The sequence below is a fragment of the Microcaecilia unicolor genome, chromosome 1 (assembly GCF_901765095.1).
Source record: "Microcaecilia unicolor chromosome 1, aMicUni1.1, whole genome shotgun sequence".
Taxonomy (NCBI): Eukaryota; Metazoa; Chordata; class Amphibia; order Gymnophiona; family Siphonopidae; genus Microcaecilia; species Microcaecilia unicolor.
This window is the reverse complement of record NC_044031.1, coordinates 530560090-530704268: the sequence shown is the minus strand read 5'-3', so window position 1 is coordinate 530704268 and position 144179 is coordinate 530560090. Positions and strand designations below refer to the sequence as shown.

Here is a 144179-nt window from a genome sequence, read left to right as displayed (position 1 = left end):
AGGGCTTGCCAGGGCATCGGGAAGGAATGCGGAAAGTATGTGGAACAAAGAATTTAACACTTCATTGGTACCTGCCCAATGGGAACAAGTTTGGTCTTCAATATACAAATCTTCCAAATCAGCAGCATATACGCAATCTTCCTTCTTTGTGCTACACAGATCATTGTGGACCCCAAATAAATTATCTAAAATGTCTAAAGGCTCATCTAATCGTTGTTGGTCTTGTAATTCCAATGTTGGTACATTGGACCATCTTCTTTATTACTGTCCATTATTGGCCGAACATTGGACTCAAATATGGAAAACTATTTCTAAAATTCTGGATATAAAAGACACCTTATCATACAAGATTAGTCTCACTGCTGATCTTGGTCTACGCACTTCTATGAAGACGTATGCAGCCAGGTTATTACGCATACTAATGCATATAGCAATCAAGATGATATGCCATAATTGGAAAGACTTTACAAAGTTAACATATCACATGTGGTGGAATACTGTCTGTTTCACTGTTAAATATGAGCATGTGGCTGCTGTTAGATGTGGATCCATTTTGTCCTTTAAGAAAGTATGGTCCCCATTACATAGTAACATAACATAGTAGATGACGGCAGAAAAAGACCTGCACGGTCCATCCAGTCTGCCCAACAAGTTAAACTTATATGTGTTAGTTTTTTGTGTATACCTTACCTTGATTTGTACCTGTCTTTTTCAGGGCACAGACCTTATAAATCCACCCAGTACTATCCCTGCCTCCCAACCACCAGCCCCGCCTCCCACCACCGGCTCTGGCACAGACCGTATAAGTCTGCCCAGCACTACCCCCACCTCCCAACCACCAGCCCTGGCACAGACCGTATAAGTCTGCCCTGCACTAGCCCCGCCTCCCAACCGTCTCTGCCACCCATTCAAGGCTAAGCTCCTGAGGATCCCTTCCTTTTGAACAGGATTCCTTTATGTTCATCCCACGCATGTTTGAATTCCGTTACCATTTTCCTCTCCACCACCTCCCGCGGGAGGGCATTCCAAGTATCCACCACCCTCTCCGTGAAAAAATACTTCCTGACATTTTTCTTAAGTCTGCCCCCCTTCAATCTCATTTCATGCTCTCTCGTTCTACTGCCTTCCCATCTCCGGAAAAGGTTCGTTTGCGGATTAATACTTTTCAAATATTTGAACGTCTGTATCATATCACCCCTGTTTCTCCTTTCCTCCAGGGTATACATGTCCAGGTCAGCAAGTCTCTCCTCATACGTCTTGTAATGTAAATCCCATACCATACTCGTAGCTTTTCTTTGCACCGCTTCAATTCTTTTTACATCCTTAGCAAGATACGGCCTCCAAAACTGAACACAATACTCCAGGTGGGGCCTCACCAACGACTTGTACAGGGGCATCAACACCTCTTTTCTTCTGCTGGTCACGCCTCTCCCTATACAGCCTAGCAACCTTCTAGCTACGGCCACCGCCTTGTCACACTGTTTTGTCGCCTTCAGATCCTCAGATACTATCACCCCAAGATCCCTCTCCCCGTCCGTACCTAGCAGACTCTCCCCGCCTAACACATATGCCTCTCGTGGATTTCTACTCCCTAAGTGCAATATATCTCTGACAATTAACAGAGTTCTACTATCGGGTATTAAACCTATCTTTTTGTGTATACACTCCCCTATTTAATCATTGTTCTGTATACTGTGAATTGTAACAGTGTTACCATTTAGTTTTATAGTATCATATTTATTTTCTGTATTTCAGTACATGTGGATGTTTTGTTAAGGTTGACATATTTTTGTTATAAAAACCAATAAAACGTATTGATCAGTAGAATTTATTAATTGGAGCATGTCAGCTTTTGGAAATGTGCATCTGTGATATTTTGCATGTAAGTTTCAATTTTTCTAGTATTGCTGCATGCTGAATCTGACTTCTTGAGGTAACTTTCCAGTTCAGTATTTTGCCTTCATATTATTATTATTATTATTACATTTGTACCCGCGCTTTCCCACTCAAAGCAGGTTCAATGCAGCTTACATAGTAATAGGGATTACAGGATATTGATAAAGAAAATAAAGAGCTGCATTACTAAACATAGACAGAAATGATTTAATGGGACAAAGCTAACATGGAGTAGCCAAAGGAAGTCTTGTTTTACCAATATTTTTGAAGGTGTGAATAAACATGTGGATAAAGGTGAGCCAGTTGATAAAGACTGGCAGATATTCAGCACATGGTGGTCAGCATTTTCTTAAATGCTGGCCACTGCGGGCAGATTTAGCCCCGGATATTCAAGCACAGGAAGTGAATACTCACAGCTAAATAAACTTAAGGAAGCCACTGGGGATTATTGTTTATTCATGTACATAGAAAAATATAACAAGTTAAGAACAGAATGCAATAAAATTAATAAAAAAAAGTTTATCAAACATAGAAGTATATGTACACAAATGGATGGGGAAGGGAAAAGGGAAAGAAATTAGTAAAACAGGCAAGGGAAAAAACTGCTCAGGCCTCATCAGAACTTGAGACATCATATCCCTTTCTATACTAGGATCAGCCGACCCATAGGCTGATTCAAAATACAAAGTTTTCAACTGAACTTTAAATTTTGTAAAAGATTATTCATGTGTGATCAAGGTGCAGTATTCTCTAGTGTGTAGTATTTACAGCCTTTTTTGTTTTGTTTTTCACTAGGTTGTGTACTGGTATTTTAGAACCCAGTGTAATTACAGTGCTGCCTTTCCACGCATAAGGTTGTAGCTCGTCCTGTCCTTGGAATTAATGCTGTTATGGCTTGGTAAGGTTATGAGTGTATTTTTGCACAAGTCTGTGTATAGTGTTTTGCAGTGGAGAGATTGTGTGTTGGCCTTACTGAGGTGGCACCAAAACATCAGAAAGGGTGTAGAGCCTAAATCATGACACACTACCTCTTGAAAGATCTACATATGGTCGTTATTAAAAGGAGCTCATTGTGAACACTTTCCACCCTAAAAGGGTGTTTTGTGGCTCTACATGAGAATTGTGATATTATGATCCCTTGTTTCATATTATTGACAGTCTGCATTTTCCGTATGGGTGGTATATTGGTGTATTAGGGTCTGCCCAGTGTAATACTTATGGTACAGTAAGGTTCTGAGTGTGTTTCTTCACAAATTTGTGCATAGTGTTTTGCAGTTGAGTGATTGTGGTTAGTATATGCTTTGAGCAACCACTTTATTCTTTGACATATGATACATATCTAATATCTACATTTAATAAAAGGTATTAATTGTGACTATTTTATTTTTACTTATTTTTTTTCTGTGTGTTGTCAGACAATTATGGATGTAAGCTCCACTCCCACCCCTAACCCCGCCCCCTTTAGCCTCCCCAAACAGTTGGGCCACCGACTTCCTATGTGGGCAGGGCAGGATGCTGCCATTTTGAGGAGGCACCCCGGCCCGGCAGGAGGAGAGAGAAAGTGCTAGTCCCTCCTCCTTCTTCTCAAAGGTAGGATGGAGTTGGGGTCCACTGCTAGACCACCAGGGCTAGCACTTGACCACCATATGTTTACTTTTCTGGAGGGTTACATCTTTGGGGGTTCAGGCCCTTGTTTTGGGGGGGGACTTGGAGATCCTAGAAAGCTTGCAAATTCATGCTAACCAGAGTCTCCCCATTCTTCCCCAATGAACATGCTACAATACATCTGCAACAGCTAATCTCCTCCCAAAGCCCTTACATCTGAATACTTATTCCTATCACAGGCAGGATCAACTCCAGTTTTAGTGGCTGTGACATCTGAAAAAAGACCTTATGTAGTCTTGAAAGTTCACATTCTGCAGCAGCTTTGAATTATTCTTATATTGGTCCATTAAAAGGTATCATAGCCTCCAAGCGTATTCACTGACAGAAAACACTGTGCAGAAATGAATATAAATTACTGACTCGGTTAGTATATTGCTCTCATACATTATCAACATGCTACACCTGAACACACATTGCTACAAGATCTTTATAGGCATCAGTGTAAAGAAAGCTGTATTGATTGTAAATTGTTTCAGGTTTGCTAGTTTCTTCTGGGGGGAGGGGAGAGACTGTGTGGGATAGATGTATAAAGTGTATGATGATGTATTGACTGTTAATTTTGTTATGGTGGGAACTGGAGGTGGATGGAGACGGACAGAGTTATCTGGGATGTTTTGTTGCATGTATAGGGGAGAGGTCTTATATGATATTGATTATATAAACAAATAGATAGGATGCCATGGTACTTCCCGCCTGCTCTAGTAAACTCCTCTGTCCTCATAGTTTCCTTGTTTCACTCTTTTCTCATCACTCTGGATCTGTTTATTTATAGCTAAGGATTTCCTTGAGAGTGCAAGCAAAAGTCAATGTTTTCTGGTGCTTTTGTAGTACAGGTGGCATTGTTGAGTACCTTTTCCTGCTGAATCAAGTGCAAACATTTATGCAGCTGAGCAATTGTCAGAATGAAGGAGGCACAAAATAGAATGGAGGATCCAAAACAGTGAGGAACCACAGTTTTTCTGATGTTCATCCAATAAATACCTTTTTCTTTTCTTTCTTTCTTTCTTTATCTCTCACTCTTTTTGTTGCACTGGGTGGTGTTTTATTAGCTTATATTGGTTAAAAGCTACAATTGACATTTAGGCCCCGATGCTCAGAAGCAAACGCAGGTGCTAGAGGCCATTAGCACCCGCATTACTGAGAGCAAAATACTCAGTGGCGTACCAAGGTGGGGGCGGTCCGCCCCGGGTGCACACCGCTGGGGGGGTGCCGTGCGCCTGTCGGCTCTTCGTTTTCATGCTCCCTTTGCCCCGGAACAGAGGGGCAAAGGGAGCAAAGGGCAGAGGGAGCATGAAAACGAAGAGCCGGCAGGCGCGCGGCACCCTCCCCCCAGCGGCGTGTACCTGGGGGAGGGGGTTCTTTCGCCGGGGGATTGGGGGTTCTTTCACCGCAGGGGCGTCGCACTGTTCCGGGGGGGCGCTGCACCCGGGGGGGGGGCGGGGCGCATCGGCGATCCGCCCCGGGTGTCAGCCCCCCTAGGAACGCCACTGAGAATACTCAGAGTCTCTAGCGCAGGAAACAACGAGCGCACCAAAGATTAGCGCAAATATTATACTAATGTAGTCAAATGGATGTCAATGAGATCATTTCCTTTTTTTTTTTTTTTTTTTTGAAAATATCGTTATTAAGGGATGGTACAAAACACTCATTAACTTGACCTTAAACAGATTCACATAATGAAGTACAAAACAGTGCTCACCCCGCCAATATCAACCTATAGCCAAAAGGAACATAAACAGAAAGGAAGCCCCACTTCATCTTGCGTACAGTATCATTACCATGTTCCATTCCCCATTTTTTGTTGTTTCCCCCCCCCCCCCCCCCCTTCCCCCCCCTTTCCCCCCCCCCCCTTTCCCTCCCCCCCTCCCTTCCCTGGGTGCACCCCTGCCTCTATCCAGCTTTCTTTACTGCGGCCTCAAGAGAGAGAGCCCTCCCCCTCATACAGCTGCAAATAGGTTTGCCACAGTCCCCAGTATGTCTTATGTCTGCTTGTTGGCACTAGTCCATGCTGCAACTCTACCCACGCAGCCATGTCTTTCATTAGAAAATGCCAGGCCCGGTTCGGGGGTGGCTGCGGCTTTGCCCAGAATTGCAATATGCACTTTTTGACCAATAGAGATGCCAAGAGGACGAACCTTCCCTGCGCCTCTGACAATCCTTCCTCCCGCAGGCGCTTCATCTCTCCCAATAACAAAACCCCGAAGGACCACTCAAACGGTTTCCCTATTACTTTCTCCATTGCCTCCAAAGAGTGGGTCCACAGCTCCGCCAGAGATGGGCACTCCATAAAAGCATGGACAACTGTATCCTTTTCCCCATGGCACCTCATGCACTCTTCTTCTTCCCACAACCCCATGTCTTTCCCTCGCTGTCGCGTAATATATACCCTGTGTAATATGCGGTATTGTATGTCTTGTAGTGCTGCATTGGGGGTAATCTTGGAGAGATTCTCAAAATCCTCCCCAAGACTCTCCGGGGTTATACTTTCGCCTAGTAGCATACTCCATCCTTCTGCTAATTTGGCCAATGCTGGAGCTTTTCTCTGTTCCATTATATGTTGGTACCATTGAGATAACCCATTCTGGTTCTCCGGCATTAGCAAAAACACCTGATCCAGGGGTGTAAACCGTATCTTGGATCCCGCTACTCTTGTCAACTTGTAATAGTAATCTCTCACCTGTAAAAACTGAAAAAATTGCTTGTGCCCTACATTCCACGTATTCCGCACTTGGTCAAAAGTAGGGAATGTCTGACCTCCCAACTCTGTCAGCTGCCCTATATATTTGCACCCCCCATCTGTCCATATTTCAAATTGACTCCTCCCCATTCCCGCTGGGAATGCTGGATTGTCTTCTAGTGAGAAAAAGGGGTACCCCTTCCCAGCCTCCCCTATCACCACCCTCCACCATTTCCACGCCTTCCTTAAAGCAGCTATAAAAGGATTCTTCCTAATGCATGCCCCCCACTTCCCCTTACATCCCCCTAGTAGGGAGAACACATCCACCGGAGCGCACCAACTCCGCCAAAACTCCGGCAACGCGTACTTAGCCACCCCCGTGTGGCACTCGTGAAGCCATCGCATTAGCGCTGCCACGTTATACAGCCTAAGATCTGGAAGTCGTACCCCTCCCCCTTTCCTACCCCGTACCAATTTGGCAAATGCTATTCTGGGGCGCTTATGATTCCAGATAAACGTTGAAATAATGCTACGGTACAACTCCTCTTCCCTCTTTCCCACCCAAAATGGTACCATCTGCAGAGGATAAAGTAGTTTCGGAAGCACCACCATCTTAATCAGAGCTATGCGCCCCCTGAAACCCACAGGAAGATTCTTCCATTGGGCGCATATCTTGCGCACTGTTTCCACCTTCTCTATTACATTTTTCCTGTACATCCACTCATAATCTTGGCTCAGATACACCCCCAAATATCTAATCCCCGTATTTGCCCATATCAAGGGGAAATTCTCCAATTGCCTACTATAACATATGCCAGACACTGCAAGAGCCTCCGATTTCTCGAAGTTTATCCTAAGTCCCGCAAACATCCCAAAAGCTCTTATTAATCCCATCACCACTGGTAACGACTCCCTTGCATTATCCAACATTAACAACATGTCATCCGCAAACAGATTGACACGAAATTCGTCGCCCCCCATGCTTATACCCTTTATGCGCCCATCCTGTCGTATTTTAGCAGCTAGTGGCTCTAGTGTCAGGACAAATAGCAGGGGTGACAGCGGACACCCCTGCCGTGTCCCCCTTTCCAACTTAATATTATCCGTGAGGCTCCCATTAATTATCAATTGGGCTGTCGAGTTGCTATATAAAACACGTACCCAATCCAAAAACGCCCCCCTGACCCCATACCGTTGTAAAACCCAGAAAAGATATGACCATACCACTTTATCAAAAGCTTTTTCAGCGTCTAAACTGGCTATAATGGCATCCCCTCGTCTACGCCTGCCCTCTCTTAATATGCGGCAAACCTTCAAAATATTTGCAGACGCAAACCTACCTTTTACAAAACCGACTTGGTCAGCATGTACTAACTGGGGCAAGCAGTCCCCCAACCTATTAGCAAGCACACTAGCCAGTATCTTGAGGTCCTGATTTATCAATGAAATAGGTCTATAAGAGCCCACTAATTCTACATCTTTCCCTGGCTTCAGCAAGATAGTGATATAAGCATGATTTAAGGTAGGCCCCATTGTTTGAGAGTCTCGGAGCTCGTCAAATAATTCTGCTAGTGCAGGAATACAGTGGTTCTGTAATATCTTATAGAACTCTGGCCCTAGTCCATCTGGGCCTGGCGCTTTCGCTGACTTTAGATGCTTAATTACCCCTTGAATTTCCTTCCCTGTGATGGGAGCACTCAACTGCGCAGCTTGGGTGATATCTAGCCGCGGGAGACGCAAATTTTGAAAAAATTCCTCACATGCTTTATCTGAAAAGGTTCCTCTATCATATAACTCCTCATAGAAGCATGTTAATGCTCCTTTTACCTCTGCCTGTGTGGTAATATTCTTCCCCTGCGTCCCTCTTAATTTGGCAATGTATGTTTTCCCCGAACGCTGTTTAACCAGGGATGCTAATAATTTCCCTGTTTTATTCCCCCACCTATGCATCCTATACTTGTACATTTTAATACTATATAGCGCTCTCTCAGTAAGCAGGCGTTTCATCTCTCTCCTACTTTCTAAATAAGCTCGCCTGTTCCCCTCCATCGGCCGGGCAATATATCTCCGACGAGCCTCCCCCAACCTCCTGCCCATAGTAACTAGAGCCTGTTCCCTCTTCTTACGCATTGTTATTCCATAAGCTATTATCTTCCTCCTGATAACTGCTTTTGCTGCTTCCCAGTAGATTCTGGGGCCTACATCCTCCACCTTATTTTCCTCCACGTACTCCTGCCACACTTTTACCAAATGTTCTTTAAATTCTATGTTCTGATATAGGGCTGGGTTCATACGCCATCTACCAGGCCTACTAGGAATATTCCACTCAATGTCTACCCAGGTTGGTGCATGGTCTGAGATGTCCGCTTCTCCAATTTCCGCCCCTTGCGTCCTACCCCACAGTACCCCGGTCACCAGTATATAATCTAATCTAGCATGCGCCTTATGCGGGCATGAGAAAAACGTACAATCTCTCTCTTCCTCGTGCAGTAGACGCCAGGCATCCACTAATGCTAATTCTTCACATAAGTAATTTACTCCCTTCTCTCCATGATTTTTCAGCGGTTGCCTCGGTGGTTGACAATCTATGGACTGGTCGCTGGTAAAATTGAAGTCCCCTCCTACTAGTAAAGGGTAATCATCTATCATCGCTAATTTTGTTTGAAGCTGGATGAAAAAATGGTGGGAATATGTGTTTGGGGCATACAAGCTACACAGCGCTATTTTCTGCCCTTGCAAACTCCCCGTCACTATCACCCATCTACCCTCTGGGTCTTGTTTCACCTCCTGTAAGGTAAATGCCACCGCCTTGTTTATTAACACAGCAACTCCTCTCTGTCGGTCATTGTAAGATGCAAAATATACTTCTCCCACCCAATCCCTGCGCAATTTGGCATGTTCTATACTGCTTAGATGGGTCTCCTGAAGCAGAGCTACATCAGCTTTTAATCTTTTTAGGTATTGCAGGATCTTTGTTCTCTTTACTGGCGAATTAATTCCTGCCACATTTAAAGTCACTATTCTTAGAGCCACTCCCGCCATAACATGCCCATCTTACTCTCTCCCGCAGCCAAAATCTTACCACTTATTGGGGGAGTCTCCCAGCTAAACCCCCCCAATTCTTTGGCATTCCACCTATTCCCGGTCCTCATTCCAATGGTGCACCCAAATCCCTTAACATCCCTCCCCCCCTCCCTTTCCATACCATATTCCCCCCTCCCTCCTCCCTCCTTCCCCAGTTAGCACCAATACCCACCAGCCCTTCTTCCATGCCCTCCCCTTCTCTTTCCCCTCCCCACCCCGCTCCCGCCTTCCCTTTCCCCCGATTTCCTCCCCCCATATATCTCTTCAAACAGACATCAAAGAAAGAGCAGGAGGAGATCCCGCTCCTTCCCTACCAGTAACCCTCCGCTCTGTGCGTCCTACCCCCCTCAATACTTTGACATTCCATACCCTCTCACATTCAACTTTCACTCCTAAATATTTCCCCACCACTTCCATAAATTCAACTTCAACTTTTAAACAGATAAACAGTATAACATTAGAGTCCTTAACTATTTTCTTCTGCAGCTTGATCATGAACACGATCACCTCATCTGCGCTTTAACAGCTAGCTTCTTCGCCTTTCAGTGGTTCTCTTCTTTTGCGCACTCAGTTTGGCATGGCCACTCCTAGTCAGGATAATCTGCAGCTCCACATTGTGCCTCCGGTTTCCGGCTCTCTACCATGTGCACTGTGCGCCTGCCTCTGGGCATTGTCCCTGCCTTCCTTCCTTAGCAGGTATATCCTCCTGGCAGCCGTTTTGCTTGCCCTCCTGGTGCAATTTATACTCCACTGCAGCTAGCATTATACTTCCCTCATGTTCACTGCTTGCATTAATGTCTTTAGTCTTTAGTCTCCTACTTACACATTGTCCATTTTTCCTGTTCTTTGCTTTCTCATCCGCTGATGTTATCAAAAAGACTCTCTAAAGTTTTTCCACAAAAGTTTTAAGCTCGTGATGATCCGTAAAGAAAAGTGTTTTATTATCATGGGTGATGCGAACCCTCGCGGGGTACAACAGTGCAAATCGAATTCCCTTATCAAAGAGTGCCTTGCACTGCTGCCCCATCCTTCTTCTCTGTTCGGAGACCTTTGCCGAATAATCTTGGAATAGTAAGACTTTTGTACCTTCATAATCCACCGCCCGGGCCTTTCTATATGCTTGCATTATTTGTTCTTTCTCTGAATAATCCAGTATTTTTGCTAACACTGGCCTCGGGCGGCGATCCGCTTCCCTTACCGCGCCTACGCGGTGCACTCGCTCTACACGTACTTGGCCTTGCAGATGTTCCAATTTGAGGTGCCCTGGGAGCCATCTAATAACAAAGTCTCTCAGATCCTGATCTTTAACTGTCTCCGGCAGATCAATAATTCGTATATTGCTGCGTCTGCTGCGGTTCTCTAGATCATCCGTTTGTTGGGAGAGATTTTTCGCCAACTCCTCCACCTCAGCCAGTCTCCGATCAAGCGTGTCCGCTCGGTCTTCTTGCCTGCCAATCCGCTCCTCTGCCTGTTGCAACCGCGTTGCTTGCCTCTCCAGATTTTCATTTATGTTATCCACTGACGCCTGCAGCTTGGAAAGTCTATCGTCCAGCACTGCTGTCAGCTGTTTGGTCAGTTCCCGTATTGCTTCGTTTTGCAGTGTAACTACGGTTGCCATCGCTGCTGGGACGGATGTGGCCGAAGTGGATGCGGTCGCCATCTTAGGTGGAGAGACCTGCGTGCGTTCTCTTTGGGGCCGTGGCGTTTTCGCCGGCATAGCCCTTCGCGGCCCTTCTTTTTTCCCCCCAAATTCCTTCCCTCGATGCTGCCTTTCTTTCTCCGTATAGCGATCCACCTTTTACCTTAATGGGGTTGGGAATCGGGCTTTTTAAGCAGATAAATTGAGCTTCGCCGACGGAGCGAGGTGCCCGAGCGTCCTCTCAGTCCCGAAGCATCATGGGACCCCCCCCCGAAGCATCATGGGAACCCCCCGAAGCATCATGGGACCCCCCCCGAAGCATCATGGGACCCCCCCCCGAAGCATCATGGGACCCCCCCCGAAGCATCATGGGACCCCCCTATGAGGTCATTTCCTATTTCCTCCCAAAGCTCAGAGAACAGCGTGCAAAAGAAAGCCGCTCTTACCGCTGATAAAATAACCCCAGTTCAGAGCAGGCATTAGGGTGTTTGAAGAGAGGGTTTTTCACTATTCTCTCTTTAAAAACTGCCAGTTTTTCTTTAATTATGAAGCAGAAGAAAGCCCGTGCAAGCCCCTGAGCACCAATAGTGAGAAACAAATGCATGTGAGTCCGAGCAAACCCAAAAGTGAAAGCACACACTGGCGCCAGTTTCCTGTGTTTAAATATAAGCCTTCCAAGTAACAACCCCCCCCCCCCCCCCCACCCCATGAAATGCTTATAGTTAAAGGTACAGAAAACAGATGCCAATGCATGCTTTACATTCAGGTTTGCCTGGTGCATGCGCACAGGAGCTGGGCTTCAAGTTTCAAGTTTATTCGGAAACTTACTATCCCTCTCATCTAAAAAAATTAGAAGTAGAAGGGAAAAGGAAAAATTCCACAAGGACTAGAGAAGAAAGAGGGAAGGGGGAAGAACTGCAATCCGGAAATCATGAAACTCTTCTGTACGTGTGCTGAGCTCACCCCCTCCCCTTGCTGTCGCTTTAACAGCACGCATATGATTTGCATACCATTTCCATTGAAGATTCCATTGCCAGTAAACCACAGCCCTGTGACAAAAATCCTGGTTTGAAAATGTCTATCAACATCATAATATTGGTACTTGCATTGTATCCATTCCTGACACACAGATGAACAAAGAATACCACGCCAACCTTATAAATTGGAAAAAATCATTTTGGCTGCAGCTTTATTAACCAATCAAAAATTCATAGCCAACACAAAATCTGTACCCTGATCCAAAAAATTATCTACGGCGTAGTCCCAGGATACATGATAGACCTCATAGACCTGCCAAACAGGAACAGTTCCGGATTATCTTGAACATATCTAAACCTCCATTATCCATACTGCAAAGGTCTCAAATACAAAACAACCTATGCATCCAGCTTCTCCTATTTAGGTACAAAACTATGGAATGCACTGCCAAAAGGAGTGAAAACAATCTACGACCATCTAAACTTCAGGAAATCACTAAAAACTTACCTGTTCAAAAGGGCATACACTATTGACCCAACATAGATGCCAACGCCCTGCAACGCAGCAAATCCAGCGATCGTATTGGACACTATTTAACCTTCCCTCTCTCTGATCCCCTTATGCCTGAAAGGAATGGACCTTTTATTCGACCACAATATCACCTTGTATTTGTTTCTCTACCGGGCTTGGCGAATGCCTTTATGGTACTATGTAAGCCACATTGAGCCTGCAAATAGGTGGGAAAATGTGGGATACAAATGTAACAAGTAAATACATTTTCTTTAAGCATTGGCGAGTTAATTTTCTGTGCTGTTCAGGCAGTATAGTTTCAGCGCTGTTGGCTTACCCTGGGAGTTCTGAGCATCGGGGCCTTAGTGATATTCAGGGCTACTTACCTGGATAAGGAGTCCTTTTAGTAAGGTGTGCTGAAAAATGGGCTGCGCTAGTGTAGGCACATGTTTCGGACATGCACAGATCCATTTTTTCAGCGCGCCTGTAAAAAAGGCCTTTTTTTGCCGAAAATGGACGTGCAGCGAAATCAAAATTGGTGCGCGTCCCTTTTGGGTCTGAGACCTTACCATCACCCATTCACTTAGCGGTAAGGTCTCACGCGTTAATTGGGCGGTAATTGTCAATGCACGTACAATGCCAATTACTGCCCAGTTAACTCCAAATTGACGCGCATTGCGCATGCGTAGCCACCAACGCGGCTTAGTAAAATGGCCCCTAAGAGCGGCTCTTAACCAGTTAAAGAGTGCTGACTGGGTGCAGAGCTGATATCCAGTGGCACCTAATTGGAGAGTGCCACTGATATGTGCTCTGATATCGATGGCACTCTCTGTTTAGTGCTGGGGAGATCTGGGGGCAGAGGTGGGGAGGACCTGGAAGTTAACAGGGCTTGCTGATACTCAGCGTTGGTGCCTGAATAGCTATCCAAGCAAGTAAGTCCATATATATAATCCTAACCTGACCGGATAGTTATCTGAGTACAATAGTACCAGAAAATGCTGAAGACCTGGATATTCAGTACTGGTAACCAGATATGGGCTGGCTCTGAGTGTTTGAGCCTAATTAAGGCAGTGGCAGCCAGTGTTTAAAAGAAAATGCTGACCACACCTGGATAAATACTGAGTGGAAAAGACCTTATACTACAGAAGTCTACCACAATAATTTTTGCAAAGTCACACGAAACTGCTTTAGATTAAAAAGAGAAGGTTTCCATGTTGTCATTTTTTTCCTCATTGTTCTGCTGTCATCTTGTTATCTTCTTACCTCTTGATCTCATTCTCTATTCTCTCTTTCTATTTCCTCCTTTCACCCATCCTGCCCCTGCCCCTCTGACACCTCTTTTCTATTACATTTCCTTGTATTTTTCCTGTCACTATCACTGCACTTCTCGCTACTCTCAGTCCCAGGTTTTTTCACTTTACACTCCTCTGTCTCCCCTTTCCCACTTCTCTATCACCTCCATTGTCATCCTTTAGCCTCACTCTCCTTCTTTTGCCCTCATATTCGTCTATGAGATCTCCATTTTCCAATCCTATGCCATTTCATACCCATAACCTCCTTTCTTACTCACATTCCCTTTTCAGTGCTTTCCATTTTTCACCTGCATCCTTACCCTATCGAATCTAAGCCACACATATATTGACCAATCATCCCCAAAAGGGTCCAAAGCAGTTTACAAAAGATTAGCTAAAGAAGCTTTGTGAATTACAAAGCATGAATTGAAATACAATAAAACAGATCATAACAATTTTGACATGGAGTAGGTGTCAAGTGCTCCCATGTTAACCCTGTGCTATCCAATTAGTGCACGCTAATCATAATATGGTAGCCAGATAATGAAGGATTGCCCACTCTCTGCCCAACACACACCCCCTCCCAAAAATATTTTTTAAAATAGAGTACGGAAACAGGCAAAATACTGCAAAACACTTTAATATTTCTACTTCAGAGAGCAGGTGAAAGCTTGGCTCTTCAACCAGGCCTTTAATGAAGGAAATAGCAAACTTGTTAGTCGTACACACCAGTGGTGTAGCTACATGGGGCCACAGAGGCATGCCCCCCCCCCCAAATTTCTTCTGGGCGCCTGGTTTTGCTGGCAGGGTCCCCAACCCCCGTCAGCTGAAGCCTTCATCTAGGGCCGGTCTTGGCGCCACCGCATTGCCTGCCCTGCTCGCTCTTTCCCTCACATCCAGCACACTCCTTTTAGTGAAACTGAGCATGCTCGATTTCACTAAAAGAAGCGTGCAGAATGTGAGGGGAAGAGTGAGCAGAGCAGGCAATATGGTGGCAACGAGACTGGCGCTGGATGAAGGCTTCAGCTCAACCGGGGGGGGGGGGGCAGTGAGGCAGGGGGCGGCAGCGGCGGGGCGGCAGACCAAAAATGTGCCCCCACCTCAAGCTCTGGCCCCCTCCCACCATGAGGTCTGGCTACGCCCCTGGTACACACACACAAGGAGTGACACCTTTTTCTTGTTAGCATTTCCAAAAGTACTCCTTTATCTGATCCTAAACAATCCTGCACCTGATACCATTTAAATTTATTCTGCAAGTAACCTGGGTCCACTGCTGTAATAGTTCTAAACACTGAATAGAAAAAAGATGCAAATCGCCAATGGCAATGTTGAGAAAAATAATTTATTCACCACATTATTTAAAATAATAATAATGTGGTGAATAAATTATTTTTTTCAACGTTGCCATTGGCGATTTGCATCTTTTTCTATTCCGTGCTGGATCTTGAGAATCTCCTGCCTAATAGTTCTAAACACTGACATCAACAGCTTAAGCATTCCTCATTCCAGAAGTGGCAACCAGTGCTACTGCTCTCTAAGGAGTAAAGATACAGCACCTTAAAAATCATCCACACTGTGTGACTTGAAGTTGTTTTAGGAAATAATAAATAATAAGAGAGATTTTTATTAGCTGGTAGCTTTTACTTAGGTGCCCTCCCATCCCGCTTTCTGCCAGATTCTATATAGGGTGCCTAGAGATCTGCGCGAATTGTATAAAAATGTGCATAACTTAACAAGCTAATGAGCACTGATAACAGCACTTAACAAGCAATAATGAGCACTAATTGGCACTGATTAGAATTTACGTGCACAACTCACTAAGTGTATTCTGTAACAAAGGGGTCCTTTTACTAAGGTGCGCTGAAAAATTGCCTGCGGTAGTATAGACGCATGTTTTGGGCATGCGCAGAATTATTTTTTAGCACACCTACAAAAAATGCCTCCTTTTTTGCCGAAAGCGGATGTGCGGCAAAATGAAAATTGCTGCATGTCTATTTTGGGTCTGAGACCTTACCACAAGCCATTGACCTAGCGGTAAGGTCTCACACAGTAACTGGGCAGTAATGGTCTACTTATGTCAAATACCACTTGACGCGTGTGCCAGAAAACAAAAAAATATATTTTTCAGGCGCGCATAGCGGATGCGCACCAAAATTGAAATTACTGCAAGGGCCACGCAGTAATACGGTAACTCCAATTTGGCACAGCTTAGTAAAAGGGACCCAAAGTGTGCTGAAATTCTAACACGCAGAGTTCAAAAGAGGCTTGGTTATGGGTGGGGAAATGGGCATTTTGTGGGCATTCTGAAATTTGCATGTCTAGTTATAGAATATGGCCCAGTGCACCTAAATCTGCGCACTGGGATTTATGCCACATTTTCATTGGTGTAAGTGGATGCATGTACTTTTAGGCTGAGATATCAACAAAGTATATTCTATAATCGGCGTCTAAATCTAGGCACCGATTATAGAATATGCTTAGTTGGCACTAATTTCAGCGCCAATTTTTTAGGCGCTGTATATAGAATCTCCCCTTTTATGTCTACCCACTCACCTGGGGGTAAATGTAAGGAAGAATCTCATAGTAGAAGCAGAAAATCCAAAAACAGTATCAGACTAGAAAAACACAGGCTAGGCACAGAGAATACTTAATTACAGGGACATGAAAGCAAGTGCATAGTGTAAGCAGTCTGTGGTAAACAACAGGAAGAGAAAATAAGCAGGTTACAGAGGTCTGATGGTCCTGATCTACCATCATATCTGTTTGATGTTGTCCAGACTTGTGAAAGGGGGTGTTTGCTCCAGAAAGCTAGCTAAAATGTATTAAATTAGTCCAATAGAAAGGCATCACCTTATATTCTTTCTTGTTTCTTTATTTCTCTACCTTCAGATGGACTCACATAGCCACCACACTACTGTTTCTGAAGAATATCTATTATCTGCTCGATGCTGTTTTGAATACCGAGTTTAAGCTTTTGGACTTGGATGGCAGATATTGGAAGGTGCCCTCCTTACTGCAGCTTAGTAAAAGGGCCCCTTAGACACATTTAAGACATCTTAAGGTTGATGAATGATATTACTACTACTACTACTACTATTTAGCATTTCTATAGCGCTACAAGGCGGACGCAGCACTGCACAAACATAGAAGAAAGACAGTCCCTGCTCAAAGAGCTTACAATCTAATAGACAAAAAATAAAGTAAGCAAATCAAATCAATTAATGTGTACAGGAGGGAGGAGAGGAGGGTAGGTGGAGGTGAGTGGTTACAAGTAGTTACGAGTCAAAAACAATGTTAAAGAGGTGGGTTATATTGTAGTATTATACCCCAAATTCTATATGTGGCGCTCAAAATTGTGTGGACCAAATTTGCACACGCAATTTGATTGAGTAAGGAGCCTATTTGCGCCAATAATTGGGTGCTAACAATTACTGGCGTGGATTTACTTGCACATCGTGCTAAGTGCTTTTCTATAAAGATGTTCAAGTGTGAAACTGAAAGTGGGGCATGACCATGGGCGAGTTGAGGCATTCACTAAAGATGCACCTAGATTTATAGAATTCAGGGGATTTGCACCGAGATTTACACCTGGGTTCACTTGGTGAAAATTCTCAAGCCTAAAAGTTGGGTGCGGATCCTGCTACGCACTATTCTAGAAATGGTGTCCAACTCTGAATGCCATTTATAGAATAGCGCTCAGCGCTCATTTATTCAGCACCCAAATTTTGGCACCATTTACTGGATTTAGTCCTGTGTTCCAAGATTGCACTGCATAACCACCTCTATGGGGTTGTGTCAGAGATGACTAGTTGCTGATCGCCCTGCTTTACAATGTCAGTGTTTAATCGTGAAGAAGTGGAACCTGCGCAGAGTGCCAGATACAACTGTGGCTGCCTTATTTTTTAGTTCAGATATTTTATGTGTTAAGAATATTAACAATAACTCAATGTATAATTAAACTCTGGAATTCATTGCCAGAGTGTGTGGTAAAAGCAGTTAGCTTAGCACGGTTTAAAAAAGGTTTGGATAATTTCCTAACAGAAAAGTCCATAAGCCATTATTAAGATGGACTTGGGGAAAATCCATTGTTTATTCCTAGGATAAGGAGCATAAAATGTATTGTACTGTTTTGGGATCTTGCCAGGTACTTGTGACCTGGATTGGCCACTGTTAGAAACAGAATACTGGGCTTGATAGACCTCCAGTCTGTCCCAGTATGGCAACACTTATGTTCTTATAAGCTGACGGTAAGTAGCATGGGATCTAGCTAATATTTTGGATCCTGGCTTGGCTACTCTTGGAAACAGGGTACTGAACTTGATGGGTCTTTGGTTTGATCCAGTATAGCCATTTTTTTCTTGTGAGATACATCCAGCAAGTAGGGTAAAGACAGACTTTAATACTAAGAACAAACTGTGCACGTTTAATGTAATGCTCTTCAGTTTATGCAACATATATTGAAAAACACAGGACAGTTGTACTTCTCAACTCAGTCCTTGAGGCACACCTAGTCCCATCAGGTTTTCAGGATATCCACAATGAATATGCATGAGATAGATTTCCATGCACTGTCTCCTTGGTATGTAAATCTATCTCATGCATATTCATTGTGGATATCCTGAAAACCTGATGGGAATAGGTGTGCCTCAAGGACTGAGTTGAGAAGCACTGCAGTAGAAGAAAGTGTGGTTCAATGGAGGACTGTGATTATCATCAAATGTGATGTTGGGGCTGCAAATATCTAACGAGAGCTCTGGTTATGGAGGTTGTTGCTGGTAACTCTTATTGATTAGTGTAGGAAGGTACAGAAAATTTCTGAAGGTTTGCCCGAGTTGCAATGACTGAGGCTAAGATGGCAATTCTGCAAGAGGGTACTTCCGTTTAGGTGCCCCAATAGTGCAGGTGGTATGCGTGTTCCAAGAGGACGCTAGCACACCCAAGTGTCCTTTTAGAATACTAGTGTATGCTTGCACCTTCATGCCTAAATAAGAACATAAGAGTAGCCATACTGGGTCAGACCAATGGCCCATCTAGCCCAGTATCCTGTTTTCCAAACAGTGGCCAAGCCAGGTCACAAGTACTTGACAGAAACCCAAATTGTGGTAACACTCTATGCTACAAATCCCAGGGCAAGCAGTCGCTTCTCATGTCTGCCTCAATAGCAGACTATCGACTTTTACTCCAGGAATTTGTCCAAACCTTTTTTCAACCCAGATACACTAACTGCTGTTACCACCTCCTTCGGAAAAGAGTTCCAGAGCTTAACTATTCGAGTGAAAAAAAATAGTTGCTCCTATTTGTTTTAAAAGTATTTCCATGTAACTTCCATGAGTGTCCCCTAGTCTTTGTACTTTAGGCACGAGTAAAAAATCGATTTACTTCTACTCGTTCTACACCAGTCAGGATTTTATAGACCTCAATCATATCTCCCTTCATCCGTCTGTTTTCCAAGCTGAAGAGCCCTAACCTCTTTAGCCTTTTCTCATACGAGAGGAGTTCCATCCCCTTTATCATTTTAGTTGCTCTTCTTTGAACCTTTCTAATTCCGCTATATCTTGAGATATGGTGACCAGAATTGAATGCAGTACTCAAGGTGCGGATGCACTATGGAGCGATACAAAGGCATTATAGTATTTTTTTTTTATCTTATTCACCTTCCCTTTCCTAATAATTCCTAGCATCCTGTTTGGTTTTTTTTTGGCTGCCACCACACACTGAGCAGAAGATTTCAGTGTATTATCTACAGCAACACCCAGATCTTTAACTTGAGCGCTGACACCCAAGGTATTTATTTATTTATTTATTTGTTACATTTGTATCCCACATTTCCCCAGTAACATTTCCACAGTTACCTGATGCTAGGTAGACCCTAGCATCAGGTAACTGTGATTCAGATTATTCTTTCCAATGTGCATCACTTTACATTTGTCCACATTAAATTTCATCTGCCATTTGGACACCCAGTCTTCTAATTTCCTAAGGTCTTCCTGCAATATGCAGGAGCTGTATCTATGGCAGGCATAAATAGGTGCACCTAAGTGTTGAAAGCATCTCATGCAACTTACAGTATTCTTCAATTTGCACACATAAATGGGAGATACATCCATGGCCTGCCCATATTTCATCTGCATCTATGCCCCTTGCATTTGCATTCGATGCTACTTATATGTACCTTTATAGAATAGCAGGGCACCTACATGTGCAAATGCAGGTACATATTTATAGAATTGCTCTTCTAGACCAAACTGAAGTTATAAAAGGGTTGTTAATTACTCTTTCAATTGCAAAACATTAGAAAGGCACAAAGGAGATGATGCAGAAAGCCATGCATTACAGCCACTGACCGCACAGCTTCTAACTCGAGGATTCCGCAAAAAAATACCACTGCCATCCAGATATCAATAAAACACAGTGGCATATCGAGGGTGGGGTAGTGGTGGCAGTCCACCCCGGGTGCACGCTGCAGGAGAGGTGCAAGGAGCAACCATGTGGCTGTTGGCTCCGCCGGTTCCCTGCTTCCTCTGCTGTTACTTCCTGTTCCAGAGCAGAGAGAGCAGAGAGCCGGCGGAGCTCACAACTACGCAGCTGCTCCTAGCACCCCAGCAAGTAATAAGAATGCACCCGGGGGGGGGGGCTTGGAGGTGATGCGTCGGGGGGAGGGGTTGTTTCACTTGGGGGGGGGGGGAGCAGCAGCTATCTGCCCCGGGTGGCAGCCAACCAAGGAACACCACCGATCTAGAGACATTTGGACATATCCCCCTTCCCTCTTCCCTCAAAACTTCCCTTCTCCTTCCATCCATTCCTATTCTTCCCCATTATCTCTTGTAGGTTTGTTGTATTAGCTTCATTTTACTGCATTGGTGCTTGCCTCTGTGGTGCATTGTAAGCCACATTGAGCCTGACACTGTTGGGAAACTGTGGGGTACAAATGAGATAATAAATAAATAAATAAAATATGCAAATTTCTGCTAGAGATGGGAGTAACTAGTGAGGTAATTAAATCTGCTGATGACACAAAGTTATTCAAAGTTGTTAAATCACAAGACTTTACTAGACTGAGAGATTGGGCTTCCAAATGGCAGATGGCGTTTAATGTGAGCAAGTGCATAGTGGTGCATGTGGGAAAGAGGAACCCGAACTATAGTTATGTGATACAAGGTCATACATTAGGAGAAAGGGGTCTAGGTGTCATCGTTGATGATATGTTGAAACTCTCTGCTCAATGTGCAGCAGCAAATAAGAAAGCAAATAGAATATTAGGTATTATTAGGAAAGGAATGGAAAACAAAAACGAGGACATTATAATGCCTTTGTATCGCTACATGGTGTGACTGCACCTTGAATACTGTATGCAATTCTGGTCACCGGATCTCAAGAAAGATATGGTGGGATTAGAAAAGGTACAGAGAAAGGCAATGAAAATGAAGATGGGACGACTTCCCTATTAGGAAAGGCTAAAGCATCTAGGGCTCTTCAGCTTGGAACTGCAACCTACTCCTCACTGGCCTCCCACTTAACCACCTATCCCCTCTTCAATCCGTTCAGAACTCTGCTGCACGTCTTATATTCCGCCAGAACCGATATACTCATATCACCCCTCTCCTTAGGTCACTTCACGGGCTTCCGATCAGATACCGCATTCAGTTCAAGCTTCTCCTTCTTACCTACAAATGCACTCAGTATGCAGCCCCTCATTACCTCTCTACCCTCATCTCCTTTTACGTTCCCGCCCGAAACCTCTGTTCACAGGACAAATCCCTCCTCTCAGTACCCTTCTCCACCACCGCCAACTCCAGGCTCCGCCCATTCTGCCTCGCCTCACCCTATGCTTGGAATAAACTTCCTCAGCCCTTACGCCAAGCCCCTTCCCTACCCATCTTCAAATCCTTACTCAAAGCCAACCTCTTCAATGTTGCTTTCGGCACCTAACCTCTATACCTTTCAGGAAATCTAGACTGTCCCAATTTGATGACCCCTACTTGACTAACTGTACATTTGTCCTTTAGATTGTAAGCTCTTTGAGCAGGGACTGTCCTTCTATGTTGAATTGTACAGCGCTGCGTAACCCTAGTAGCGCTTTAGAAATGTTAAATAGTAGTAGTAGTAGTAGCTTGGAAAGAAAACGGCTGAGGGGAGATATGATAGAGGCCCCAACCTGACATTTCATCCTTTAGATTGTAAGCTCCTTTCAGCAGGGACTGTCCTTTTTTTGTGAAACAGTACAGCGCTGCGTAACCCTAGTAGCGCTTTAGAAATGTTAAGTAGTAGTAGTAGTATATGATAGAGGTCTATAAAATAATGAGTGTCGTAGAATGGGTAGCATGAATCGCTTGTTTACTCCTAACAAAAATACTAGGACTAGGGGGCATGCAATGAAGCTACAAAGTAGTAAATTTAAAACAAATTGGAGAAAATATTTCTTCATTCAGTGTGTAATTAAACTCTGGATTTTGTTGCCAGAGAATGTGGTAAAAGCAGTTAGCTTAGCAGGGTTTAAAAAAGGTTTGACTAGCTTCATAAAAGAAAAATCAATAAACCATTATTAAGATGGATTTGGGAAAAATCCACTGCTTATTCCTAGGATAACCAGCATAAAATGTATTGTACTGATTTTTGAATCTTGCCAGATACTTGTAACGTTGATTGGCCACTGTTGGAAACAGGATGCTGGACTTGATGGACCTTCGGTCTGCCCCAATATGGCAGTACTTTTGTACTTATGTATTAAAGAGCTGATCTTCTGACCATTTATGTCCATAGGAGGCCTGTACATTCAGGCTCCCAGTCATAGAATTGTCCTTTTAATGCAGACCTTTTATTTGATTACGTGTTCATTATTCTATTCCCTCTCTCCGGCTCTATGGAATTCACTCTCACAATCTATACGATCGGAAAATCATATACACTATTCCATACTATGCTGAAAACACACCTTTCAAATATCATTTGGCTCCATATGATGCAATGTTCAGCAAAATGTGAGACCTGGGACATCGTGCAATGTAGAAATGTTGATCTATATAGGAATGTTGACATATGTTTTATAGGGAACTTTTTTTTGTAGAGCTGTATGTTCCTGTTAATTTGAATGTACTGCTTGTTTTTACTTTCCTATCATTTTATGGATTTTCTTCTTTAGGTATTATGTTTTATGTATAATACTGATTTGCCTTGCAAGAGTGATGGTATAGTAAAACTAATAAATGATAAACTGTGGCTCCGGCTATTGCTTGCAGCATTGTAGTGGCTCAGACTGGGAAGATTTTTCATACTGGCTGTAGATAACCCCACTGAGAGGTCACACACTGCCACATCTAATGGCATCAACAGCTCATATTGATGGTGCAGGGGAAGTTTGGTACATTATAAGGGATTCTTTACAAACACAACACAGCCTTGAAAAACTGGAAAAATAACCTTCAGAAAATGTAGCCCACACGCAGTGCATGAGCCTCTAATTCCCAAAACTGAAGCATACTGGTTACCGGTGCTGATTGTTTTACTCGTGTACACAGAAATCTGATTCTGGCTATTTTATGCCTTCTGTGACATCGTGGTAATGCTTTGATGTTTCTCTTATATATACTATCTGCTACCACATTTGCTTATTTCCGATCTGACGAAGAAGGGCAGCCTTCGAAAGCTAATCAAGAAATGTATTAAGTTATGTCCAATAAAAAAGGTATCATCTTATTTTCTTTTCCATGTTTTATTTTGTTTGATTTCTATTGATAACCTTGTGACATCGTGGAAGCTGCAGTAAGGTAGAGTGCAGAAGGGCAAATATTGTGCATTGGACTTCTCTGTGCCTCTTCTTTCCACAGTGACATAGAGGCAATTTACAATTTGCATGGTACTTTGTACCTGCAGACCTGAAATTTAATTTCAAAGGAAAACTTCCCAGGGGGATGAGAGGTTCTGTATCCAGGGGTTCTGCATCTTCTTTGGAAACAGTAAACATACCTTAATCAGACAAGGGAAGGGCAGCTTTCAGCCTGGACAGTGACTGTGGTAACCATTTAGTTCTAGGAACATTGCTTTGAAAATGGTCCTTCAAATGTGGACCTGCTGGTCAGAGTGTATTGCATTGTAAATGAAATATTTGGGCATATTTTCACTCCTTCCACTCTCCATGTGTAACTATCAGGATTAACATACATATATTGTATACACATGTAAATCTCTGATTTCAGAAAGCTGATTTCAAGGGTGTGTGGTTTGGGCATGGCTTGTATAGGACTAAAACTATATGTAATAGATATCCCGATATTTCACCAAACATGGATGCCTTTGAATGTACCATGATTCTATGATCTCAGCAAGCATTTAAACCTGTGACTGTACAGAAATTAAAAAAAAAAAACACTGTGGGAATGAGCAAACAACAGAAGGTGATTCAGCACAAAAACTGTTCTTTATTGTGATATGTCACACAGATCTCTGCTGTTTGAGTATACATGGACTCGACACGGGCCATGTTTTTAGCACTAATACCTGCATCAGGAGTCCTTGAATGGTGAAGAATGTGTAACCTTCCAGGAAAACAGCACACAAAGAGTGTTTTAAAATGAAAAGCCTTATGAAGTTAGTGAAACTGTGAAATGGTCCTCCCAATGGTGGCCAGCATTTTACAGTATAAATGCCACTGCCTCAGGGAAAATTATGGACCTCTATGTTCGTGCCAGACTCTGTCTCAAAACATCCTCATGAACACCTCAAAAATCTTTTGATGTTTTGAGAGAGAGTCTGAGATGAACATAGTTGTCCATAATTTCCTGAGGCAGTGGTATTTACACTGCGAAATGCTGACCCTCATCAAGAGGACCGTTTCACAGTTTATTTGAACAAGCAAGTTAAGGTTTAAGTTTGTGAAAGCATTTTATTGAGTTTGTGAAAGCATTTTCTTGAACTTTCATTGCAGAAGGTTTTTCTTTTTCTAATAATAGAAAAGAGCAGGCACAAGTGTAATACCTGAATGATATCTGAGGTTTTTTCTTCTATAAAAAGTTATTTTTTTTCTTTAGTACAGTACTTTATAATCCTGATAATTGAACAATGTTTATGTGAAGCTTTTCTGGAGTGGATATGTTTATGCCTGGTCATTTTACTACTGTTATGCTGTTAACAAAGTTGTAAGTTTTATGTAAAACTGTATCTGGGTGAACCTCTTCATAAAGGCAGTTAATAAATTCCAATAAATAAATGAATGTTTTTCCCCATTATACAAAGGGAATATATGTGTATGGGGAAAAATGTCCAATCTAGTTTTATACCAGCTCAAAGCTTGCATAGGTATTTTAAAGCTGCTCATTTTAACTAGGCCTTCACATTAGGGATTAAGGGGCCATTTTACTAAGCTATGTAAGCGTCTACGCACGCCCAACACGTGCCAAAATAGAGTTACCGCCCACTTACTGCGTGGCTCCTGCAGTAATTTCATTTTTGCCGTGTGTCCGATACACGCGGCTTAAAAATAAGTTTTATTTTTCGGACATGCTTATCGGATGCGCACCAAGTGGCATTTGATGCACATAGGTCTTTACTGCTCAGTTACCACGTGAGACTTTACCGTTAGGTCAATGGCTGGCAGTAAGGTCGCAGACCCAAAATGGATAAACGGCAATTTTGATTTTGCCGCACATCCATTTTCGTCAAAAAATTATAAAAGGCCTTTTTTTACAGGCGCGCTGAAAAATGGATCGGCGCACGCCCAAAACCTGCGCCTACAATACCGCAAGTCATTTTTCAGTGCACCTTAGTAAAAGGACCCCTAAGGGAATCATTACCTTCTTACCACCTGTTCCGTAGAGCCCTAAACATGTATTTGCTTTCGCAGTTGTAACTTTGCCCTGTTATCTAATCTTTATAGAGAAATATTGTTAAATTGTACTTTCCCTTAATTGTTGAGGTCTCTTTTGATGTTATCCACTTAGAATTTTCTTCCAAATAAGTGGAGCATAAGTCTTATGACCTCAACTCAATGTTAAATACTGAGTCTATTCATAGACTTAAACCTGAGGCTGCTTGTTACCAAGAATTGACTCCAATCCAATTTCATTCGTTATTTAATACAAATGATGACAAGTTAAACAACTCAATCACTTACAGTTGTGCTGAGATGGATTAGGATTCTGAACATACATACTGTGTCGGAATCTGCAATCAGCCCCTCTCCAGAAGGTAGAACTATCAGTGACTGGTGTTTGAAATAATGATATCAAAAATACAGAAGAAACCTGTCTCTGCAAAAAACAATAGTAATCAAAAACAGCGAAGATGACGCACAAAAAAGAAAAAAGAAAAAGAAAAGAGCCAAAAATAAAAAAGAACCAGTGAAAAATAAAAAATAATAAGTGAAAATTGCAAAATACACTAGTAGAAGAAAGAACTATAAAAAACAAAACTATAGGTGAAATACAAAAATCAAAAAAAAGGGGGACGACGACACAAGTATAATGAAAAAAACTAAATGAATTTATTAAGGTGATATGACTCGACACAGCTGTGTTTCGGCCCAACTGGCCTGCATCAGGAGTCTGTTACACCATGTATGTATTTTCTGGTAATATCAGTCCTTGAAGAGTATTCAATTAAACGCACCTTTATTCAAAATCACTCTACCTTTAAAAAGGCTGTGTGCATGATCTGACAAAAATCGTTATAGAAGACTCTGGCTCAGAAAATATATATGTCTCACTAGAATAGCTGCAAAACAACTTAGCGTTCGCTGGTAATCTGGAGCAATAGTTTAGTGCCTCAGCATGGAGGGTTCATGCCTTCTACATGCTGGATCTAAGACCTAGGTACAGCTACCATCCCATTAGAGCAATTGGAGGAAAGGGGGGGATTCTACTCCTCCCAGCATGCTCAGAGGCAAGCAGAAACAAAGCTCCAAAAGACATTGAGCAGAACACAGATATTTATAAGGGCTAATCACAAAGGACCACGGAAATGCAGGGCTCTGATTCATATACATAGCTTAATAATGATATAAACATAACCTGCCACCCTCAGACAGTATCGAATAGGGGCAGAACAGTAATCTTGTATGTAGTATGGTATAGAGGAGCATTAAAAAAAAAAATCTTAGTCCAAATCTAAACGTCTTGCTCATAAAGTCAAATCCCGCTGCCCCCCCCCCCCAAACCCAGTCATCTCACAGCCATAATCAAACAGGAAAAAGGTCTAGATTTCCTGTTCGATTATGGTTGTGAGACAGATATTTTTGCTGTGAAAACATCCAAAATGAATAGTCATTTTCCAAAGTGAAATGTCCAATATTTGAATGACAAAACCAGGGACATGAATGTCTGCCGGGCATCATTTTCAAAAAATATGACCACAGAGACATCCCTGTAGAACAGAGGAGTATCCTAGTGGTTAGTGCAGTGGACTATAAACCAAGAACACAGGTTCAAACTCCAATACAACTTTGTTTTGTAAATGTGAACCCTCCAGGACCTGAACATTTTCTACTGTACCTGAATGTACACCAGTTCAATAGCCTTCAAATTTGCAATTGCATAAGTACATAAGTATTGCCATACTGGGATAGACCAAAGGTCCATCAAACCCAGCATCCTGTTTCCAACAGTGGCCAATCCAGGACACAAATACCTGGCAAGATCCCAAAAAAGTACAAAACATTTTATATTGTTAAATTGTACTTTCCCTTGATTGTTGAGGTCTCTTTTGACGTTATCCACTTAGAATTTTCTTCCAAATAAGCGAAATATAAGTCTTATGACCTCAACTCAGTGTTAAATACTGAGTCTATTCATAGACTTAAACCTGAGGCTGCTTGTTACCAAGAATTGACTCCAATCCAATTTCATTCGTTATTTAATACAATTGATGACAAGATAAACAACTCAATCACTTACAGTTGTGCTGAGATGGATTAGGATTCTGAACATACATACTGAGTCGGAATCTGCAATCAGCCCCTCTCCAGAAGGTAGCACTATCAGTGATCAACCTCAAATTCACTACCAAGCCACCTCCTCCTCATCACCCTTTAACCCACTCCCTCAACCAACCAACCCAGTCCTCCTTCTCCTCTTTTCCTGATATCACCGAGGAGGAAACAGCCCACCTTCTTTCCTCTTCGAAATGCACCACCTGTTCCTCTGATCCCATCCCCACCAACTTACTAAACACCATCTCTCCTACTGTCACCCCCCCCCCCCCCCATCTGTCATATCCTCAACCTCTCTCTCGCCACTGCAACTGTCCCTGACACCTTCAAGCATGCTATAGTCACACCACTTCTCAAAAAACCATCACTAGACCCTACCTGTCCTTCCAACTACCGCCCCATCTCCTTCCTCTCCAAATTACTTGAACGCGCCGTTCACAGCCACTGCCTTGACTTTCTCACCTCTCATGCCATCCTCGATCCGCTTCAATCCAGTTTTCGCCCTCTACACTCGACAGAAACGGCACTCTCTAAAGTCTGCAATGACCTGTTCCTTGCCAAATCCAAAGGTCACTACTCCATCCTCATACTCCTCGACCTATCCGCCGCTTTTGACACTGTCAATCATAATTTACTTCTTGCTGCACTATCCTCATTTGGGTTCCAGGGCTCTGTCCTCTCCTGGTTCTCCTCTTATCTCTCCCACTGTACCTTCAGAGTACATTCTCATGGATCTTCCTCCACCCCCATCCCACTCTCTGTTGGAGTTCCTCAGCGATCTGTCCTTGGACCCCTTCTTTTTTCAATCTACACCTCTTCCCTGGGCTCGTTGATCTTATCTCATGGTTTCCAATATCATCTTTATGTTGACAACACCCAGCTTTATCTCTCCACACCAGACATCACTGCAGAAACCCAGGCCAAAGTATTGGCCTCCTTATCCGACATTGCTGCCTGGATGTCCAACCGCCACCTGAAACTAAACATGGCCAAGACCGAGCTCATTGTCTTTCCACACAAACCCACTTCTCCTCTCCCTCCACTCTCTATTTCAGTCGACAACATCCTCAACCTCCTCGTCTCATCTGCCCGCAACCTCGGAGTCATCTTCGACTCCTCCCTCTCCTTCTTTGCCCATATTCAGCAGACAGCCAAGACCTGTCGCTTCTTTCTCTATAACATCAGCAAAATTCGCCCCTTCCTCTCCAAGCACACCACCCGAACTCTCATCCACTCTCTCATCACCTCTCGCCTTGACTACTGCAACCTACTCCTCACTGGCCTCCCACTTAACCATCTATCCCCCCTTCAATCTGTTCAGAACTCTGCTGCCCGTCTTATCTTCCGCCTAGACCGATATGCTCATATCACCCCTCTCCTTAAGCCACTTCACTGGCTTCCGATCAGGTACCGGATACAGTTCAAGCTTCTCCTACTAACCTACAAATGCACTCAATCTGTAGCTCCTCATTACCTCTCTACACTCATCTCCCCTTACACTCCTACCTGTAACCTCCACTCACAGGACAAATCCTTCCTCTCAGTACCCTTCTCCACCACCGCCAACTCCAGACTCCGCCCTTTCTGCCTCGCCTCACCCTATGCTTGGAATAAACTCCCTCAGCCCATACGCCAAGCCCCCTCCCTGCCCATCTTCAAATCCTTGCTCAAAGCCCACCTCTTTAATGTCACTTTCGGCACCTAACCATTGTACCTCTATCCAGGAAACCCAGACTGCCCCCAACTTGATTGACTGCACTTTTTGTCCTTTTTTGTCCTTTAGATTGTAAGCTCCTTTGAGCAGGGACTGTCCTCCTTTGTTAAATTGTACAGCGCTGCGTAACCCTGGTAGCGCTCTAGAAATGTTAAATAGTAGTAGTAGTAGTATATTGCTTATCCCAGAAATAGTGGATTTTCCCCAAGTCCAATTTAATAATGGTCTATGGACTTTTTCTTTAGGAAGCCATATATTTATATATTTAAGTACAGTAGGTATTTTTCTGTTTTTGGAAGCCTCAGAATTATATTTTTTTAAAAAAAGCTAACATGAGACTTGAACCTAGAGCATTCGGCTTACGGCACTAACCAGTGGACTACTCCTCTGACCACCTTACTGCTTTATTCAGAATGGTCATAATACCTGCAGCTGACATACAGCCTGATTTCCTTTTTAGTTGCACTTTCAGGGAAGAGGGAAGGGGATTGCAAACACTGGGGGATTAAGGAGGGGGTCATGCCTCAATATTTCCAGTGGTAAACAGCTCAATTAGAGCAACTATTTGTAATTTGGATGTGACTGAAAAAGGTCTACATAAAAATGTCCTTCTTTTTAGACAAGGACTTTTCTTCCCATTCGAAAATCCCTGTTGGACGCCCTACTTTTGGGCTCTCCCTAGTCCCACCTAAAACATACCCAGAACATGCCCCCTTGCTATTTGGATGAAATGCAGTGTAAAATATCCAAATTCTCATTTTCCAAAATTAGAATTTGGATGTTTTTAGCAGATGGACCTTTTATTTTAGGCATTTTAAGACATCTGATTTGAAAATGAGTACCATAGTATAGTATGCATTCTCTTTAACCCCATGCAGTTTGTTTCCTTCTCCAAAATGTAACAAAATTAATACGGCAGCCTCACTACTTAATTGATGGCACATGCACGTGCAGATTGTGAAATGGTGTGGCTACATGTGGAAGTGGCACCATTTCCATGTGGAAGCATGAACGCCTCCATGTAGCAGTTGAAAGAGCGAAGTCATTCACATTTTCAACATGTATAGTTATGAAATGGCAACATTTGCTCAGGGCATGCAGGAGTGGCCTAGTGGTTAGAGCCCCAGCCTTGCAATCCAGAGGTGGTGGGTTCAAATCTCACCGGTGTGTCTTGTGATCTTGCACAAATCACTTAATCCTCCATTACCTGAGGTACAAACTTAGATTGTGAACCCTTCTGGGACAGAGAAACATCCAGAGTACCTGAATATAACTCACTGTGAGCTACTACTGAAAAAGGTGTGAGCAAAATCTAAATAAACATGTGCACTCCTGCCAGCTATTTTAGTAAAGGTTCTGTATCAGCAGATTCTTTTCTATAATACCTCGAGAACTGAGCACATGCCAAGCTGAACATCTGAATTCTAGTCTCTAAGTTCTATTTCAGACTTGCACTTTTTCCTGTTGCCTGAGGTACCCACTTGGACTGTAAGCTCTTGGAGCAGGGACGTTATACCTGAATAGTTATCATCATTGTACAGCACTGCATACATCCAGAAGCACTTTACAAATGATACAATTTTAATTTAAAAACAGCTTTTGCTGGGCAATAAACCATCTATTCAGTGACGTATTGTAGGGGCACTTTTACTAAGCTGCAGTAGAGCTTCTGCATGGGTAGCATGTGCCAAATTGACTCTAGTGCCAGGGTAGCGTGGGCGCCCGGCAGTAGTTCCAAAGTTGGCGCGCACAATTTCCCGCGGTAGAAAATAATTTTCTGTTTTCTACAGCAGGAGGTGTTCCCGGCACATTGCCGAGTGCTGCCTGATTACCACATGAGTAGCATATGAGTCCTTACTGCCTTCTAAATAGATGGTGGTAAAGACTCAGGCAGTAAATAGCTGCATGCTAATATTAATATTAGTGCACAGCCATTTACTGCCCCATTTTAAAAATGGCCTTTTTCCCGTCACTTTTTACCATGGCTTAGTAAAAGGGCCCCTATATGCTAAGAAGCCCTTATTTACACTTATGTTTACTTAGTTAACATACCCCTTAATGCACACTAAAGCTAGCTTGGCTGCCTGTGCACTAGTGCTGACACAGCCCATTCATTTTGAATGGGCTATGTTGGCAATGTCGCGTGGAAGTCGCCAGCGTAGCTTAGTAAACAGACACCTAAATCCGTTAGCGTACCTTAGTAAAAGGAGTCCAATGCTATTCTTTTAAGTATTTTGAAGTTTACTTTAGCTTATTTCTTATCCTAATATTAATTTCATTTTATTGTTTGTTGTTCTTTAGCTGATTGAGTGTGTTATTTTGTAAGCTGCCTAGAATTGCTTAGAGAGGGTTATAAATGGCTAAAATAAAATACATAAACAAATAATAAATGACAGAAAACAATAGCAGAGTTATTGCTGTTTTTACTAGAGAAAGTATTGAAAATATATTTTAAAATTTTTATGACCTAGATGACATTTCATTTATAAGTTACACGGTTACAATTATTGCACAATAATGACAGCAAATGGCACAGATACCTTTAGGACTGTAATTTATTTATTTATTTATGTGCTTATTTATTTATTCTATTATTTAGCCCGTCCTCCCAACAACACCCAGAACAGGTTAAAGAATTACATTCATAATATAATAAAACAGTACAACATATAACTAAATAAAATTAAACAATGGTTCCAGCCTGACAATTTCCATTTCAACTTATCAAATTGCTAGATTAATTCAAAATTAGCTAACATCAATCCATTCTCTTTATATATATATTTTTTAAGATCATAAATTTAAAACTAAATTAATAAAAAATAATTTACAGCTAGTTTCTTATAATCTGCCTTCGTCATTTCATGTTCTATATTTATACAAATGTAATGATTCTAAGTTCACATTTTAAAATTATTATTGATCTCTTAAAGTATGAAAAGCTTCATGTTTCACAGACCTACAATTAGTGGTGTGCACTACAGTTTGTGGGTGACAGTACAGACCCTGTCAACCCTACGCTTAAAAATGATCCATGGAACTGCTGAGCAAGTGACAGAGCAATTTATTTCAAGTGCTGAAGAGAGGTTTGGTGTGCTTTCATATTAAAGGTGTTTTGTCTGCCTTTCATACTGCATATTACTTAGAACAGAAGGGAATACATTTCCAGCAGGAGACTTAACAGGTGAGATGTGCTTTATAGAAGGGTTTTCTCACTTGAAAACAGCAATGCTAAAGTGGAATCGCCACAGATGTTAATGGAACGAGGCTCTCACTTTGCGACCCTTCAGGGGCTGAGGTGGGCGAAAGTTGTCCTGCATGTGACAAGGAGTCTCATTCTCATTGTTGAACAAAAGGCTGCGCAGCTTTACCATCTAAACAAAAGCAGAAACACAGTCGTAAGTGGAGTGTAACCTAATAGGATGAGAACCAAAAAGGTCAGTCATTCAAATCCCACATCCCTCCAGTGACTCAGGTACAAACTTGGAAGCCCTTTTACAAAGTTGCGATAAGCACCAGTGCATGTTTACCGCAGGAACAAATGGCGTACTGCAGGGCACACTGAGGTGTCCCATGGTAATTTTGGGATGTGTATGTCCTACACTCATACTCAAAAATAAAATTCATTTCTTGGTGCAGATGGCGTGCCTGGGGGTGGAGTATAGGTGTATTCTGCACTAATCAGTTAACACAGCTGATTAGGGTATCCTTAGCACGAGAGTCCTTACCACCTACATAACAGCAGGCGGTAAGGGCTCATGTACTAATCTATTTTAATGGCCACACCCTAATGGCAAAATTAGCACGTGGCCATTAATACAAAAACATAGGAAATTCAGCCATTTTACCCCAGCAGGAAAAATGGCCTTAGCACATGGGAAAGACCTATGTAAGGGTGCACTAAGGCCACTTTTTACCAATGTTTGGCAAAAGGGCTCCTTGGATTGTAAGCCAAAATACCTAATCAAGTAAAACCTTTCTTCCCAAGGGAAATATTCCGCAGCCTGGTACAATCAATGGTGCTAAGTCACCTAGACTACTGCAATGCAATCTATGCCGGATACAAAGAACAAATTATTAAAAAAACTCCAAACGACCCAAAACAGCGCAGCCAGACTCATATTTGGAAAAACGAGATACGAAAGCACCGAACCCTTACGAGAAAAACTACATTGGCTCCCAATCAAAGAAAGATTTGCGTTCAAAATCTACAACCTGGTTCATAAAATTATTCACGGCAAGGCCCCGGTCTACATGGCAGACCTCATAGACTTACCAACCAGAAACACAAAAAGGTCAGCACGCACATACCTAAATCTCCACTACCCAAACTGCAAAGGACTAAAATATAAATCAACATATGCATCCAGCTTCTCCTACATAAGCACACAACTATGGAATGCACTACCAAACGTCATGAAAACAATGAACGACCTAACAAACTTCCGGAAATCATTAAAAACCAATTTGTTCAAAAAGGCATACCATAACGATCCAACCTAAACACCTGAACCCTGCAACACAACAAAACGTATACCAGAACTGGACAAAACTTAACTCTTTCTCCTTGACTACCCAATTTACTCTGTCACTCATGAATTTTAACGCAATACCACTCTGTATTTCTCATACCGGAATTGGCGATCGCCATCATGGTACTATGTAAACCACATTGAGCCTGCAAATAGGTGGGAAAATGTGGGATACAAATGCAACAAATAAATAAATAAATGTATATGAATGTCACTGGCCTTGAAATGAGAAAGGTTTGAGCTCAATCCAACTTCCTTTTGTGACTTTTCAGAAAATAAGGACAAAATTGGCATTAGGATGTGTGTAAAGTGCACACTTTGTGGGGTAATTTTATGACGTTTTTTTCTGCATGTGAAGCATGTTTTACATACAGAAAATGTCTCTTTAAATGGCACAGCTTTATATGTATGTAGAAGACTGCATGCCAAAGACAGCAAGCATCCTTTTACAAGGACTTAAATACGGCATTCCCCGGGGAGTCGTTTGGAGGAGCAGGGGTACAGTTGCAGAATAGGTGCATACATTACAAAATACAAAAGTACCTGCCTCAGAGCAGATGTAAATTCATGCAACAGTGTTTCTGTGTTATTGTGGAATACTGTAATATGGAAGCCTATTTTAAAAAGGCACATAAGTGCCTTTAGAAAATGGGCACCATTTAGAATCTGGATAAGCTCTCTGTTATAAAATTACCCCCACATGAATATCCATCCATGTATTTACCACAATATCACAATTATATGTAAACACCATCAACAGAATAAGGTCACACAATGAACAAAAAAAAATCACCTTCTAAATAATGACTAGACAAAAGAGAAACTGCACTCAAATCAAAATTATAGTTAAAAATCAAATACATTAAAATGAATGTTTCTTAAAACCAAGAGATTTAAGGAACAGTAAAGAATACTGTTGAGTTTAAAGAACTTTATAAAACATTCATGGCTATTAGGAATACGACTCATAGATGAATCGATTTATTGTATCTGATATACAGTACAGTCCCAAATATCTGACAAACAGGATCAACAGTAAATAAAAGACTTTGTGTATTGCTCAGGGCACCACCATCACTACACTCAGCACTACCCTCTCTCCCTCCCATCAAACAGTAGCAGCCCCTCCAGATCCCCATAAATACCTCCCACCCACTCATAGACTGCCCCCCCACCCCTCAGGCCTACCATAAAGTCCCTGGTGGTCTAGTGGCATAGTCAGGGCAGGAGTGATCACCTGTCGCTCCTGCCCATGCTGGTTCCGCTTTCAAAATGCTACTGCGAAATCTAGCCATTTTGAAAACAGAGTCAGCAGGAGCAGGAGAGTCTGGGGATTGCTCCTGCACTGATTACACCACTAAACCGACAGGGCAGTGGTACAGCTATGGGTGGGCCCGGTTGGGAACAAGCCCACCCAATCTTGGCTCAGGCCCACCCAGCAGCAGCACCCCTCTTCAACATCTCTCCTCCTCTGCGGCATTCTGGTATCTGCCCGTCCATCGCTGAACCCCGTCCCTCCCTGGTGTACCCAGTTACAGGCATCCCCGGCACCTGCAGTGATTCAATTATTGCTGCCTGCACCAGACCTGCAGGCTTCCATCGGTCAGGTCCTGCCAGACAGGAAATGATGAAAGCGAGGGCAGGACCTGGGGCAAGTCACTTACGGGTCCTTTTACTAAGCTGCGGCAAAAAGGGCCCTGCGGTAGCAGCAGGGATCATTTTTCCTGTACGCCAGGGCCCTTTTTACCGCAGCAATAAAATCCCCCCCCCCCCCCCAAAAAAAATGGCCATGCGGTAAGATAACTCTTACTGTGTGGCCAAGCATCCGGGAGCATTTACCAACACCCACTGAGGTGGCAGTAAGGGCTCCTGTGGTAACCCCGCAGTAACCAGGCAGCACATAGTGATGTCCAATTACTGCCATGTTAGTGCCGCACTACAGGAACAAAATTCCAGAGTGCCGAAAATGGTGCACACTTCAGATGGAACTACTATCGGTGGCTGCACTGGGACGGCGGTAGTTCCAGATTAGCAAGCATTGGGCTTACTGCCGCGTTGTAAAAGACCCCCTTAGACTCCACTGCCCCTGGAGTGGAGGAATCGTTTAATGGTTAGTAAAGTGGGTTGAGATCCTGGGGAACTGAGTTCGATTTCCACTGCAGCTCCTTGTGACCCTGGGCAATTCACTTAACCCTCCATTGCCCCAGGTACAAAACTTAGAATGGGAACCCATTAGGGACAGAAAAGTACCTGCAAAAATAGAATATGTAAACTACTTTGATTGTATCTACAGAAAATCAATATATCAAGTGTGGAATAAATATATAGGGCTAGATTCTATACACGGTACCTGAAAAATCCACTAGAATTAAATTTTCGCCTAAGCATATTCTACAAGCGGTGCCTAGATTTAAGAATGGTATATAGAATATGCTTAGTTGATATCCCAGCGCCTAGAACCCAGCATCCATTTACACCAAGGAAAATGTGGCGTAAATACCGGTGCGTAGATTTAGACACAGATGGCCATATTCTATAACAGTGCACATAAATTTTGGGATGCCCACAAAATGCCCATTTCCCTGCCTATAACCACACCCTTTTTTGGCTCCGTACATTAAATTTAGGTGCTGTACATTACAGAATATGCTTAGCAAGTTATGCGCATAAATTCTAATTAGTGCTAATTAGTGCTCATCATTGCTGGTTATGTGCTGATAAAAATGCTGACTGGCTTTTCCTATGACTCAATTTCCTCGGTAAATAAGATTATTATTTACCTATCAAAAAAGTGGTTGAAGGGACTCTGGAAGATCCTGGTTGGGTGCAAGATGAGTTAAAAGATTTGTCTGCTATACTGGAGGATTCAATGACTGAAGTGTCTATGAGAGCTACAGTATTTCTATCTTTTGTTTTTGAACAAGATCTAAATGGGATTCTGAGACCTTTTTTTAAAGAACTTTCAGTTACCATTTTGCGGTCAGAGAGTGTAGCTCTACTATGATGTATCTAAAAACACTCAGGAGAGGAGGAAATATTTCCTGGATTAAGAGAGTGGACGTCAAGGCATTGGGTGCCACATTTCTTTTTCCATATCTATGTAAATGTATGATTCATTACCTAGGTGTAAAATATGTGTTTTTTGAACCAGAACATCTTAAGTCTTTCATTGCTTTGAAACAAGATATCTGGAGTAGGTTAATATCTTTGGTTGACTGTGAGGCTAGGCCTTTTCTTCTATACTGTGGGGTCCTTTTACCAAGCTGCGGGGGAAAGGGCCCTATGCTAGTGGCGGGGGCCATTTTTCCCATGCACCGGGGCCCTTTTTACCGCAGCGGGTAAAAAGACCTCAGGCACACGGCCATGTGACAGGGAGCCCTTACTGATACCCACTGAGGCGGCGATAAGGGCTCCTGTGCTAACCCAGCCGTAACCGGGCAGCGCACGGTGATGCCCGATTACCACCGGGTTACCACCGTGTGAGCCATTTCCAGAGGTTTTCTTTTTCCCCCGGAAATGGCGCTTGCTCAGGGCGGGACTACCGCCAGCAGCCGCATTGGGCCAGCGGTAGTCCCAGCAGAGCGAGCGGTAAGTCTGCGTTGGGCTTACCTCCGCTCTGTAAAAGGGCCCCTGGATTTCTTAAATATCTTCAAAGTATATGATATCACTTCTCCCACTTAATTGTGATCTAAGGAGGGGTAATTGGGCCTACTTTGTTTTAAATATGTTTGAATTATTTTCCTGATTTCTTTTGTTACCTAGTATTCAATTGCCCTTTATTTCCTAAACAAGTAGATACTTGTGATAATGCTTATTTAAACCTTAAATAAAAGTTTCTTTTTAAATGTTGATTGGCTTTTTAAGCAATTAAGTTACGCGTGTAGTTATAGAATATGCTTGGATTTCGGTACGGAATGCTAGGCGTGATATACAGAATCTGGCGGATAATGTAGACAAGGAATAACATTGATTGCTATTTGGCCAATTGTTATTTATCTTTGCTTTTGTTTGATTAATGGTTAAAACAGAATTGTTAAACCAACAAAAAAAGGTACTAAAATATAGCACATAATGCTAAAATGAACTCCCCTGCCCCCTCTGCCCAGGAATTTGGAAGAATGCTGGGTCAGAACAGGGCCCACCGAACCCAGCACCTTTTCTCCGATAGTAGGCAAGCTGGGTCAATAGGAAGTATCCAGTGGATCCCAAAAATCCTTTCATTTTTACACATACATGGATACGGCCTACTGCATATAATCCCTCATTCCCCTGAAAAATATATTAGGTGCCCTTTTACGGAGCACCGGTATGCCCAACATGGGCTTACCGCTCGCTCTTTTAGCACTACCGCTGGCCCAATACAGCCGCCAGAGGTAGTCCCACCCCGAGCACGAACCATTTCTGGGGGAAAAAGAAAACCCCCATAAATGGCTTGAGTGGTGATAACCAGGAAGTAATCGGGCATCGCCATGCACTGCCTGGTTACTGCTGGGTTAGTGAGGAAGCCCTTATCGTCACCTCAATGGGTGGCAGTAAGGGCTCCCTGTCACATGACCATGTGTGCTGGGATCTTTTTACTCGCTGCAGTAAAAAGAGCCCTGGTGCATAGGAAAAATAGCCCCCACCACCAGCGCAGGGCCCTTTTCCCGGGCCCTTTTCTCCACAGATCGGTAAAAGGACCCCTTTAAATGTGATTTTCCTTTTCTTCTTATTATTATTGTTATTGCATGCCATTTATATCCCACAAGTTCAGTGTGGCTTACAAACCTATGGACTGGGAAAACCAATAGAAAACTTCCCACCTCTAAACTAAATGTACCCTCCCCCCCTTAAAAAATCACTATTTACTCCAGACATATTTTATGCATCTATTTTGATTTGATAATATAGTAGGTCTGTCTTGAATATGGAACTCAAATTACAAATTAATGCATTAAGAGGTGTATTACCATTAATGTTTAAGTTTTCAGTCTGCAAAAATATGACAGTGGTCCTTGCCTATTTGGAGGAAGCATGTGAAAAGCGTGAAGAGGAACAGGGAAAGAATATCTAAAGGCGGCAATGATTCAGTTCTTCCAGCAAACTGACACTGGTTAGAGTAATCCAGCCTAAATGATTAATGAGGTTATGTATCACAGTTAAAACAAAACCTACTTAACCCTGAGCAAACAATCTCTAGAAGGTTCTTTACAGTACATGATTAAAAAGTATTTACTTGTTTGGGTTTATGCTTCACTTTCCAAATAAATACCCCAAAATATTACATGGAGAGCAATTTTAAAAAATAATTTTATAGGAAAACCAAGCAGGGTATCTTTTTAGATGTTATTTAATAGAGACACATAGGTGTCTATATATCTTTCCACAACAGCTTCATAAAAACCTGCAGCAGTTGTGAGTAAATGCACCCATGCTCAGGTATTAGCTGTGGGGAAAAGGGCCCTGCAGTAGTGGCAGGTAAAAAGTCCCCTCCCCCACAAAATGGCCACGCGGTAAGATAACCCTTACTATGTGGCCATGCAGCGGGGAGAACTTACCACCACCGAAGGTCCATCAAGCCAGCATCTTGTTTCCAACAGTGGCCAATCCAGGTTACAAGTACCTGGCAAGATTCCAAAACGGTACAATACATTTTATGCTTATCCAAGAAATAAGCAGTGGATTTTCCCCAAGTTCATTTTAATAATGGTCTATGGACTTTTACTTTCGGAAGCCATCCAAACCTTTTTAAACCCCGCTAAGCTAACTGCTTTTATCACATTCTCAGGCAACAAATTCCAGAGTTTAATTACATGCTGAGTGAAGAAATATTTTCTCCAATTCATTTTAAATTTCCTATTTTGTAGCTCCATTGCGAGCCCCCTAGTCCTAGTAGTTTTTGGAAAGAGTAAACCAGCGATTCACATCTATCTGTTCCACTCCACTCCACTCTTATTTTATAGACCTCTATCATATCTCCCCTCAGCCATTTTTTCCCAAGTTGAAGAGCCCTAGCCGCTTTAGCCTTTCCTCATAGGGAAGTCATCCCATCCCCTTTATCATTTTCTTTGCCCTTCTCTATACCTTCTCTAATTCCACTATATCTTTTTTGAGATGCAATGACCAGAATTGCACACAATATTTGAGGTGCGGTCGCACTATGGAGCGATACAAAGGCATGATAACATCCTCATTTTTATTTTCCATTCCTTTCCTAATTATACCTAACATTCTATTTGTTTTCTTAGCTGCCAATGCACACTAAGCAGAGGGTTTCAACGTATCATGAACGATGACACCTATATCCCTTTCCTGGTCGTTGACTCCTAATATGGAACCTTGCATTACGTAGCTATAATTCGGGTTCCTCTTTCCCACATGCATCACTTTCCACTTGCTCACATTAAACATCATCTGCCATTTGGATGCCCAATCTCCCAGTTTTGTAAGGTCCTCTTGTAATTTTTCACTATCCTCTTGCGATTTAAGAACTTTGAATAACTTTGAGTCATCAGCAAATTTAATTACCTCACTAGATACTCCCATCTCTAGATCATTTATAAATATATTAAAAAGCAGCTGTCCCAGCACAGACCCCTGGGGATCCCCACTATCTACCCATCTCCATTCAGAATACTGACCACTTAACCCTACTCTCTGTTTTCTATCTTTTAACCAGTTTTTAATCCACAATAGGACACTACCTCCTATCCCATGACTCTCTAATTTCCTCTGGAGTCTTTCATGAGGTACTTTGTCAAACACTTTTTGAAAATCCAGATACACAATATCGACTGGCTCACCTTTGTCCATATTTTTGTTCACCCCTTCAAAGAAATATAATAGATTGGTGAGGAAAGATTTCCCTTCACTAAATCCATTTTGGCTTGGTCTCATTAATACATGCTTTTGAATATGCTCTGTAATTTTATTTTTTATAATAGTCTCTACCATTTTCCTGGCACCGACATCAGGCTAACATACATAACCAATCTATAATGAACCACTTACCATGTGGTCATTTCAGTGGGGAGCACTTACTGCCTGGCACCCATTGAGGTGGTAGTAAGGGCTCCTGCACTAACCCAGCGGTAACCGGGCAGTGATTACCACCGGATAAACACCTGTGCTACTGCCAGAAATGGCATATGCTGGGGGTGGGAACTACCGCTGGGTTGCTGCAGTAGCCCAGCAGTAGTTCCTGTTTGGCGCACGGTAAGCCCGCAGTGTGCTTACTGCCGCTTAGTAAAAGGACCCCTGAGTGAAGTGTTCCTGGGCTTTCATTTATTTGGCATTACTTTTGAAAATTCAGCCATACCCGCATAAATTAATCCAGAAAATGGAAGCATGCTAACATGGTTACATAGTGCAGATGTAAGTGCATAATTTCCATAGGGAATTTTCACAAGAAATATGTGCAGGGGGAATTAATGATGTACAGGCAGAGACACTGTGTTATTGAAGTTGTTTGAAGTATGTTTAATAAACTTCATAAATTAAAAAAAAAAAAAGAAATATGTGCAGTTTAAGCTTTGCTTTATTATTTTCAAAATTATGAATGGCGATGCTCCACTGTATCTATGTGATTGGCTCATTTTCCTCCACAATAGTCCTAGAATTTCTACCTGAGGTTGTTATGTTTTCTGTCAATGAGATGAATTAAATGGTCGCTTTTATATCAACTAGTCTCGGTCTGGAATTCATTGCCTTCCCAGATTTGTTTACTTACAAATTATATTGGGGTCCTTTTACTAAGCTGCGGGAAAAAGTGGCCTGCGGCAGTATGGGCACGTGTTTTGGGTGTGTGCTGGGCCATTTTTTACTGTGGCTGGGAAAAAGGGCATTTTTCAATGGGCCGGGAAATGGCCGTGCGCTAAAATGAAAAGTAGCGTGCACCTATTTATGACCTGAGCCCTTACCGCCACCCACTGACCTAGCAGTAAAGGCTCACAAGCTACCCGCGAGATAATCATGCAGCGCGCACTAATATGGCTGTGCTGCCAATTACCAGCAGGAGCATCTCCCTAGGTAGGAAAAAGAAAAATATTTTATACTACAGGAACCAGTGCGCTACCCCGGCGGTAGTGCCAATTTGGCACACGCTACCCGCGCATTAGCCGTACCATTTCTTTGTAAAATGACCCCATGGTATTTTGAAGGATGTTAAAAACTTTTCTGTTAAGAAATACATCCCTTTAACATAATGGATCAGGTTGGATATTAACTAGCTTATTTTTGAAGGAGATCGCCGGCCATCTTCCGACACAAATTGGGAGATGGCCGACGATCTCCTAAAGCTGGCCAAATCGGTATAATTGAAAGCCGATTTTGGCCAGCGCCAACTGCTTTCCGTCGCGGAGCCGGCCAAACTTCAAGGGGGCATTTCGGTAGGGTAGCGAAGGTGGGTCAGGGGTGTGTTTGAGATGGCCGGCTTCGCCCGATAATGGAAAAAAGAAAGCTGGCCTTCATAAACATTTTGCCGGCTTCACTTGGTCCCTTTTTTTCCAGGACCAAGCTTCAAAAAGGTGCCCCAACTGACCACCAGAGGGAATTGGGGATGACCTCCCCTCACTCCCCCAGTGGTCACCAACCCCCTCCCACCCAAAAAAAATAAAAAAAAACAATTTTTTTGCCAGCCTCTGTGCCAGCCTCAAATGTCATACCCAGGTCCCTGACAGCAGTATGCAGGTCCCTGGAGCAGTATTTAGTGGGTGCAGTGCACTTCAGACAGATGGACCCAGGCCCATCCCCCCCTACCTGTTACACTTGTGGTGGTAAATGTAAAGCCCTCCAAAACCCACTGTACCCACATGTAGGTGCCCCCTTCACCCTTAAGGGCTATGGTAATGGTGTACAATTGTGGGGAGTGAGTTTTGGGGAGGATTTGGGGGGGGCTCAGCACCCAAGGTAAGGGAGGTATGCATCTGGGAGCAATTTTTGAAGTCCACTGCAGTGCCCCCTAGGGTGCACGGTTGGTGTCCTGGCATGTGAGGGGGACCAGTGCACTACAAATGTTGGCCCCTCCCATGACCAAATGCCTTGGATTTGGCCGGGTTTGAGATGGCTGGCCTCGGTTTCCATTATCGGCGAAAACCGAGGCCGGCCATCTCAAACCCGGCCATCTCTGACATTGGGCCGGCCCCAACCGTATTATTGAAGCAAAAGATGGCCGCCCATCTTTTTCGATAATACGGTTCGGGACTGCTCTTTGCGGCGCCGGCCAAATAGATGGCCGGCCATCTATTTGGCTGCGCAGTTCGATTATGCCCCTCCACATCTGTCACTTCCTGGATTGTTTTTATTTGCCAGTCTCTTTGAAACTTTGTAATCCACATAGAAATGTTCAGGTATTTGCCGAATAGAAATTTTGTGTAACTTTCAGTACCCACACAGGGAAAGTAAACATGTACGATTTACACGTACACTCAGTTAGAAGATTAAATGCAATACGTTTGATTGTTACAGGGACCTGTACAGTGAGAAACATTCAAAGCAGCTGTGTCTGGATGCATTTTTGGCTAAGGGAAGCAGGACACCAAAACCTGATGAACACAAATAAGGGAAAAAGACAAGGTAGAACTATGAGATGTGGCAGATGATTCATAGAATGATAACTAACTATCAACTAAAGAAAGAGGCAGAGGATGAAGATGGAGGAGGATGATCACAGCTTAGGAAATTATACTTTTCTCAAAGAAAAAAACGCCTGTGCTTTTGATACAGCTTGTCTGTTGTTCTTTTCCCCATAATGGGCGTCAATGGGAAAACTGGATTTTAATATATCGAATGTTACTATAATGAAACATATTTTGGAAATACATATCTTCTCTACATCATGTTGCAGGCTGTTCAGGTTCTGCAACACAAGCACTACAAACAAAGTTAAGACACTCAAAATGTACTCATTGAAGGACAGAAGGAAAAGGGGAACAGGAAAAAAATTAATCTAATTTGACATTTTTATGTTGCTGGGTCTGTTTTTTGGAACTCATTGCCCCTTGAGCTTTAACTGCTGTCGAATCAAGCCTCATTTCAGAAGCTACTAAAGACTTAGGGGGAAGTTACCAAGGTGTGGTAAAAGGTGGGCTTTCACCACAGCTTGGTTTAGCCTGGTAATTGCAGGTTGCTCACTTCCATGGTAAATGAACAGCGCTTCTTGCAGGGGAGTAGCCAGACTTTGGCGGGAGGGGGGGGGGTCCAGAGTCCGAGGTGAGGGGGCACATTTTAGCCCCCCGCCCGGCACCGCCAACCCCCCCTGCCATTTTGACCCCCCGCCGCCGCCACCACCACCAATTTTAACCCCCCTCCCGTCGCCAACGTTGTACGTGCAGGATGTCAGACTCACAGAAACAGAATGAAGCCTTGCGCCGGAAGAAGAGGACCTCGGCTGGCGGGGGTTGGGGTCTCCCGCCAGCAAAAGTAGCTGACGGTGACGGCAGCGGTGGGGGAGGGTTGGCGGCGGGAGGGGGGTCGAAAGGGTCGTCAGCAGGGGGGTCCAAAGCCAAATCTACAGGGGCCCAGGCCCCCATAGCCCCATGTAGGCACCTCCACCTCCATTTGTACCTTTTAAAATCACTGGTGCCTAATCGGTGGGCAGGAATTATCCTCAGTCACTTCTGCCCGCCTCAGCACTGAGATCTAAATTACTGCCAGTGATCCCTAGCAGTAGTCCAGTGGTACTAATGTTATAAGGGTGTCACTGTCTCACAGCAACAGGTATTGCTATGCTTATTCACCACTAGGAGGATGTAGTCACTAGGTTTCACTGTAAAATTTACAACAAAGAAATGGAAAAACAAATCCGAATCATCAAAAGCAGGCCCAGCAGGGATAAGAGTGTGGCAGCAGTGGAGGAGGAGATATTTGATAATGAAAGAAGGGACCCAGAGCAGCCAAACCTGGCAGCACTGCAGAGGTAGATTGGTAAAAGTCTTTATTGCCAAGGAACAAATACAATGGACTGAACACGGTCCCATGTTTCGGCAATAATATGCCAAAGTACAGCGCATTTGTAGGGGTACTTTGGCACTATATGCAGATACAGGAATCGACCGTTGTAACAGTGGTTTTGTGCTATACCTTTTCTATGGAAATACGCTGAGAAGTTAAACAGATACTCAGACTCCTGAGGCAGGCATATTATTGCCGAAACACGGAACCGTGTTGAGTCCATTGTATTTGTTCTTTGGCAATAAAATCTTTTACCTATCTACCACTGGAATGCTGCCTGGTTTGGTTGCGCTGTATCCCTTCCCTACTTCTTTGAACAGTACTTTTTCCCGTAGGGAATCCTTCCTTGTTTGTCATGTGTTGATAATGAAGGAACGTAGCATACCTCATGGAATTACTTCCAATTCATCTGTGTATGTGTATGTGCATCTGAGTTTTGTTTGTGTGTCTGTGTGTATGTGTTTTTGAACTCAATGTGTCTTTTTATCGTTTTTTTCCCCACACCAAATTTAGTCCTGTTCTGTTAAATTTTAGGAAAGGTATTTTATCCCCAGGCAGACTTTCTCAATTCTTTCTGTATAATTTCTTTCCAACATCGGGTTGGAAAGAATAAAAACTAATACAATAAACAAAGGCCCCTAATTAGTAAGGTACCCTAATGTTTTGCAGTTCCCATACATTAATAGCCAAATTTAACATACAGTAACTTCAAAACTTATGTGTTAATTACTGGGGGTGTGCTCATAAGTACTAAAATGTGTTCTCCAAGACTACTACCCAAATGGCCACAAGAGAGACTTTGTTTAAAGAAAGTCAAAAATATTTGGAGAGAGAGGATACTGCAATGCAGTATCCTCTCCCTTCATCAGTCTATGCCAGCATGAGGTATGGCGCTTCCAGGAATTTCAGAATGTGGCAGTTAAGCTAATCACTGGTGGTTGGAAATATGACCATGTTACCCCTCTCATTCGTCAGGAACATTGGCTTCCTGTACATATATGCATATTCAATACAAGATCTTAACCTTGATTCATATAACCCTCCACTCCAGCTAATCCCCCAACCTGTTACAATATCTATTACTCTATTCACTCACTTCAACGCTCCATTCCTCAGACCAATGACTTCTTGTAGTCCTAAGTAATCAACAAGTGGGCATGGCTACTTTTTGGAAAACAATGTTTTTGGTTGCTGGTGCTGCCCTTTGGAATAAGAACATAAGAATAGCCATACTGGGTCAGACCAATGGTCCATCTAGCCCAGTACCCTGCTTCCAACAGTGGCCAACCCAGGATTACAAGTACCTGGTAGAAACCCAATTAGTAGTAACATTCCATGCTAACAATCCCAGGGCAAGCAGTGGCTTCCCTCATGTCCATCTCAATAACAAACTATGGACTTTTTCTCCAGGAACTTACAATATTCTCAGTCTGAGTTTAAAGCAGTCCTTAAAACCCATCTATTTAAGAAAGTATATGGGCCTCCTACTTGACATTAGGGTCTCCTTTCTTGGAGAGGTATACTTTTGACATATAGCCCGCTGGATTTTATTTTCCCTTTCCTATTTTGCATAGCTCCTCTCAGTTCCTTTTTCCCCCCTAATACCTCACATCCTCTCCTATTTTTTCCTCCTCTCCTTAACTGTCCTATATGTATTGTAGTTCTTTTCCACTATGTTCTCTCCTAAATATTAAATTGTGAACTGCTCTGATAGTATATCTCCTCAGTGGTATATCAAATAAAAGAGAAATTTGAAACTTGATAGCTTTATTGGGAGGCCAATGGTCCCTTGTTTAGGTGGAGGCTCACGAATCAAAAAATCTGTACATCTAAACACCTCTTTTCTGTCCAACTCTTTAGCTGGTTTTCTTTCAATGTTTCATTTTGAGCACGGTAACACTATACTCCAGTGGTTCCCAAACTGAGTGCCGTGGCACCCCTGGGCACCACTGTGAACTCACAGGAGTGCCATGGCATACTTTTTTCACCTCCCTCCCACAGACCTGCCAAGTCCCCCGCATTCAATGGGTCATCTCCTGCACTCCCGCCAAAGCGGAAAGTTCTCCGAGACACACTGCTACCACCACACCACTGCAGTGGCGTTCCTGGGGGGAGGCGGTGGGTGCGGTCCACCCCAGGTGCACGCCGCTGGGGGAGTGCCACGCGCCTGTCGGCGCTGCTCGTTCCGTGCTCCCTGTGCCCCGGAACAGGCTACTTCCTGTTCCGGGGCAGAGGGAGCTTGGAACAAGCGAAGCCAACAGGCGCGCGGCACCCCCCCCCCCCCCCAGCAGGTAAAAATGCACCCGGAGGGGGGGGGTTCATTTCGCCAGGGGAGATGTCATTTTGCTGGGGGGGGGGGGGTGCTGCACCCGAGGGGGGGCGCATCGGCGATCCGCCCCGGGTGTCAGCCACCCTAGGAACGCCACTGCACCACTGCTGCTGCGTCTCCTGATAAGTAGCGGCGGTGGCAAAACAACAGAAAGCAAGTGCAGAGCCAAAGCCTTCAGACATGTGCTGTCGGCTCTGCCGGTCCTCTGACCCCGCTGAGGTCAACTTCCCGTTCTTCTGGGGCAGAGGACCGGCAGAGCCGAAAGTGCATGCCTGAAAAGGCTGCGGCTCTGTGCTTGCTATTTGTTGTTTTGATGGGGCCGCTGCTGCTCATCAGGAGAAGCAGTAGTGGCCAGGAAACAGAAGATACTGGGTGGAAGGGGAGCATGGAGAGAGAGGGGAGGGGAAAATGATAGAAGAGTGGGGATGCTGGATAGAAGAGGGGGAGAGAGAGAGAGAGAGAAAGATGATGAGTGGAAAGATGGGGACAGAAAGTGGGGAAAACGCTGGATGGAAAAGGGCTGGAGAGAGAGAAAATGCTGGGTAGAAGGATGGGGAGAAAGGGGGAGACCATGGCTGGAAGGACAGAAAGAGGCAGAGGGTAGAAGCTGAAAAGAGAAGGTGAACAGAAACTGGATGGAAAGAGGAGAGAAGGTGGACAGAAGCTGGATGGAAGGTAGGACTCAATACCATCAGCAGCGTCAATAGTGGCGGCGGAAGAAGCAGCAGCGGCAGAGAAGGGGGGGGGGGGGGAGATTTGAAAGGAAATATGTTGCTTAGAGGCTCCGTGACCTGAGAAAGTTTGAGAACCACTACTATACGGCCTTTCTACTTGCCTATCATATCTTTAGGGTCACCTTTAAAAAGTTTAGTGCTACAGGCTTTAGGCACAAACTTTGCACTGTAGGATGACCATTTAACTGTCAGTTCCAAAGCAAAGGTCTCTCCTTGTCTATTAATCAGTTAACAATGGTTAACACCCTTAAATACTGCTGCAAGGAATTTGGTAACTACAGCAACTCCCTGATGCCTAATGCTGAAAATCTCCCTATTTACAAAACATTGTCTAATGACAGGTTTGTCAAGTCACAAAGGTCTTCACCAGAATTTCCTGTGTTTTGAATCGCTATTACAGCAAGCTTCCCATACTGTTTTTAAACATATGGCATAAGTAGTCTGTAGTGCTGGTAAAAATGAATTTCAGTGCTGTTAAATGTGTATAGTTGTGATCGTGTTTCATTATTAGGTTTCAATTTATTGTTTGCAAGTTTACCTTATTATTGGATTTATGTTTATACTTGGTCATTTTACTATTGTTCCATTAACAAAATTGTAAGTTTTATGTTAAACTGTACCTGCTCTACACCACCTTGGGTGAATCTCTTCATAATGGCAGTTAATAAATCCCAATAAATAAATAAATATGAACTTCCTTTTAAACATACAATGAACCTAAACTTTGGCCTCTTCTGGTAAATAAAAATAAACATTGAAAACGTACCTGCTCGTGGCTGACACTTATGGGCTCCTTGAGAACATTCCAGATAACACACTCCAGAAGAGGAGGTGTGGTCAGAGATCCCTCATAGGTCCAGAAGTCCAAGGATGAAGGAAGCAGACCCGAAGGATCATAGTTTGTTAAAGGAGCTTTTTTGCCCTAAAAATAGATGACAAGAGTTTCAACTTTACAGTGCCTGTAGGGAAGTCAGCTGAGGCATTTACAGTAACAGAAGCAAAGGGCAACAATTCAGATGTCAGAGCAGAGCTGGCAAATTAGGAACCTGCCTAATAGTGAAAATAGTGCTGTACCTGTTACAACAGTAAAACAAAAACACACATACTTAAGTTCAACACAGAGAAAAACATCTGTTGACATATAGCATATGGCAACAGTGATACAATTTTAAAGTCTGCATATGAACAAGCAGAAATTCTTTGAAAGAATTGAATTGTGTGTCTTGTGCAATCTTTCACATATAATCTATCTGAGAATTTTAAGCATCTCCCTGTTTCCCACCATCCTAGGAGAAGCTATATTTGTAATAGATGTATGAAATCATCAGTGATTTTATAATCCATATGGATCCATCAGTTACAATGAATGTAAGATCATTTGTGATTCCCTTTCTAACATGTCTCTGAAATCTCGCCAGAATTGAGGAATCTATAAAAAGACTCCAAAACTTAACATTAGTAACCGATACAGAATGGATAAACCATTGGTAACTTGGAACTATTACACATTACGCAGATGGCAGGTCTTTCGTTTAAATCATTAATTTCTGTAGGTAATGTCATTTCTATCTCTAATTTTTCTGTATGTTTCACATTCTTGACTTATCCTCCAAAATACCCATGCTTCCAGCTCCTAGCTTCTCTCTCTCATTATCTACTGTAACTAGGGATGATTACTGATCTTTTCTGCTGCTGCCTCCCTTGGCTGTACTTGGTATTCTGAAGTTGTACTGGATCACAGGACAATGTAGTTTCATAGTTTGAATCACCAAAGAGTGTGCAGTATCACATTCTATTGTATATCAACAAGCTACAAACTCCCAGAGACCAGGTGGGTTGACGCATGGTCTGGAAAGACCACAGTGACCAACATGATCAGATGTTCAGATAACATTACTCCACCAGCACTGGAAGATATTTAGATTTATCTATCTAGGGGACAGATAGTCAGCTGGACTTGTCTAATAGGAGATGTTTGTACCCAGAGAAGTCCCGTTGAATGGGTTCATACCCCGATTTTCAGACAATGCCACTAAATAGCCAATCAGAATACCTCAGCACCATCCAGGTAGTACTGGGCCGGTCAGGGGGGTGGAGCTTGGGAGAGCTAGGATTTACCTGGCTAGAGGCACTATTCAGTCTGCTGAGTAACCGCCCGAATAAATTTAGGACAGAATAAAGGCTATCCTACATTTATCTGGTTACCTATGCTGGTACTGGTCTAAATATCACCAGTACTTGGATAAGTAGCACAAACCAACCTGTACCCAACATTCAGTACCAGCTGGTTCCAGATAATGGCACTGAACATCCAGTTATTAAATGTCAGTCACCAAGGGCTTTATAAAGACCACTGACCCCAGCAGGCTCAATATTGTGGGGTTAGTATTTAAAATTGATTTCCTGTGCTTTGCAATAACGCCCACGCTATTCTATAACTGGGCACCTATATATAGAAATTTAGGCATAACCATTAAAATATGCACCTATATGTTAGGCATGAACACTATAGCTGCCATAGAGCTGGCATTAACGGCTAGATTCTATGTATGGAACCAAAGAAATTGGCACCAAAAAAGCACTATTCTATAAACCCCGCTTAAAGTTAGGCACAGATCCTTCACTTTCTCAGTCAGTGCTATTGTCAAACCATTCATGGTTCCCACTTTCTGGGTAGTCTCCTGAAGGGCATGGTCTTCCAATTGCTTTTCAGCCTCCTCCACATGTTCACTTAAGTCTTCCAAACCCTATCGCAAATCATTAATCAGTACCTGTATCTATATCTATCTATATATCTTACAAGTGCAATGAATAAATAAAATCTAGCCAAATATTCGACCTTTGTTCTTGTCCCTGTGCTACTTAGTTGGCATTACCTGTGTTTGGATAGAGTCCAGGGCATCAATAATTTTCTGCAGCTGTGGCCTGGCTTGTCCTACCTGTAAAAAGGAAAAACGAAGATTGATGCCCCCCTTGTAGCAAATTGAAGACAAAGAACAATTCAAATAATACACGAATGGTAAGCGTCATCTGTAAAATCAATCTTAAAAAGCCATGCCATAAAGCTGTCCTAGGATTGAACACAGCAAACTGCATCACCTCACTTAAATACCCTGGGATTGTGGACTATGAGTAGAGAAAAACAATGAAAAAAGGATTTGAGATTGTAGATTTCACTAACCTTCAGGAAAATCCCAATAACAGCCAGCCCATCACAGTTCTGTGCAGCATCAGAAAAACTGCCATACTTCGTATTCCAGTGCACCAAGTGAAGCTGCAACCAAAAGAGGAGATTGAGGGTGTGCAGTCCACAAACATTATCTACTAACCCATTCCATTAATTGTTTTTCAAATAATACTGTCTTACATAAACATATTCATCAAGGACAGCAGAATTTCTATCAACTCAGGGCCCGATATGTAAAACGATTTAAATTCCCAATCCAAGGCTAACCGTGAATTTTCTGTGATACTTAACCAGATAGTACTGCTGAAAATGCATGATTACTCCCTAAGCAAAAACTGGCCATTTTGGGGGAGTTCCAGGGGCGCAGAGATAACCACATAAATAGAACTGCATAAAAGTCTGTTCTTAATTTCTATCCAAAATTTTTTTTTAGATAAAGTATTTGCTTTGAGATTGATCACTATTGGGTTAATAATAAGACTGATCAGAGAACTTTTTCTTTTTAAACACCAGTCATGGCATTTTTTTTAAAACTGTAGATTTGATATCGCTATCTGGGAAGGCAGTGGTGTACAATATATATGGAGAGAGTTCACCGATGGTAGCTATACATATAGGACTAGGATTCTATTTATGGCACCTGAAAAATCAGTGCTGAAAAATCTTCTGCCTAGGTGTAGTCTATAAACCGTGCCTAAATTTAGGTGCAGTTCATAGAGTATGCCTAGCGGCCAAGGCAGCACCTAACACTAGGCGCATCCATTTACACCAAGTAAAATACTGGCGCCTAAGTTAGGCATGGAGCAGATGTATTTTACAACCTTGTATGTAAATTTTCAGAATGCCCACGAACCGCCCGTTCCACGACCATGGTCACGCCCTCTTTTTGGCAGTATGCATTAGAATTTACGCGCACCAAGTTACAGAATCCGCTTAGCAAGTAGTGCAAGTAAATTCTAATTACTGCCAATTACTGCTGATAATTGCTTGTTAACATCCTATTATGAGCACTAATTAGCTTGTTAACCAATTAGGTTATTCGCATTGTTTATGGAATACGCTTCGATTTCCGCATGGAAGTCTCTCTGCAATATACGGAATCCATGGGATACCCTTAATTCTATAAAAGTCACCAATAATTGCAAGCGCAAACTTGAGTGTGCACCCAATTTGTGCATGCAATTTAACTGAACAAGCTAATTGGCACTAATTGGATTTAATTGGAATTTGCGTGTGAGTAAAACAGGGGGCTTGGAAATGGGAAGGTCATGAATGGAACAGGGATGTTCCTAGCATTTATGCACGTTGTTATAGAATAAGGGGGGGGGGGATACACACCCAATTTTGGTGCATACATTTGCATCACATTTCATCTGGTGCAAATGGCCATGCCTGCCTGATTCCTGTGTGTAAGCGCTATTCTATAAACCACACCTAACTTTAATCACAGCTTATTAGTGCTTATTTTGGTGCCAATTTTTTCAGCGCCTCATATAGAATTCACCCCATGGCCCTGATATTTTGCTGCTATACATACAGCTGAGCAATTTAGTTTTCAATGTGTTTGCTACAGGCATACATTAAACCTGCAATTCCATAAGTGGGCGTCTCCTTTTAGTCACCTCAATGCCACACATTGAGAGCCTATTCTATTGCAGCATTGGGCACTCAAATTCCGTTATACAATACTAGTGCAACCCAGCCTTGGTGTGCCTTACATTTAAATGCCTACAGTTATACCAGCCTTAGAGCTGGTGTAACTGTGGCACCTAAATGCAGGTATGGAGGAGTAGCCTAATGGTTACTGCAGTGGGCTGAAAACCTGGGAAACTGTATTCAAGTCCCACTGCAGCTCCTTGTGACACTGGGCAAGTCACTCAACCCTCCATTGCCCCAGTTACAAACTTAGATTGTGAGCCCACTAGGGACCAGGGGCGTAGCCAGACAACAGATTTTGGGTGGGCCTGGGCAAGAAGTGGGTGGGCACCAAGTGCTCTCCCTCCCCCACCACCACGAAAAAAATATCTCAGCTGGTGGGAAAACACTTCTTTCCACCTTGGCCATCTGCAGCAGGCATACTCTGAAAACTGAGCATGTGCAGGTGCCAGTATCATGGAGAGTAGCATTTTCATTACCATCAGGGGGAAGTCTTCAGCTGGCAGAGCTTGGGATCCCCACCAGCTACTGCTAAACATGTGCTACTGATGGGTGGGCCTGAACCCTAAATGGGTGGGCCCTGGCCCACCCAGGCCCACCTGTGGCTACGCCACTGCTAGGGACAGAAAAAGTACTTGCATAAAATATATTTAAACCGCTTTGGTTGTACCCACAGAAAGGAAGTATATCAAACCCAAATCACTACTTGATGTATATTTAGGAGAAAAGATATTTTGACCTGGCATGATCTGAAAAGTACCAAAGCATTTAGAGAGAGTTTTGGTGGCAATGGATAGGGGACTTATATGTTTTGTTTTGTTTTTGTTTTTACTTTCCAACGTTTTTATTGATAGTAAATAAAAACACATTTCCATTTAACAGGCAAATATAGAATACAAAATGCAGATGTGTGATCTTAATGGTTAGATATTGCAGTGCTAGTTAATGGTTACACTATGTATATTTTCATGATGTAGCACTGTAATTGCAGTTTTAGTTTCTGCAATTCATAAATTGAGTTATATATATACAAGAAGTTGAGCTATGTAAGAGGGAAGATGGGGAGGGGGGAGAAAATGGAAAAGGGGACTTATATGTTTCGTGGTGGCTGTTAAAAAAAACCCCTTTGAATTCTGGGACATAACTGTTTCCCTAGATAATCTAGGTTTACATGGAGTGGTTTATTTACAGATAAAGAATGCTGAAGGGTGCACATTTTTGATCACTTTGAATACATGAATGGAGTCGATCCCTTGAGTAGTTGGGGCTGGTGTAGGAACACATGCTCATTTTGGTATCTGTGGCAAAAACACCAATCTTCTCGACCATTCTCTTCCTAAGCACACAGAGCAAGGTAAATAAAGGGTCCCCTATGACTGGATAAATATTGACTGCACAGCCTCTGGACAGACACATGAAACCCACACTGGAAAATCACTAGGGATTTGTATAAAAATACTCATTTACTGGGCTCTCCCCAGATGAATAAAAATATACAAAAGCAGAATAATAAAAAATACGGCATATGGGGACAATTATATAACTGGGTGCTTCCATTTAGGCATCCTGAGGCAAGCAGTAGGAGACTGTTCTATAAAATGGATCCTAGTCGTCAAGGTTCCATTATAGAATACTAGCTCAACCTGGTATTACTGGCTACATGTGGCAGGGACATGCATAGCTTGCTAAAGTGGGAGCCCTGCCTATGTCCCTCCCATGCTCCACCCATGTGAACGCCCCCTAGCAAATGTGTTCACTATGCAGGAGAATTGCATATTTAATGAATTGCGTTAAGGTGGCATACTGGAATACATGCATTTGTGTGCACATAGACACATATATGCCAATATTCTACCTAAGCACTATTCTGTAAATAACCATCTGTCTTGCACAGTATGTATTTGCAATGAGGGCATATGTATGGACAGAGCAGTACTGTAATACTAAATAAGAACAGTCATAACCATCTGATTCCAGTACGTTACTTTCACATTCAGTTTGTATTACTACATCTTAGAAGGCAAATCAACCATAAATAGTAAATAGGATACAGGATCACTGTTCCTCTGTCAGAAGAACAATATAATCAGTGATGGAAATGATGTCTCAAAGTGACTCAACATCAGATTACACAAGACATCTATTGAGCATGGAGTGGAGTAGCCTAGTGGTTAGAGCAGTGGGCTGCTAACCAGTGAAGCTCAGTTCAATCTCACAGCTGCTCCTTGTGATCGTGGGTAAGTCACTCTAACCTCTACTGCCTCAGGCCAGTGACGTGGACAGGAATATCTAACAGGGGGTGTGTCTCTTGTGCCCCCCTCCAGTACCTTAAAATCATCTCTGCTCCAGTCTTTGTCTGGGCAGCGGCAGCAGAAATCATAGGCTGCCCGTAGCCTGCACCAGAACTTTCTCTCTGAACGAACCCGCCCTTCAAAAAACAGGAAGTTGCATCAGATGGGGTGGGATGGTTCATAGAGGAAGTCCTGGTGCAGGCCACAGGCAGCCTATGTGTGCCGTTGCCACTGCCCCAGGCGAAGACTGGAGCATAGATGATTTTAAGGCATGGGGGGGGGGGGGGGGGGCTGGGTCTGACAGGGGGTGCGTATACAACACACGCACTTTGAATTAATACGCCACTGTCTTAGGCACAAGCTTAGTGGTCCTTTAACTAAACAGTACTAAGTGCTAACAAGTGCCTCACTTAGCAAAAAGGTCTAACACAGGACATGCTAAAAGCATTCCACATTAGTTTTACCATCTGTGCATACTAAGTGTGGTAATTATGTCTTAAATTTGTTTTGGAGGGAGCATGTCGGGTGGAAAATGGACATGGAAGTGCTAAATAGCTAGCATGCTGACATCACTGTCCATAGCATGGGAGCCCTTAGCACCTCCTAAATTGATGTCCAAAACAAGAATACAGCTTCAAAAATAACTACCATGGGCTGGCTTGAAAGCAACACTTTGACCAATGACATAGCCGCAGGGGTCCTTGAGGGCCTGGGCCTGCCCCCCCCCCCCCCTTGCACACTTTGGGCAGCCTGAGGCCCCTTCTAAAATTGTGGCACTTAATGCGTGGCTGGCAGGGGTGTTCAAGCCCTGCCAGCCAAAGAAATTCAATGTAAGAGTCCCCACCTGTGCTGAGCAATAGAAAGTCGGTGGTGCTCCAGCCGCCAGTGCCAGCACTTCCGCACATGCTCATTTCATGCATTGAACTGAGCATGTGCAGAAGTGCTGGTGTCGGAGGCTAGAACAGCATGTCTGCTTCTTTGCTCTTCATATAGCATGGCTCCAGGCCCTGGAGGAGAATGTCTTCGGTGGCAGGGCTTGAGCATCCCTGCCAGCAAAGGTATGATTTGAAGGGGGGGGCAGCAGTGACAGTGGCAGTGAGGAGTTACTGAGAAGTAATGCTTGCCCTCCCACCATCTCACCCCTGGACCCCCTCCTCAATCAAGTTCTGGCTACACCCTAGGTTTTGACACTGATCTTACTAAAGGAAATTCATCATTTGCATATCTGTCATTCAGTACAATAAACTTGAAAAAGGTATCTCAAATTCTCACAATACAACACTGAGCTATCAGCAACACAAAAGAAGCTTATAAGAGCCCAGCAACTGCAAATTCTACTAAATATCAGATACACTGCACGTAAAAAGCAGAGGGCAATACCTCAGCTGCATACTTCACTCCATCGACAGTGTGCTCGGCTCCATGGTCATCACAGGATCCCCAGTGAAAGTGGAACTGCTTCAGTCTGTAGGTTCCAGGCAGGGCACCTCCTGTCAGGACTGTAAGTCAAATATTCAATATGTTAACACTAAGGAGAAACCAAGTACTTGAAGCCTTATTGAAAGAGAGGGAGAATAACTTTTAGCCCTGTTGCTTAGCTTGCAAGGTGATGGATACAGCAAGCAGATTTAGGGGCATAGGTTTTATGAGAACTGTGGTCACTTTTAGAATGGCGGTAAAATAGCTGCATTTCCAGATTTTTCTTTAACGGTCACACACTAATTTCCCAATTAGTACGTAGTCATTACTGTGGGAGCCCTTGCTGACATCTATTTTGTTGGCGCTATGGTCTCCCAAGCTAACCCTGTGGTAACTGGACAGCTTGCAGCAATGTGCTCATGCTACCTGATGAACGCAGGGCATGCCTACTCTCCACCCATAGTCACGCCTCCCACGCTGAAAAGTATAAAATATTTTCAGTACAAGATTAGCGCATCCTGTGGCCTACCACAAGACACTTCAGCGCGTCTCACAACAGTGCTTTTTGCCGCATGGTAGGCATGTGCTAGTGCCTACCACAGCTTAGTCAAAGGGCCCCTTAGAATGGGAAACTCCATGTGAAGTTTCCTTTTCAAAATCCATTGGTTAGCCAGGACAGGTTAGTGAAGTAAAAAATGGGCCCTAATTTCAAAATGAAATCCTGGGCCGTATTTATGCTGCACCCGCCTCCCTTCCTCGAGCTCCACAGAAATCCCTTTTAAAATTGTCTCATAACATGTAAAAATAATCCTATCCATGCTACTATATTATACAACAACTAACTAAGAATTACAGAGATGAAATATGAGAAAAGTAACTAATAGGACACACAAGTGGATGGCCTGATTTATGAAAAGTCTCTTTCATTCTGTGCCTAAAGTCTAGATCTGTACTCCCAGTACAGATCTCTGGGGTACTCCTTTATTCATCATTTAAGATGTACTGTTTATCAGAGACTACATAGCAAGCTTTTTCTATTGTATGACCCTCACTGTGGAATGCTTTACCATGGATATATGTATGCTATGAAGAAAACTATTTGTTGTTCTAGAAGCTTAAAGTGCATTTTCTTTAGAAGCCTTTAGGATCATGGTGTTACGGGAGGTTTTACATTTATCTTATAGGTTTTTGATTTATTTATTAGATTCCTGATATAGTGCCTTTCTATGTTACAACCAAAGTGGTTTATAATTACATACAGGTACTTTCTCTGTCCATAGTGGGCTCACAATCTAAGTTTTTATACTTGGGGCAATTAGGGTTAATTGACTTGCCCAGACTCACAAATGGCTGCAGTGGGAATTGAACATAGTTCCCCAGGTTCTCAGCCCACTGCATTAACTTAGGCTATACCTCCTACATGACATATGGCTTTGTTATTATTATGTACATTGCACAAGATGATTTAATATGTTTTTATGTGTTTTTGTAAACTGCCAGTTGCTGGATTTGTGGTACATAAATGTCTTAAATAAATCTTTTCTTTGGTTTTATACAATACATGCATTTGTGCCGACTTCTGCCTGCACCACAATGCACTGAGGGGGTCTTTTACAAAGGCGTGGTAGCGTTTTTAGTGAGTGCTAAATGATAGTGACACCTATAGGAGTATGTGGGCATCTCTAGCATTTAGCACATGCTTATTTTTAGCGCATGCTAAAAATGCTACTGCGTCTTTGTAAAAGAACCCATGAAAGAACAAGTCATCAAACAGCATTATGGCCTTAAAACAACTTAATGTATGTTACGGGAATTAGTGCATGCTAAATGCTAAAAGCCCAGAGGTATTTGTTTATTTATTGCATTTATATCCCACATTTTCCCACCTATTGGTGGGTCCAATGTGGCATACATACAACACGGTATACGGTTACAGAGTTTCAGTTTGTTGAAGCTATCGTTTAATACAATTTAACAGTAATACCCTAGTCTGTATTTACAAATTGGTATGCTAAGAGTTGAGCTTGCATTGATTTCTCTTGTCTAAGGGCATGTCAGGGTGTTGCGGTGGATTTAAGATTAGATAGATGCAGCGGGGAGGCACTTCCTATATACAATGGGCTTTTAGCATTTAGCGCACGTTAAGGCCATAACACCACTTGATGAATTCCCCCTTAGTTTCTCTGACCTCGAGAAAGGTGTAACTGTGCGTGGTATTTTAAGAGCATATTGTATAACAGTGGTTCTCAGACCTGTCCTGGGGAAGCACCAGCCAGTCAGGTTATCTGCAATGAATATGCAACAGATAAATCTGCATGAAATAGAAACAGTGTGCGCAAATTTTATGAATCCTGAAATCTCGACTGGCTGGTGCTCCCCAGTACTGCTCTATAAGATGGAGGTACGGCACACGCAAATGTTCCATAAGTTGCAGCTTAGAACAGGGGTAGGCAACCTGTGGCCCTTGGAAAGTATACACAGAAAATCTGATTAACGAGAGTTTGGGCAATTTTGGTAGATTCACAATTATTTTCAGAATAGCCACTCTAGAAGTTTATTTCCATCATTTGTAGTTGAATTTGGTTCCAACCTTGCAGCCTACTAGGGTTAGTATTTAAATTCATGCAGCCCTCTGTGCTATAATGCCGTTATATCGCTCCATGGTGCGACCGCACCTGGAATATTGTGTTCAGTTCTGGTAGCCTCATCTCAAAAAACATATAAAGAAATTGGAGAAGGTGCAGAGAAGGGCGACAAAAATGATAAAAGGGATGGGACAACTACCCTATGAGGAGAGGTTAAGACGGCTAGGACTCTTTAGCCTAGAGAAAAGGCGGTGATATGATAGAGGTGTACAAAATAATGAGTGGGGTAGAGCGGACTGATGCGAAGCGTTTGTTTACACTTTCTAACAATAATAGAACCAGGGGACACAAGATGAAATTAGAATGTGGTAGGTTTAAAACAAATCGGAGAAAGTTTTTCTTTACTCAGCGCATAGTTAGACTCTGGAACTCATTGCTGGAGAAGGTAGTGACTGCAGCTGGCCTTGCTGAGTTTAAAGGGGCTGGATAGATTCCTCAAGGAAATGTCCATTGATCATTATTAAATTTTGGGGTTTTGCCAGGTTCTTGAGGCCTGGATTGGCCGCTGTCGGAGACAGAGTGCTGGGCTTGATGGACCTTTGGTCTTTTCCCAGCATGGTGGTGCTTATGTGCTTATGTGTAGAAAAGTTGCCCTCCCCTGGTTTAGAAAATAATCAGATACGCAGGACACAAGGGTGCAGACCCAATTATACTAGCCAGAATAATCTATTTGTACTCGCTGGGCTTGGAGGTACAAAGGGAGATATGAATTTGATACTTATTTAAATATTACTGCATTAGCTCTGTGGAAACCAATGCAACTTTCACGTAATTAGGTGTAGTCTGTGGAACCAAGAAGAGAACTCGTCTTGCACAGAAGATGAGCTCTGGCACTTATGTGCTCTAGAAAATGATCGATAACTCTGCTTACTTTCTTCCTCTCCTCTTCCCACTACCAACTACCCTTTTCTTTCCTATCTTCCATTTCTAGTTTTCCCGTCTTCTAGACCTTACTCTAAAGCATGTAGTCCCATCTTTCCCTCCCCTCCTTTATTCTCACCTTTTCCACTGATATCTTTTGCTGTCTTTTTTCTCTTACCTTTGTTTTGTCTCACCCTTCTTCCTCTCCCTGTGCTATTTAATGCAGATCTATATAATACTGAGTGGAGTGGAATGGGTAGACGTGAATTACACGCTTACTCATTCCAAAAATACTAGGACTAGGGGGCATGAAATAAAGCTACTAAGTAGTAAATTTAAAACAAACCAGAGAAAATATTTCTTCACTCAATGTGCAATTACAATCTGGAATTTGTTGTCAGAGAAAGTGGTAAGAACAGTTAACAGCAGGGTTTAAAAAAGGTTTGGAAACTTTCCTAAAAGAAAAGTCCACAAGCCATTATTAAGATGGCTTGGGAAAATTCACTGCTTATTTGTAGGATAAGCAGCATAAAATCCGTTTTATTGGTTTGGGATCTGGATTGAACATAAAAGAAGTGGGAATAAAAACCAGGCTTATCCAAAAAACTGGAACCAAACCAAATGTTAAAAATCAAACAAACAATATTTATTAATTTTCTTTAAAACAGAATTCATTAATATATTTTTTAAAATTGACTCGACACAATGTTGTGTTTCGGCCTAATGGCCTACATCAGGAGTCTTGTGACCATAGTAAAAAAAAACTCATGAATTGATGATATGAAAAATCTCAAGTTTCAAATGATAAGTAAAAATCTTGAGACAAAAACATGAACCAGGTCTTGAAAAAACCGTTGTAATTCAAACTTCCGTGACACGGGACTGCGTAAACACAGTAGGGATGCTAAAACAGAATACTGGGCTTGCTGGACCTTTGGTCTGTCCCAATATGGCAACACTTATGTTCTTATATTGTTGGATTAATCATGAATTTATAATGAGTATGACTGTTGCAGCCACAGAGCTTGTGTAAATTCTTTTACCTAGATTTTAAAATACATATTATAATCTATGCATGTACCTTGCAGAATCTATGTGCTGAAATGTGTGCCCCGCCCATGCTGTACCCAAACTCTGCCCCGGTGAATGTCCAACTGCAAAGTACATACCATCCAATATTGTCATGCAGCCAGAAAATGGTCATTTACACAAATAAATGTTCACATATGTGATCATTTCTGGGGAAAATGGACTAAAGTATTCAGAAACAAAAAAAAAATGAGGTTTTAATGAATTCTGTTAGAGCAATTTGTAATACAACAGTCCATCCCCATCCTTTTATGTGAAAAAAAAATGTTACAGAAGTTCTAACATATAACTTTTTCAAACTGTTTAAGGACCCATCACATGAAAATTAGTCACTCTCCACATTTTGGATCCATTACTTTAATCACCTTTTCCCATAGACGGTCACATATGCTTTGTAAACGACTAGAATACTGGCATTTACTGATGCACTTGCTGCCTAACTCTAGCAGGCTCCTTATAGAATTACTCCCACTGCACCCACTGAACTCCATGAATCCACTGTGATGAATATATTATGTAATTATATCACAGCGTGCTAGAGGGAGAAGCATGGAGGTGAATAATGATGGGAAAGTGAGAGAAGGCTCTCCGAAGGAAAACAGGAAATAGATAATCAGCAGTAGTTATTCTACAATGCTTTAAATTTACCAAAATAGAAAGAAAGAACACAAGAAAGAATCCATTTGCTTTGCATGGGGGAGGGGTTAAATCTTTTATATATATATTATATATATAATATCTTTATTGAGTCAGATTAATAGTCATAACAAACAAATATGGGGGAATTATACCCCCTATCATAGCAAAACAAGTGTTATAATAAAGGACAATAACTGATCCCGAAATAAGGGTTAATTCTATGCAGTGCCTACTTCCTTTTATAGAATATTAGTGTAACCTGGGTATGGGTGTGGGTACAGGGCCGCCGAGAGGGGGAGGGGCAGGGGATGCAAAATTCCCCAGGCCCGGGCCTCCAAGGGCGGCCCGGCGCCAGGGTCAGGCCGCCGGTGCTGCAGTTCCCAGTCTCACCTGCCTGCCTCCTCGGCTCCGGGCCCCCTGCATTCGAAGCGGCAGTCACAGATCGCCTCCCTTCGGGCCTTCCCTCCCCATGTCCCTCCCTCGCGGAAACTGGAAGTTACATCAAACGAGGGCGGGACATAGGGAGGGAAGGCCAGAAGAGAGGCGATCTGCGACTCAAGAGAGGCAATCTGCGACTGCTGCTTTGAATGCAGGAGGCCCAGAGCCGTGGAGGCAGGCAGTTGAGACCGGGGACTGCAGCGGCGGGGGGGGGGGGGGGGAGGGGGGAACGGGGGGCGGCAGCAGCGAAGGTGCAACGGGGGGCGGCAGCGGCAGGGAGGCGGAGGCGGGGCGGCCTTGCGGCGGGGGGGGGGGCGGAAGCGGGGCGGCCTTGCTCCGGGCCCAGCCTAGTCTCTCAGCGGCCCTATGTGGGTATACGCAGATAGATGCACACACTTACACCAGCCACAAAGCTCGTGTTAAGTGTTAACACTTAAAAGCCAGATATGCATGTGTAACTATAGCAATCTATAAGATATGCGCATAAGCGTGAGTCCCGCCCATGCTCTGCCCAACTCTATGGGATCCTTTCACTAAGCTGCAGTAAAACGTGGTCTGCGGTAGTGTGGACACGTGAAATTGGCATGTGCTGGGCCATTTTTTAATGCGGCTGGGGGGAAAAGGGCTTTTTTTTTTTTTTTTAAATGGGGGCAGTAAGTGGCCGTGCGGTAAAATCAAAAGTAGCATGTGGCAATTTACTGCCTGACCTAGCGGTAACTTAAGGGCTCACGCACTACTTGTGCAGTAATCAGGCAGCACACATCAATGTGGCCTCACTGTTGATTACCCCTGGGAACACCCCCTGGGGTAGAAAATTATTTTCTACCCGGGAAACAGTGCACACCAACTTCAAAATTACAGCAGGGTACCCGTACTACCCCTGCGGTAGTGACGATTTGGCACGCAGTACCCACGCATTAGCCCTACTGCTGCTTAGTAAAAGGGCCCCCATGTGTATGCCCAGCTGTAACATATATACTGTGTAAGATATATGCGTATTTTGTGCCATTATTCTATACATTTATGCTTCTAATAAGCTAGGGCTTAGCCAGACTTCAGTGGGTCCACAGCCCAAGGTGAGGGTCACATTTTAGTCCCCCCCCCCACCGGCGCCACCGACCCCCCCCCCCCCCACACAATTGCCGACCGCCGCCACCACCACCAACAACAACAACAACTTTGACCCCCCCCGCCGATGACCCTCTCGACTCCCCTCCCGCCGCCAACCTGCCATCACCATCGCCTACCTTTGCTGGCGGGGGACCCCAACTCCCGCCAGCCAAGGTCCTCTTCTTCCGGCGCAAGGCTTCGTTCTGTTTCTGAGTCTGAAGAAGAGGACCTCGGCTGGCGGGAGTTGGGGTTCCCCGCCAGCAAAGGTAGGCGATGGTGGGTTGGCGGCGGGAGGGGGGTCAAGAGGGTCATCGGCAGGGGGGTCCAGGGCTAAATCTACGTCACTGCTAATAAGTACATACATACTAGTGCCTACTGTACAAGCAGTCAAAGGAGTAGTGCAGAGAACAATGACACTTCCAAAACACAAGGGAATAAATTATGTCAAACACAAGGGAATAAATTATGTCATAGAGTTTATTCAAAGAATGACCACTTGTGGAATAAACTCTGTGTATGACACCATTTATTCCTTCGTGTTTTGAAAGTGTCATTTCTCTCTGCACTACTCCTTTGACTGTTCTCCTCGTTCCTCTACTTTGGTGGTTGATTTCTAAGTGCTTGTTGTTGTACAGAACTATCCCTTTTATCCATAGAGATCCAAGAAGTGAAAAACTCCTGATAAATTTGGTTCACTGTGACATATTCCTGTTTTTTTGTTTTTTTTTTAAACACCATTAACTACAAAGGTACAGTATTTATCAAAAAAGACAGCCACTGATAAAAAGAGAATAGAATGCAGATGAAAACAGAAAAATAATGTTTTCTTAAAAATAATGAGATCACGAAAAGGCCTCTGCCCACGAGCCAGCTTTGAATGAACAGTATGCTGTGCCCGTTGGCAGATTCAGGCTTACTCATGTAAATAGATGTTGTTAGTTTATTGCTGAACAGTCTTATAGCACTCTCCATAAAAATACCAGAAACAGTAATGAAGAAGAACAGAGTAAGCACAAGTAGAGCCAACAACTGAACATTTATGATGCCGACTCTGTACGAATTGCAGCCATCTGTCCAGTACAACTGAGTAACTCAACAGTAACACTGCCATCTCTAGCGGTAGCCCCCCCCCCCCCCCATATCCTTTATATATTCAGTTACCGCCTCATTCCATAACTTGGTGTACCAAGTGTGTGTATAAGTTATTCAATTCTAGAACTTATGTGTTACAGTCGTGCATGTAAATGCTAGCTGGGTACTATAACTTTAGTGCAACTCACTTAGGGGCCCTTTTACTAAAGCTTATGCAAGGGGGTGTGCGCAGGGGGAGGCACATGGGTGTGTCCAACGTGTAAGCATGAAACTTCAGAATACTGTTCGTAATGTGCTAAAATGCTGCATTTCAGCTCATGCGCTTACACCTGCTATTGACATATCCCCAAATTCTATATATGGCGCCCTTAAGTTGTGCGTGCTAATTTGGCCACGTGGCCAAACTGTGTACACAACTTAATTGATTAACAAACCAATCAGTGCCAAAAATTGGTATTTAACAACTTTAATTAGAATTTACGCGCACAACTTTCTAAGCGTATCCTAGAATGTGGTGCACGTAAATTCTTATGCACGCAGTCAAAAAGGGGGTGTGGCCATGGATGTGGAATGGGCGGGTTGCGGGCATTTCATAAAACTATGAACACCATTATGGAATGCACTTGATCTGCACCTAACAGGCGCAGGTATTTAGGCCTGGTTTTAGGTGGCGTTGCAAGAATGGTGCGTGAGCATATTCTATAAACTACGTGTAACTATAGGCATTGTTTATAGAATCAAGCTAACCGCGTGGTTTTTCAGCTCCGATTTTTAAGGCACCATTTATACAATTTGGACCATAGCGTAAATGGGCACGTCTCAATGTAGGTGCTTCTGCTGATTTACACTAGTGTTCTACAAAAACGCGTACTTAAAAATAAAAAGAATATAAACAGCACTCAGCGTGCTTAAATCTGGCACTTAATTTCTAGCACCCAAGTATAGCATTGTCCCCTTGGTGTAAACGTGACCAGAATGATTTGACTGCCTCTACTGAAAAATAGAGTTCTGATAAAAAAGATAATTGGCATGACTATACCCTTACAGCCTGTGACTCACATACCAAGAAATGCAGCTGGGACCAAGGAATATGTAGAAATATTTCCCATCATTTTGGGTGCCAAAAGCTTGATCAAAGAGAATTTTCAAGCACACCTGAATAAATTGTCTATACATGTTATATCTCACAAACGTCAGAGGAAAGCTGTCTTTAGCACCATGCATGCAAGTTCTACAAGCATCAGCAGTACATTTGAGAGGGAGATCATACTCCACAATATCCCGGCTTAGGAGTAGGGTTCATTCCTGTCATGACACACACCAAAAATACCTAATCTGCACTGAGGTCTTTTTTCTTCATATAATTGTAAGAACCACCCTATCATAATTATTTATTCAGATTCCCCCACATTCTATGTATGTGCACACAACTTGATTAACAAGCCAATCAACACTAATAATTGGTATTTAACCAATCAGTGGCACTAAATGACTTTAATTAGAATTTACACGCACAACTTTCTAGGCGTGTTCTATAATGTGGTGCACGTAAATTCTAATGCACACAGTTGAAAAGGGGGTGCGGCCATGGGCACGGAATGGGCAGGTTGTGGGCGTTTCAAAAAAATGTGCACTATTATAGAATACACCCGATCTGCGCCTAAATTAGGCGCAGGTATTTAGGCCTGGTTTTAGGTGGCCTACATGGGTGCACCAAAATTTTAGTTGCAAGAATGATGTGCACCTAATCTATAAACTATGCCTAACTTTAGACATAATTTATAGAATCACGCTGAGTGGTTTTATGATGCCGATTTTTAAGACGCCATATATAGAATTTCCCCCCTTAGTGCCTAAATGCTATGGTGCACAGCTACAAAGAAGATGTGCACATGGGGGATCGGGGGGGTGTCTTGCAAGAATGGAATGTGACCATATTCCTTAAACTATGTGTAACGTAGTAACATAGAGGGGCATTTTCAGGGGACGACCATCTCTAAGGGTGCCCAACTCTAAAGACGGTGCCGCGAAAGGGTGAGGCAACGCGTATTATCGAAACAAGATGGACGTCCATCTTTCGTTTCGATAATACGGTCGGGGGCGCCCAAATCTTGACATTTAGGTCGACCTTAGAGATGTTCATCCTTAGGTCATTTTTCAGATGGTCGTCCTCGGTTTTTGGCGATAATGGAAACCAAAGACGTCTATCTCAAAAACGTCCAAATCCAAGCCCTTTGGTCGTAGGAGGAGCCAGCATTTGTAGTGCACTGGTCCCCCTCACATGCCAGGACACCAACCGGGCACTCTAGGGGGCACTGCAGTGGACTTCAGAAATTGCTCCCAGGTGCATAGCTCCCTTACCTTGGGTGCTGAGCCCCCCCAACCCCCCCCCCCCTCCCCCAGGTCCACCTGCCTGAAGTACACTGCACCCACTACAACAGCTACAGGGATCTATATACTGCTTCGATGGACCTCAGTATGGCATTTGAGGCTGGCAAAAAAAGTATTTTTAAACTTGTTTTTTATGGTGGGAGGGGGTTAGAGACCACTGGGGGAGTAAGGGGAGGTCCTCTCCGATTCCCTCCGCTGGTCATCTGGTCAGTTCGGGTACCTTTTTGAGGCTTGGTTGTGAAAAAAATGGACCAAGTAAAGTCAGCCAAGTGCTCGTCAGGGACGCCCTTCTTTTTTCTATTATCGGCCGAGGACGACCATCTCCTAATCACGCCCCAGTCCCGCCTTCGCTACCCTGCCGACACACCCCCTTGAACTTTGTTTGTCCTCGCGACGGAAACCAGTCGAGGGTGTCAAAAATCGGCTTTTGATTATGCCAATTTGGATGACTTTGCGATAAGGACGCCCATCTCCCGATTTGTGTCGAAAGATAGGCGTCCTTCTCTTTCGAAAATAAGCATGATAGTAACATAGTAAATGACGGCAGATAAAGACCTGTACGGTCCATCCAGTCTGCCCAACAAGGTAAACTCATTTTACATAGTATGTGATACTTTATATGTATACCCGAGTTTGATTTGTCCTTGCCTTTCTCAGGGCACAGACCTTAGAAGTCTGCCCAGTACTTTTCTTGTACTAAGTTCTGAAGCTAACATTAAAGCCCCTTAAAATTTACACTCCAGCCCATCCCTATCTATTCAGTCATGATCAGGGTGTAGACCGTAGAAGTCTGCCCAGCTCCTGTTTTGTTTCCAATTACCGGCGTCGCCACCCAATCTCCGCTAAGATTCCACGGAACCATTCCTTCTAAACTTTAGGCATCATTTATAGAATCACGCTAACCGCATGGTTTTTCAGCACCGATTTTTAAGACGTCATTTACCCAGTCTGCACTGAGGTCTTTTTTCTCCATATCATTGTAAGAGCCACCCTATCATAATTATTCATTCAGATTCCCCCAAATTATATATATGGCACCTTAAGTTGTATGCATTAATTTGTCCGCATGGCCAAATTGTGTGCACAACTTAATTGATTAACAAGTCAATCAGCACCAATAACTGCTACTTAACACCCAATTATAAGCATTAATTGGCTTTAATTAGAATTTACACAACTTTCCAGGCATATTCTATGATGCAGTGTGCGTAAATTCTAATGCACACAGTCAAAAATGAGGTGTGGAATGGATGGGTTGTGGGCATTTCAAAAAACTATGCGCACTAGTATAGAATACACCCGATCTGCACCTAACTTAGGCGCAGGTATTTAGGCCTGGTTTTAGGTGGCCTACATAGGTGCAACTAAATTTTAGCCACAAGAACGGCGTGTGAGCGTATTCTATAAACTACACCTAACTTTAGGAGTAATTTATAGAATCACGCTAACCATGTGGTTTTATGGTGCTGATTTTTAAGGCATCATATATAGAATTTCCCCCACTGGGCATTTGTTATATTTATGATTTTGTTCCCTTTCTGCTCCTATTAATTTACTTGTTTCGATGCACAAAAATCCAATACGTTTTGGAAAATTGTGGGGTATAAATACTTATATAAATAAATAAATAAATAAAAACCCATTTGGAGAAAGTGTCCCAGAATAGTTTATTTTAAAGTTGAAAGTTATCAGCACTCATAAAAGAAAGCACATAGGGAGATACTCTCGTCTCATTTTATTTGGAAAATGAAAAGACCAAACCAGATTCCATTTGCCTTCACTGCATCAGAAGACAGCTCCAGCTTTGCCTACTCACTCGTCCCTGTATGCTCAAAAGAAGCTCTCCAGATTTGTCACTATTCCTCTCAGCAGCCCCCTAGATTCATCCTTCTATATCTTATCCCATTCAAGAGCAGAAGTGATACCCAGTGGGTCTAGTCCCACTGCTTCTGGCTGACTTTAAGCTAGCACTATGTTTGAATACAATCATATTCCTACATGGCATAGAACTTGGATCTGCTGGTGCCATTTAGGGATTCCTTTGACCTCTAAGCATCCAACAAATGAATTCAGACACGGGGAGGAAAAGGTGGGGAAGGGAAATAGCCTATGCAGGCTTATTTTTCAAAATTTTGTGGCAGGAAAAAGGAGGTGGGGGCCTAGACTAAGCTTTTTTTTTTTTGCCTTTCATTTCTTGAAATAACATACTATAAAGATAGAAACAGAGAAAAATGAAGGCACATAAAGACCATATGGCCTGTCCATTCTACTCATCTATGCCATCTATTATCCCTTACTCTCCCTTAGAGATCCTATGTACTTGCCCAAGCTTTCTTGACTTCAGATACAGTCTTCATCTCCAACACCTTCACCAAAAGGCCATTCCACAAATTCCCCACCCATACCGTGAAGAAATATTTCAGTCTGTCCCCTGACACCTTCATCCTATGCCCCCTCATTGCAGAGCTTGCTTTTAATTGAGACGCCTCCTGTGCATTTATGCTATGGAGGTATTTAAACATCTCTTATCATATCTCCCCTCTCCCACCTTTCTTCCAAAGTAATCCATATTTAGATCTTTAAGGGGCCCCTTACTAAGCTACAGTAAAAGGGGCCCTTCGCTAGTGGCAGCAGCCATTTCTGCTGCGGCTAGGACCCCTTTTATTGCAGCGGGTAAATATGGCCAAAAATAAAATGACTGTGCGGTAAGTTTGTACTTGTCGCGCGGCCATTTCGGAGGGAAGCACTTACATTGAGGTGGAACAACTGCTGGCGCCCACATTGGGCCAGCAGAAGTTCTGGATTTCCGCGTGGGAAGCCCGCGGTGGACTTACCGCTGCTTAGTTAAAAGGGCTCCTAAGTCTATCCATTTTTGTAGCCACCTAAAAAATGTCAGTGTAAATCTCTCTTTGTCTCTACCCAATGAAAGGATTAAATACTGCAAAATGTATTACTTGGAAAACACAACTGCATCACTGTTGCTTTCATAGACCTCAAATTATAGTCCATCATAAGAATAAAAAAAGAGTTACATGTAGCGCATTAATGTATTGTTTTAATACTGAATTGAGTCTTTCGTAAAAAAAAAAATAAGACCCAAAACTGCAATCACATCACAGTGCTAGAAAAAAACAATATTAAGTGAACTTGCCCATCGCTCCCATTTTGTAAACACGCCCAGAAAGATACCAGCAAGCTCCTTATCATTCACATTAGTCACTGTGGCATGTGATATCATGGGGAAGGCAGCACCCTTTGTATTAGAAAATGTAAAATATAATATGGTGCTCTCCGTGAGTGTTGGCAAGTAACAGAAGGGTAAATATTTTCCTAGGATATCACGGTGTAGGCAGTACTAGGTGAAATGTACAACCGCCAAAAGTGGTGGAAAGAACTATAAATGATCAGCATTAGAAGCCCTTTTAATGAAAGTGTGGTTAAGTTTTTGTAAGTCTAAGTGCTTTGAAAATGAGCACCTAATTAGCCAATTAAGTGCAGAAAACTGGCATTTAACTGGCTATCATGCCAACTTTGCCCCTAGAACGCCCACAAAATAGCTGCTCTCGGCTTGGGCACTAACTGGGCATTTTCAGCAGCACTATCCGGTTAAGCTAGCTCTGGGCAGACTATATAAATGGCCAGGAGCCTCTCCTTGCACTGGTATTATCTATACTCATTACTGACTTTTCGGCTTAATAGCACCAATATCACAGATTTTCTTCTTCCCTTGTTAAAAAAAACAAGAAGGTTAATTCTATAACAGGGCGCCTATTATAGGTGCTGGTTATGGTGCCTATTTTTACCCTAGTCTATAAAGAGAATTAGGCGTTTAGTTTTCTTACAGAATACTTGCACATGTATGTCTAGGCGCAACCTCTTACACTAGCCTTGTAGCTGGTTTAAATAACCTCAGCTAAGTGTATACAGGGGCAGCCCGACCATTAGGCTACCTGAGGCAGGGGCCTCGGGCAGCACTCTTTCAGGAGCGGCATCTCTCCCTTCCATCCTCCACCCTGTTCTCTAAATTTACCTTCTTTCTTCATGTTCCAAAAGCCAGCAGCAATAGGCGCGATTCCCATATGCTGCCTGCCACCAGCACCCACCCCACCCACTGCTGCCACCTCCCTCATGTAATTTCCTATTTCCTCAGAGGTGGCTGCGGTAGAGAAGAGTCCGGTGCTGAGGCAGGGAAGCATATGGGAATCACGTCTGCCGCCGCCGGCTTTTGGAACATGAAGAAAGAAGGTAAACTTGGGGAACAGGTGGAGGAAGGAAGGGGGAGATGCCAGAACTTGGCCTGGGAGGGAGCAGCAACATCTCAGCCAGAGGGGATGGCATCTCGGCCTAGGGGGAGCAAGCACCTCAGCCCTGCCTGAGGCGGCATCTTGCCTTGGGTCACCCCTGGGTGTATGCATGAAAACATGTCAATTATGGTATTCTAGAATTCACATGCTACACATGCATTCCAGTCAAACTCCACCCATGCACATGCCCACCAGTAAGGATGCACCATCAAAGCATGCTGCGTACTTTTCCACTAGTAGGTTCCACATTAGGAATCACCGCTCAGGAAAAGGATCTAGGTGTCATCATTGATGATATGTTGAAACCCTCTGCTCAATGTACAATGGTGGCTAAGAAAGCAAATAGAATGTTAGGTATTATTAGGAAAAAAATGGAAAGCAAAAATAAGAATGTTATAATGCCTTTGTATCACTCCATGGTGCAACTGCACCTCGAATACTGTGTGCAATTCTGGTCACCACATCTCAAAAAAGATATTGCAGAATTAGAAAAGGTAAAGAGAAGGGCAATGAAAATGATAGGAGATGGGATGACTTCCGTATAAGGAAAGGCTAAAGTGGCTAGGGCTCTTCAGTTTGCAGAAGAAACGGCTGAGGGAAGATATGATAGAATACTGAGTGGAAAGGAACAGGTAGCGGTGAATCACCTGTATACTATTTCCAAAAATACTAGGACTAGGAGGCACACAATGAAGCTACTAAGTAGTAAATGTAAAACAAACCAAAGACAATATTTTTTCTCTCAGCAGGTAATTAAACTCTGTAATTCGTTGCCAGAGAATGTGGTAAAATCAGTTAGCTTAGCAGGGTTTTAAAAAGGTTTGGATAATTTCCTAAAAAAAAGTCCATAAGCCACTGCTTTCCCTTGGGACTGGTAACACGGAATGTTGTTACTATTTGGGTTTCTGCCAGGTACTTGTGGCCACTGTTGGAAACAGGATGCTGGGCATGACGGACCACTGGCCTGACCCAGTATGGCTATTCTTATGTTCTTATGACTTAGGAAAATCCACTGCTTATTTCTAGTATAAGCAGCATAAAATCTGTTTTACTGATCTAGGATCTTGCCAGGTACTTGTGACCTGGATTGGCCACTACTGGAAACAGGATACTGGACCTGATGGACCTTCGGTCTGTCCAATGTGGCAATGCTTATGTTCTTATAAGAGGTCACTAATGTGCATACACAGGGGCGGGCCAAAACAGTCTGCCACCTGAGGTAAGGGAACGGTCTGCCGCCCCAACTCTGCCCCATCCCAACCCCTGGCTCAGTTCTGCCTCCCCCAGTCTGACATCTCCCCCTTTCATTCATTTCCCAAATTTACCTTTTTTTAGTGGCTTTCCAAAAGTCGAGGCAGCAGCGGCTTCCATACCCTGCCCTGCTGCCGGCCCCAGCCCCTTCTACTGCGGCCCACCCCACCTCTGAGGAAACAGAAAGTACCTCAGAGAGGCAGGCTGTAAGAGAGAAGGGGTGGGTAGCAGGGCAGCATATAAGAACTGACTTTTGGAAAGCCAAGAAAAAAGGTAAATTCGGGGAAGGAAAGGCAGAGGGCAAAGCCAGAGCGCGGCAGACGGGGTGAATGCCGCTCCAAAACAGTATTACCTGAGGCTCCCGCCTCAGTAGGCCTAATGGTAGGGCCACCACTGTGCACACATACTGCCACCTAAAACTAGGCAGCTCCTCATAGAACTACTCCCCCTGTGTCCCTTTAAATAACATAGAAAACCCATTCTTTCCCAGTTGTGTGCAGTAGAGCTATTGATTTTATGATGACAACCTCATGCAGAATTCACTAGATGACCCTTCCAAAAGTTGATGTATAGTCTGCTGTTTTATGTCTTTGTTTCAGCTGTGCCCCGCATTTCAGAAAGAAAACACCTTTTCAACTGTGGCATTTTGAAGCCTATTACATCTGCGATATTGAAAGGAATGCCATAGAAAAGCAGGAATTCTAATTAAAGCAATCATGCCATAAAGTGCTATGAAAACACTTTAAAAAGGATTATACATCAAGTCAATGAAAAAGTGCACGTTGCTAGGTAACATTTTTTCATACGGTGCTTTTTTTTTTCTAAAGGCCATAAACTAACTTGGCAAATAAAGTCACATTACGAACACAAGGCATAACTCAGTGTTGTCAGTTTAGCAAGCGCTTGGCAACATGAGTGAAAGAGTTAATGCCCAATGGTGAACACGTACAATGCAGCACAGATTCCTCCTATTACTGGAGCCAAAGGCTGCAGCAGCTGTATGACGCACACCGGTACAGTTCTGGGACAAGAACGTAGGCACACTGCAAATCCCCAAGGAACAACCAAGTTAACTGAATTTAATTGCATAGAACAATAAAGGCCTTCCCTCACCTTCTATTCTTAATTACCTGGAAGTTTCCACCTACAATGTGTGTAAAAGATGAATTAATGGCAATTATGGGCCCCCAGGAGGACTCAGCCCAGAGTGGCCTTTCTGTGTCTAAAGCTCTCTCTGCAGGACGACAGGTTCCTCCCCAACCTTCAACAATGCCACTTTATCCCATAATCTGGAAACAGACTTAGTGCTGATACAAAGAGTTCACCATCATGTCCAGCTGTTAGTATCTCGCTTCCTCTTACACAAACTGGAACATAAATTAAACGCAAAACAAAACACTTTGCTGCTGACTGGTACAACTGATAACTTTCAGACTTTAGAAAACAAATGAAATTATTTTGTTTGCACACTCAAGTCACTAAACTGAATAACTCTCAGTAGCACCTGTGCAAGGACATGTCAAAAATGATGTCACTGCCCCAGTTCCCCCCCCCCCCCCACACACACACCCCAGGGCTGCACTGTCTCAGGCTCACACTGACTATACAACACATATACCTATAGACTCACTGCCCCAGCTCCTCCCTAGCCCCCCCTCCCCCCAGGACTGCACTGTTTCAGGCTAACACTGACTATCCTATATAATAATACACACCTCCAACGTTCTAACCTGCCTGGGACCGTGGACCCCTCGGAGGTGGTCTGCTAGGCAGCTTAGAACACACTGACGTCAGTAACATCACTGACAGCTGATTCCAAGGCAAGGAACGCCGTCGCGTTCCTGTGCTGACGACAACCAAACTTCTCTTCTCGGCTGCGCCGGGGCGTTGCTTGAAGAATGATCATCTGTTCAAGTTTCTGTGCGTGCATCTGACATCAGACGCACGCACAGATACTTCAACAGATGATCATTCAACAAGCATTGCCGGCGCAGATGAGAAGAGAACTTTGGCTGTCTTCAGCACAGGTACGCCGCGGCGGCGGCGGAGGAGGGTTTTCTGTGGGAAGGAGGGGTTGAGAGGTCATGGCACGGAGGTCCAGGGGGCAGTAACGCGGAGGGGGGGGGGTGTTGAAATTGGTGGGAGGGGCATGAGGGGGCCTTGAACTGGGAGGGAGGGAGGGAGGGTCTGAAACTCAGAAGTGAGGGAGGCAGGGGGGTCTGGAACTCAGAAGAGAGGGAGGGAGGGAGGGGGGTCTGGAACTCAGATGGAAGGAAGGAAGGAAGGAAGGAAGGAAGGAAGGAAGGAAGGAAGGGAGGGAGGGGTCTGGGGAGGGGGATCTGGAACTCGGGAGGGGAGGTCTGGAACTCGGAAGGGAGGGGGGGTCTGGCACTCGGGAGGGAGGGAGGGATGGGGGGTCTGGAGGGAGGGAGGGGGGGATTACCTTGCTGCGCCCGTTTCAGTGCCTACCGAAACGGGCCTTTTATACTAGTATAGCATATATACCGATAGACTCACTGCCCCAGCTCCTCCCTCCCCCTCCCCCTCCCCCCAGTACTGCACTGTCTCAGGCTAACACTGACTATATACACCCATAGACTCACTACCTCAGCTCCCCCTCCCCTCCCCAAGGGCTACACTGTTGGAATCATCTATTCTTATTAATCCTTCTGTTTTACATTTATTATTACATACTTTTTCAATGCTATATTTACATTTAGGGCCCTGTTTACTAAGATGCATTAGTGTTTTTAGCACCCCTACACTTAACACATGCGCTAACCATATAGGGATATAGGGATATTGTAGGCACATACATGGTTAACTCGCATACATGGTTAGCTTACGTTAAAAGCGTTAACACGCCTATAACGCTGCTTTGTAAACAGGGCCCTTAGTGTCAAGTATTATTTACACACATTTCTTTATATACGTCGCACCATTCAGTTTTTTAACAGCAGTTGGCTACCAATGACTATACATTAATTTATTTATTGACATTTTTCACACTACTGCATACATTATTCAATTTTTTAATTTTCTAATCACTCATGGTTTCATTAGAAGTTTTAAATATATATGTTTTTATATATGTTTCTATATACGTTTATTTATACTAAGCCATTTTAAATACATAATTGCTTATACTGTACATTCATTTTGTCATGCACAACTAGCTGTTCATGTTTTATTTGTTACTATTATATCTGTTATTATTATTATTTGTTTATATATGTTTTATGCATTTTTCTAGACTCCTGAAGCAGGCCTGTGGCTGAAACACAGTACTGTGTCGAGTCTCCCACAATAAAGCCTTTTTTGGAGAAATCTTAGGGCTAAGCAGCGCTACGGGTACGTTAGCGTTTTTAATGTGCGTAAATGGTGTACGCGGGTTAATCGCTAACGCACCCATAGAAATGTATAGGCGCGTTAGCGTTTAATGCGCCTTCATTCATTACAGGCGTGTTAAAAACGCTAGCACATCTTTGTAAACATACCCCTTACACTGTTGTCCATGACTCTTGAACCCTTGGTCAACTTCCCATTATTTATTCACAACCTCCTGCAGCAGCCTTGCGAGACTGCCGTAGGAGATCATGGCAGCCAGTTTGAGACTGGAGCCAGAACGAGCAGGAGCAACTGGAGATCACTCCTCTCAGAGAGGCCACTAGACCACCAGAGCTTCTAAGACAGGCCTGGGGAAGGCTTATAAGTGGTGGGAGGGCAGAGCATGTAGTCAGGGGTAGGTGGTCCAGGGAGGCACTGCTTTCTGCTGGGGATGCTAGACAGATCTACTTTCTGCCGGTGGGGGGGGGGGGGGGGGGGGGGGGGGGGGGAAGGGAGAGGCCTGACAGTTTCATTTTCAGCCAAAACCAAGTGATGAATTTCAGCCACAAATTCGGTTTCAGCCCAAACCGAAAACCCCGGTTTCAGTTTGCCCTGTATTTTATTTACTAAAGCTTCTACTTAATTCTGTCTAAAAGAAAAAAAGTTTAGTAAATAAGGCCCTTAATTACCATTCATATCACAATTTTATGTGAGGCAGCAAGAGGATAGTCTGAGGAAGCTATGTGTTGGCGTCTCTGCGCTCTCTCCGTATCATGGGGAAGAAGCGTAAGGGGAAACCCAAGGACTTTCCCTCCGAGTTACCATCGCCGAAGCATTCTCCCAACAAACACTGGATCCTTCTGCTGAGCCACTAGAAGCAGCGGCCATGGGAGACTCAATAATATCTCTGAGTTCAGACCAGCATCAAGCGCCACTCCCCCCTGGAGCAGTGTCTTAGTCTGGAATAGAGCCGCAGCGCTCTCCGTCACAAGACGGCATTGAGGCTGAGAAGAAAGGCTCCCAAGCTGGTGCAATGCCCAGATCATCTCATCTCGGAGGAGTTGATAAAAGCCGTTGGACGGGGGAGTCCTTTGCTGCAACGGGTTTGCCTAACGCACTGGAGAAAGAAGCAGTTCTTCAGCAGTTGAAAGTATCTGTTCCGTTGGTGAAGCTTGGGCAGATTTCATTCGAATCCTTTATGGACGTCCTTCACTATATATAAAAAAAGATGAGCTGTGCCTATGGACATCCTTTATGGACATCCTTCGCCCCTCCCGAGATCGCCGCCGCTCCCCCCTGGATTGAAATAACAGCTTCCCACAGCCCCGCCTCCCCGCCATCCTCCGCACCCCCGGGGCCCCTCCCCCACCGCCCCCCTGATGTTGCTGCCACCGCTCCCCCCTCCACCCGCCCCCCGCCGTCTGCCACCGAGTCGAGCCCTCACAACTTACGTCAGACGAGGGCGGGCCAGGGAGGAAAGGAGGACAGTCCGAAGGAAAGCGATCAGCTGTTTCTTGCTGCAGCGCCTTCACACAGAGGTGAGAGGCGCTGTGAGGGCCCAGCCCGGTGGCGGACGGAGGGAGATGGGTGGAGGGGGGCAGCGGCAGCGGCGATGACCTCAGGGGGGCGGCGGGGACAGGGCCACGGGGGTGCAGAAAATGGCGGGGAGGCCGGGGTTGTGGGAAGCTGGCATTTCAATGCAGGGGGAGGGGGAGCGGCGACCTTGGGGGGGGGGGGGGCTGAGCTAAACGCGTTGTGAGAGACTTCCAGGTCTCTCAGCTGAGTGAAGCACGTCCATAAAGGATGTCCCTGAAGAGCACTTTTTCCCCCGATTTTTTTTTGTAACAAAGATCTTTTTCAATCACGCGAATCCCCAATGACAGGTACAGACCTCTTGTTAGATTTTCCAGCGTTAAGGCAATCGGAAAAGGTTAGTGCATCTCATTACAATAGGGTTTCTACACAATTTGCTCAACTGCATTCCATTTTCGTTAGCTGCTACCATGGTCGGAAAATGGCTCGGAGAAGTCTTTAGTGCATGCCAGGGTTTACTACTTGCTCTTTAATGGCTCGTCAAGTTCAGTGCATCTGGCCCTGAGAGATTTTAGTTTGAACTTTTGCTTTAATGTTTTGAGGAAGTGAACTGAACTCTTTGGCTTAATTTTTTCCTTTTTTGTCTGGAGGTTTTGTGGGTTGCACTTCAGCTGACTGGTGGAGCTGTGCTGAGCTGAAGTGATAAAGTGAGTGGGGGTTTTTTTTTATGTTGAAACTAAGCAGCCCAGCACCTTGCTCAGGAGGAGTGGGTTGGAGGTTTTTTTTCTTCTCTTTTTGTGTTTTGTCTTAAACCTGAGTTGGATTACAGTGTGGTGTTTAACTGGATCCGGAGAGGAGAGCTGGACTACAAGAAACCCTTCCCTGAAATGTGAGGAAAGGACCTTTACAGTGGGTTGGAGTTTTTTGGATCTTATAGGCTACTACCATAGGTTTATTCCTAAGTTTGCAGAGAGGGCCAGCAACCTGACAGCTATGCTTAAGAAGTCATACCCAAATATTTTAAGGTGGATAGAGAAGGGGAGACACGATTTTGAGGTCCTGCAAAATACTCTGTGTGAAGAGCCTGTCCTAAAAGGGGTGGACTTCGGGCGACCATTCCTTTTACAGACCGATGCTTCCGAGACAGGGTAATGTGGATGCTCTCTCAAGAATTGCAGACTCTGGAAAGCAGCAGCCGCTGAAATTCCAGAGTCGCAATTTCTTGAGGAAGGGGGTATTTGATAAGGCTAAGTGCACCGATCAATGCCCAGGGCAGGCAGGTCCTAAAGTATCCTACCCAGAGTTCTCCAGGAGGCCTAGAGAAAAGGGTATACGGGCAATCCCGGCAGGGATTCCCGAGAATAACTGGAAGGGATGCAGCTCAGGAAAAGGGATGCCATTTAAGTCAGTCACCAGCAGGGAGCCAATGAAAGATGAAGCCCAATTTCCTTGGGTAAGTAATCAGTACCAGATCCTGCCCAGCTGTGAAAGGGGAGAGGAGCCTGATTCCCTGAGAATGGTGAGTGAAGGTTGGAAGCAGGGGGCAGAGCCCATGGACTGTGTGGAAGAAGGGAGGGAGGCACCTTCTCAATTGCCCTGCTCAGAGGATCCAGCACACATGGACTGGGAGGAAAACACCTAAAAGGTAGCCTTTCTAGCACTGAGGGGCAGAGTGTGGGTGGTCACAGACAGGTTTGCCAGCTGGGAAAAATTTTCCCAGCCCGAAACAGTCGTAAACCCGGCCCAAAACCGCCCGTAGCCAATCCCCGACTTCCGCATCACCGAACCCTGCCCCCGTGTCACTAACCCCGCCCCCACGTCACTAACCCTGCCTCCCACGTCACTAGCCCCGCCCCCTACATCATCCCTGACGTCAGCCCCGCCCCTGAAAGGCTTCTATTGGTCCAATTTGGACCAATAGAAGCCCCGGAAAAAAACGCCAAACTCGCACAGCGGCGACGGGAAAACCGCCCAATAAACCGCATCCCGCGGCCAGCGAACTTTTCCCGCCGCCGCTGGCGAAAACCCGACCAATTGGGCGGTAAAACCGCCCACCTGGCAATCTTGGTCACAGATTTGAATACTGTGAAGAGGTTGGTGCTCTGCTAGGCCTGCAGTGTGCAGGACCATTACAGTGCTCTGGTGAAAGACTGAGAGACTTTAGTTTGAACTTTTGCTTTAATGTTTTGAGGAAGTGAACTGAACTCTTGGCTTATTTTTTTCCTTTTTTGTCTGGAGGTTTTGTGGGTTGCACTTCAGCTGACTGGTGGAACTGTGCTGAGCTGAAGTGATAAACTGAGTGGTTTTTTTTTCATGTTGAAACTAAGCAGGCCAGCACCTTGCTCAGGAGGAGCTGGTAACCGAGTGGGTTGGAGTTTTTTTTTTTTTCTCTTTTTGTATTTTGCCTTAAACCTGAGTTGGATTACAGTGTGGTGTTTAACTGGATCTGGAGGGGAGAGCTGGACTACAAGAAACCCTTCCCTGAATTGTGAGGAAAGGACCTTTACAGCGTGCAGGTCATTACCTCTTAGTTACCACGTGAGACTTTACCACTAGGTCAATGGCTGGCGATAAGGTCGCAGATCCCCAAATGGAAGCGAAGCAATTTTGATTTTGACACATGTCCATTCTCGGGAAAAATTTTTAAAAGGCTTTTATAGGCGTGCTGAAAAATGGATCGGCATGTGCCCAAAACCCGCGCCTACACTATCGTAAGCCATTTTTCAGTGCGCCTTTGTAAAAGGACCCCTCAGTTTGTAATTGAATTATCTTTATTTCTTTAATTTCACCTATGCTTCAAGGTGTATTGTTTCCTTATTCTTGGATCTCTCTCCTGGTGGTCTGCTAAACATTAAAGTTATTTCTTACTTGGAATTTGGAGAAATAGGTTTATTTCTTCCTTTTCTTTTCCTATTTACTGTTTCTTTTTCAAGTGTATAAGCTTGTAGTGATTTTAAACGTTAATAAATAAATAAGAAAATGCAACACAGGCGTATTTTTGAGTGCAATGGACCAAGTGGCCACCTGCATGTGAAGCAATTTATATACAGTGGGATATTAACTCCATGCTTGAGCAGCATTTGACAGTTATTCTACTGACTCATCCGACCTAGGCCCAGATGCACTAAACCTTAACGACCCTTTTAACGACCCTTTACCGACCCTTAACAAAGAAATTTTCAACCGTAGCATGTATCAAAGGCCTTTTTCCAACGAAGCAAGCAGCTAACGAAAACAGAATGCAAACGAGAAACTGCCATTGAAATGTGGACAATTCGGAATGCACTAACCATACTGACGATTGCAACGAATCATCTACCGTCTGAAATTTAACGTGAGCTCAGACCTGTCGTTAAGGCCTGAGCTGTCATCTCCCCACTGGCCCCTGCACCATAAAAATCCCCTGGCATGTTTAAAAAGAAAAAAAACACAAACACGTGGCTCCCCGCTTCCCTCTGCCTAAAATAAAAAATGAAACAAACATCAAAAAAGGATCGGGAGGGGGCAAAGGGGCTCATCAGGAGCATCCTTTATGGACGGCCTTGCCCCCCACCCGAGGTCGCCACTGCTCCCCACTTCTCCCTGTATGAAAATAAAAATCAAACTTTTGCAGCCCCGGTCCCCCTCCCTTCCTGTCTCTCTCTGTACTCCTTCTCCCATAGCTCTGCCTCCCGGCATCCTCCTCCGCCCGTGCCCCGCCCCCCTATTTGTCGCCGCCGCTCCCCCCCCTCTGCCTTAATGGCCGGTGCAGCGCCTCTCACCTGTGTGTGAAGGCGCTGCACGGGATGGAACAGCTGATCGTCGATCGCTTCTGCCTTCACCGACGTCTCTCTCCTTCTTCCTGTGCCCGCCCTCCTCTGTTTATTTTTGTATTGATGCAGGAGGACGCCAGGGAGCCACGTGTTTGTGTTTTTTTGTTGTTGCTGTTTTGGACATTTGTGGCATGCGCAGAGCAGCCAGCATAATGCTTGGCTGCTCTGCGCATGCTTTAGGGGCCGATTACCAACGGGGATTACGAATCTTTGATACATTGTACTTTTCAATACCGCACCGAACATGTGCGACTTGTTTTTTTGGTGCATGCTTCGTTTTTTCAAATTTGTTAAGGACTTTAACGTTTTAGATTTTTTTACGTATGGTTGATGCATCTGGGCCCTAGTTTCTAACTGAATTAAACTTTGAGCACACGATAGTCTCTTGAAGCATCTTGAATTGTTATCCAAGAGTTTGAACGCCTGCAGAATAACTTTCAAAGCATTTAAAATGTGTTTTCAGAAATTATCTTGCCTCTTAGCAACTAAACATACATGTGCTTTTTCCCACAAGAAAAATGGAGCAGTTCCAGGGATGGGTGGAGGTCACGGAAATGAATATACCTGAGGAAACTCTATTTTTAAATCTCTGTGGACTTGATCTATACAAATAACAGATGCAAAAAGGTATTCATGATCCTTGCAGGCTACTTTCTCATGGAGAGCTCCACAGAGAAGGCATAACATGCCCTCTTTAAACATCATTTCCCAGAAAAGAGTATTGTAACATCACTGCAATCCTTTCGAATTTCTTAGTCCTGGCACAAAAACATCAAGCAGAACTAAGGGACTGTTTAAGTTTAGAAACAAGAGATACTGCTTATTTATTTTCAGTAATACTTAAAAGCTTCACCATGAAATGTGAAAAACAGAACAATAGCGTAATAGATTCTCCATGTACATAACACTCATTACAGACCAATTTATAAAACAAATATGAAATTACATTACATAGAAACCATAAGAGAAGTGAGATACAAGTACGGTATCCAGCGAGTTGCCACTGAGACAGTTCCCCTGGGACAACTGGACTATTTCCGTCTGACCAATTCCCATTCAAGGGGAACAATTCCCTCCTAGGACTATTCCCCCTTGGTTATTTCCCACCCTTCAAATTTTTTTTCTTCCTAGGATATAGTGTTTGGTCTTTTTTTCTTGTGTCGGTGTTGTATGAGGGTTTTTATTTATACATCAGAATTTGCATTGTGGCATTGTGTGGTTTCGGGCAAAGGTGAAGCTTGGAGTCACTGAAAGTCAGTAAGGTTTGTTGAAAAAGTGGGTGTCTGGCAGCAGAATCGGCTGGGAGTGGGCAGGTTTGTTGGAAAGGTGATTTTCTGGGACTGCTTTTGGGTGGGAATTGGTGAGTGTTTGGTTGCACTGATTATTTTTAATTTTTTCTTTTTAGTGTGTCGGATTGCGTCTGGGGTTATAGTTGCATTGTGTCAGGGGTTATAGTTTACGGTCTTTATTTATTTGGATTTTGGTGTGGGTTTTTTTTTTTTTTGCATGGTGTGGCATGATGTGTTGAAGGTTCAGTCTGGAAGGGAAAGTGACATGGGTGTAGTTTGGGGGTGTATGGGGGGGGGCATTGCCCCCCCTCCAAATTAGCTGCATGTCTGGAAGGGGAAAGGGAAGGAGAAATATGCCAGGCCATGGGGTCTATTTACTAAGCCACGCTAGCGGCTTCCGCACAGCACTGCCAATACAGCCCATTCAAAGTGAATGGGCTATGTCAGCACTAGCTCACAGCCAAATGTGATACCGGCTTAGTAAACCTCAGTACTTTCTCATTGTTAAGGGTGGGAATTGTCCTCCCTGGAGTGATGGGAATTGGTTGGGTGGTAATTGACCTAGGTGGTAATTATTCAGATGGGAATTGGTGAGTGGGAATTGTCCAGGTGGGAACTAACCTAGAACCACAAAAACCAGTGCTTTTTTTGTGCCAGTACGCAACAGTACGGCGTACCAGCACCTTTTTCTCCTCCTGTCCACCCCTCCCATTATTTCAAGCGATTCTCCGCCTCTCCCCTGCCCTCCCATCGACGTGCAGCGATTTTCCGTCCCTCCCCTGCCCTCACCTCTCCCATATCCAGCGATTCTTCGTCCCCCAGTCGTCCTCCTTCACTGCCTGCCAGCCAGCGTCGGACTCAGAGGCAAACGGAGCAGGCAGCGATTGGCTAGCAGCGTCGTAGCTTCCCTCTGCAAGTCCCGCCTATGCGTAAACAGGAAGTTGTAGGCGGGACTTGCAGAGGGGAAATGGTAGAAATGGATGGAGAGGAGAGCAGGAGATAGAGGAGAATTGCTGGACATGGATGGATGGAGGAGTTGGCTAGGAGAGAGCAGAAATGCTGACTTGGATGGAAGAGAGGGGAGAGAGAATTATTGCTTTATATGGATACAGAGGAGGGAAGAGAGATGAGAAATGCTGGACATGGATGGAAGGGAGGAGAGAGGAGAAGTGCTGGACATGAATGAAGGGGAGGAAAGAAAAAAAGAAGATGCACATGGATGGAGATGAGGGAAAGGGAAGAGGAGAAAAACTGCACATGGATGGAGAAAATAGGCAAAAGCTGGATCCATGTTATACCTCCTCCAGTCAATTCCATGGAGGAGGACCCAGCTTTTACTTATGGATGCTGGGCAACAAAAGAAGAAGAAAGGAGGAAAGTAAAGAAATAAATGGAAAGGAAGCCCTGGAAACGGAGTTAAGAGAACAGATAGAGAGCAGCAGAATCAGAGACTGGGACCAATATGGATAGAAAAACAAAGTCACCAGACAACAAAGGTAGAAAAAAATCATTTTATTTCATTTTAGTGTTTGGAATTTGTCTTATTTTGCACTGGGTATACTGGAGCTGTAACAGCTTAGAGAAATTATTTATAATGAAAAAAAATCACATTATTTTTTCTCCTATACTAGTATAATATTTTCAATGATGTCTGTTTATATGCGCCATGGCTGGTATGATGGGTGTGGCTAATGTGGGTGTGGCTATAATAGGGGCGGTGCCATATGTGGTGACCCCGCCCACAATGAGTACCGGCACCTTTTTTTCTACAAAAAAAGCACTGACAAAAACACATGTACATGATAGGTAAATACTGCTAATAAATTTGACCCATAAAACACATTGGCTCAGATGCAGTAAATGGTGTCCAAATTTGGGCGCGGAAAAAAATGAGTACTGAGCGCTATTCTATAAATGGCACTCGGAGCTGAACGCCATTTTTAGAATAGCGGTTAGCACTGGGATCTGTACCAAACTTTGAGCTCAAGGATTTATACCAACTGAAACCTGGTGTAAATCCTTGTGACTAATTTAGGTGCAGATTCCCCCAGATTCATCTTTAGTTAATGCCCCTGACCCACCCATGCCTCTTCCACTGCCATGCTCCCTTTTCAGTTACACATGGAAAAATTTCCACACACATCTTTACAGAATAGCACCTAGCAAGATGCATGCATAAATTCAAAGTTGCCAATTAGTACCAATATTTGATTGTTAGCGCCCAATTATTGACGTTAATTGGCTCACTATTCAATTAAATTGCACGCACAAATTGGGTGCATGTGCAATTTTGAGTGCCATTTTTTAGAATTTGAGGGATTATGCTAATAGGATTGGTGACATGAAAATGTTATTATAAACAGCTGCAGAAAAATACCAGGCTGAAGGATTTTTGGTCATAGTCACTGTGCCCCAGTGCTTTGGAAGCTATGAGCACTTCTCAGTCTAGGCACTGCTGGCAGGTCTCTTAGCCCTACCTAGTTGTGTGGGGAACACTCTGTCCTTTCCGACTGCAATCTACATAGAATAAGAAACACTAAAGGGCTGATATACTCAAGGGGGAGAAACTGGATCCAATCTCTTACCCTGAAGCATGTTTTCACCCTTTTTACTAACTTATGAAATATTATTGCAGCTTAAAAAGCAAAGAAAAAAATATGATGTTAAAAAGTGTATTGTGTTTTTCTCTGATTTATCACCCAGTTAGGAAATAGCAGCAGGAAAAAAAAATGAGATGGGGAAGACAGAGATGGCAAGACGGGTATAGAGCACACCTCAGTTTCCTCTTCTTCATCATTACACCCTGTCCTTTACTTGTGCCCCAGCAGGCTGATCGGAGAACCCACAACAACCCTAGGACTCATTAATTAGAGGGACACACCTAACATCTCCCTCCTTCCTCATAATGAAGGGCAGTGAAGCCTGGCGTACCTCTCATACCATCCCTTGCTACAAGGAAGGGAATCATGGAGAAATGTCATGCCTTTTCTTAACTCCCCCCCCCCCCCCCCATTCCATTTTTTTTCAATTTTAAGATTTTTTATTCAACACTTCAAAACATCAACAATTTGTACAATACAGTTAGTAGCAGCCTCTAGGCCGCAAACTCTCATAAACTCCTCAAATTTCTCTATAAGGCTTTATTGATTATGTTTGCATCCTTTTATTATAGACACCTTTTTAGTACAAGAACTGTCCTTCCCAGAGATCCCACTTTGTTCTCTTCATGCCTGCACAGCCATAGCCTAATTTACTTACAATAATAATGGCGAGGAAGGTCTTTCAGTCATTTCAAAATTAACTTTTGTACGTTTCATATGTTTTATAGAGTGGTGAAAACATTGCTATTCGAGCAGGTTTTAAAAACTGATTTTAAGCTCATTTTTGCTTTCTGTCTTAATCTGATACTCTAATGTTGTATTTGTAGCTTTTGATTATTTTTGCATCTTTTTCATTTTTCATAATTTTGTACATATTTTTTTTATCTGGTCTGCATTTGTTTGCTTGCATTAGGCTGTCTCAGTCATTCTCTGGCTATTGATGCTGGGTTTGTCTTATTGTTTTAATTGCTGGCTTTTATCTTCCGGATGATTATTGTTAATTATTGATCTCTGCTTTCTGCTTTTCCTGCAAACTCAATATAAACAAGATTCAATTGAATTTGAATTTCTCAGAAATGAAATTTGATCTCAGCTACTTAAAGATGGCCAATATATGACCTAAAAATAATTGTCACAGCAGCTGCTTCAAAATTTAACAGTGTTACGTCTATAAGATTTTCATCGATGAAATTTGTTCCAATTTATTGTGGAAGAATTACTTGATGATTCCATCCAGGTCAAAACATCACCCACCTTTCCATTCAATGGCTTGTCCGCAATTTAAAAAGAATGATTGGACCTAATTAGTTTACTGAAATGGCAGTACCACAAACACTAAGAGGCCCTTTCACAAAGGTGCGCCAAAAAGTGGCCTGCGGTAGTGTGGGTACATGTTTTGGACGCGTGCTGGACTATTTCTTCACCGTGTATGGAAAAAAGGGTATTTTACTTTGGGCCTAGAAAAAGATGTACGGCAAAATTAAAACGTGCATCTATTTGTAAGTACATAAGTATTGCCATACTGGGACAGACCGAAGTCCATCAAGCCCAGCATCCTGTTTCCAACAGTGGCCAATCCAGGTCACAAATACCCTGGCAAGATCCCCAAACAGTAAAATAGTAAATGATAGCAGATAAAGACCTGAACGGTCCATCCAGTCTGCACAACAAGATAAACCCATTTTACATGGTATGTGATACTTTATATGTATACCCGAGTTTGATTTTCCTTCCCTTTCTCAGGGCACAGACCGTAGAAGTCTGCCCAGTACTGTTCTTGTACTAAGTTCTGAAGCTAACATCAAAGCCCCTTAAAATTCCTCTCGTTGCGTTCTTTTGTATTTCTTGAACAATACAAAACAGTACAATACATTTAACACTACCCAATGACTTAGCAGTAAGGGCGCATGTGTTACCTGTGTGGTAACCGTCCAGCTAACGCCAACTGCCGATTACCGCCGGGAACATTCTCATTCTCCCTGTCTCCTCGGCTCGAAACCTTGGGGTCATCTTTGACTCTTCTCTCTCCTTCTCTGCTCACATCCAGCAGACCGCCAAGACCTGTCGTTTCTTTCTTTACAACATCCGTAAAATCCGCCCCCTTCTTTCCGAGCACTCTACCAAAACCCTCATCCACACCCTTGTCACCTCTCGTTTAGACTACTGCAATCTGCTTCTTGCTGGCCTCCCCCTTAGTCACCTCTCCCCTCTCCAATCGATTCAAAACCCTGCTGCCCGTCTCATCTTCCGCCAGGGTCGCTTTACTCATATTACCCCTCTCCTCAAGTCGCTTCACTGGCTCCCTATCCGTTTTCGCATCCTGTTCAAACTTCTTCTACTAACCTATAAATGTACTCACTCTGCTGCTCCCCAGTATCTCTCCACACTCGTCCTTCCCTACACCCCTTCCCGTGCACTCCGCTCCATGGATAAATCCTTCTTATCTGTTCCCCTCTCCACCACTGCCAACTCCAGACTTCGCGCCTTCTGTCTCGCTGCACCCTACACCTGGAATAAACTTCCTGAGCCCCTACGTCTTGCCCCTTCCTTTGCCACCTTTAAATCTAGACTGAAAGCCCACCTCTTTAACATTGCTTTTGACTCGTAACCACTTGTAACCACCTGCCTCCACCTACCCTCCTCCTTCCTGTACACAATAATTGATTTGATTTGCTTACTTTATTTTTTGTCTATTAGATTGTAAGCTCTTTGAGCAGGGACTGTCTTTCTTCTATGTTTGTGCAGCGCTGCGTGTGCCTTGTAGCGCTGTAGAAATGCTAAATAGTAGTAGTAGTAGTAACATCCCCATGGTAGAAAATTATTTTGTACTGCAGGTTTTCAGCATGCGCCAAACTCGGAATTACCACCAGGTGCACGCACTAGCCGGCCAGTAATGTCAATTTGACACAAGCTGCACGCACGCAGGCCCTTACATGCCTTTGTAAAAGGGCCCCTAAAATAGCCCCCTTAAATTTGAATTATGGGGAAAAAAAGTTGTGTCATTATACTCTAGTCCTATATTAGAGAAGTTGCTTTCTATTTGTCACATATTGGGCAGAGTGCCACACTACTTTTATAAGTTCTCTGCGTTTTTGGGCTACTCTGGATAATGTGTCAAGAAATGAGACCTCAGAAACAGGCAGTGTTGATCCCTTGATGCAATGTGCAGGCAGCAGTTACATGCAAGAAGAGGAGAGGAACAGCAACCCTAGACCAGCAGCAGGTTGTCTAAGGCTACAGCCTCATTCATGGTGATTCTGCTAATGCAGCTTATTCTCTGAGCTCCAGAGCATTTATTCTGTGCTACGTTCCACTTTCCACTTTGGGCCACTTGGCACTGCCATGATTGAGGGAAATGTGCCTAACCTTGCCACTGTGGTAAAAGCAGTTAGCTTAGCAGGGTTTAAAAAAGGTTTGGCTCATTTTTCTAAAAGAAAAGTCAATAAGCTATTATTCAGATGGGGAAAATCCACTGCTTATTTCTAGGATAAGCAGCATAAAATCTGTTTTAGTGTTCTGGGATCTTGCCAGGTATTTGTTACCTGGATTGGCCACTGTTGGAAACAGGATACTGGGCTTGATGGACCTTCAATCTGTGTCAGTATGGCAAGCTTGCGTTCTACCAGCTCAATTCACCGCCACAGCTGGTGCCTTGTTCTCTCTCCAAGAAAATCTAACACAGATGGGAAGTAACCTAACACTGTGCTCACTGCCACTAGCCCTGAACCCTTCAGTCCTGCTTCTTGGCTTTATAGCTCTGACCTGGAGCTTTCAGCCAGATTCACTGCAGCTTGATTCAATACCACTACATTTGATGCTAGTGCTAAGACCCAAAAATGAACATTGGGCTGGCAGCATTGACTCCAAAAGGGGGGGAGGGGAAGAGAGAAAATGAGCGAACTCTGGTTTGGCTTGTGAAAGGAGAGAGAATGTCTGATGGGGTTGTACTTGGGCAGGGAAAAGTTGCATGAGTGAGACAGCAAGAGTAATGTATGTGTGTGTGTATGAGAGAGAGAGAGAGAGAGAAAGACAGAGATAAGGAATTGTAGGAGCCCTATAATGAACTTGTATCACAGCTCACGCAATCATTGATCTACCACTGGAACCTGTCATTAGGGTTAGGCAACTAGAATATCTTGGATTCATGTCACTTCCTATGTCATTTCTGGGAATGTCTGTTTTGTTAATTTTTCCAGGCATTTGTTCATTACAGGAGCTATGCCGTCAAGAATGCACTCTCTTTTCCTGCTAGTCCGTGCATGTGTAATGCTTTGCACATGTGTACACAATCTAGAAAAGAAGGCACAGTCTTTGCAAACAGTGCATGCTCTGTAAAATGTGTGCACTATTAGCGGCAAATTTTAAAAAAGCACAAAATGCTGTGTTTCTTTCTGCTCATTTTCATTTGTTAATGATATGGGATATGTGATTGACATTTCCCAGGTCATTGCAAATGACAGCCCAACCCTACCTGTCATTTCTGAGAGGCTCTGAGCTAGTACTAAATAAAGGTCCTGAGGTAAGTTCCTAAAGCAAATGGCATAAAGACAAACTGACCATGCTGTTCATTTTTCCTTTGTGGATTAAAAATACAGACCCATTCCTTGGAACAGGTATCTAGTTGCCAAATTACAACAATACAACCACCACAATGCAGCCTATGCAAAGAAGCCTGGTTCTCAGCTAACTCTGGGAGCAAAGGAGAGATGTCAAACGCATTGTCAGTGCGCTCCCCCCAAATAATCTCCAAATTGGAAAACCAGCCACCTCCCTCTCAAATCCAGCCTGCACAGGGATGCTGCTGCCGGGACTTTTGCTGTGTGTTTGCCTTTTCTATCGCTCAAGCCACACCTGGTTTCAGCTACTGCAGAACCAGTTTAGATAAGAAAATTCAAGCCATGCTATTTCACATTAATGCTTCACCACTGCACGAACATCTCAGGACAAACTTTCTGCTGCTTTCTGACAAACAAAAGAGACAGACTAAGCCTGATTTTATTCTCTGTTAGGTTTCCTCTGCAGCTACCAACATACTGCGTTAGCAAACTGAGCACATCAGGGGCAACATCTGTCCTCAATGACAGTATTCAATATTTTACAGGAGGAGGGGGGAGCTCTATTTAATCTGATAACTACTTCAGAAAGCTAAAGCATACCAATCATGTGTCCATTCCAGACAACCACCAGGTTTACCAGTTTAATTGTATTGATATCTTATAGCCATCAGAAGTAATCCTAAAGGATCAAATGTGTGGATACGAAAGACCTTACACACTGGGTCCAAGCCAATTTTTCATTCTATTACTTATTGCAAAGTATGAACAGCAGCAGCAAAACACTGAATCCATGCCTATGACAATGTTCCAACAACACTGAAATGCCAAATACAGAGCTAGCAGTGTTTAGTCTAGTCTTTGTGATTTGAAAATAAAGAGAGAGAGAAAAAAACTGAAATGAAATGAAGATAATGGATGTGTTTGTTTAAAACACAGGGTCAAGGGCTGCTAAAATCAATTCCTTTTTCTACTACAGACAGAACACCTGGTGACACACATACAGACTAAAGGCAGCCCTGCAGTAATTATGATTTCCTTTAGATGAAACAAACCTGATTTGTCCTCGGAGTCATCAAACTCTACATTGAAGGAATGGCCATTGTTCAGGATGGTTCTGACTGTGGATGCATCGTAGCTGATTTTAAGGGGCTGCAGAGAAGGGTCATAGTGCACTTCTTTTGTTATGATATTAATAGGGGATTGATGATCTCCTTTGGCAATAGGGAAACTCTTGTGCCAGTGATCAGGTCCTACAAGATTTTAAAAAGAAAGATTTCAACCTGTTGATGCAAACACATAATCATGCAGTGATATCACAACTTAAAATCGACAAGGATTACTAGAAATAACCCTGAGCATTAAGTGAATTTAATATGCAGCACCTCTGTCAACAGAGCACTGAATTTCTATTGCTTTATAAGCTGCCTGCCTCAGCTTTTACAGACATCCAGTAACACTGAAGGTCATTCACAAGGAAGAACTGATGCAATCCAAGGACACTTGAAGGAAATAATGTGGAGCCTCGGAGAGCTGTCTGTCCAGTGTTTGACCTACTTCAAGCCTAAAGTGACAGTGTAGCAAAATGCTAACCACTGTGGAACAGTCTCCATAGAAGTACAAGAATCAAGCACCTTTACTTAAAGGAGATTTCTAGGAAAGTTTTCATGATGGAATGATGCAGCTCATGTTTAATTCCCTAATGATATGTGAGTAATATTCTAAAACTGCAGCTAACCAGAAAGCAGAACCCCACAGACATTTAACATTAAAGTTCCACTTCTCTTAATAAAAATGTCTTTAGAGCAATAGAATTGCATGAAGGATCTATGATGGAGAAAGGGAGGAAGGCTTTAGAAAATCCAGCCTATACTGCAGACTGCACCTGTAATTCTGCAGCTGGGTAAAGTTTAAAATGCATTTGTAGGTTAGGTAACTGACAGTCCTAAGAAAGACTATTTCATATTTATTTCATGTTTCCATATGCTGCAAATATCTGATTGCATCAATTTAAGCAGGCAGGGACCTATGGATGCATTTGTCTACTTTGGGAAGGAAAGGCTTTGCGTGATTAGTATGGAGAGGATGGTCTCTGTGACTCATTCCAGTACTTCTCTCTAGTCTCCTCTGCACATGTAGCACACCTCTTCTCTGTACAGACACACACACTAACACACGTCTCTTCTCTCTCACACACACACACACACACACACACACATATATATATATATATATATATATATATATATATATATATATATATATATATATATATATATATATATATATATATATATATATATATATAATACCTACACTATACAAGGGGCCTTTGTTCAATAATTGCCCTCACTAAAGACTTGAGGAGACAGAGTCCGTCCTCAGTGCTTGACCTGAGCTGGAATAGGATAAAGTGTTGTGATATCAGGGGTCTTATTGCCAGTTTCTATGTGAGTGCGGCGAGGGAGCCCAGTATAGCACTTACTCTAAGGAGTGCCGGGTCCCTGGCCCCAGGAGCTGAGCCCCAACTCCCCTGCTAATCACTCACCGTTGTGACTGTCATAGCCCCACAGATGTGCCATCTCCTCTGTCTGCCTCTGTCCCGGTGAACGTGTGGCCCCGGCTCGCTGTCTCTCTCAGCCCTGGGGTTCCTTCTGGGGCTTTTTATAGGCTCCCCCTGCCTCTATCTCCCTCTGACCGCAGCAGGTGGGTTTGGCTCCTGGAGCTCAGCCTGCTCGGGGGCGGAGAGAGAAAGCACATGAATCCTCTATCCCCCCCCCCCCCCCCCCCCCGTATCACCTCCTTCTCCCCACCCCCTCCAACCCTAGCCAGCCAGACCCAGCGCCTGCGGCCAGTGCCGTCCGGATCCCTGTCCCCGCAGCTGCGATCCAGACCCGCTGGATCCCCCCCCCCCCCCCCCCCGATCACATCACCAGCTCCCTCGCCAAGGCACCCGATACAAAGAACCCCCTCCTACCGATGTTCTGTTACATTCCTTTGCGGCTGCATCCCTTTGAAGGCTCTTGTGCTCGCTCGCGTTCTCTCCGCTGCCCGGGCGTTCTGGAATTCTGCCTCGGAATAATTATCCGCTTAATCCCGGCTAAATGGCCGATCTGAGCTGGTGACAGCTGCTCTTGTCTCCACTCCGAGTTCCGTGAGCTGCCTCTCAATGAAGAAAAACCGAGCGCAGGGTGAGATTTCCTTCCTTCCAGCTACTGCTGCCCCCTGCTGCAAGACAAAACATTTCGATCCTCTAAATTTATTACTTGCCTTTTGGAGCCCACGATCAGACAGTTACATATAGGTATTTTCCTACCCAGGAGGACTTAGTTAAACGCTTGTGCGTTTGAGAATCGGGTAATTTTGCTAGGGTTATGGGGGGGTGTGGGTAGGGGAAGAAACAAGGTGAGAACCCTCCGTTCATTCCCTGGTTGGTAGCCTGCTGCACTTGGCTAGTCCTTTATACTAAAATATATTAAAAGGGACTGGGGAGCTGAAGGTCAAGTTCAAAACCTCAGACTTTGAACTTTTTTTTTAGTCAGTTAATGTGAAAAACCATCACCGATACCTACAGATTCCAAAACACAGTAGTAGCTTTCATTCCTGTTAATAGGTTTCAATACAAAATAGTCTGTATCTCATTTATGTTTTCTAATTCTCATACTATCCAGTGGACTAGATTCTGCCATATATATATGTGGGGTGGGGGAGAAGAGCGCCCAATTGCAGCTGCTTGGATCTTCCGAAGTGACCCCACACTCAGGGACAGAGACCCTTTCTGAAACTGCCTTTTGGACTCCTTGATTTGACCTTCTTGTCACTAATCCAATCTCTTATACTTTAAAATGAATTGCCAGGTTTTTTCTTTTAAAGTTTGGAGATATGTATTGTTATTCTTTATGTGAATATTATCTAACAGCTAACATTCTTCACTGTGCTTTGTGAGACCCCAGTCAGCTGGGGTCTCACAAAGCAGGGATCGTCTTTTCTAGCAAGAAGAGACATGAGACATTTTATCCCCGAGAAAAACTGCACCTGCGATTCCCCATTGACTTTGGATGGTTATACCAAAATGAAGCTGCATGAATCTCTATCAGAAAGCTGTGCATAAAGGCAACCCAACTCTGCTGGATTCAGGGCTCATTGAAACAGGTTGTGTGAACAATCGTTTGCACTCATTTTCATTATTTTCAATCTTTATCCTTAAACTTACGCAAGGTTATGGCAATAGTTAATTTCCAAGTGCATCTGTACCATTTTAAGGACCAACAATTTCAATCTATCTGTACAATGCAGTAGGGAGAAAAACCAAAATTTGAAAAGTGTGCAAATAAATTCCTTTAGAAACCTGTTGTGGGTGTTGCACCTTTGTACAGGTAGATTTTTATATAAAAAAAATACCATACAAGCACTTGAAAAGAAAATCTATACATATTATTTTCTGATCCTGTCTAAAACCCCTGAGAATGCCTCCCTTAAATGTGACTATAATCGTGGGTATGGTTGCATGATGCACACACTTGTAGCTATATTGAAAGGGGCGTTTCCAGATACTTATCCAAGCAAATGGCTTTAAAAGTTGTCATTTTAATGTCAACTCTGAAGCCAGGTGAACATTAGATCTGAAATGTTGAGCTTATCTATGTCTTCTCTGGTGAGTTGCTAGGGCTTGTTATCCTTCCTACTGTCACATTAGAATTATTCCTTCTCCATGCATATGAGAGATACTGTCACAAAAAAAGAACACAGCTCCTCCAGTTCCTAAATTCTCAGATACACTGAAATTATAGCTAGGAAATGTACTACTGGCTGCAAAATTATGCACAGATTTCCCATACTCCTAGAGCAAACTTTGCTATGTGGGACATGAACTGTCCTACAGCTGAACACAAGCTCCTGTCATTTCAACAGTGCTCTTTCTACTTCCACTCCCCTGCAGTGCTCTAGGAGTCATGTAACTATCCATACAAACTCTTGAGCTTCCCTTGCTTTCACAGCTGCCCCAAAGCTTTCCCAAGCTTCCCTGCTGCTGTAATTCCAGTCCCAGTCCCTGGACTTACAGCTGCTGGTCCTGGCTTTTCCTTGCTGCTATAGCAGCCCCACAGCTGGACAGCTCCCCTGCAGCTGTAACTCCAGTGCCTGGACTTACAGCAGACTTTCCCAGGGCTTCCCTAGCTTCTGCTGCTTCTCTCCCTGACCCCTGAGTTCTCTGCAACTCCTCTACTGACTGTTGCTACTATTTGTCCACACAGCTCTCTGCAGTTCCCCAAGATTCCCCCCCCCCCCCCCCCCCCCCCCCCCCCCGCTGCCTTCACTCCTGTGCCTGCCTGTTCCAACAGCTTTTTAGAGCTTCGGGGCTACCTCTGCTCATGCAGCACTCCTCCTCCCCCCCCCCCCCCAATATTTATTGCAACAGATCTCTGTAGGTTCTCTGGTTTCTACTAATGTAGCCACTCCTGTACCTGTCCCTACAGCTCTCTGCAGCTCCCTGGGCTCCTTTCACCTGTCTTAAATCTATACTGCAGGTGCCTCTCCACCACTTTTCAGGTTGCCTAGCAACCCTATAACAAAATAATGGGCCATAAGTCCCACTGTGACTGCCCAGGTGACTACCACTTTAAAATTAGTTTAAAGCACATGTTTTCTAACTCCCTCTTCTTACCTACATTAGAATATTTCTACATAGTCCATCAGAACATGGAATCAGAATCCATAACTTGTTTTACGAGCACTAATGATTAATAATAAGATGCACCAACTTCCTGGAATCCTGGAGGCTCAAAAGTAGGCAAGAGTTAGGTTAAGATGCTTCAGTCTTCCTTTGGGGGGGCGGGGAGGAGAGGGGAGACAGAAGCCACTATTACTGTAAGAAAAATACAGAAGAAAATTAAAAACAAAAATAAATAAATATGACAGGAGATAAGGAAGAAGTTAGGGCAAAGGACAGAAAGGGGTCAGTGTCTGAGACAGAGAAACTTATGGGAAAGTGATTAAAGGATGATGGTAGGAATGGGGAAATCAGGTGGGACAGTGATGGAGGGGAGAAAAAAAAAGAAAGTTCCATTATATAGGAAGCTTCTATATTGATGGTCTAACATGAAGAATCCTCTTCATGAATCTAGAATCTGTTTATGGGGACACGTGGAAGATAACTCCATAACAGGGTTCCCACTACAGTTATTGGAGGGCCAATATTCAGATGGCAGTGCTCAGTGTTTTGCTGACCTCCACTGGCTTTATGCCCGGAAATTCAATGCCAGGCCATGTCCAGACTTCAGCATTGAATTTCCGGGTTTGCAGAGCTGGCTAAAGCATAGCCGATTAAGTGTGATATTCAGCTATAGGACACTGCAGAAAGATAGGACTGACTTTTTTGCATTCCTATTTATGAGATGACCTTGGTCGGTTAAGTGCTAAATTTCGGCACTTAACCATCCAAGTGCTGACTCTGCCCCAGAATGCCCCCAAAATAGCCAGTTTTGAGTTTGGCCCTAGCCGGACAGTTTCAGCAGCACTAACCACATGTGCTACTGAAAATGACTGGTTAGCCCTGAACAAGCAATTATTTAACTGGTCAGGAGCCGTTTCTCACCGGTTAAATCACTTTGATCCCTTAGTGACTATTTTAAGCTTATTTTATAAAGAAAACTAGTCCCCCCTGTTTACAAAGTCACGCTAGCGGCTGCTGCGTGGCATTGCTGACACATCCCATTCAAAGTGAATGGGCTGTGTCGGCAGTACCACATAGCCAGCCACTTGCGTGACTTTGTAAACAGGAGCCTAAGTGTCTAGTTTTCTTTATAGAATATTAGCACAAATAACTGAAACCCCATATCCATTAAGGCGCAATCGCAGTAGCTGGTGTAAATGCTTATATGTCACTGAGAATTGTATAATTTATGTGCATGCCTGTCTGCTTCACCCACATTCTGCCCATGCACATGCCCACCAGCAAAGTATGTAACATCATAATACACTAGTTAGGATTCTATAAGAAGTCATTTACTAGTCATATCATGTTAAATTTTCTCTCAATATGCTGAAAGTGCACTGAAATTTACTTTGATGGAGGATGTGTGGAGCCATAGGTGATAAAGATGGTACATATATTAAAGTATTGTATTTAGAGGAGACCAAGCAGCATCTTGACCATAAGTAAAACACCAGATCAAAAACATTTCCAATCCAAGCACATTTATATATCTGGTGGAAAGATCTCATGTGGTAGCCTCCCTGGATCTAGCAGGGAGGCTGCTAAACACTGCTGCTCAACAATGCTAGCAACTTAATATTGGGATATAGAATGGAACCTCCATTCTGCGTTACCAAAGTTGGAAACGTTTGAAATGTGCATGGAGGAAGAACTGAAAGTCTGTCGAGAGGAAATCAGTTCTCATGAGGCCAATATGGTTTTATGAGAATCATTGTACTTGGCCCTTTTTAGAAATGTTTGCAAGGCTTTGGGTATTGGATAAGTGTAGATGAGAGGGCAACTCCAGTTATGGCTAACACATCCCTCACTGGGCAGTCCAGGATGGATACTTTGAAAAACTGAGGGACAGCTTCTCAGTTCTGCTGCTGGCAAACAGATCTATCTGAGGTGTTCCCCAGTCCTGAAAAATGTCTTGCATAGTTGATGATATAGAGATCATTGGGGGAGAGGGGTTGAAGAACTCTGTTGAGCTTCTTTGCTACATTGCACTGACTGCACAGAATATAAGTTTTCTGTAAGTATGATGGGACACTACAAAATCCCAAATTGTGCTGCATCCTGACCCAGTTATGGAATTCATGCTGCCCTGCCTGTTGACATAAAACATGGCAATTTGATTGCCCATCTGAATCAATACTGATTGATTCTGAAAAAGATAGACAAATACCTTAGAGGGAGTAAAAGATGACCCTGAGCTCCAGATGAGTATTGTGGAACATTACTGAGTAAGTTGGAAATCAAGCAAGGTTCTTGAACTGGTGTTGGAAGCATCTGTTGTGAGGAGACAACAATGTTTCAATGATGCAAAAGGGACACATTTGTTCAGATTGAATTTGAATGTCCACCACAGTAACATGGTCAGAAATGAAGGCAATGGGCAAATTCTGGTAGGAAGAAGTTGGGTATACTAGGACTGAATGGGCCCCAGCAAAAAAATTAGCCCCCTATAACACCATGGGGCTCATTTTCAAAGCATTTAGACTTACAAAGTTGCATAGAAACCTATGGAACTTTGTAAGTCTATGTGCTTTGAAAATGAGCCTCATGTACATCTCTCCCAAGATAGTGGGTACCAGGGAAGGGGGGAGGGTGAGAATCTGTTCAGAGCTCTAGTAAACAAACCCTGCAAAAAGCAAGCACATTCCAGACTTATATGGAAAACCTCCCATACCAATAGAAATAAAAACTGAAATGGAAGGTATCAGAGATGCACATTTCCCAAAGTTGACTTATTACAATTAATAAATAAATTCTGGGGGGAAAAATACCTTTTTCAACCTTTGTTATCTGAGCATTACTTTGGACCCAGTGTTTCTTTTTTGCTTTTCTCTCTGTTTTTTTTTTTTCTTAACTCTCTTTCCAGGGTTTCCTAACCTTTTGATGTTGCTTCTCTCTCCATGTCCACCATCCATCTTCCCTCTTTGTCCCTTATCCATCCTGTCCAGCAAAAACTCAAGAAAATGGTACAGTTTAGGGGGTGAAGAACCTTTATGCATGAAAGTGGAGCATGACTTGGATGTGATCGTATGTGATGATCTTAAGGTGGCCAAACACGTAGAAAAGGCAATTGGAAAAGCTAGGATGCTTGGGAAACAGCGAGAGGAATAGCCAGTAGGAAAAATGAGGTGATGATGCTCCTGTATGATGAGACCTCATTTAGAATATTGTGTACAATTCTGGAAACCACATTTTCAAAAAGATATAAACAGGATGGAGTCGGTCCAGAGGGTGGCTACTAAAATAGTCAATGGTCTTCATCATAAAAAATATGGGGACAGACTTACAAATCTCAATATATATACTTTGGAAGAAAGGCGGGAGATGTGAGATGCGATAGAGACATTTTAATATCTATGTGGCATAAATGCACAGGAGGTGAGTCTCTTTCAATTGAAAGAAAGCTCTGGAACAAGGGGGCATAGGATGAAGGTGAAAGGGGATAGACTCAGAAGTAACCTGAGCAAATATTTCTTCATGGAAAGGGTACTGAATTCGGGGAACAGCCTCTTGGTGGAAGTAGTGGAGATGAAAACAGTTTCTGAATTCAAGAAAGCTTGGGACAAGTACATAGGATCTCTAAGGGAATTATAGAGAGAGTAGATGGCATGAATGGGCAGACTGGATAGACCATATGGTCTTTATCTGCCTACAGTTTTCCATGTTTCTATCAGCTGGAGGGCAAGATCTGGCTACAGGATCACTTCCTGCTGCACTTAGGTGATGCTGTCTGCTCAGATGGCCTTTCATCTCCATGGAGGCAAGGAGGCTGCAGATTGGAGATGGGACTTCCCTACTGTGTCTCTGAATGTCTCCTCTATATATCTGTCCTCTATATACCTGTCTTCCTCTACATATCTCTCAGCCTCAGCTCCTCCAAGTCTGCTTCTCTAGCCTACAGAGATTGGACTTATTCCCTGAGAGCTATGAGCTCTTTGCACCAAATGTACACATATGATCTTTCACCGGGAGATAATCATACAGTTGGCACTTGTTGCAAAAGCGAAGATACTTACCTGTAGCAGGTATTCTCCAAGGACAGCAGGCTTCATATTCTCACATGTGGGTAGATGCTGATCCGCGTCGTCCAGTCTGGCATTTATGCCCAAGTAAAAAAACAGAGCTTTGTGAAGCACGAGCCACGTTCCACTGTGCATATGCGAGTGCCTTTCTGCCCGCCGCGAGAATGCAGTTCCCTCAGTTTAATTTTAAAGCAAAAACAAGGAAAATAAAATAATGAAATAGACAACTCCAAGGGGAGGAGGGCGGGAATGTGAGAATATAAAGCCTGCTATCCTCGGAGAATACCTGCTACAGGTAAGTATCTTCGCTTTCTCCGAGGACAAGCAGGATCTCATATTCTCACGAGTGAGGAATCCTTAGCATTCAGGCTCACCCAAAACAACAAACATTGGTCTATTGGGCCTCACAACAGCGAGGACATAACACAGATTAACCTGAAACTATTCATTCTCTGGTTGGTAGCCTGCTGCACTAGGCTTTTCCTCTATACTAAAATATATTAAAGGGGACTGGGGAGCTGAAGGTCAAGTTCACAACCTCAGACTTTGAACTTTTTTTTTTTAGTTAATATGAAAAACTATCACAGATACCTACAGATTCCAAAACACAGTAGTTGCTGAATGAGAGTGCAGCCTTGAACAGAATAAAACAGGCCTAGGAGGGTGGAGTTGGATTCTAGACCCCAAACAGATTCTGCAACATTGACTGGCCAAATCGACTGTCGGCCAGGTATCCTGCTCAAGCAGTAGTAAGATGTGAATGAGTGGACTGAACACCACATTGCAGCCTTGCAAATTTCTTAAATGGAGGCTGACCTCAAGTGGGCTACCAATGCAGCCATGGCTCTAACATTATGAGCCGTGTCATTACACTCCAAGGTCAGCAAAGCCTGAGCATAAGTGAAGGAAATGCAATCTGCCAGCCAAATTGAGATGGTGCATTTCCCGATGGCAACCCCCATCCTATTGGGATCAAAAGAAACAAAAAGCTGGGCGGACTGTCTGTGGGGCCTTTTCCACTCCATGTAGTAGGCCAATGCTCTCTTGCAATCCAAGGTGTACAAGCTACTTTTGCCAGGATGGGCATGAGGTCGAGGAAAAAATGTTCACAAGACAGTCGACTGGTTCAGATGGAACTCTGACACCACCTTCAGCAGGGTGCGTGCAAAGGACTACTCTGTTGTGATGAAACTTAGTATAAGGTGCATCCACTACTAAGGCCTGAAGCTCACTGACCCTATGAGCTGAAGTAACAGCCACCAAGAAAATGACCTTCCAGGTCAAGTACTTCAGATGGCAGGAATTCAGTGGCTCAAAAGGAGCTCTCATCAGCTGGGTGAGAACAACGTTGAGATCCCATGACACTGGTGGAGGTTTGACAGGGGGCTTTGACAAAAGCAAACCTCTCATGAAGCGAACAACTAAGGCTGTCCAGAGATAGACTTACCTTCTACACGTCGATGATAAGCACTAATTGCACTCTTACGGAAAGACCAGACTCTGACAAGTGTAGAAGGTACTCAAGCGGGGTCTGTGTAGGACAAGTAAGAGGATCTAGGGCCCTACTCTCACACCAGATGGCAAACCTCCTACATCTAAAAGAGTAACACCTCTTAGTGGAATCTTTTCTGGAAGCCAGTAAGACCCAGGAGACACCCTCAGAAAGACCCAAGGAAGCAAATTCTAAGCTCTCAACATCCAAGCTGTGAGAGCCAGAGACTAGAGGTTGGGATGTAGAAGCAACCCCTCGTTCTAAGTGATGAGGGTTGGAAAACACTCCAATCGCCATAGTTCTTCGGAGGATAATTCCAGAAGAAAAGGAAACCAAATCTGTCTCAGCCAGTAAGGCGCAATCAGAATCATGGTTCCGCAATCTTGCTTGAGTTTCCACAAAGTTTTTCCTACTAGAGGTATTGGAGGATAAGCATACAGGAGGCCTGTCCCCCAACTGAGCAGGAAGGCATCCGACGCTAGTCTGTCGTAGGCCTGAAGTCTGGAACAGAACTGAGGGACCTTGTTGTTGATTTGAATGGCAAAAAGATCCACCAAGGGGGTGCCCCATGCTCGGAAGATCTTGCGGGCCATGCCCATGTGAAGAGACCACTCGTGAGGTTGCATTATCCTGCTCAGTCTGTCGGCCAGGGTGTTGTTTGCGCCCACCAGATAAGTGGCTCAAACATGCAATGCAGGCGAGCCCAATGCCACATCCAGGCAGCTTCCTGACACAGAGGGCGTGATCCGGTGCTCCCCTGCTTGTTGATGTAATACATTGCAACCTGATTGTTTGAATGAGAATAATTTGATGGGGCAGCCAATCTTGTTCCAGATTGCTCAAAGCTCCAGGAGGTTGATCTGAAGATTTGTTTCCTGGAGGGCCCAAGTTCCTTGAGTGTGAAACCCATCTATATGAGTTCCCCATTCCAGGAGAGATGCATCCATTGTCAGCACTTTTTGTGGCTGAGGAATTTGGAATTGTGGTCTCAGAGTCAAATTGGATTGAATTGTCCACTATTGAAGAGAGCGAACAAGATCTGGGGACACTTGGATGACATCTTCCAGGCATCCCGTGGCTTGATACCACTGAGAAGCCAGGGTCTATTGAGCTGCTTTCATGTGAAGATGTGTCATGGGTGTAACATACACTGTGGAAGCCATGTGGCCCAGCAATCTCAACATCTGCCGAGCTGTAACCTGCCGAAAGGCTCAAATTTTGGACGCCAGCAAGACAAGATTGTCTGCTCTAGTTTCCGGGAGGAAGGCTCGAACCTTCTGCATGTCGAGCAAGGCTCCTATGAATTCCAATTTCTGGACATGGTGTAGATGGGACTTGGAGTACTTTAAAACAAACTCTAGTAGTTCCAGCAACCGAATAGTCATCCGCATGGATTCCTGAGCACTGTCCCCTTTCTTTCTGAGCACTCTACCAAAACCCTCATCCACATCCTTGTCACTTCTCGTTTGGACTACTGCAATCTGCTTCTTGCTGGCCTCCCACTTAGTCACCTCTTCCCTCTCCAGTCAGTTCAAAACTCTGCTGCCCGTCTCGTCTTCCGCCAGGGTCGCTTTACTCATATTACCCCTCTCCTCAAGTCGCTTCACTGGCTCCCTATCCGTTTTCGCATCCTGTTCAAACTTCTTCTACTAACCTATAAATGTACTCACTCTGCTGCTCCCCAGTATCTGTCCACACTCGTCCTTCCCTACACCCCTTCCCGTGCACTCTGTTCCCTGGATAAATCCTTCTTATCTGTTCCCTTCTCCGCTACTGCCAACTCCAGACTTCGCTCCTTCTGTCTTGCTGTGCCCTATGCCTGGAATAGACTTCCTGAGCCCTTACGTCTTGCCCCATCCTTGACCATCTTTAAATCTAGATTGAAAGCCCACCTCTTTAACATTGCTTTTGACTCGTAACCACTTGTATCCACTCGCCTCCACCTACCCTCCTCTCCTCTTTCCTCTACACATTAATTGATTTGTTTGCTTTATTTTTTGTCTACTAGATTGTAAGCTCTTTGAGCAGAGACTGTCTTTCTTCTATGTTTGTGCAGCGCTGCGTATGCTTTGTAGTGCTATAGAAATGCTAAATAGTAGTAGTAGGTGCTCTTCACCAGTCAATCGTCAAGATATGGGAACACATGGACTCCCAGTCTGAGTAGCTATGCTGTGACTACCGCTAAACACTCGGTGAAGACCCTAGGAGCTGACGTGAGGCCAAAAGGCAACACGCAGTACTGAAAGTGATGTGTTCCCAGCTGAAATCGAAGATACTTCTGGTGGGCAGGAAGTATTGGGATATGAGAATATGCATCCTTTAAGTCCAGAGAGCATAGCCAATCATTTTTCTGAATCATTGGGAGAAGGGTGCCCAGGGAAACCATCCTGAACTTTTCTCGGATTAAAAATGTGTTCAGGGCCCTTAGGGCGAGGATGGGATGCATTCCCCCATCTTCTTTTGTGCAAGGAAGTACCTGGAATAGAATCCTTGCCCTTCTTCTCCTGGTGGAACAGGTTTGACCATATGGGCCTTTAGAAGGGCGGAAAGTTCCTCTGCAAGTACCTGCCTGTGCTGAGAGCTGAATGAATGAGCTCTCAGTGGACAATTTGGAGGTTTTGAATACCAATTGAGGGTGTATCCGAGACAGACTATTTGAAGAGCCCACCGGTCGGAGGATATGAGAGGCCACCTTGAAAAACTTTTAACCTCCCCCTGACTGGCAAGTCATCTGGAATGGACACTTTTACTGCAGCTATGCTCTGCTGGAGCCAGTCAGAAATTCGTCCCTTGCTTTGACTCAGGAGCAGCAGGGGCCTTAGGCGCATGCTGTTGACGAGAACGGGTGCACTGGGGCTGATCCTGAGTGGGCTGACAAGCAGAAGGAGTGTACCTATGCCTACAGTAGTAGTAGGGGGCACTCCTTGACTTGCCAAAAAACCTCCTAGCTGAGGAGGTGGATGCAGAAGGTGCCCGGCGGGAGAGAGAAGAGATAGTATCAGTGTGTTTCTTGATTTGGTCAGCGACCTCATAAGTACATAAGTATTGTCATTCTGGGAAAGACCAAAGGTCCATCAAGCCCAGCATTCTGTTTCCAACAGTGGCCAATCCAGGTCACAAATACTTGGCAAGATCCCAACCTCCTCAACCTTCTCTCCAGAAAGATTATCCTCCCGGCAAGGGGCATCCACCAACCTCTGCTGAACAGAATATTCCAAGTCAGAAACACGCAACCATGAGAGTCTGCGCATGGCTATACTCTGAGCAGAGATCCTGGATGCCACATCAAAAGTGTTGTAAATGCCCCTGGCCAAGAACACGCTTTCTGCTGCTTGACCAGCTGATGAAAAGGCTCAGCCTGCTCTGGAGGGAGCATATCAACCAAGTCAGAAAGCTGTCTTACTGAGTTCCACAAGTAAATGCTTGTGTATAGCTGGTATGACTGAATATGGGAGATGAGCATGAAGGCCTGGTACATCTTTCCCCCAAAATAATCCAGGGTTCTAGCTTCTCTGCCTGGGGAAGGCGAGGCATAGTCCCTAGTAATCCTGGCTCTTTCAAGAGCAGATTCCATAACCATGGCGTTGTGAGGCAACTGAGGCCGTACAAACCCAGGTTCCCCGTAGATCCGGTACTGGGTGTCAACCTTCTTAGGGACAATAGGACCAACAGAGGGGACACTCAGTTCCAAACGAGGATTGCCTTGAGTACCTCATGGACAGGAGCTGTCACAGCCTCCTTAGGAGGGGAGATATAGTCCAGGACCTCGAGCATCTTGGCCCTGGGCTCATCCTCCACTTCTACAGGGAATTGAATAGCACCAGCCATTTCCCTCACAAAAGATGGAAAAAAAAGGCTCTCGGGTGGAGACTGTCTCCTCTCAGATGGTGGGGAGGGCTCAGAAGGGATCCCATAAGACTCGTCAGAGAAAAAGTATCTGAGATCCTCCTCTGATTCCCATGAGCGCTCCTTCTCGGTGTCGGATACAATCTCCCAACGAGATGACCAAGACCGAGCCTGCCTCGATGCCGAGGAATCATGTCGTCGAGAACGGCATCAAGAGTCAGGCTCCTGCCTAGCCTCCAGCAAAGTTTCCTCCACTGACGATGAGGGGGTACAGACCTCAGTGGCAGTCAACACCAGGGCCGCAAGCAACACCAGGACCGCACCACAGGCTGAGGGCCAGGCGGGGCCGCAGTGGGAGGTATGGCAGGTGCAAGCACCCCCAATACTGATGCACATCGCTGCTTAAGACCATCCAGCAGTTCAGGAAGCGACCCAGATGCGTTCATCAAGGGCCGACATCGGGAAAAGCTGGACTGCTGGTTGGGGTGCAGGTCGCAGAACCACTGGGGCCAATACAGGAGCAGGATCTTGGCTGCTTGGAAACAATCACATTGGCATCTCCTGAATGGAGGGAGAGCAGTCCTCTCAGCGCTGACATTTCTCGGGTGCTGAATCCCTCGGCACCCTGGAGCTCCAGGCACCGTGTATCGAAGGAGATCAGTGACAGTGCTTTTTGGCTTTCGCCCGAAGCATGTCATCCATGCTCCTTGGTGCCGATGAGGATGAAGTCGAATCCTCATGTTGCCTCGGGGTCAAGTCCGACGATGGACGGTCCCAGTGGGCCTGCACAGCAGGAGGCCTCGAGACAGATGGAGACCCACTTGATGCCTCACTGCTCCCAGTATCTTGATGTCTCAAAGCAGCCATGCTTACTGATACTCCCGATGCCGGTGCAACACTTGACGTCAATGCCGACGCCTCAGACCTTGATGCTGATGCCGACTTCGAGGAACCGGACCTGGCTCCAAAAATCTTCTCACATTGAGCTTCCCGGGAAACCTGGGTCCTCTTCTTCATACAAAGACAGGGAACACAGTTAACAGGGCTGTGGTCGGGCCCAAGACACTGCAGGCACCAAGAATGGGTGTCTTTTCCCGAGATGGTCCGGGTGCACGGGGTACAACGCTTGAAGCCACTGGGACTCTTTGTGGACATGGATAGGAAGACCGCACTGGCCAAATCAAACAGCTCGATGGTGCCTGAAAAAGGGGCAAATGCACGAAAAAAGGCAGTTTCCCACCAGAGTCAGAGCCTGAAAACATCCGTCGTTGAAAATAAAGAAAACAAACGCGGGCAAAATAAATTAAGAAAAAATAAAAGAACTTTTTTTTTCTTTTTAAAAAAATAAACAACTTGAAAAGAGTAAAGAGAAAAGCCGAAGGCACTCAAAATGCTAAAAAAAAAAAATCTGGACGTATGAAGAGTGACCAAAAAGCACAGCTTCTCTTCACGTGGAGAAAATGAAACTGAGGGAACCGCATTCTCATGGCAGACGGGAAGGCACTTCACAAAGCTCTGTTTTTTTACTTGGGCATAAATGCCGGACCGGACAATGCGGATCGGCATCTACCCACACGTGAGAATATGAGAGACTGCTTGTCCTCGGAGAAAGATTGAATATCCTCCATCTCACTGCTGAATTGCAAGGAAGAGTTGGCTAGTTAATTAAAACTAGTGTGCACAGCGATTGGAAACAGAACAGGGTGCCAGGCAATGTGAGACCACTGTGGGACAAATGCTTTAGCTGGCAGGGGTTGAGGGCCCCTGCCAGCCAAGGTACCTTTACAGTGGTGGGGGGAGCGGCGGTGGGGGGGGGGAGGAAGTGGCAGCAGGAGGGCGGTGGCGGGGAGGCGGTAGCGATCACGGGGGAGTGGAAGTGGCGGCGGGAGGACAGTGGTGGGGAGGCGGGCCAAAATGTGCTCCCCCACCTTGAGCTTTGGCCCCCACTCCCATCAAGGTCTGGCTACGCCCCTGTGAACAACGTATGGGTCTTTCTGGCCAACATAACAGAAATGAGATCTGGTAACCAGATTTGGCAATGCTGAGCAACCAACACTGGTCATGATTGTCTGCTAGTCTTAAAAAAAAGGTATAACTTACTCCTACAGGCAGGATGAATAATTTGAAGAGAACTTCCTGTGATCAGAGGGTAGTCAAGAGGCCTATTTTGGCTGTGCAGTTGCAGCTTTTCTTGGTTGCCCTCTCCCTGACTCTCTCTGGCAAGGTCTTGGCAAAAGTTGTTTCTGGCTTGCTGCATTGACTGAAGAAGGTCACGGAACTGCTCTTTCTGTAGTAGAACCCCCTGCGATATTGGATTGTGCTTGTTCATCTAAAGGATGATATAGATACTGGATCTACTATAGAGTGGTGTTCTAAAGTAGACCAGTGAAAAATTATTTCCTAGTGAGGAAGAGTGTGAGCCTATGTTCCCACAAACAAGTGATGATTTAATTGTTTCAGGCTGGTTAAGCTGTGAGAAGAAGCAAGTAATCAAACTTCATTCGTATGGGTCATATCTTCTTGGATGAACCCTGAGGTGAAGCCAGCAAGGCAGGATGTGCTCAGCAGCAGGGGTAGGAGAAATCAAAGGCTCTAGTCTCATGTGATTACCATCTGCTCTTTTTGTGGTTTGAAGGGAAAACTCCTCAGGGGACAAGGGGGATAGATAGAACCTGAGACTGAGGTAAGTAAACATGTTAAAGAATGCAAAACTGGCTCCTGATTTACACTTGTGACATTTGAAAGACAACATTCAATCACACTGAAGAAAGTAGCTCTTATAGTTCCTTTATAATGTTATCTTACCTGCTGCATAAACTCATTACATTAATAAAAAAAAGAGCCAGGGCATGGAAAGTGCAAAGCCACCTAAGGATCTGAACTGCACATGAGAGGAACATATTATTTGCATCGTGACGGATACAACAACCATACTGAAAACTGAATAACCTGTCAGCTTTCGAAGGATTATTTGGAAGTCCCTCCCAGAGGAGGTGGTGATAGAGGCAAAAACAGTGATGAGATTCAAAAAAGCATGGGATAAATAGAGATGATCCCTAGATGGCAAGAGGATGGAAACCAAGCAGAGAGCACTTCAGCTCAGAACAGCAAAGAAATGAGATTTGCACCTTTAAGAAGACATGGGGAGGGGGGAGGGAGACCATCACACAGTGATAGTTAATTTGCTTAATGGCATGCTTCACAACAAAAAAAAGCTAGAAACATGTTACAAAGAAGAAAGAAAAACAATAAGCAATCAAATTCTTCACATACGATATCTGCTACAAAACCAGAATAATCATTAGGAATTAAATACTTTCTTGAAGAACCATGTTTTTAATTTCTTATAACTCTAACCACTTTACTGAGCAGGTTAAACGGGCCACTTTAGTCTTTTTCAGCTGCCATTTCCTATGTTACTATGTTAAATGGTGCAAAGAATGATTAATAGAAACACCTGGCAATTCATGTTCAGTTTTGAACTATTTAATTTCGATTCTTTGGCCCTTTCTAATAATTCTCTTATAATACTCAGGGGTCCTTTTACAAAGACATGCTAGCGTTTTTATCACACGCTAAAAATAAGTGCGCTAAACTCTAGAGGTACCCACATATTCCTATGGACATCTCTAGCATTTAGCGCACGCTAATGATTAGCATGCGCTAAAAACACTAGCACACCTTTGTAAAAGACCCCCCTTAGTGATAACAGACTGATATTTTTTTTTCTAATTTTTGTCATCAGCGATAGACTGTCATTCAGAAAACAATAGCCCAAATCCAGGCTTTACTGAAATATTTCCCCAGTGCTTTCATTTTATTTGGCCTATAATTGGACTGGCATAAATTGCATTTGCTAGAATCACAGGATTGTTCGCCTGGGCCTGGTGTCACTCATCAAGATCAATATGCCATGTCCCCCCCTCTATTTTTTCTTTTTGTTGTAATATTCCTTGAAATCCAAAGTTTATGAATGTTAAAAAACACTCTTATAATTCACATTTTTAATATTTTTACACATTAGTCATTTCTAAATATAATCAATAACTCCACTTTTTAACATTATCTATCTAAGATTTTGGTGCATAATATGATTATGTTTTAATGAGAATAAATCTCTGTGGATCAATATTCCAAAAGACTTATATAGTTAACATCAGATACTAACATCGCAAGTATTTGGGTTTTGAAATGTTATGCCAGCCCATACAGGTTTGGCATCTCTTCCTCTCCTCCTCTCACTCGTGGTCCTTCAAACCCAGTGAGTTGACGACAGCAAGGAGTAAAGGCTGCTTCCACTAGCCTCAGAGCCTTCTCTCTGCTGCCTTCTGCTCACATGAAGTTGCACCAGAGGAGGCGGAGCACAGCAGAAGGAAAGTCCTGGGGCAGCATGGCTGCCAGCAACTCACTGCTTTTGAAGGACTGTCACCATTGGAGGGGGAAGAAGGAAGGAGAGATGCTGCCGGACTCACAGGAGCCTGGGGTAGGGGAAGAGGTAGATGGAGAGCTGCTGGATCCATGAAAAGATAGGAAAGCAGTGGCTGCTGCCAGACTGTGGGGCTAGGGAGCTGGCTACTGGCCTGGCCATTCAAAAACTGGCCAAGCTGTCTGAAAACCTGGGCCCCTGGGCTAGAGAGGATCCCAAACTTGCAGAAAGCTGAAGGAGTCATAGCCTGATAGTGGGTTTTAGAGTCCCTCCCACATGTCTGCCCTGGGCAAAGCAATAACTAATGGTGGCTGTTGCAAATTTACATTCCAAAAACTGATATATTCAGGTTCCAAAATAGAAAATAACATACTGTAATTTGTTGTACCTTTGTTGTTTGGCCATTTTATTTTTTCTAAATGTGTTGGTCATAGGCTCTAGTCTCTGCTTTCCTAGGGTTGCCAACTGGCCGGTTTTTGAATGGCCAGGCTGGCTACTGGCAGAGCCTTAAAATGGGCAACATAAAAGCCATTTTTGGGCCTCAGGTTCCCAGCCCCTGTGTAGAGTCTCCATCTTGCAACAGCAATAGGTTGCCAATGGGGAGAACAATAGCCCTCCACCGATAAAGGAGCTTTGGGAACAATACTTCACCATGCAAAAATAGAAAGAGGAGCTGTAACATGATATAAAAGTTAAAATAACTTTATTTCACTATGAGATCGAGATATTAAGAGGTGAGCTTGCCCAGGCCAAAAGGGAGCAGGGACTGACTAGGTCCTCACATGAAACTCCACATGATAGTGAGTTATGGGGCCAATTTGTGTTCTTGCAGAATCAAATGGCTGATAAAAGAACATAAAAATAGCCATACTTGGTCAGAATAATGGTCCATCTAGCCTAGTATCCAGCTTCTAGCAGTGGCTAATCCATGTCACAAGTACCTGGCAGAAACGCAATTAGTAGCACCATTCCATGCTACCAATCCCAGGGCAAGAAGTGGCTTCCCCCATGTCCATCTCAATAACAGACTATGGACTTTTCCTCCAGGAAATTGTCCAAAACTTTTCTAAACCCAGATACCCTAACCGCTGTTACCACATCCTCCGGCAACGAGTTCCAGAGCTTAACTATTCCTTGAGTGAAAAAAATCAATTATAAATGAATGTCCCCTGGGCTTTGTACTTTTTGAATGAGTGAAAAATCCATTCACCTCCACCCACTCCACACCACTCAGGATTTTGTAGACCACAATCATATCCCCCCTTCAGCCGTCTCTTCCAAACTGAAGAGCCTAACCTCCTCCAATTCATCATATGGGAGGAGTTCCATCCCCTCTATCAGTTTGGTTGCTTTTCTTTGAACCTTTTCTAATTCTGCTATATATTTTTTTGAAATGCGGCAACTAGAATTGAATACAAAACTCAAGGTGAGGTCGCACCATGGAGCGATACAGAGGCATTATAATATTTTTGCTCTTATTTTGCATCCTTCTCCTAATAATTCCTAGCATCCTGATGCTTTTTTGGCTGCCATTGCACCAGGAGTATCTAGACCTGACATTTTGAGAGGGCCAGAGTTAAAATGGGGGGGGGGGGGCATTAACCCCACATCACCCAGCATCGAGTTAACTCTGCAGTTCCCACAGTTCCACAACCCACACATCACTTCACCAGTGTCCCCAAAGTTGTTGTTTTTTTTTATCTGGAGAATCTGGATTCTCAGTCTGGACTCTGGAGTGGACAGCAGGCAGGGCAGTGTGGAACCTGGAGGACTACTGGTGCTGCTGCTGCAGTGATAGGCAGGCTAGATAGCGGATGGTGGCTCTGGTCGGTGGTGAGCTCTTCAGTGCTCCAGTCCTCCTCCTCTGGTGAGTGGTAACTGGTTGGCATGAAGTTCGCGAACCCGAAGTTGTGAGGCCCGAGGCGGGTCATGGTGAGCAGCCAGCCAGGGCGGTAGTGAGGAACAACGAGGCGGTGAGCAACAGGGCGGCAATGGAAAGAATTGTGGAGTCAGATGGCTGCTGACCTGGACCGAACTAGATCAGGCCAGACTTCGGTAGGAAGGACCGTGTGGACGTCACGTCATCACAGAAACAGAAGCGCGCAGCCGCGTTGCTGATCTGCAAGGGATCTTAGCATTGTTCTGTCTGTTTACCTGTCTTATCTAGATTGTAAGCTCTTTGAGCAGGGACTGTCTTTTTGTGTATGGTGTACAGCGCTACGTATGCCTTGTAGCGCTATAGAAATGATAAGTAGTAGTAGTAGCAGCAGCATCTCATTGGGCCCCTCTGAGAGACAAAGGCATTACTATGCCCTGGTATGTCATTCAGGTTAACTGTATAGGCCTGTGGTCCAATCATCCTGCAGAAATTAATACATATGTTTACCAAATGTCTTAAATGTTTACCTGCTCCCAATTGTATAGCAGAAACTGTAGCCACCCTGCAGATAAATCATATGTTTTCAGCAGATGTTTTTTGTCAATGCAAGTAAGTTCGGACCAGTTTACACGTGAGGTCATACAGCATGTGTGGAACGTATTGGGTGTGCTAAAAACAAGTATCACGTTGCCCCCAGTCCTCTGGTCAAGTTGAAAGGGCTAATATAACTATTGCTAGCATTTTGAAAAAGAATATATCAGCCTCCAGTAGAGACTGGGATATGAAGCTCCCTTTGGTATTGATGACCATCAAGGCAACACAACATCACAACATAAGAGTGTCACCATTTGAAATTATAACATAAGAACATAAGAATAGCCATTCTGGGTCAGACCAATGGTCCATCTAGCCCAGTATCCTACTTCCAACAGTGGCCAATCCAGGTCACAACTACCTGGCAGAAACCCAATTAGTAGAAACATTCCATGCTATCAATCCCAGGGCCAGAAGTGGCTTCCCCCATATGCATCTCAATAACAGACTATGAACTTTTCCTCCAAGAACTTGTTGGCTCTTCCCATGGCCATGCTTCCTTTTGGGTTGTGCACAAGGCTCTTGTTCAAACCTTTTTTAAACCGAAATTCGCTAACCGCTATTACCACATCCTCTGGCAGTGAGTTCCAGAGCTTAACTATTCTTTGAGTGAAAAAATACTTCCTTCTATTTGTTTTTTTGTTTTTTTTATTTAATGGCCCCTGATCTTTGTACTTTTTGAAAAAGTGAAAAAACTATTCACTTTTACCCGTTCTACACCACTCAGGATTTTATAGACCTCAATCTTATCTTCCCTTAGCTGTCTCATTTCCAAGCTGAAGAGCCCTAACCACTTTAGCCTTTCCTCATGTGAGAGGAGTTCCATCCCCTCTATCAGTTTGGTCATTGAACTTTTTCTAATTCTGCTATATCTTTTTTGAGATATGGCAACCAGAACTAAATACAATAAAGGTGAGGTCACACCATGGAGCGATACAGAGGCATTATAATAATCTTGGCCATATTTTGCATCCCTTTCCTAATAAACCCTAGCATCCTGTTTACTTTTTTGGCCTCTATAAAGGCGCTCTGGGCTAAGCGCAGTTTTTAGAATAGAACTTATCATGGATTCTGGCACACAGGAGAAACAGGGGTGACGTGATACAGATGTTCAAATATTTGAACGGTACTAATCCGCAAATGAACCTTTTTCAGAGACGGGAAGGCAGTAGAACTAGAGGACATGAATTGAGGTCGAAGGGGGGCAGACTCAGGACTAATGTCAGGAAGTATTTTTTCACAGAGAGGGTGGTGGATATATGGAATGCCCTCCCGCAGGAGGTGGTGGAGATGAAAACAGTAATGGAATTCAAACATGCGTGGGATAAACACAAAGGAATCCTGTTTAGAAGGAATGGTTCCGCAGAATCTTAGCGGAGATTGGGTGGTGACGCCGGTAATTGGGAAACAAAATGGGAGCTAGGTAGACTTCTATGGTCTATGCCCTGATTGTGACTGAATAGATAGGGATGGGCTGGAGTGTAAATTTTAAGGGGCTTCGAGGTTAGCTCCAGAACTTAGTACAAGAACTGTGCTGGGTAGACTTCTACAGTCTGTGCCCTGAGAAAGGCAAGGACAAATCAAACTCGGGTATACAATATAAAGTATCACATACCATGTAAATGAGTTTATCTTATTGGGCAGACTGGATGGACCGTACAGGTCTTTATCTGCCATCATTTACTGTCATTTACTATGTTACTATGTTACAGTGTTGGGTAAAAGGACTTATGCCTACTGAAACCTGGTGTAAATCCTGGCATTCCAGTTGGACACATAACCCCAGTATTCTATAACATTGTGCTCAAATTTTAGGAATGCCCCTGACCTGCCAATGCCCTTCCCATGGCCATGCTCCCTTTTGGGTTGCGCACGAGACACTTTGGGAGTGCAACATTATAGAATAGTGTGTAGGCAGATCTATGCATACCTGAACTAATGCCAATTAACATCAATAATTGATTGCTGACAGCTCGTTAACTAATTAGTTTGCACACAGATCTCAGATCCGTGCCCAAATTTGGGTGACCTTTTCAGAATCCAGAGGCATGTTCAGTAAACAGAGTTGGAAGAGGAGAGTAAGGAGAAATTAAAATCAGGCCTGTATTTGGATAGTGCATGAGTGGGTAAAATATCAACATCTTATAATGACCTAATTCAGGATCTCCCTTTTCTAGACAGTGCTAAATGGATGGACAGCTGAATGCAGGACATGGGATAGCACGTAGCCGAAGAAATTATCTTGGGTGGCTTAAAGGTCGTCTCTGAGTTAATATTAATGTGAATCTTCAGCAGCAGCTGCAGCAATATACATTTTTATTCCAGGACAACAACTCTCCTAGAAAAGTGGGTAAGATATTTGTTGGCACTGATACTAGATATTTAAAACATGCAGCCAAAAATGCCTCCTTGGGTCATTTATTTTGATCTTGCCCACAAATTCAGAGACGTGATAAAGTATCTAAATGGAGTGGTTGGTATGAAACAGAAGTGGAATATGGGGGTTTTGATGATTTCTCAGGAATGGGGTCAAAATTAGGGGATATATCAAAACTGATATACTGGGAGTTTCTTATAGCCAACAAATGTACCTTGCAAAGCTGGAGAAATGAGACCCTTCAAAATTAACCCAATGGTGAAAATGAATGTTTTCCTACTGCTAATGAAGTGTTTGTCTGTGAAGAGGGGGACTCCAGGAAGATGGGTGTCATTCCAAAAAATAGGGAAGCCATTGTGAAATAATTTGTCATCATGAGCACATAGTTATTACTAAATTACTGATTTATTGAGACTTTTTGATGTGTACAGTAGAGGATGACATGGGGATGGGGACGCACGGTAATCCATGGTAAACTGTGGTAAATTTGTGGTAACTGTAAAAAGTTTAAAGGAATTACCAGGATGCAGAAGAAAAACTGTTTACTGCCTCACAGGAATGGTAAAAGCATTTTTCCCACGGTAAGGCAAGTGAAAATATTTATTGCCAATTACCGCCTTTTCCTATTTTCACCTACATCCAAGTTCAGCAGGCCTCCGCTAGGCCTGCTGTGCTCCAGTACCTGTGAGTGGCTCCATGCCTTGTCCCCAGGACTAAGTGGCACCTGCAGGATGAAAGGACATCACTGCTCACTCCCTGCTGCTGCCACCAGTCACTATGCAGGTCTGCACCCCTGCCCCACCATCTACAGCGCAATCTGTGGTGGGAGGGAGCAGACTTATAGCCAGTAGCTGGTGTGCCTGCCTATCATGTTATGTCTCAGGCACTTGTGTTTCTGGGTTGTGAGTGTCAGAGGGCAACATCATGGCCTTGCCCAGACCTGCAAGCAGTAGCAGTCACTGCTGGTTTCTGGCTTTGGCACTGTGGCTTCTGCTGCTGAAGTGCCTTCTCACACTAAGATAGTAAGGGGAAGGAAGGGAGAAAAGGGGACTGACAAAAGTTATCATCAGTAATTGGGGTCCGGCGAGAGGGTTTGAGGCTGAGAAAGAAACTGTTATATTTGTAGTTTATTATACAGCATTAAAGAATGAGCTCAATCCACTGGTTTTCAGCTGCATTTAAGGACTGCTGCTCCAGAGGGAGCCCTGGAACTTCAATAGTATAGTATATGCAATAATTTTGCACACATAGTCAGTAACACAATGCTATCCTAAATGCATGGCTGTGTAACTTTTTCCCAGAAGAGCTTGTAATGTAAGAGGGCTGGATTTACCATGTTAACATGAGTTATGCACTTAGGGAGGCTTTTTACTAAAGATTACTGCACGTTATCTGCAGCAGTGTCCATGTAGGAATAAAATGAGTCCTGTGGCAAATTACTTGCACTATCCTTTAGTAAAAGACGGTCCTTAGACAGAGGTTCTGTTTATCTCTTTCTCCACACAGCAATGATTGCAGTGATTGCAGAGAGGATCTTGGTGGTGACCAAAGCTACAAGCATGACTTGGAGGTTTGGGGACTTAGCCTGGGGCCTAGCTGGCACAGGACCAATGCTTTACCCATATGAACACCCCCTTGTATGTATAACCTGGAGGCCGTTGCTTGGTACTGCTGTGTGAAGATCAAGGGGGAATGACCATTCACTGATACACCAACAGATTTCCATTTAAAATTCTGTCTTCACTTTTCTAGATCTAATTTCCGTATTTGGTAAAGAAACTACAGAAAGGCATGAGAATGTTTTTCAACATAGGAATGGAGGTGTGAGAGGTGGGTTGTGTGTTGGAAGTCTGGGAAGAAGTGACTTATTATTTGTCTGCAAATTAAAATCATAGTATTTTGATTAAAATTTAAAAATATACACGTAATGTTTTTCTTTGGTTAGACTGGTTATAGGTCTACAAAAGGCCCTACATAATATATATAATGTATGTCATGATATCATGTTAGGTGTTTTGTTAACTTCCTGGGCATAGGTGCCCGGTATAAGAGGCTTGGGGAGGCTAAGCCTCCCCAGCCGCAAGCCGACCCAAAATCCTTCCCAAAGGTAACCAGAGCAACATTCTGCACAGCAGAACACTACAGAAGAAGCAAGAAGACAGAAGAGCCCATTAGGACCTCCCGCTGCTGCAGTGCACAGTTGACCGCCAGGCCGCCACAATGATCAAGACTCCAATTCCCCCCTCCCCCAACTCTCACACTGCTACCGCCGGTAGTAGCGATTACAGCAGGCCTGCCTCGGTAGCTGCTCGACCTTCCCCCTATGACGACACGCAACCCGCCTCCTCCCTCCTCCTCTTACATGACTTCTTGCTTCTGTTCCGTGAGGGTGGGACGTGTCACAGGAAGATGTCTGAATCCCCGAGGCAGGCCTGCTGTAATCACTAGGATGGAGACCTCTACCAGCAGCACTGTATGCTGCAGACTAATCCACATCTTAGAAAAGGCAAGTATCTGGCGAGTCCGACTGCTTCTTTGGGGGAGGGGTTGGGGAAGGAGCGGGAGTCTTTGGGACAGAGGGAGAGATTAGAACCAATGAGGGAAGAAGGAACAAGGAGTGGGACTGAGGGAGAGAGCCTGCTCTATCCCCCACTGTCATTCTTTATCATTGGTAGCATTTTTATTTGATCTCACTTATATTTTTAAACATGCCAGCTTGTGTAGCATGAGGATGTACATAGAGGAAGTATTGGTTTTATCGGTTAGAATACGTAATTTGTTCTAAATTTTAATTCATTGTGTCATTTGGAGGTGCTGGTTATAGGGACTCCCTGTATTTATGCAGAGATGTTTTCACTTAATAAAAGGCCTCCGAAACAGACATCATGTTATGAGAATCAGATGCTTAACAATCAGGCTTACTATTTATGAGTATAATTTTAAGAAATATTAACTAGGTTGAAGGAGCTTACATCAAAAGAAAAAGATGGCATTTGGGAACTTGCTCCTTTTGTTTTGTGGATTTTTTTTGTTTTGTAGATTGTAGATTGTAGAATTCACTTGCCTTTTTTATTACTAGTATTTCACAGAGAGGTATTGAATAATGAGGGAAGGGCTTCCTTCATGCGGAAGGTCTGTCGAGTCAGTCTAAATGTACCAACATTGTCCAGTTCAGCACACTATTAGCCGCCAAGTTCATACAAAGTTAATTATGTTCAATGGTAAATAAACCTGTTGGCTCAAGCTGCTTGCTATGTGAATATTCCATCACTGTTTTATTACTGCTATCAAGTATTATATATTAAGGGCACTTGCTTTAAACTTAGTTTTAATTTGTTTATCCAGTCCTTACATGCACATGGTTTTGCTTTTTAAACCTAAAGGTGAAGCCTAAGGTTGGTTAAGTAATGAGGTATAAACTATGCCATTTCTGATTTTACTTGTTTTGGACTGCTTTGGGTCCTGCTCTTTACGTCTGCTGTCTGGAATTTTGGAAGATGGAAATGAGAAAATAAAAATTAGTTTTGGATGTACTCTGTAGAAGTTATGGATGTAAGCCCCGCCTCTGACCCTGCCCCCTTTAGCCTCCCCAAACAGCTGGGCCATCGACCGCCTATGTTCCCGGGAATCCCTGGCCTTCTTTTTTTGTAAGCCACACTGAACTCATGAGGCTAGTGTGGAATATAAGTGTCAAATGTAATGTAATAAAACCGCAAAACGTGCAGCAGTAGGGTTGGATCGGGTTTGAGGCTTGTATGGATGGGGTTAGAGCTTGCAAAAATGGGGACAGAGTTTGCGGGGGCAGGGTATGGACGGGCACAAACTTTGTCCCCATGTCACTCTCTAGTGTGCAAACCAAAAAAAGCTGGAAAAATCCACTGAACATCCAAGCTGTAAACAATAAAGAAACAAAATAGTATAAACCACAGCTATCTTAACTTCTTATCTTTGGTTCTTAGGATAAAAGACCTCATATGGCCAGCATATCAGCAGGCTGCTAAATCATTGCAACTAAAGCCCTTATTTAATCATAGGTCAAAAACTCCCATGTCCATCTATATATATAAAGCAAATGCATCTGTTTGTCCGTGTCCAAACTCCTCCGGCCCCCCAAAGAGCTACTGCATGCAGACTCTACTTACTGTTGCAGAGGTTATTGTAATTTGAAGTGATTTGGTTCACATGGGCACTCAGGGGAGGGGGAGAGGGGACCAATACCTCCATCCATTTAATGAATAGGCTGCAGGTCAGAACGTTCTTTCTTGCTGTTGCTAAGCGACAAACTGCTTGGGACAGGGTGAGGGCTCAGAGACTGATGGGGAGAAATATGTGCAGTTGTTCCTCTCATTCTCTAATACCCTCTTCCCTAACAGTTTCAGTACAAAGGAGGTTTAGAGACTGGTGTGAACAGGGTAGGGAGAAAGTATTAGGGTCAGGCTGGGCAGTGTCTGTGTGTGTGCTGTGTGCATGAATTCACTACCCCCCCCCCCCCCCAAAGTTCATGAGATGTGACAGACTACTAAGCCACAAACTGAGGGGTTGGGAGACTGTGAAAGAGACTGCTTGGGACCAAGGTTTCCAGGCCTGCGGGTTTCCCGCCCAATTGGGTGGCTTTCCGCAACCCGTTGCGGGCAATTTTTGCCAGCTGTGGGCTGCGGGAAATTGGGCAGCTTTTAAAAAGCCGCGTTGCGGATTGGGCGGTTTTCTGGGGCTTCTATTGGTCCAATAGAAGCGCTGCAGAGGCTGGGTTAACAGTGTCAGGGGCGGGGTTAGAGACATCGGGGCGGGGTTAGTGACGTCAGCGGCTATGTCGGGGTGGGGTTAGTGACATCGGCGGCTACATTGGGGGCGGGGTTTATTATGTTGAAGGTACGCCGGGGGCGGGGTTGATGCCGTCGGGGGCGGGGTTTAACTTTGTGTGGGTTTTGGGCGGGTTTTGGGCTCGTTTGGGTGGGGAAAATTTTTTCAACCTGGCAACCCTGCTTGGGACAGGGTGAGGGCTCAGATACTGGTGGGGAGAAACACGGACAGCAGCTGTGCAGTTGTCCCTTTCTCATTCTCTATTACCCTTTTCCATAACAATTTCAGTACAAAGGGAATTCAGAGACTGCTGGAAACAGGGTAAGAGAGAATGCATTGGGGTCATACTGGGAAGTATGTGTGTGTGCATGAATTCATTACCTGAAAAAGGGCGGGAAACTGAATTTCAATATGCCCTTGAAAAGAAGGCTGTGTTTTGGCAAGAAAATGGTGAAAGCCAAACAGCAGGCACTTGATAGATTGAAATGTCACCTGCTCTCTGAACTTCACACAGTTTGTCCAATTAACCCTTTTTTATTTGCTTTTTATTTGTAGTCTTGTGTGTAGCCAAGGCCTAAACTGTATTTAGCCCACAGAGTACAGAGTGAACATAAGAAAACATCATCCTTAAAAAGGTGTTACCGAATGAAAATACCGTATTTTTCAGACTATAAGACGCACCGGACCATAAGACGCACCTAGGTTTTAGAGGAGGGAAATAGGAAAAAAAAAAATTTCCTTTTTCCCTCCTCTAAAACCTAGGTGCTCCGGTGCGTCTTGTCCGAGTTTTGGATCGCCCTCCCCTACTTACGCGACGCCGTGTTCCCTGGTGGTCTAGTGACGTCGGGGCAGGAAAGAGCCCCCTCTTTCCTGCCCAGCGCGCTGCTCTCCGTGCTCCTGACTGCTTCCTGACGGTCTCGGCGAGATTCAAAATGGCCGCCGAGAATGTAATGTAAATGTACAGTCTCAGTTTCAGAGCTTGTTGAATTAATTTTTTCCTCAGTACTTAGCTTGAATTCCAGCTTTCTTGACTTTAGGAAAATTTAATCTGTCTTGGTGCAGTGGACTTTGATCCTGGGGAACTGAGTTCGATTCCCACTGCAGCTCCTTGTGACCCTGGGCAAGTCACTTAACCCTCCATTGCCCCTGGTACAAAATAAGTACCTGAATATATGTAAACTGCTTTGAATGTAGTTGCAAAAATCTCAGAAAGGTGGTATATCAAGTCCCATTTCCCTTTCCCATTCCCTATATTGATCTTCTCCCTAAACTTATTCTTAAAAAGAAAGTGAAAGGAAAGAATCTGCCTTCCTGCAGTGTGTGTATCTAAAAATGAGCCTGCCTGTCACAGGTACCTAGACTGAACATTCTACTATAGATACAATAAAATTTTCTCTGAGTCTATTTTCCTGATTTCTTCTAATACATTTTTAATTCCTAAACCTAGCTATGGAGAGATCAGTTCCTCTTCCAGGAATTTGCTGAATTCTTGAGGATCACAGCTGTTCATATCACTCACACGCACAATCACACTGGATTCACACAGCATTAAGAAGTTTTGTTTAAATTGAATCTCTCCTTTACTTTTCTAAGGTCAGATACTTTATCTATCTGTTTAGTTCAGACTTCAAATATTAATCTATTGGTTTTCAATAAATATTTTAAAAACAGGTATATCTCAAAAGAGATCTTTCAGGAATGATATCATATCATGCAAGGTTCCACGTTAGGAGTTACGGACCAAGAAAGGGATCTGGGTGTCGTCGTCGATAACACACTGAAACCTTCTGCTCAGTGTGCTGCTGCGGCTAAGAAAGCGAATAGAATGTTGGGTATTATTAGGAAAGGTATGGAAAACAGGTGTGAGGATGTTATAATGCCGTTGTATCACTCCATGGTGCGACCGCACCTTGAGTATTGTGTTCAATTCTGGTCGCCGCATCTCAAGAAAGATATAGTAGAATTGGAAAAGGTGCAGCGAAGGGCGACTAAAATGATAGCAGGGATGGGACGACTTCCCTATGAAGAAAGACTAAGGAGGCTAGGGCTATACAGCTGGGAGAAGAGACAGCTGAGGGGAGACATGATAGAGGTATATAAAATAATGAGTGGAGTGGAACAGGTGGATGTGAAGCGTCTGTTCACGCTTTCCAAAAATACTAGGACTAGGGGGCATGCGATGAAACTACAGTATAGTAAATTTAAAACAAATCGGAGAAAATCTTTCTTCACCCAACGTGTAATTAAACTCTGGAATTCGTTGCCGGAGAAAGTGGTGAAGGCGGTTAGCTTAGCAGAGTTTAAAAAGGGGTTGGACGGATTCCTAAAGGACAAGTCCATAAACCGCTACTAAACGGACTTGGAAAAATCCAAAATTCCAGGAATAACATGTATAGAATGTTTGTACGTTTGGGAAGCTTGCCAGGTGCCCTTGGCCTGGATTGGCCGCTGTCGTGGACAGGATGCTGGGCTCGATGGACCCTTGGTCTTTTCCCAGTATGGCATTACTTATGTACTTATGTACTTATGTAATTCCTAATTTAGCTACTTCCACCCACTGAAGGGCTATAGGTATTCAATGCTTTCCAGCACTTTTCAGAACAAAATATACTTTTGAAATAGTATGCTAACTATTATTAACATTTACTACTATCAATTATTTCCAAATCAACCTGTGAAGCAAAAGCTTTCTTTCTCAGGAGAGAAATCAGAACCTCTGAAATTCAGTACAAACCTCTATATAACCTCAGTACTCTCAGTTAAACTATTCTCAATCACTCTTTTATTATTTCACACACAATTTCTCATTTATTCCTTCCACTCAAACCTTTCACTCAGACAGGTGAGGATGCAGGTCTTCTCTCATCAAAGTCTTCCATTGCTCTCTCACCAACTGTCTGTCACTAGTTAGGTCCCTAACTAGAGCAGTGCAGCCAATCAGAAAGCTCCTTTTGAGAACAGATTTCCATACTGACATTCTATTGTGCATTTTTAGTAAAAACAGTATATAAGACCTTCGTTTTTGGATTTTAATTACATAACACAGGTCAGAGCAATGCCCTAACATTTATTTTATAAAACATTCCATTAAAATTGACCCCCAAATAGGCAAACTGGAACATCATAAAATCAGACTAATTTGCATAAAATCTAAGCTTCATTAACCTCATAGCCTGCAAGTATTAGCTTCCATGACCTGAATTCCACCATTAAAACTCATGCAAACACTTTTTAAAATTTATTTTTAATACTTTTACATTTCCAGGTGTCAGTGCAGGTCTCCTTTAAATGTACTGCACCTGCGCCGGAATTCGCGCCGTTTCGGTCATCATAGCAACCAAGGACGCCTCCAAAGCTTCCCCTTGCTTTTCCCAGCAGCCTCTGAGGTAAAATTAATTCTAAATGCGACACATGCACATGCCTCGCACATGCGCAATTGTGTGCAACGCCCGATTTCGGCCGCATATAATATTTATTAATTAGACCCTTCTACGGGTCACAACAACCCCCCCCCCCCTTGCTTAATTTTAATATTTAATTGGTGGTACAATAGTCACTGATGCTCCTTTTTAACACCAGAGCCATCGGGTAAACTCATGGCACTGCACATGCGCACCTGATGTCACTGATGACATCAGCGCCCACAGTAACACTACAGACCCATTTTCAGCGTTACCTGGCATCCAGCATGTTTCCAGAAGCCAAGGACACCCTCCTGCAGCCAAAACCAGCTGCTTTCTATTTTCTGGCCCCGGAACCCTGCAGATCGCAACGAAAATGCGATTTCGCGGCAGACCCGCCCCCTTCCACCAAATTCACCCGAGAGCCTCCACACAGCTCCCAGAGGCCAGGTAAACTAAAAAATATATATTTTTATTCATACTGATTACAGAAAGAAACAACTAATCAAGAAAATTAAACTAAACAAATTGATTGGAAAAGAAAAGTTAGTGCTTGGTAGGGATCCAGTCCACATTTTCTGATTTAAGGGAGTATTAAACTTAGTGTCAATGTCACACTTTCTCACACACCCCTCAGCAAAACATCCAAGTCACAGCAATTCTCACACACCCTCACCCCCACTCACACTCACACTCACCCATTCTAATATAGCACTCAGCAAAACACCCTAATCACACTCACCTGTTCTCAAACACCCCTCAACAAAACAACCCCAATCACAGTTGTAGCTAGTTATAGCTGAATACTGTTTCCCGGATCATATTTTCAGACACTTTGCTTGTTTTCTGTTTTTCATTCAGTCCCTTTATGCATGGATGGATCACAAGTTTGTGGGCCCCTGGACCAACTAGCACGGGCCCCCTCCCACTTTCTGTCGCAACTGCCAAGTACATAGCTTTTCTATCCATCACACAAGGAGAACAATATACATTCAGCTGTGCAAGTGTTTTATACAAGTACGTGTTTAACATAAAGTTGTGTTTTAAAGGTAAACAAATATGTGTATAACATCAATGATCTAGCTCAATGGCCATTGTACATGCAATGGCCATTGTACATGTAATTAGTAATTACTTTCTAACATCATTGCCCATCCCTGCTGCAACCACTGATATTAACTTTCCTTCCTCCTCTGAGTCCAACTCATCTCTTGCCTCATTTTTTCCAGCCAAGGGCCCTGGCCACTATCCATCAACAAAGAAACAAATCCAAAAGACAATGTTGGTTTTAACAATTCCGATTCTTTCTTATCTTTTTCTTTACGTCTGCGCTTAGCAGCGCCACTTAAAGGGTTACAATCCATTTAACTATAACTGTATTGACAACAACTGACAAATGTCAATGATAAATGACATAAATTATGTAAGCGGAAGTAGGTTGCATACTGTATGAAACGGTCTGCGTTGATATTGGTAAATGGAAGAAAAGAAAATGTTTTGCTTGGTGAAGTTACTGCTAGTGTTATAGGATACTGACACAAGCATTAGTAAGATTTTACTATTTCTACTATTGTTGAGGTTCAAACTTTATTGAAACATTGTTCTAGATCTCTGTGTCATCTGGATATGTGTCTCTCCTATTTCTATAATTCAGCCCCTTCGGATTTTGTAGCTTGGCTGTATAACAGCTTGGTAGAGTCTTTTATTCAAGGTTAATACCCCAGATCTCTTGGTGACATTATTTTGTCACCAATTCCCAAACATTCAACGCAAAATCTCGTTGAACCATCAAATTACAGACCTATCACAGATGAGATTACTGTATTAATCCTGTTCCCACATCAGCTCATGTTATTGGGACTCACCTTCAAATTTATTTTTCTCCGATAAAGGACTGGGCTGTGTCTGTGCACTTGAAACTGAATCCAGAAAAAACAAAGATGATTTGTTTTGGTCCTTCTATCCTTGCTCCCTTTTCGAAAGTATGTTTAGGTGGTATGAAATTTAAGCTAGAGACGTCTTTGCATATTTTGGGAATTTTACTGGACTCTAAGTTAACAATGAAGGTTCAGCTAAGTAAATTGATCAAAGGGGCCTTATATAAACTTAGAGTACTCAACCGAGTTAAACGTTTTTTTTCTTCAGGAACAACTGATTTTATTAGTTCAAGCCAAGTATTTAAATGTCTCTATCATATCCCATCTCATCCTCTTCTCTTCTATCATGTACATATTGAGGTTCTTATGCCTCTCTGTTTTAGACTATTGTAATCTGTTGTACATTAGGTGTTTGCATAATTTATTTTCATCAACTTAAGCTCTTGTAGAAAACGGTAGCACGATTGGTTTTTTGTGCCTGTCGTTTTGATAGGGTTAACCCCCTTTTAATAGAATTTCATTGGCTTCCTGTTAAAGCCTGTTGTGTATTTAAAATTGCTACTATTGCATTTAGAATAATACATAGACTAGTTCCTAGTTCTATGCCGTCTATATCTCTGTCTAGTTTTTACGTGCTAGAGATTGTAATCTATTAATTTTCCCTTTAGTGCGTAATATATGCTATAAATGCTTTCATACTTCTTCTTTGTCTTATCAAATTGTTAAATTGCCGTCAGTACTAAGACAAAAATTTTCTTGTTTGAGATTTAGGAAAATGTTCAAGACTCACCTATTCAAGAAATATTTACTAAGTTGACAACTATTTATCTTTCTTTCTGATATTATGTTATGGAGATATTAGTTTATTTCATTTTTCTTTTAAATATTGCTATTCAGAGATGATTGCTCTCATTTCTTTTCTTAAACTTTGTTATTTGCACTAAACCATTGGGTGAGATGTGGAATATAACACCCTGTATTGTATTGTAATAAATAGTAAATGTCAGAGTTTCAGCAGAGTTTATAAATAGATTTATCACGCTCCTGAAAAACACATCCACTAGACTATACAGGTAGGCTGCTATGAAAAGCCTGCCTTGATAATGAGAAGGGCCTCCCCAGACCTTTGAGACCCTAGGCTTGGGCCCAATAGGCCTGTTCGGGGATCTGTCCAAGCCTTTATGGTGGCCAGCTCTTGCAGCTGGGTATGTGGACAGCACTACAGTCTTTTACCAATGCTGCAAGTTCAGGGTAAGTTTGTATTGAATACATTGTTAATGTCTGTTATTGATCAAAAAGATTGCTTATATTTTTATAAATACCTTTTTATGCTACAGTGTACAGAACAGTTATTAAATGCATGCTAGTAACGTTGTTTGTTGAATACTGTTTATTGTCTGGTAAATTCTGGGGTGCATGAGGGGTTTGACATAGAGCTCAAGCAGCTAATGTCTCTTTTGATACCAGCCATCCACACTTTAGCAGGCACAAGTCCTAGAACTCTGTTTCCAGGTATTGGAGAACTCAGCTCCACGATCCAGCTCCATAAACCTGAAGATGTACTGGGGTCTACTTCCTGCAGAGCGTAAGCAGCCACAGGGTGAATTGAGGAGGGCAGTGGTTACAATAAAACAAAATTTATTATTCTAGAAGATCTGGCATTTGAATTATCCAGTTGAGTAATTACCAGCATCTCAGGTGGTATGGGGAGAGCTTGAAGCCTGAAAGTTAGTTGAGAGGTGTGTACAGCTGAAGGTTTGCCTAATACCCTTGTACTAGCCCTGATCACCCGACCTTCTACTGTCTAAAATACAGACTTAGAGACAGGGAAATAGCTGCTGTGCCTGAATGAATGAAACACATCATCATCTTATTATTTATGTAAAATACCCCCAGTATAAATACTACCTAGTGCAGTTCACATATAATACGATAACATCCATACTCCATAAAGCAATACACAATAAAATGTGTTTCCACTGCACTAGCCTTGAACTACATCCAAATAAAGTGAGTTTTCTAACAACTACTTCTGGCTAATGGAATAAAAAATAAGAAGAATGTACATTTTCTGAATATAGAATCTTTTATTCAAATTACTAGCACGTATTACAGTTTTATAATTTTAGAAACACACTTCAATGATTTCTGGACTAGATTTCTGGGGTCCACTGGTAGCACATTTCTGGTACTTACATAGAAACGTAGAAATATGACAGCAGATAAGGGCCAAGTGGCCCATCCAGTCTGCCCATCCTCAGTAACCACTAACCCTTTCCTAAGGGATCTCACATACTTGTCCCATGCTTTCTTAAATTCTGACATGGTCCTTGTCTCCACGACCCTCGCTGGGAGGCCATTCCACACATTCACCACCTGAAAGAGTATTTTCCTAGATTCCTCCTATTTCCTCTTAACTTCATCGTATGCCCCCTCATTCCTGAATTTTCCTTCATTTGAAAGCAGCTCACCTCCTGTACATTAACGCCACTGAGGTATTTAAATGTCTCTATCATATCCCATCTCATCCTCTTCTCTTCCAGCATGTACATATTGAGGTTCTTATGCCTGTCCCCATATGTTTTATGACCAAGATCGCTTACCAGTTTTGTAGCTGCTCTCTGGACCAACTCCATCCTATTTATATCCTTCTGTAGGTCTCCAGAATTGCACACAGTACTCTAAGTGGGGCCTCACCAGAGACTTATACAAGGACACTATCACCTCTTTTTTCCTGCTGGTCATCCTTCTCCTTATGCAGCCAAGCATCCTTCTAGCTTTGACTGTCGCTTTTTCTACCTGTTTGGAGACCTTAAGATCATTAGACACAATCACCCCCAAATCCCACTCTTCTTTTGTACACAGAAGCAGTTCACCTCCTATATTGTACCGCTCCCCTGGATTCTTATAACCCAAGTGCATGACCCTGCAGTAAATCTTAGTTGCCAATCATCGGTCCATTCTTCAAGCTTCGCCAGATCATAATAAGCCATACTGGGTCAGACCAATGGTCCATCTAGCCCAGTATCCTGTTTCCAACAGTGGCCAATCCAGGTCACAAAAACCTGGCAGAAACCCAAGTAGTAGCAACATTCCATACTACCAATCACAAGGCAAGCCGTGGTTTCCCCAGGTCTGGCTCACTAGCAGACTATGGAGCAGAAAATGCTGAGGCTTGAACTCTTCTGGATTCTCAAAATATGTCTTGTCTCTCAGCACTGATGCCAATAATAGAATGATAAAGGTTCCCTAAATGACAAAAAATAAATAAATATAAGGAAAAGTAGTAAATCATAATTATATGGTGTTGCTAAGTGAAAGCTCACACTGAGGAGAAAGAACTGATTATTAGCATGTGCAGAACAAGTTTACCATGTCATTTATAGAATTTATTTCAATCATCAGGTTTAACTGAGGTTTTTTTTTCATTTTAGGGTGGGGGGCAATGTTGACAACAGTGCAATTTATTGCTTAATACTACTACAGGGATCCTTTTACTAAGGTGTGCAGAAAAATGGCCTGTGCTAGTGTAGGCGCTTGTTTTGGATGTGCACAGGTCCATTTTTCAGCGAACCTTTCTTTTAGCTGAAAATGGATGTGCGGCAAAATAAAAATTGGCGCACGTCCGTTTTGGTTTTTGTGATCTCACTGCCACCCATTGACTTAGCAGTAAGGTCTTACACGTTAACTGGGCAGTAATCGTCAGGTAATCATGTCATCCACACTGTCTGGGGTGTCCACCATATTACAGAGTTTGGTATCATCCACAAAGAGACAAACCTTACCAGACAGCCCTTCCGCAATATCATTCAGAAAGATATTAAAAAGAGCCAACCCGAGGACCAACTCCTGTGGTACACCACTGATAACATCCTAGAGCAAGCTGCATTTACCACTACGCTCTGTCTCCTTCTATTTAACCAATTTTTAACCCAGTCAGTCACTTTAGGTCCCATACAAAGGGCACTCAGTTTATTTATCAGTCGCCTGTACAGAACTATGTCAAAGGCTTTGCTAAAATCCAAGTACACCACATCTAGCACGCCTCCCAAGTCCAACTGTTTGGTAACCTAGTCAATGAAATCAATAAGGTTTGTCTGACACGACCTGCCTCTAGTGAAGCCATGCTGCCTTGGGTCCTGCAGTCCATTCGATTCGAGAAACTTTAGAAGCATTTCCATTAGTTCGCTCACCCCTGAGGTCAGAGTGACAGGTCTGTAATTTCCAACCTTCTCCTTAGTTCTGCTCTTGTGCAGAGGGTCCACATCCGCTCATTTCCAGTCCTCCGGGACCACTCCAGATTCTAAGGAAGCATTGATGAGCAAGGGAATTCTGAGAGACTCAAGCAGAAGGGAGAACATGTCACATTATTGCTTAATTATAGTGCAATAAAGTGAGTCACTAGGAGCTGGAATGTCTTGCTTGAGGTCACTCAGAAGGTCACTGGTAGAACTTCTTCTGATTCTGAGTGATGTGCTTCAAACACTAGCTCACTCTTCCCTTGTAGTCTAGTGGTTAGTGCAGCAGACTTTGATCCTGGGGAACTGGGTTCGATTCCCACTGCAGCTCCTTGTGACTCTGGGCAAGGCATTTAACCCTCCGTTACCGCACGTACAAAATAAGCACCTGTATATATGTAAACCGCTTTGAATGTAGCTGCAAAATACCACAGAAAGGTGGTATATCAAGTCCCATTTCCCTTCCCTTCCTTTCTGAGTTTACACAGATCAGAGCAATCAATTGCTTTAATGTGTGTTGGTGGGGATGGTGGAAAAAAGAGACTGGAGCAGAGGGTTGCTTTAATATGTGTTGAAGAGATGGGGGAAGAGGAGACTGGAGCAAGGGTTGTTTTAATATGGAAATTGCCCATATAAGCAAGGCTACTCCCTAGTGGTAGTACAGCGAAACTACTGGTAAGGGGTCATTGCTGCCATTTTGCACTTGGATCCAAATAGAACGGGAGTGGGAGGGGGCCACTCCTGCCCTTTCCCACTAGACTACCAAGGATCCCTTAAGTAGTAGTAGTAGTAGTAAATTGTGTAGAGATCAAGGGGGCAGGAAGGATTGGTGCAGAGAGTTGCATTAAAGTGTGTCAGGGGTGGGAGGAAGAGGGGTTTTGATCTGGGGGTTGCTTTATTGTTTGTTAGGGGGTGGGAGGAAGAAGGGGTTTGAGATGAGGGTTGCTTTAATGTGTGTCAGGGTGGGGAAAAGAGGGGATCGGAGAGAAATGCTTTAATGTGTGTTGTGATGGGGAAAAAAGGGGATCGGAGGGGGGTTGGTTTAATGTGTGTCAGGGGAGGAGGGTCGGAGGATCTGCTGTTGCTTTGAGGCAGTTCATATGACAGGCACCCTTATCCAGGTCCAAGCTAATATTCAACCAAGACCCACATAGGGTTGGCCCGTTGGTTCAATTTGCCTGGTTTACCTATCTGGGTCCCTGCTCAGCATCGAATCCACTCCCAGCCACCTCCACAATAGCCGGTTTGGATTTAAACTGGTTAGAAAGAATGTTCTGCAGCACTATCCAGGGAATTTCTGCAGAATATTCCCTTGAGGCCTGCTCAACACCAGTTAACTGGGTAAGAGGAGTGGAGGAGTAGCCTAGTGGTTAGTGCAGTGGACTTTGATCTTGGGGAACTGAGTTCAATTCCCACTGCAGCTCCTTGTGACTCTGGGCAAGTCACTTAACCCTCCATTGCTCCTGGTACAAAATAAGTAACTGAATATATATAAACCACTTTGCATGTAGTTGCAAAAACCTCAGAAAGGCAGTATATTAAGTCCCATTTCCCTTCCCTTTCCTACCTGCTTAACTAGGTTTGAATATCAAGCTCATTGTCAAGAAATATTGGCACATCCTTAAAGTGAATCCAGCTTTTGAAACTATGCCACATTTTGCCTTCCAGTGAGAGAAAAACTTAAAAGCAATTTTTGGCACCATCAATGCTTTTTAGGGAGATACCTATTAAAGATTGCCAAAAGCGACAGTACAACTATAAACATGTCACAATTAGTGTGGTTTGCTTTGATTCCATTACTTACCATATAATGGAGAGGTTTGACTGAAAAACTTAAAAGTAATTTTTGGCACCATCAATGCTTTTTAGGGAGATACCTATTAAAGATTGCCAAAAGCGACAGTACAACTATAAACATGTCACAATTAGTGTGGTTTGCTTTGATTCCATTACTTACCATATAATGGAGAGGTTTGATTGTATTTCAGAAGAGGTAGTTTATATTATTTTGTGCCTCTGTCAGTTGGCATATATAGGTAAACCTCCAGAAACAATTAAGGCCTGCATTGGTGAATACGTTAGTCAAATTCAAACTAAAGTGAGCAAAGCTCACAAACTTGCTGATCTTCACTTTGTTGTAATATGTTTTAAGCATATGTGTTTATTAAACTTGATATACTGCCTTTTGTGTAACCAAGGGTCGAGACTTTTCTAAGCATCTTGTATACAGAGTAATACTATATCTACAAATGGAACACAGTAGAACTGCACTGATTAAATCATGAGGTTGAGTGGCAATTTGTGCTCCAAATTGCCATGATTTTCTGAAGTATCCATGGATTACTACTTTTGCCATTGACTAGTGGGTCTGAAAAGGAACATTGCAATAGATAGCGAATAGGGAAACTCATTAGCATTTCTGTATACATCAGAGATTATGCTAAGATGCCTTTTTGGCAACTCTGGTTGGTTAATTCTTGCATTTCAAATGGATTGGATAGTGATAGTTGGTATCTTATTGAACATTGAAATGGATGGGTATGCTAACGAATGCCTAACATTGGGCTTGTTTTACTAAATTGCCATGTGGGAATCACTAGCGTGGCTTTGCAAATGAAGCCCCTAGTGCCTATAGCTTTGCTTTTAAGCTTCATTGTGTGGGTATGTATCTAATTATTTTTTGATATATTGCAGCTATGCTATGATTGGATTGGGTTTCAGCCTACATCATGTGTTTTCAGAAATTCCCATGAATCAGTTTGTACAACTCTTGGACTATTAGAATGCTTGCCATGTTGTTGTGATGCCTGTTCAATAAATCTTTTCATATGTTTGAATTTAATATTTGAATTTGCCTTTTTTTTTTTGCTTCTGCACAGACTTGTCTTCTGGGAACAAAAGCCACTGGTAAGAATCAACATCTCCCCTGTGTTTTGCTTTTTCATAATTGTGCCTTGAAGGGTAAAACATATAGCAGCTGTGTCGAAGTTCTACTTCACTATGGACATTCCATCAAGCAGTTATTTTTCACAAATCTAAATAGTCAATAGGATTGTGAATTATATGAACTGTTCATATAATTCATAATCCTATTGACTACTTAGATTTGTGATACACACATTGGGGGAGATTCTATATATGGCACCTGAGAAGTTTGCACAGAATAAAATTACGCCTAGGCATATTCTCTAAAGTATGCCAAATTTTATAGAATAGGCTTAAATTTATGCACGATATAGATAATATGCCAAGCGCCTCTCCACGCAACCAAATTTAGTCATGGCCAATTACGCCAAGTAAAACCTGGTGTAAATGTCAGCACCTAAATTACTCACAGAGCAGATATATTCTATAATCGTGTGTAGTTTTTCAGAACACTCATGACATGCCCATTTCCCCACCCATAGCTACACCCCTTCTTGGATGTGTGTATTAGAGTTTAGGTGCAGTGAGATACAGACTACGTATAGCAAGTTATGCGCGTAAATTCTAATTATTGCCAGTTAATGCTCATAATTGCTTGTTAAGCACTGTTATCAATGCTTACTGGCTTGTTAAGCCAATTAAGTTATGTGCATTCTTATACAATATGAAACAGCTGTTCTCCCTAGTCAGCTCACTTATTTCACTTCTAAAATTCACAGACTCTGGGAGTAAGCAACCCCTCTCAACAAACCAGTTAGCCATACACTTCCAAAAAAAAGGTCATCCAGCTCAGAGCAGGCTTCCTTCCTGCCACTTATAAAGGCCTCCCAAATTAGGCATCCCTTTAAATAAAGCCTGGAAGGAACTTGATACCATGCAATGGTCCGACTTTGCCAGATTATTCTTGAAGTATGTCTCTTCCTACTTCACATTAGACATCTGCCCCTCTCCCCCTCCCCCCCAACATACACAATGAGAAAGGCCCCATCAGCATTCCTTGCCAATGTCTACTCATACATAGAACAACTGTCATACAGAAATTTACCTCAAAGCTTGTCCAAAATTATTTTCACACCATTACCTAAAGACTCCAGACAATCCATACAAATGGTTTGTAACTACAGACCAGTCGCCTCCATCTCTTTCTTCACTAAATTAGTGGAGGAAATGGTACATAAGTATTGCCATACTGGGAAAGACCAAAGGTCCATCAAGCCCAGCATCCTGTTTCCAACAGTGGTCAATCCAGGTCACAAATACCTGGCAAGATCCCACCCTTCAACTCACCCACTATCTGAACTTGCATAACATTCTTCCAGCATCTCAATCTGGATTCTGTACACTCTTCAGCACAGAAACAGTCCTGTCCTCCCTACTGGACCATGCCTGATTTCTGTTAAGTGAAGGAAAAAATGCACTATTACTCCAATTTTCATTCCCACCTTAGTAATTCCCTTATCTCTTATTTGTCCTGTTTGTCTGTCCTAATTAGATTGTAAGCTCTGTCGAGCAGGGACTGTCTCTTCATTTCAAGTGTACAGCGCTGTGTACGTCTTGTAGTGCAATAGAAATGATAAGTAGTAGTAGTAGTTGATCTATCCTCAGTGTTTGACTTAATAGACCACACTCTCCTGCTAAGAAATCTCAAAGAAACGGGAATCACAGGACATGTACTGAACTGGTTCAGAGGCTTCTTGGAAAACAGATCGTACAGGGTTAAACTACTCACAGACCTATCCCCAAACTGGAACAACAGAGTTCTTCATGGCTCTCTTCTCTCCCCAGTACTGTTCAATGTGTTCCTGTGACCCTTAAGCACACTATTAGATGGAAAGGGCTTCCTCCACATACATTTACGTGGATGACATCTCAGTGCTAATCCCCATTCAATCAATCCTCAATATCAACACACCTAGAATGCAACAATGCATCAACCTAATTAGAACACTGGATGTACACTCATAAACTAAAGCTTAATCTGAAAAGAAACAAGCTTTTATGTTTTTTTTTAAACAATAAATTTTTATTGAAGATTAAGAATATAAACCAATACAACCATTGTCATCTTACACCTCAAAATTCAAAAAAATTCAAGTTCCGACATCAATCCAAACCATACAGTCCCAACCCACCCTTCCCCCCACCAAAAAAAAGTTAACCCTCCCCCTACTCCTCCTATTCAGTTCTTTTGCAAAATATGATCCAGGTGTATCCATTCTTCAGCTGTAGGGTCAAAACGGCCCAAGCGATGATCCGTTAAATTCTCTAGTTCACCCATCAACTTTAGTTTCAGGATCCAACTGTTTAGGGTGGGACCCGTTCTCTTCTTCCAGTGTGCAGCGATCACCAGAGGCGTTTAAGTCTGCGTTGCCACTTCAACCCTCTACCATTGCCCAGTCCGAGCAGACACCATTTAGGATCACAAGGGCACTCAAAGCGACAAGCACTGAGTAGTACCTTGCCAAAATTCCTGCAATATGTCACATGTCCACCAGATATGGAAAAAGGTGCCCACAATCTCACCATACCTCCAGCATAAATCTGTAGATCCAGGAAACATAGCGCTAATCTTCTCATGTGTATAATACCATCTACTCAAAACTTTAATTGCATTCTCTTTAATCAAAACACATATAGATGCTTTTTTCACCTCCATTCACACTACCTTCCATTCATTCACACTTAGTTCACACCTCAAATCTCCCTCCCAAGCCCTCATATACGGGAACTTAACAAAAGTGCTCCCTCTAAGAAAGCAGTAAAGGAGCGTAATAGTCCCGCTTAACTTCCCTAAGGAACCACACAAATTTTCAAAGTGTTCAGTGTCATCCGGATCATCACATAACCACCCCTGGGAAGATATGTAATGCTTAATTTGGAAATAAGGAAATAAATCAGAAAAGGACAGCCCATACACAGCCCGCAGCTCTTCAAAACAGCGCATTTCCCCCACATCCAAAAAAAATCCCTAAAACGAGCAAGGCCACAATAAGCCCAATCCATAAAAATTGCATGTCTCTTTCCCACCAAAAAGCCAGATCCTGAACAACATGTGCAAATGATGAGGGACCACGAGAGCCCCGCATCCTGTTTTTCAAAAAAACCCATAACGATAACAAATGAAATATAAACAGATTAGGGGTCAACTGTTCATATTCTCGACTGGAGAAAGAAGCCCATAGAACTGCGTCCAGGAAATAATCTTTCACAAAATGTTGTTCCAAAATAGTAATAGGAGACCGTGCCATTACTCCAATGATGAACAAGCTTTAACTGCACAGCCCAATAATACCATAATAAATTGGGCTTACCTCTACCTCCAAGATCCACTGAACCCCACATTACCTTTTTTGCTATTCTCGACGGGTAACCACACCAAACAAAGCCAGAAATTTCAGACTGAAGTCTCAGAAGCTACGATTTCGGCATCAACAGAGGTAAAGATTGAAACAAAAACAGTAAACGAAGCAATAGATTCATTTTGACTGCCGAAATTCTACACTGCCACGAAAGCCATCACTCTTTCTGGCTCGTCAAGTCCTGATGTAGCTGGAGCAACAAAAGGGTATAGTTCAAAGCATAAAGTGTAGATAAGTCTTTAGGAATCTGAATGCCCAAATAATGGAAACTTACACTGGCCTTTCGGAAAGCAAAAGACCGCCTCAACTGCACCTCCTCCACCTCTGAAATAGTAACCCCTAAAAATTCTGATTTGTCATAATTAACTTTAAAACCCGATAATTTCCCAAAACTATTAAGCTCTCAAATTATAATAGGTAGGGCCAACAGAGGTGAACTCACATAGAACAAAACATCATCTGCAAACAGAGTTATTTTATGCTCCATTCCCTCAATCTGAATCCCTCTTATATCAGACAGAAGCATGACCCTACAAGCGAAAGGTTCAATGGATAATGCAAATAACATTAGTGAGAGTGGGCAGCCCTGCCTAGTCCCCCTCTGAATAGAAAATAGAGAGGAATAACCCCTGTTTATCTTAATTTAGGCAACTGGTGCTTCATAGAGACTGTGCAACCAACCAATAAATTTAGATCCAAAACCCATGAAGCGCAAGACTTCCCATAGATAGGGCCATTCCACCCTATCAATCACCTTCTCGGTATTCGTTGTTAACAAAGCTAGAGAATTCCCTTGAGTGTGCGCACCCCAGATAACATTCAAAGTTCTCCGAATATTATCAGCTAGCTGACGTCGGGGCACAAAGCCAGATTGATCAGTATGGACCAGCTGTGGAAGCACCCTTCCCAAACGATTAGCCATAAGCTTAGCCAGTATCTTTACATCGACATTAAGCAAAGATATCGGCCTACACGAACCGCACACTATGGGGTCCCTTCCAGGTTTCAAAATCACCAAAATCCCTGTCTCCCACATACTCCTCAGGAGCGGAACCAGTTCTGTAGCAAAAATCTTATAAAATTTTGCTGTATAGCCATTCACCCCTGGGGCTTTACCACCCTTAAGCTCTTTTATCACCCTCAAAATCTCATCAATAGATATTGGCCCCTCCAACCATTCCTGATCCACAACATTTAACTTTTGTAACCCAACTCCTACAAAAAAATCTGAAATCCCCGAAAGCGGAGCATCCTCGCCCTTTGAGTATAATGTATTATAAAACTGAACAAACTGGTTCCGGAAGTCTCCATCCTGAAAATACAAAACATCTCTGGGGCCCTTGATTTTAGTAATTGTATGCAATAACCTACACTTCCTAAGATGTCAGGCCAACATTCTACCTGCCTTGTTACTAAATTCATAGAATTTCTGCTTGACAAGGTGTCTGTGAAATTCCATCAGTTCTACCTGGAACTGCTGAAGTTCCCATCGGCAAGCTAACAACTGAGTAAAAACTGTTTGATCACTCCCAGATTGGTGCAATGTCTCCAAACGCAGCAGCTCAGTCCCGAAGCTCCAGCTCCTTCTTACTTCTTTCACGCTTATTCCTCGCCCCTTATTTAATAAGGTGGCCCCATACCACTGCCTTAAGAGCATCCCAAAGAATATTATCGGACCCCCCCCCCCCCAGTATCATTAAGTTCTAAGTAGGTTTTGTTGACCTGTTGTATTTGCTGACAGATCTTGACTTCTCCCAATACTGACTCATTAATTCTCCCAATAGGTGAGGCGCTTCTCCCCCTGTAAACCATGTAATTGGAGTGGAGGAGTGGCCTAATGGTTAGGGTGGTAGACTTAGGTCCTGGGGAACTGAGGAACTGAGTTTGATTCCCACTTCAGGCACAGGCAGCTCCTTGTGACTCTGGGCAAGTTACTTAACCCTCCATTGCCCCATGTAAGCCACATTGAGCCTGCCATGAGTGGGAAAGCGCGGGGTACAAATGTAACAAAAATAAATAAATAATTGAACCCAAACTGGGGCATGATCAGAAGCATGTATGCTTCCTATGTCTGTATCCTGCACCTGACCCTACAGTGAGCGGCTGCACCAAAGAATGTCAATCCTGGTATAAGACTGCTGAGCATGGGAATAAAAAGAAAAGGAGTCCTGACCTGGGTGTTGTAGTCTCCATATATCTAGCAGATCTAAATCTTTAATCAGTTGTAACAATTTCTCTCTATGAACCAAACCATTGCCCCCCCCCCCCTTAGAATGATCTAAGTTGGTTATTGTTAGATTAAAATCTCCCCCCAAGATCACCTGTCCAGAAACAAAGTGAGGAAGACTCTCCCTCAAGGAATCAAAAAATTCCCCCTGCCCTACATTGGGAGCATATACAGTATATTAATAAAAGTAACTGGTTGCTCATATAATCAGCCCACCACCATAAGACATCTCCCCTGGGTATCCTGAAAAACCTTCTCTTTAACAAGGGGTAACCCTGACTTAAAATAGATTGCCAAACCCCCTGCCCCCCCCCCCCCCACAAGAATCAGGATGTGCAAAACACACATTATGCTCTCTACTATTAAGTAATGTCACATCTTTTTTCTTTATATGAGTTTCCTGGAGCAGAACCACATCCCACGAAAGTCTCCTCAATTCCCAAAAGATAATACTTCTTTTCCCTGGATCATTCTTACCATTAACATTCCAAGAGCCCACCCTCAACCCCACATCCCTCCACCCTACCTCTTTCCCAGAACACCCAACCAACCGACTGTCTCCACCGGCTAGTAATCTCCCTGAGGAAGAGCACCATCGCCGGGACAGACTCACAAACAAACCAATTTGAACACCCCCCAATAACCCACAGAAAGCAACAGCATCTCTCCACTACGGACCCCATTCAACCACCTTTTTTCTCACACCTCAATTACACTCCAGACAATCTTTAAACTACAAACTCCCCAACAAATATAAAACATTTAAGTTACCAGCAATAAGCTGGTAAAACACATTCTATAGAAACAGCTTGAGCAAACCCACTATCTCCAGGATTAAAGCCAGACCAAACACAGTTCAAGTCAAGTGGCCAAATTCTCCATGGTGTGATCCGCCACAGATAGACAACCTCGGCCCCCACAGACCTTCTGCCACATGGAAGATGATTTAACAGGCGAGTTCAAAGCCCCGAGTTTTAGTGGCAGAAGCGGGGAGATCCGTACAACCCTGCTCTGATAAAGCCTTCCACGCTTCGGCAGTAGATTGAACTCGAAGGGACTGTGCTCCCACGGAAAACTGTAATCCAAAAGGAAAAAGCCATCTATATCTCAGCCCAGCTTTCTGAAGATAGGAAGTCACATCACGTAACTCATGACGACGTTGAAGAGTGGTCTTCGCTAGATCCTGAAAAACCCTTATATTGCAGTTATTTCACAAAATGTCTCCCAGGGATCTAGCTTTTTTCCACACTGCCTCCTTAATCGAGTAATCATGGAAACAGGCAATTATATCCCGGGGCCCCAAACTTCTATGAGCTCTGTCCAAAGTTACAGGAGACCCCCCCCCCCCCCCCAGAAGTGCCACAATTGTTGTCTCCTGAATTTAAAATGAAAGTACATATCTCTTGCACCACTGTGGGACTGTCTTTAAACTTTGCCTCTTCAAGAATTTTTATTTATTTATTTATTTGTTGCATTTATATCCCACATTTTCCCATCTATTTGCAGGCTCAATGTGGCTTACATTATTCCATAATGGCAATCGCCATTTCTGGAATTAGAAATACAAAGTGGTATTTCATTGAAGTTCATAGGTGACAGAGAATCCCTTTGAAGCACAGGTTACAACGGCAGGTTCTGTTCTCAAGATCCTCAATAGGCAGAAGTAATTTGTCCCTCTTCTTACGCTCCTGTTTAAGTTCCGTTTGAAGAGCTTGCACCTCATCCGTGAGACCCTCCATCTGCTCCTCCGTTAACTTGAGAAGGCTACCAATCTCCCACACCTCCACACTCAAGTCTGAGATTGCAGCTTGAATATCCTGCCTCACCGCCCCCATTTCTACTTTCAATCCTTGAACCAACGAGCAACATCCTGTGAGTTCAGCGTCGCTACCCAGCTGCTCCGCGTGGTCAGGTTCTGAATCAGAATCCTCATCTGACATCTTGGATCAGAGCATCGCCTCCTTCTCCTGCACGGTCAAACCTCCTCCACGCTTCTCAGCGGTAAACTTATATTTCAAGTTTTTTTCCTCGCCACGATAGCTGCGCCAGTTGTAATCAGTGGAGAGACAAACAGATAATTTAGTCGGGTGTAATTAACTTTTTTTTACTCCCACTCCAACAGAGCTATTGAGTCAAGCTGCCATTCCCAAGTGGTGATGTCACTTCCTCCAAGCTTTTATGTTTCAACGCAAAGCCAGAACAAATTCCCAAGATGATTACTATCAATCAAGTCAATTTTTCACTTTCCCCAATTATTACACTCCTAGGCATTCAAATAGACTCCTCCCTTTCCCTAGAGGCACAAGTAAACGCCTTCGCCAAAAATTGCTTTTTCCTAATGAGAAAATTACGCACCATCCAAACGTTCTTTGAAATTAGTCAATATGAACAGTTGGCACATGCGCTACTATTATCATCCCTGGATTACTGCAACTTGATATACCTGGGCTGCACAAAGTTCCTAATCAAAAGGATCCAAACAATACAAAACACAACAATCAGATTAATCTTCGGACTATCGAAATTTGACAATATTTCCCCTTACTTTATCAAACTTCACTGGCTGCTCATTGCGGTAAGAATTCTCTTCAAACTACCATGCCTCCTTTTCAAAACACTACTAGGTCTGATCCTTAGCTACATGCTACCTCATTTCTGCTTCTCTTCCTCTACCAGATCCAGGAGACAGGAAGTGGCCAATTATTTCTCCTTCCCCTCATCTAAGGGTAAGAAAAGACTAGCGCTGTTTGACAAATCACTCGCCATTCAAGCAGCCGGACTCTGGCATTTTCTCCTTCCTCTTGTTCCAAAAGAAGATAAAAACTCTCCTATTTAAGAAATATGTATTATAATTAATCTCTTACTATTCCACAAGCAATAAATGTAATTCTCAGAGGAATGTTCTGATTTCCCTTTAATGTCTGTGAACCGCTTAGAACTGATAAGGTAACAGTGGGATATAAGCCCTTAATGTAATATAAAGTAACGTATGCAAGTGTGCTGGTGAGTCATTAATCCAGCACAGCTAAAAAGGAACAACAACTGCACTAGCAGAAAGGGAGGTAAAGGAAGCTATTAGAGCTAAAAGGAAATCCTTCAGAAAATGGAAGAAGGAACTGACTGAAATTAATAGGAAACAGCATAAGGTATGTCAAGTCAAATGCAAAGCGCTGATAAGGAAGGCAAAGAGGGACTTTGAAAAAAAGATTGCGTTGGAGGCAAAAACACATAGCAAAAAGTTTTTTTTAAATATGTTAAAAGCAGGAAGCTGGCAAAAGAATCGGTTGGACAGCTAGATGATCAAGGGGTGAAAGGGGCGATCAGGGAAGACAAAGCCATAACGGAGAGATGAAATGAATTCTTTGCTTCGGTCTTCACTGAGGAAGATTTGGGAGAGATACCAGTGCCAGAAACGGTATTCAAACCTGACGAGTCGGAGAAACTGGGGCAATTTGACAAATTGAAGAGTAGAAAATCTCCTGGACCAATTTTTTAAAAAGATTCCAGGGGAGATCCAGGAAATTATAGACCGGTGAATCTTACGTCGATGCTGGGCAAAATGGTAGAGACTATTATAAAGAACAAAATTACAGAGCATATTCAAAAGCATGGACTAATGAGACAAAGCCAACATGGATTTAGTGAAGGGAAATCACAATCTATTACATTTGTTTGAAGGGGTGAACAAACATGTGGATAAAGGTGAACTGGTTGATATTGTGTATCTGGATTTTCAGAAGGTGTTTGACAAAGTACCCCATGAAAGACTCCATAGGAAATTGGACAGTCATGGGATAGAAGGTAGTGTCCTATTGTGGATTAAAAACTGCTTAAAAGATAGAAAACATAGAGTAGGGTTAAATGGTCAGTATTCTCAATGGAAAAGGGTAGTTAGTGGGGTTCCCCAGGGGTCTGTGCTGGGACCACTACTTTTTAGCATATTTATAAATGACCTAGAGATGGGAGTAACTAGTGAGGTAATTAAATTTGCTGACAACACAAAGTTATTCAATGTAGTTAAATTGCGGGGGGGATTGTGAAAAATTGCAAGAGGACCTTGGGAGACTGGGCATCTGAATGGCAGATGTCGTTTAATGTGAACAAAGTGATGCATGTGGGAAAGAGGAACCCGAATTATAGCTACGTCATGCAAGGCTCCACTTTAGGAGTCACCGACCAAGAAAGGTGTCATCATTGCTGATACGTTGAAACCTTCTGCTCAGTGTTCTGCGGCGGCTAAGAAAGCAAATAGAATGTTAGGTATTATTAGGAAAGGAATGGAAAACAAAAATGAGGACGTTATAATGCTTTTGTATCACTCCATGGTGCGACCGCACCTCAAATATTGTGTTCAATTCTGGTCGCTGCATCTCAAAAAAGATATAGTGGAATTAGAAAAGGTGCAGAGAAGGGCGGCTAGGGCTCTTCAGCTTGGAGAAAAGGCAGCTGAGAGGAGATATGATAGAGGTCTATAAAATAATGAGTGTAGAAAGGGATCTGGGTGTCGTCGTCAATAATACACTGAAACCTTCTGCTCAGTGTGCTGCTGCAGCTAGGAAAGCGAATAGAATGTTGGGCATTATTAGGAAAGGTATGGAAAACAGGTATGAGGATGTTATAATGCCGTTGTATCGCTCCATGGTGCGACCACACCTTGAGTATTGTGTTCAATTCTGGACGGTTGCCGCATCTCAAGAAAGACATAGTAGATTTGGAAAAGGTGCAGCAAAGGGCGATTAAAATGATAGCGGGGTTGGGATGACTTCCCTATGAAGAAAGACTAAGGAGGCTAGGGCTTTTCAGCTTGGAGAAGAGATGGTTGAGGAGAGACATGATAGAGGTATATAAAATAATGAGTGGAGTGGAACAGGTGGATGTGAAGCATCTGTTCATGCTTTCCAAAAATACTAGGACTAGGGGGCATGCAATGAAACTACAGTGTAGTAAATTTAAAACAAATCAGAGAAAATGTTTCTTCACCCAACGCATAATTAAACTCTGGAATTCGTTGCCGGAGAACGTGGTGAAGGCGGTTAGCTTAGCAGAGTTTAAAAAGGGGTTAGACGGTTTCCTAAAGAACAAGTCCATAAACTGCTACTAAATGGACTTGGGAAAAATCCACAATTCCAGGAATAACATGTATTGAATGTTTGTACGTTTGGGAAAGTCGCCAGGTGCCCTTGGCCTGGATTGGCCGCTGTCGTGGAGAGGATGCTGGGCTCGATGGACCCTTGGTCTTTCCCAGTGTGGCATTACTTATGTACTTATGAGTTGAACGGGTAGATGTGAAGCATCTGTTTACGCTTTCCAAAAATACTAGGACTAGGGGACATGCGATGAAGCTGCAATGTAGTAAATTTAAAACGAATCGGAGAAAATTTTTCTTCACTCAACGTGTAATTAAATTCTGGAATTCGTTGCCAGAGAATGTGGTAAAGGCGGTTAGCTTAGCAGAGTTTTAAAAAGGTTTGGACAGCTTCCTAAAGGAAGAGTCCATAGACCATTATTAAATGGACTTGGGGAAAATCCACTATTTCTGGGATAAGCAGTATAAAATGTTTTGTACTTTTTTGGGATCTTGCCAGGTATTTGTGACCTGGATTGGCCACTGTTGGAAACAGGATGCTGGGCTTGATGGACCTTTGGTCTTTCCCAGTATGGCAATACTTATGTACTTATGTACCGCCCATATCCCATTCTTGCGCCACCCATGTAAATGCCCTCTTGCATTTAGGCTCAGTGCCAATTACACATGCGCTTACAGAATGCAGCATGAACACTTTATTGTCAATTACTCATGTAAGTGTACACTTGCCTGTGAAAGATCTAGCATTATGTACATTAATACACAGACGTGGCCAGTGTTGTTCAAAGTACTCTCATAAGAGCTGACTCTGTGGGTGTTGTGGGTGCTTGATCACCCCCAATATTGAGAAAATTCCTTGTATGTGTCCAGAGAGGGGTTATTTCCATTGGGCTTAGCACCCCCACTAATTTTGAAAAGTTGACTACTATGGGTCAAAGTACTTAAGTAAAAGTAAAAATAAATGTATATTTTAATGCTTAAGTAAAAATACAGTGAAAAACACATGAAAGATTTACTTAAGTGAAAGTAAAAAAGTTATTGACGAATACTTTTTGAGTAAAAAGTAAAAGTACTGCAACTATAATGGATGCAACTATTGTTAATGTTTTTATCCCAATAATGTTATTGCTCTACAATTCAATCCACTTCTCTTTTAGTAAAACTACATTTTCAAAATGACTGTCACTCATGTGAGTGTGATTGTGAGCCATTAATCCAGCACAGCTAAAAAGGCATTCAACAACTGCACTAGCAGGAAGTGGATTCTTCGGTCCAGGCTGCAGTATTACCGGTTTCTTCTGATTGGGTCTTCAGGTATCAATCAAGGGAATCTCTGTCTGAAACACTTGACTTCCTTAGAGCAAAGAATACTTTATCATCATCATCGTCATTATCATCTGCATTAGTAGTGCCATCTAATTCATCACTTGCATCCTCATCTTCATCTTTGTTATCATCATCATGCTGTCTAATTATAAAGAAGGTTTTCACAAAGTTGGAATCATTGTCTGTTCTAACAATTTTTCGTCTGATGCAAGAATGTCAAATGTATGGGAAATCTGCTTGCCTTAAGGCTAGACAAGAAGACTTTCTCTCTACTCTGTAAGTAGAGAGGTGTGGTAGCCGTGTTAGTCCACTCTTAAAGGTTATCAATAGAAATCAAACAAAATAAAACATGGAAAAGAAAATAAGATGATACCTTTTTTATTGGACATAACTTAATACATTTCTTGTTTAGCTTTCGAAGGTTGCCCTTCTTCGTCAGATCGGAAATAAGCAAATGTGTTAGCAGATAGTATATATAAGAGAAACATCAAAGCATTACTTTGACAGTCTGACAGAGTGGAAGGGTGGGGGTATGCATGGTGACATCAAAGCATTTCATTGATATTCTAACAGGATGGTTAACATGTGTTAAAAACATTAATGCGCCTATAACGCTGCTTAGTAAACAGGGTCCTAAGTGTATTCTGTAATGTGGTGTGCCTAAAAACTAGGTTGCATAGTTGAAAAGGGGGTATGGCCATGGGCATTTCTTCAATCTATGCACATTATTAGAGAATACATCTACTCTGTGCCTAATTTAGGCATTGGGATTTAGGTCAAGTAAAACATGGCCTAAATGGACCTGAGCAAATTTGTTCATGTGGAGAGTCACTTAGCGTATTCTATATACCGCACGGAAATTTAAGCCAATTCTATAAAATTTAGGCGTACTTTAGAGAATACACCTAGGCGTATTTTTTTTTCCATGTGGATTTTTAGGCGCCATATATAGAATCTTGCCCTTAGTACATATTTCTGGTTCCCAACTGTGGGCGCAAGGACTTACACCAACTGAAACCTGGTGTAAATCTTGGCATGCAATCTGGGCATGAGCCCTCAAATTCTATAATCCTGAGCATAATTCTTTGGAATGCCTCTGACCTGCCCATGCCCCTCTAATAACCATCTGCCCGAAGCTCTGGCTCCATCACCAGTTACTGCAAGTTGGACAGTAACAGCTCCTTAATTCTAGCCCCACTTAAAATGGTTC

At 43.4% G+C, this 144179-nt stretch overlaps 1 protein-coding gene across 1 annotated transcript; it reads right to left on the bottom strand.

The window, feature by feature from the left end:
- Window positions 1–31779: 31779 nt before the first annotated feature.
- Window positions 31780–92534, bottom strand: LOC115478650 (carbonic anhydrase 2-like). The gene is made up of 8 exons (XM_030216146.1): window positions 92362–92534; window positions 91933–92115; window positions 90440–90637; window positions 56412–56530; window positions 51079–51171; window positions 50774–50836; window positions 48664–48819; window positions 31780–32747 (listed from the first exon to the last, which is right to left on the bottom strand). The coding sequence occupies exons 2-8, from the start codon at window positions 91964–91966 to the stop codon at window positions 32628–32630; spliced, it is 783 nt and encodes a 260-aa protein (XP_030072006.1). The 5' UTR covers window positions 91967–92115; window positions 92362–92534; the 3' UTR covers window positions 31780–32627.
- Between the last annotated feature and the right edge of the window lie 51645 nt (window positions 92535–144179).

Excerpts from the sequence above, each read along its gene's own strand:
- LOC115478650 (XM_030216146.1), bottom strand. The coding sequence starts at position 91,966 with ATGGCACATCTGTGGGGCTATGACAGTCACAACG. Across the intron at positions 51,172-56,411 it reads GAGTGAAGTATGCAGCTGAG|CTTCACTTGGTGCACTGGAA; the intron begins GTATTGCCCTCT and ends TTTTGGTTGCAG. Across the intron at positions 32,748-48,663 it reads TAAGTGTCAGCCACGAGCAG|ATGGTAAAGCTGCGCAGCCT; the intron begins GTACGTTTTCAA and ends GCTTTTGTTTAG.